The 144,179-nt window shown below is 46.2% G+C and overlaps 1 protein-coding gene across 3 annotated transcripts; it reads left to right on the top strand.

Moving 5' to 3' along the window:
* Positions 1 to 25,710: 25,710 nt before the first annotated feature.
* ATL2 (atlastin GTPase 2) lies at positions 25,711 to 120,518 on the top strand. 3 transcript variants are annotated; one of them, XM_073557483.1, is made up of 14 exons: positions 25,711 to 25,865; positions 85,709 to 85,962; positions 99,101 to 99,235; positions 100,627 to 100,731; positions 104,647 to 104,697; positions 106,309 to 106,365; positions 106,539 to 106,631; positions 107,543 to 107,681; positions 107,791 to 107,918; positions 111,693 to 111,749; positions 111,848 to 111,919; positions 113,970 to 114,401; positions 116,102 to 116,116; positions 118,516 to 118,865. In XM_073557483.1, exons 1-14 carry the CDS (start codon positions 25,784 to 25,786, stop codon positions 118,621 to 118,623), a joined length of 1,728 nt encoding a protein of 575 aa, XP_073413584.1. In that variant the 5' UTR covers positions 25,711 to 25,783; the 3' UTR covers positions 118,624 to 118,865. The 3 variants fall into 3 exon arrangements, with proteins under 3 accessions (XP_073413584.1, XP_073413585.1, XP_073413583.1); XM_073557484.1 differs by lacking the exon at positions 85,709 to 85,962 and having other exon boundaries at positions 25,748 to 25,865; XM_073557482.1 differs by lacking the exons at positions 25,711 to 25,865; positions 116,102 to 116,116; positions 118,516 to 118,865 and adding exons at positions 26,149 to 26,270; positions 119,008 to 120,518.
* Positions 120,519 to 144,179: the final 23,661 nt, after the last annotated feature.

Genomic DNA, 144,179 nt, shown 5'->3' with positions numbered 1-144,179 from the left:
TCGCACGGGTAGAATGTGCCCTCAGTGAGGCAGGTGGAGCCAGCTTCTGTGATGCGGTCAGGAAGATAGATTGTGTGATCCAATTCGCGATCGTGTTCTTTGACGCCTTCTTGCCCTTATTTCGTCCTGAGAACTGGATGAATAAATTCTGGTGAATCCGCTAGGCTTCACTCTATTGTCGGTAGACAGGACCACTCTGCAAATGTCGAGAGTGTGGAAGGTCTCTTTAGGGTTGGAAGAGCTTGGGCCGAATGAGGACAGTACAATGTCCTGATCCCTATGAAAGTTTGAGTAGAAAGGCATTATCTAATCTCAAGATATTATCTGTACTGATTGCAAGGTAAGCTTCTTGAATTGACAGGGCATGCAATTCTCCTATACGTCTAGCCGCAGTAATTGCGACTAAGAGGACGGTTAAAGGGTTAGGTTTTCATGGTCATGTAATCTAGAGGCTCAAATGGATCTTAGGTTAGGGTGTTGAGCACGGTGTTGAGATCCCAAGGAGGCCCCTGACTGCGGAGTTTAGGACGAACCCTGGCTGTCGAAGCCATAAAATCGTTTGATCCAGTGGTGGCTGGCCAGGTCAAGATCAAAAATGGTGCTAAGAGCTGATATTTATACCTTTAGTGTGCTGGGGATAAGGCTCTGTTCTAGACCTTTTGTAAACGTCTAGGCTCTGTGCTGCACTGGGATGGAAGGGATCAGGGGTGCCTGGAGAGCACCAGGGCGTAAACCTTTTCCCAGACCTTGGCATAGATGGCCTTGGTTATTGTTTTTTGGCTTTCCTGAAGGGTTTGGATTTCCCTATCCGAGAGCCATTTGGCTCTTAGGAATTTGGCCTCAATAACCATGCTGCCAGGTTCCATTTGCCTACGTCCGGGTGTAGCAGAGGACCTTGGTGAAGGAGGTCGCCCTTTTTGGGGTAGAAGCCAGGGCCTTCCTGGGCCATGGCAAGTAGGGCACTGTACCGACTTCCTCCGGGCCACAGAGGGGCAATTAGTATTGTGGGAACTCGGTCCATCTGGATTTCCTGAGATGTTTTTTGCCCGCATCGGTATGGGTGGGCAGGTATATGCAAGGTTGCAATCCCACCATTGGGTGAAGGGCATCTATTCCTTGCACTCCGTCCATGTGGTTGAGGGAGACTAATACCCCTGTCTTCGCATTTTGCCTGTTGGCGACTAGGTCCACCTCCGCCCCATTTTGAGGCTAGGGACACGAATACCGTCTGGTCCAGGCGCCACTCCTCCGGATGAACATCTTCTCGACTGAGGAAATCTGCCTGGGTGTCGTCTGATCCTTTCAGATGCACTGACCAGGAGAAGATACTTGCTGCTATTGCCTTCAGGCCGGCGTACTTCGTACCCCCTTGGCTGGAGATAGGCCACTGTGGTCATATTGTCCGAGTAGATGCAGACGTGGCGATTTTGGATTAGCGATGATGACGTCTTTTAACGCTTTTACTACCGCCTTCAGTTCTCTCAGATTTGAGGAACTGGTGCTGATGCTCGGCAGCCATCGCCTCTGAAAATAGGATCTCTCTACTACTGCACCCAGCCTCGTTGGCTGGCATCTGAGCGGAGTGTTTTCAGGGGAAGCTGAATCCGGCTGACTCCCTTCTGAAGATTTCGGTAGTTCAATCACCACCTCAGGGCCAGTTTAACCTGACCAGTGAGGGGAATCCTTCAGGACAATGGAATTTGTTGCAGCGTAGGCCAGGCGGATCCTGGAATGTAAAAGCATGTGGCTTTGTAGAATTTGGGTTTGGGCCTGAGCCCAAGAAACCGCCTGGGTGCATGTAGTCAGAGATCCTAGAGCATACATTGACTCTGAGGGTCGGTGCCCGCTGGTCCTGAACCAGGTTCTTTTGTGGACAAGGTCGACCTAACAAACCTTAGGTAGGAAGGATGTCTTTCCCCTTGAGTCCGAGAGAACTCCCAGAAGCTTCCTTCTCGTGGAGGGATAGACCAGGTTCGGTATCTAACCCAGGGATCTTAATATCCCCAGGGTCTTTCCTACGTCCATCTTCTGACATGAGATAGATGGTATAGAGAGGAGGAAGTCGTCCAGATATGGAATAACGCCTATCCCCTGGCGCCGGATGAAAATCACTGCTTCCACCATGATCTTGGAGAGATACATGGTCGGATGGATTGGCACATGGTAATATGCACCCTTCAGATCTACCATTGCCATTACCCAGTTCTGTCCGATGAGCGGGACTGCCCCTGATTGACTCCATTTTAAATTGCCTGTACCGGACCGATTTGTTTAATGGCTTCAGGTTTATGATGATTCGTTTTTTCTCTGATGGCTTAGTCACCAGGAAGGGACGTGCGTAATGGCCGTGTCCTTCTCCCGCTTTGGCACCCGCGCGTTCTACCGGAGCAGGTCTCTTGGTAAGGAGCCCTGAAGGTGTGGATGCTGTAGGGAGGTTACCCCTAAGCATTACGGGGAAGGACTCTCAAATCCAATTTTTAGTCCATCTCGTATGGTACGGTGGACCCACTGATTTGTGGAGATGGACTGCCAGTGGGTGAAAAAAAAAAAAAAAAAAAAAAAGAGGGAGAGACAACCCCCAACCAGGCGTCTTTGCTTATCTGGGGTCTGTTGATGGTTAGGGACAAGGATATTCCTGCCCTTGCCCCCTATACTCTTCCTGAGTATGTCAACAGGACCAGGGATTCCCAGCCAGTCTCTCATGCCGATACTGGCCCAGCCTCAAGCTGCTTAGTGGCTGTGATCTGACGAGGGCATGCAAATTCAGCTTAGAATAGCTGTTGACAGAGATTTGGTCACGGGAGGGACAAAAAATCAGTTTCCTAGGATTTCTATGTTCCTGAAGAGATCCTTTTGTCCGAAGTTTTGTCCAGGATGTTATCCAGGACAGGCTTGAACACATAGTGGCCCTGGAAGTGGATGGCGCACTATTTGGAGATGTCGCCTCCCTCAGGATTTTAACCAGGGCACTCCTCTATAGGAGTTAGAAAGGATGGCCGCTTTTGCGGCTACCCGGACCAGGCGAGAGCAGACACGCTCAGCCTAGAAGAGCCGATGCATTAAAGAATTACCCGAGACCTGCGAATTACAGGCTGGTCTTCAGCCCTGGTCCCTGCCTGGTCTCAAGTTGTTTAGCAACTGCCAGCGGAAGCATCGGCTAGGAACCTCGTTGCTTTCTGCAGTAGGGGTAGAGCGTCAGGTATCTTTTCCCCTGAGTATGTGTGTAATCTTAGAGACAGGGCATGTGAAAGCTATATTAGCTTCTAGCAGATTTGTAGAGGTGTCCCAGGACTTCCTTGATAAGCTGTAAAAAAAAAAAAAAATTTTTTTTTATATATATACACACTTTTTTTTTTCTCTCGATCCATTGGATCTTTGAGCTGGGAGGAGCCCTCAAAGGGATAGGCTTTTTTTTTTTTTTTTTTCAGGGAGGCCTCCTTTTATGGAGGATCAGATTCTGTACATTCTCGTGTACAGGACACCTTCTCTGGGCTTCAGCCCAACATCTCATCCTGTACCGTGTATTTAACTTATGGTGCTCTTAACCATACTGATTAGCTCACCCATATTCTCGGAACCAAGTGACATTTTTTGTTCCCTGGTTTTAGGGGTGGATGTGGAAGAGGAACCCTCAATCTCCCGAGCATCCTCTGAATCCGAGGACTGAATTTCGCCTGAGTCTGATTCTATCGGAGCTTTCTTCCTCCTCCTAGAGGGAGGCGGTCTGGGAGAACGGAGCCATGGATGAGTGAACCTCCTGTATTATGAGGGATTTGATGCTATCCAGGAGAGAGGGCTGCTCAGCGCGAAGGACCTCTCCGTACAGGATGGGCAGAGCTTTCCCCGTATGTCGAGGGAGTCTGGCAGCACACATTTTACACTTGTGGCTGGTGGACATAGGGTCAGAGACCTTTTCTCCCCATATTAGAGAGAGTGAGGTATGTTACGCCATTTTAGTACATAAATGCTGGATAGCCAGGGCCGACGCCTGCTACTCACAGTAGGAGGGGGTGCGCTGGGCTCAGCCGACGCAGAGAGAGAGGGCTTGTCACCGTCCATGCCGTCTACAGTCAGTGTCAGACAGGTGTCTTACCTGGTGATCTCCCCACCCAGACCTTGAAAGATCGAGGGTCCAGCGTTGTTTGTGCACCTCCTCCCTTTGGCCCAATGGGGGGAACCACATGAGGACGCCCCAGAATGTGACCGTTGGTCCCAGGAGTAACGCGCCCTCCCGGCGCGCGCTCCATGGTGGAACGCATAGGGACAGACCGGAAGTGACGCGCGCCCCAGTGGAAAGCCCAGTAACGCCCGAAGTGGAGGAACGCCACCCCCGGCCAGCGTGAGCCCCCAGGAATCGGCAGCACGGAGGAGGAGGAAGCCGGGGAGCTATCTGGAGGCCCCCGGTGCGCACATCACCGCCTCGCTTTACCCCCGAAGGAGGCGCAGGAGAGGCGGGAGAGTCCCGAGTCCCACCATGCAGGCGGAGACGGGAGCAGCCACCGGAGGAGGAGAGCAAGGCCCCCGACCTCGGCTGCCCGGCAGGTATCCCAGCTGGTACTGGACGTGAGGTGCTAACGATCGCCGGCCACGGCAGCACCATCGTAGACCTCTTCATACCCCATAGGGTACAGGAAAACACTGGTGGTTGCAGGAAGGGGAGGGGTATTTAACCTCTTTGTGTTCCTGTCCCCTACTAGGGCGGGGAAGACAACCTCCGATGTAGCTGTCGTGGAAAGTGACTGGAGAAAAAGGGGGTTTGATTTACTATTTGTTTTATTTTAGTCACTGTGATAGTCCCTATCAGAGTGATCAAAATGAACCAATAGGAAAAATTTCCTACTATTGCCGGCCGGCAGATTTCGGTGGGTGCATGCGCATGCACTGGCCATTTTCTACCGGAAGAAGAAGACGCCGGCGGCCCGGGGGAAATCACGGGGGAGATTGGGAGACCCCATTTCTCTCTCCTCTGATGTGCCAACACATCAGAGGAGAGAGGAATTGCCATTAATAACAGCAATTGCAACACGTTGTCTGGGGTCTCAGCTACCTCAGGTAGTCGAGACCCTGGAGAAATTCTGACTCTGGGGGTTGCTATACCCTTATTCCTCAGTGCCGTTAATTAACGGCGTTGTGGTTTAAGTACCCTTAACTGCCGCCCTTAAAAGGCGTGTCGGCGGTTGTTAATGGGTCATATTTGCGTTGCACTGCAGAAAAGTTGTCACGGACTGGTGGCTGGCATGAATTTCTATTGATGTTTTGGCACAAATAACTATCTCCTATGCAAAACAGAAATTGGAAGTTGAATCTGCCAGGACATCGGTGAAGCTTTGGTAATGAAGACATTAGAAAACTAAATGTATTTATATTCCACTACATCTAAAAATATATTTTTATCAAGCTGACAACCCTTTTACGTTATATTTTGTAGTCACAGAAAGGCTGTTGTGCAAAAGGAACACATTATGCTCATTGGCAATACACGGCTGATTATCTCCAGGGGAAACAAATCATTTGGCTGAAAATTTATCATATCTTTACCGCAAGTCAAGGGATTATATACAGGCCCAAGCTGAAGGATTTAAAATGGCGCTCACAGTCCCCTGGTCTGAGTATCCTTGAAAATCTGTGGTTAGACCTTAAAATAGCAGCACATGTGTTAAGGGTCTGGTCAGGTGAGAAAGTCTCCAAGAGTGGACCCTCTGGATCGTGGCACCGAGGGGCCCCGGGTGAGCCAAACCCTATACAGGGATCGTTAGGAGCAGGCCCAGGGGTTCGGGTACCCCGATAGCCGGTACCCAAGAGGGGCGGCTCAGAATGGACTGGAGTAAGACCACGGAAGTACAGAGGGATAGCAGGACAGGACCACAGACAGCAGGACGGAGCAGGGACACGGAGGACAGGACTGGAGTCGGACTGCAGGGCTGGACCAAGGACAGCAGGATGGAACAGGGACACGGAGGACAGGACCGGAGTAGGACTGCAGGACTGGACCACAGACAGCAGGACGGGGCAGGGACACGGAGGACAGGACCGGAGTAGGACTACAGGACTGGACCACGGACAGCAGGACGGGGCAGGGACACGGAGGACAGGACCGGAGTAGGACTACAGGACTGGACCACGGACATCAGGACGGAGCAGGACTGCGGGAGACAATTATAGCAACGTAAGAAGCAGCTGTAGTGGGAGAAGGGCCTAGCGTGCTATATGACACGACGATCAGGCGCCTCCAATACAGGAGGGCGGCCTGATATGCCCCAGCCTAGTCTCCCATTGGTCCGACAGTGCTTCCGGGTCAGGGCACAGTCGGAGCACAAGAGACGGGGAGTAGACGCGGCTGCGGCCTACGGCGCATGCACATAGCATGCCAAGATGCCGTCGTCGGTGGACCCGGAGGGAGAGTCTGCCGCAGCTGCCAGGCGGCGAGAGGCTGCGACGCGGGAGCAGCGGCAGGGTGAGTATTCGGCAGCATGACAACATGCAAGACGAGCTAGGAATCTCACAGAACTGGAAGAATTTTCGAAGGAAGAATGGATGAAAATCCCGCAAGAACATAATTTTTTACCATTATTTGTAAGGTCTTAAAAAGTCAGAAATCATATATAGACCTAATAAGTTTAAAATGTACAACTTTTATCTAAACAAATTTAAAAAATGCCCTATATTTGCATAATGGTCTGACAAACAAGCACTACAAATATAAAAAACACAAAAGATGAAGATAAGACCTCAACTGTGTACTCAAAACCCCAATATTGCTCCAGGGCTTAACACCTACCTAGCAGTGGAGGTTGGCACCCCGCTCATCGGTGGCTGACCCTATAGGGCCCTAAATAATGCCTAACTGTGATAATGTATCCCGTATATGATAAGGAAACCACTAATACTATACATATAATACAGCTGTAGTACCGAGGGATAAAAGATGAAAATATACTTATGTTTTTGCCTGTAATGCAAAGGAAACGTGTCATCTCTAACTTTAGGCCTTTTAGAGATAATTTCATCGTCAACTTGCTTAACTGTTCACAGTATGTTTGATCAGGGGGTGTCCAAAACTTTCACATACCACTGTAAACTGTCTGCAGAACTGGCAGGAGTCTGCAGGATCATTCATAAAACAACTAATGTCTAAAAAAGAGTGAGCGAAGAGAAAAGAGGTGGCAAAAAGAAATAGGGGTAGAGGGTTGATGAAAATAGAAAAGATGTTGCTTTGGGAATACTGCAGAACAAAGACACAAAATAGAGAAATAGTACACATAATCCAATGCTGTGTAATACAATACACAATAAGGCCTCATTCAGAAGTCTGTGATGCAGGCACGTGTTCTATCACTGTTTTTCAGAAATACATGTACCCATTATAGTCTATGGAGCTGTTCACATGTCCGTGTGTTTTCACGGACCGCATGCCTGTGAAAAAGACGCACAGCATATGGATGACGTCAATGTGCTACATTGTATAGGATAAGAAAAGCATTGTAATTTAAAGGGGTTGTCCAGTACTGGGACAACCTCTTCTTGATCTAAATGTTTGGCCTTGATAAAATAAAAAAGCTTATACTGACCTCTTGCTCTGGCGCCGTTCCAGCAGTGTCGGTACTAGCTCTCCCACGGCTCTTATGCAGTTGTATGACATGTGATGCTCAATCAGCGCTGGTATTACTGTCCCCACCTTCGGATGTTTTAAACATGAAGAGGAAGTCAGATCAGAGAACTGACTGGGCACCAGGCTCACATGTAATACAACCACCAGAGCCTCGGGGCCACGACTGCTGAGACCGTTGCAACGGCGCCAGCACAGGAGGTGAGCATAGGCTTTATTATTTTATTGGGGCCAAACATTAAGATCACGAAGGGGGGTGTCCTAGTAGTGGACAACAACCCCTTTTATTCATTCATACTTGAAAAGTACTGATGACACACAGATCCAAAAACACTGATACATCTGAATAAGGCCTAAGGAAAGTAACAAGTCCAAAGGGAAAAGAATCAGCCCACATGGTGCAGTCAAACTGTCAGATAATGCACACTGTACAAAGACCAACAGTCCAACAATCCGGGCTTGTTTACATGCTGCGTTTATGTCGCAGTGTTTTACAGTATTAGCAATATGAATGAGATTTCTGAAATCTCATGCACATGCTGCTTATTTATTCCTTGGGGATTTGAAGAAGCAAAGCCTTTTTTTTCAGATCAGCAGCATGTAAAAAATGCAACTGAGAACGCATACAAAAACACGCGTATATTATGCGCTTTTCTGGCAAATATTCATGTGCACTGTGCACATAACCGGAAAAAGGCAGACTTACCTCCCATTTTGGATCATGATCCCAAATTGAAGGAGAAGCATAAGCATCCTGACTGATTGCTCCAATTACTGAGGTGACTTTTAGACTTGATGGGATCTGTCTATAGGCACACATTCTATGTAATTTTTTTTTTTTTTTTTTTTAACTCGACAGACCACCAATGTAATCAATAAAGTATAAAAGGTGCCACTGGTGTCCACCATGCGGGAGGTAGTACTGATAGTATTATGGTATTTCTGTACAATACCCCATGGACTGGACAGTTATTTTAAAGGGGTTATCTACTATTAAACAAGCTAATCCTAATGGGCCCACCGTGGTGTATGAGAGAAAACAACCCCTTCAAGACCGATGCCAGTCCTCTTCACTGCTGATCTCCTGGCTTCAACATCTGTGGGGGTTATCATATGACTCTGGCTGCCAATCAGTAGCTACTGATCGGCTGCAACCTTCACATTCTGCCCCCCAAAATACTCTGTTTCGATATAATGAGAAGGCTGCAGCCGATTAGGGACCACTGATTGGCTGTATCGGTCACTTGACACCATCCCACCCCCCTGCCAGATGTTAATGCCAGGAAACATGCAAAGGACATTAGCAGCAGCTTCAGTCTGGGAGGTCAGTGCTGTAGGCTGCAGATATAAATAGTCAAAACAGGAAAACATGTCTACAGTAGTAATTAACATTGCACCACACTATAAAGTACATTTCAAGATGTCTGATTACACATTCCAACAACACTTCTTGCAACAGTTGTCATTGCCCTGGTCCCAGTGTTATCAGTATCTGGGTCATTAAAATCAGTGTAAACATGGACACAACAATAAAGTGAACAATAGGAAACATATAAATTAGAAATTGTTCGGAACGGCGGAATGCACTAAATAAAAATAAATGATAAAGTGCGTTCGCCGCTCGGGGTCCACCGTGCAGTAGGTGTGAACTCTGCTGCTAAGTAGTGACAGACGAGCAATATGGTGGAAATGCGCACGCGGGTTGAACGCCACCCAAATGCGGTAAGCAATCTCTGCTCACAGAGATGACAGCAGAGGTAAACACAAAAGGCTGAGCCTGTTAGTGTCACAGGTCTCAGGTAAATGCACACACGGTATCTGGTCACAGGAGCAGGACCCAAGACAGAGGAGCTGCCTCCGTCCAGACCTACTGTGCGTGCGGCGTCGCTACTGCGGACGCCAAAGAGGGCTGCAACTGCAGCGTGGCGTAGGGCACTGCCGCTAGTCGACACAGCAAGGAAGCAGGCGCAATGTCGGACGCTAGCACTGTGGATGATGCTGTAGTGGCTTGAGGCTTGCCACGCGCTGGCGCTGACTCTAATCTAAGTCCCTGTACACATTCGTAATATCAGAGGGAGGGGATCTTAATGAGTCATTCGCAGGTTCATACATCCATTAACATTCACACAGTAGCAACTAGAGACTATACTAACGCATGGCCGAACGGTCATGCGCGCTTTTTATAGCCGGGACCTTCCGGAAGCTTCCAGATCTCCGAGATGGACCAATGAGATCTGGAGCAGGACCTGGGCACATGACTCCCGACCTCCAATGGGAGATCGTCTCGTGAGCATGCCCAGTAGGAAAACAGAGGGACTTAGTTTCTGGAGCGATCTGTTTCAAAGTAATCTCCTCTGCGGTAGATAGACAGCAGGAGACCGCAGAATGTGAGGCTCTGGATTCCTGCAGAGCAGATGCAGAAACCTGACGCCTAAGACCTCTTTCACACGTCTGCTGACGGCGGTCAGCCGAAATCCGCCAAAGTGGAAAAAACTGATCCGCCGACGTAGAGAGAAGAACGGATGACAGCGGACCATGGATCCGTTCAAGGTGGAACGCGTCTTCATTTAAAGGGACCTCGGCCACATAGCGATCTAGGGGGTTACCAAGCATCGCCGCGATAACGGCAATCTCCCGCGATAACTGTGATGTCGGGGGGTTTCCCACAGCGCGAGAGTCGGCCATCTCTCGCGATGTCGGGGGAAGCCAGCAGCGCGAGAGTCGGTCATGTATCGCGATATCGGCGATGTCGGGGGAATCCAGCAGCGCGAGAGTTGGCCATGTCCCGCGATATCGGCGATCTCGGGTGATGTCAGCAGCGGGAGAATTCGAACATGGGAGTGCAACAGCGCGATAATGTGTGAGTCTAAAATGTGTGAGGAGAGAGAGAATTTTTTCACCCGCCAGGATTGGCATTTAGGGTTAACTTTCTTCCCGGAAAGCCAATTCCGGGCATGCGCAGTGTAGAAATACGGATCCGGCAACCCAAAAAACGTTGCAGTGTCTGTCCTGCCATGTCAGCGGACGCTAAAATTTTGGCAGATCCGTAAAAAAACGGATCCAGCAGATAACCATCCGTCAAGATACGCCGTTAATGCAAGTCAATGGGTAAAAAAATGGATCCGCCAACAAAAATGGCGGATCCGTTTTTTCTTGGCAAAACGGCGGATTTTGACTGATGGTGAAAGACGGATGTGTGAAACAGGCCTAACAGAAATTACATATTAGTTAAATGTTTTCAATGCAGACAAATGTTTCTTTTTTTTTTCTGGTGATTGTCTACGTGAAAAGTTTTTATAGAAAAATCAGATTAGCCACAAAGAAGATCCATAAAGAGCTGACATTTCCTATTATCAGTTTTTCATAAATTGTTTAGTCCAGAATAAGCTCTGTAGTCAACTTACAACTTAGGTTCAGAGGGCTGTATTTCATGGCCCGTATTCACCCCTCTTGTTTTTTTTACCTATTTGGTCCATTACAACCTGTGTTTAAAGGGAATCTGTCATCTATTATTTGGCCTATAAGATGTGGCCACCGCCATCAGGTGATTATCTACAACATTCTGTAATGCTATAGATAAGCCCCCGATGTAACCTGAAAGATAAGAAAAACGAGTCAGATTATACTCACCCAGGGGAGGTCCGGGTCCGATGGGTGTCGCAGTCCGGTCCGATGCCTCTCATCTTCTAGCGATGACGTCCTCTTCTTTGCTTCCCGTCGCAGGCATACTTTATCTGCCCTGTTGAGGGCAGAGCAGAGTACTGCAGTGCGTAGGCGCCGGGAAAGGTCAGAGAGGTTCGGCGCCTGCGCACTGAAGTACTCCGCTCTCAACAGGGCACAGCAGTGCGCCTGCGCCGCGACGTGAAGCAAAGAAAAGGACTTCGCTAGAAGATGGGAGGAGCTGGACTGCGACACCCATCGGACCCAGACCGCCCCTGGGTGAGTGTAATCTAACTAGTTTTTCTTCTCTTTCAGGTTACATCGGGGTTACATCGGGGGCTTATCTACAGCATTACAGAATACTGTAGATAAGCCACTGATGGCGATGACCGCATCTTATAGGCTACAAAATGGGTGACAGATGTCAGGAACACCGCACTGAACTTGCTCACTGAGCCAGTGCGCGTGTCCTGAGTAAGGCGAACTGTGCTCAAAGATACCTGTGGAGCGGGCAGCAGCCGAGTAGATGCGTACTTCAGAACAGCAGGACCTGAAGCACGTGACTACTGGGGGCGTGGCCTAAACTCCAGAGAGCTAGGAGCTGCAAGAGAAGTCCTAGCAGGGTAACTGCGAGACAAAGTTACCAAGGGGCATAGACAGGGAGGATAGTCAGGACATAGCCAATGAGTCATACACAGAGATAACTGCAAGGTACAAGAGGGGCGAGTAGAGAGTAGTCAGATCACAGGCAACGAGTCATACACAGAGAGGGTAGCGCAGTACAAAATCAACAGGCAAACTCACAACGGGGAACAGAACCGGGTCAGAACCATATAAACAAGCTATAACAACGAACAGGCACACAGAGGTCACCACACTCGGCCAAAGGCAAAAGTATAACTGACAGGGATTGGAGCTTCCCAGGGGTTTAAGAAGCTCTCTCAGAACCAAAGAGAGGCCACAATCATTAACCCCAGGTGTGCAGGTCAAAACCTGCACTGAGCTCCAGACATTAACCCCTGACGTGCAGCTCAAAAACCTGCCCTGGGATCATGACAGTACCCCCCTCTCAACGGGGGGGCCTTTGGACACCCAGGCTTACCCAGGTACTTGGCATGGAAAGCCGGAACCAGGCGATCTGCATGTAGAGAGCGAGCAGGGACCCATGATTGCTCCTCTGGTCCATCTCCCTTCCAGTGGACCAGGTACTGCAAAGAGCGGCGCACCCGCCGAGAGTTCACAATATGTCCGACCTCACTCTCCAACTGACCCTCCAAAAGCACTGGAGGAACAACAGGCTCGGAGTCCTCTTTGACAGACCCTACGGATTTCAACAGAGATTTATGGAACACATAGGATATTTTTAAGGAGACGCAACCTACAGTATATGCCACTGGGTTGACTATCTCCATAATCTCGTACGGACCAATGAACTTTGGTCCCAACTTAGCTGATGGTACCTTTAAGTTGATGTTACGTGTGGAAAGCCAAACCTTCTCTCCCACCTGAAACATGTCTCCCAAGGCTCTCTTTTTTTGTCAGCAAAATATTTGTACCTCCCTGGGCCCGAGAGATATTACGCTGGACTTCAGCCCAGAGGTTTTTTAACCGTTGAACGGACCCCTCTGCCCCTGGATAACCGGAATCCACCTGTGAAAACTCCCCAAAATGCAGATTAAACCCATAGTTAATCAGGAATGGGGACATGTTGGTGGACTGACTCACCCGGTTGTTAAAAGCAAATTCCGCCAACGGTAACGCATCACACCAATCTTCCTGTCTGGCGGAGGTCAGACACCTGAGAATTTGTTCCAGGGATTGATTGGTGCGTTCTGTCTGACCATTACTCTCCGGGTGATATGCCGACGAGAAGGAGACTGAGATGCCCAATTTCATACAGAACGCCCTCCAAAATTTGGCCAAAAACTGCACAACTCTGTCAGACACAACATTCAGGGGTACCCCATGCAATTGGACCACATGCTGCACAAACAACCTTGACAATGTTTCTGCTGAGGGTAATGCTGCCAAGGGAATGAAATGGGCCTGTTTAGAAAATCTATCCACCATCACCCAGATCACGGTATTGCCCCTGGAAGGTGGAAGGCCGGTAATAAAATCCATGGAACGATGAGTCCATGGCCTATCAGGAACCAGTAAAGGTATGAATTCCCCAGCCGGCCGGTTATGCGCGCTTTTGGAACGGGCACACACACCACAAGCAGAAACAAAATTTCTTGACATCGGACCTTAGTGAAGGCCACCAAAAACCCCTGGCTACTGCCTCTCTAGTGGCCGTGATACCTGGATGAGCACTCAGCCTAGACTCATGAAACTCCTGCAGAGGTCTAGGCCGCAATAAATCTGGAACAAACAATTTATCCCCTGGCCTGGTTGCCGGAGCTAGGGCCTGAGCCCTTAGAATTTCTTGTTCCAACTAAGATGAGACCCCCGCCACTACCACCCCTGGGGGAAGAATGGAGGATGGCTGCTCGGGGGGAGACAGTGGGTCAAAACTTCTGGACAGGGCATCCGCTTTAACATTTTTGGACCCCGGTCGAAAAGTAATGGAGAACTGAAATCATGAAAAAAAAAGTGACCAACGGGCTTGTCTAGGAGTAAGCCTCTTAGCATATTCAAGGTATGCCAAATTTTTGTGATCCGTGACAACCGTGATAGGGTGAGCCGCCCCTTCCAAAAAGTGCCTCCATTCCTCAAATACCAGCTTGACCGCAAGAAGTTATCTATTGCCTACATCATAGTTTCTCTCGGCTGAAGAGAACTTCTTGAAGAAGAAGGCACAGGGTCTGAGATTGGTAAGGGTGGCCGGACCCTGGGACAGCACTGCCCCCACCCCTACTTCAGAAGCATCCACCTCCACAATGAATGGTTTGGACGGGTCTGGTTGGACCAACACCGGGGTGGACATGAAACATTTCTTAATAGCTGAGAAGGACTCCTTAGCGAGTACAGACCAATTTTTTACATCAGCGCCCTTCTGAGTAAGATCCGTGAGTGGTTTAACCACTTGTGAGAAACCTTTAATGAATCTCCGATAATAGTTCGCAAAACCTAAGAAGCGATGGAGCCCCTTGAGATCACGAAGCTGAACCCAGTCAGCAATCGCCAGCACCTTCTTAGGATCCATACAAAACCCCTCACAGGACACAATCAACCCCAAAAAAGGCAGTTCCTGTACAAAAAACGAACATTTTTCCAATTTAGCGAACAATTGGTTCTCCCTGAGTCTCTGGAGAACTGTCTGTAGAGGTTGCAAGTGAGATTGGCTGTCCGGGGAATACACCAAAATGTCATCCAAATAAATAATAACAAAACGGCCTATCAGGTCAGAGAACACCACATTGATGAAATTCTGGAAAATAGCGGGCGCATTAGTTAACCCAAACGGCATTACCAGGTTTTCAAAGAATCCTTCTGATGTGAGGAACGCAGTTTTCCACACGTCCCCTTCCTGAACCCTTATCAGATTGTAGGCCCCCCGGAGATCTAACTTGGAGAACCAATGGGCCCCAGCTAACTGGTTACATAAGTCTGAGATGAGGGGAAGTGGGTAAGAGTTCCTAACCGTTATCTTGTTCAGTTCCCGAAAGTCGAGGCACGGCCGCAAACCCCCATCTTTCTTCTTCACAAAGAAGAATCCTGCTGCCACAGGTGACACAGAAGGCCTGATATGCCCTTTGCGGAGACTCTCAGCTATGTACTCCTTCATGGCTTGGCGCTTAGGCCCAGACAAATTGAACAATCGAGCCTTAGGTTACTTGGCTTTGGGTACAAAATCAATGGCACAATCGTAGGGTCTATGTGGTGGCAGCGCCTCAGCCTCACTTTCGGAAAAAACGTCTTCGAAATCCTTCAGGTATTCCGGAATACCTTCCAGACCGACAGACGACACAGATACGGATTTAACAGCGTTAACAAGGTGTCCCAGATTACCACATTTATCCTTGCATCCCCATTGAGTGATCTCCCCTGTAACCCAATCAATGGTAGGATTATGGCGTTGAAGCCAAGGCATCCCCAGTACCAGTCCTGCAGGCAAATTATCTAGCACAATACAACTTAGTTTTTTCACATGAGTGGAACCCACTTTTAGAGAAAAAAGTTCAGACCTGCAACAGATACCGTCCTGGGTAAGAGGGGACGAGTCAATTGCCACAAGTTTAACAGGATCCTGAAAACTGACTGTCCCTATCTTATTAAGAGTCATAATTTTGGTATCAATCAGGTTCACAGCAGAACCACAGTCAACAAAAGCAGTAGTCTGAAGGGGACCATTACCAAGTTCCAGTTCCACCTGCAGCACCATTTTTGCATGTGAGGAAAATTGTACCTGAAAGTCTGTGTAGCCTCCTCGACTACTACCCAGACCTAGTCGTTTCCCGCCTCTTGGAGGATGACGACTGCCAGGAGGGGCAGTCCTTTTTCCAGTGTTCAGATTCCCCACAATAGAAGCACAACTGCTTCTCCCGGCGGCGTCTTCTTTCCTTTTCCTCACAGGTGACAGCGCTCACCTCCATAGCCACAGGAAGAGTCCGGGTCTCATCTCCACTGAAGAATAATGGTGTTTCCAGTTGCATAACGCCTCTAGCCCGTAGTCTGCGATCCATGCGAACCGCTTGGGTCATGGCATCCTCCAGGGAGTCAGGTGGAGGATGGAGTGCCAAGGCATCCTTCAGACATTCACACAGGCCTCTACGGAACAGCCCCCGAAGGGCGGCATCACTTCAAGAAATCTCGGCTGCCCAACGTCTGAATTCAGTACAGAACCATTCGGCCGAGTGCTCCCCCTGACAGCCACTCATCACCTTGTCCTCAGCCAAACGCACTCTATCAGGCTCATCATAAATAAGCCCTAAGGCTTCAAAAAACGCATCCACAGACATTCTCTCCAGGGCAGAAGAGGAAAGCGAAAATGCCCAGGCTTGTGGGGACCACCTAAGCAGGGACATAACCACCCCCAGACTCTGTTTCTCATCCCCAGGGGAGTGGGGTCTCAAAGAGAAAAAGAGCTTACAGCCCTCCTTAAATGCTCTGAATGCATCTTTGTTACCAGCAAACGTATCTGGCAATTTAACCAGGGATTCGGGTGGGACTAAAATTACATCTCTACTCCTCACCTGCTGAAAGCCTGCGGAAAGCACCCCCTGAACTGAGTCCTCAACCCACCATTGGGACTGGGCCAGAGCTTGGTGTTCCAAACTAAGCTTCTGCAGCGACTGAGTCAAGGATTTCACCTGCTCAGATAAAGCACACATTGGGTCCATGTTGAAGTGAGGAGAGAAAAAAAAAATTCAAGGTCAGTTATAATGTCAGGAACACCGCACTGAACTTACTCACTGAGCCAGTGCGCGTGTCCTGAGTAAGGCGAACTGTGCTCAAAGATACCTGTGGAACGGGCAGCAGCCGAGTAGGTGTGTACTTCAGAACAGCAGGACCTGAAGCACGTGACTGCTGGGGGCGTGGCCTAAACTCCAGAGAGCTAGGAGCTGCAAGAGAAGTCCTAGCAGGGTAACTGCGAGACAAAGTTACCAAGGGGCATAGACAGGGAGGATAGTCAGGATGTAGCCAATGAGTCATACACAGAGATAGCTGCAAGGTACAAGAGGGGCAAGCAGAGAGTAGTCATATCACAGGCAACGAGTCATACACAGAGAGGGTAGCGCAGTACAGAATCAACAGGCAAACTCACAACGGGGAACAGAACCGGGTCAGAACCATATAAACAAGCTATAACAACGAACAGGCACACAGAGGTCACCACACTCGGCCAAAAGTATAACTGTCAGGGATTGGAGCTTCCCAGGGGTTTAAGAAGCTCTCCCAGAACCAAAGAGAGGCCACAATCATTAACCCCAGGTGTGCAGGTCAAAACCTGCACTGAGCTCCAGACATTAACCCCTGACGTGCAGCTCAAAAACCTGCACTGGGATCATGACAACAGATTCCTGTCAGGAACACCGCACTACACTCGCTCACTGAGCCAGTGCGCATGTCCTGAGTACAAAAAAACCATGCTCAAAGATACCTGTGGAGCAGGGCAGCAGCGGTGACAATGCGTGCTTCAAACTATCAGGACCTGAAGCACATGACTGCTGGGGGCGTGGCCTAAGCTCCACAGAGCTAGGAGCTGCAGGGAAACTCCTAGAAAGGTAACTACGGGACAAGTTACCAAGGGGCATAGACAGGGGTGGAAACCAGATCAAGCCGGGGTCAATGCACGAGATAGCAGGACAGTACCAAAGGGTTAGACAGAGCGGATAGTCAGGACGTAGCAATAGATCAGAAAACCAGAACGGGCAATAGACGGTACAATAGGGGCAAACGGTAGCGAAGTAACAATAGCCAAGCCAGGAGGTCAGAACCAGAGAAGACAATAGTATCTAAAACGTGAGACGGAGTTCAGAGTGAGGGGACAGGCCGGGTCATACACGGGAATCAAACAAGCAATGCATACACGCATACCAGGGTGGTCGGTCAGACACACAGCCAGAATAATAAAAGTATAGCTGACAGAGAATACTAGTCTGGAGTGAGTATAAATACCCCTCCCAGATCCAAAGAGAGGCCGGCAAAAGTTAACCCTGTGAGAACAGGACATTAACCATGTCCTAACCATGACAATTCCCTTTAATGTGATGCATCAGCACTAAACAGTCTACGTTTCTGAAGTGAGAAAAATATAACTAAAAATTTTCATGTGCATTTGTATTCACCCCTTTTGCAATGAAGCCCTTAAAAACTTCTAGCGCAGGCAATTACCTTCATAAATTACATGTTTAGTAAAAGGAAATCCACCTGTGTGCAATAAGTGTCACCTATCAGTCAGTAAATACACTTTACCTTTTCTGAAAGGACACAGAGGCTGCAACACCATTAAGCAAGAGGCACCACTAACCAAACACAATGAAGACCAAGGAGATCTCCAAAGAAGTCAGGAACAAAGTTGTTAAGAAGTACAAGTCAGGATTTGGTTATAGAAAAATATCCCAATCTCTGATGATCACTGGGGCACCAACAAATCCATTTTCACCATATGGAAAGAACATGTGTTATGATCCAGGACGGGGTTTCACTTTGGCCCGTCCTGATCAGACTGGGGGTTAATTGTTCCACCTCTCTCTGGCAGAGGGCGGCTATTTAATGCTCACTGGACCTAGGTCCGGTGTCAGTTATACTCCTGCCCTCGGCTGAGTTAGTTGACCTTGTGCGTACGTGTGCCTTGTGCCTGATATCTTGCTTGCTTGTTTGGTTTTGATCCGGTTCTGTCCCTGTTACGAGTTCTGCCTGTCCCTCTTGTACTGCGCTACCTCTCGTGTATGACTCTCTGCTTGTGACCCGACTTCTCTCTGCTCGTCCCCTTGGTACCACGTCGCCCTCTTGTGTATGACCTTTGGCTTTGTCTGACTACCTGTCTGTTTGTCACTCCTGTGCCTCGTTTGCCCGTACTATTGTGACCTCCGTTTTGCCTGACTCTGAGTTGTTGTATGGTGTCCTGTCATCTCTGAAAGCAGGACGCTAAGCCCCGCCCCCTTGCAGTCACCTGACCATAGGTCCTGTGCCAGCTTGCTAATTTCAGTGTCCGCAGGTCCTGTGCCTCTTTACTTTCCGGCGCTGACTGGACCCTGACACTAATAGTTTGAAGCACGCATTGTCAACTCTGCTGCCCTGCTCCACAGGTATCTTTTAGCACTGTTTCTGTACTCAGGACACGCGCACTGGCTCTGTGAGAGAGTGTAGTGTGGTGACTCTGACAACATGGTACCAAAACAAATCTGCCAAGAGTGGGCCACCCACTAAATCTCTCAGTCTGGGTAAGGATGGAATTAATCAGAAAGGCTGCAAAGGTAACCCTGAAGGTGCTGCAGAATTCCCAAGCATTGACTGGAGTATCTGTCCATACAACCAGAATAAGCTGTACATAGAGATGGCCTTTATAGAAAAGTGGGCAGAAAAACGCCTTTACTTACACACAAAAATTGTAAGGTTTGTTTTGAGTTTGCCAAAAGACACATGGGAGACTCCCCAAAATGTATGGAGGAAGGTGATGTGGAAAGATGAGAACAAAAGTGAACTTTTTGGCCACCAAGGTAAACATTATGTCTGGCACCAAACCAACACATTGCCCGAAGAACACCATCCCCACAGTGAAACATGGTGGTGGCAGCATCATGCTGTGGGAATGTTTTTTGGCAGCAGGGACAGGGAAGAGGGAAAGATAGATAGTGTGAAATATTCTTGAGCAAAACCTGTTTGCCTGTCAGTGATTTGAGACTGGGATGGAGGTTCACCTTCCAACACGACAATGACCCAAAGAATAGTGCCAAAGCAACACTCGAGTGGTTTAAGGGGAAATATATAAATGTTTTGGAGTGGCCTAGTCAAAGCTCAGGCCTTAATCCAATTGAGAATCTGTGATCATACTTGAAGATTGCTGTTCACCAGAGGAAACCATATAAATTGAAGGAGTTAGAGCAGTTTTGCCATGAGGAATGGGGAAAAGTCCAAATGGCAAGATGTGGAAAGCTCGCAGACTTACCCAAAGCAACTTTCAGCTGTAATTGTCGTAAAAGGAGGCTCTACAAAGTACTGACTTTAGGGGGGGGTGAATGGTTGTGCACAATGAAGTTTTCAGTCATTTAGTCCTATTTGTGGTTTGCTTCACAATAAAAAGAAAACCAAACGTTCACAGCATGTTATTTATATGAACTGATGCAAACTCAAGTTAATCAGTGGAATACCAGGTTGTGAGGTAGCAAAGGGGGTGAATACTTTTGCAAGCCACTTTATATTTGTATGGTTTCATGTTTAATATTGTTGCTCCATTTTTCTAACTGGCCTCATGGTTACTGTATGAAAGTGTGGACGCAGGGATAAGTATATAGACACAGCTCAAGCCTGGATCCAGCTGAATTCATTCCTTGAAAATGTTTCCCTTTATCAGGTTAAGTGTCACCATTTGCCCTCCATCTAAAGTCCTCTGTGCTAGATCTTTTGCACTATTGCGAAGTCCATTGCACGGTAATGTATTAATTGCTTCTTTTTTTATCAGCTGTTTTTATGCTGGGTACTTTTGGTTCAGTATCATGGAACTATCTTTACCCATTTACAGATAGAGATAATCGATACAACATGACACAATATACATGATAATCATATCCTCTAATCTATCAAGAAAGTACAACTGCCCGAATTTAAGTAGAAATACTGAGGGACCCACATTTATAGCAAAGCCACAGAGAGAAATTCACACTACCCCCCTCAAAATGTAAGAACTAACACAGCAAACAAGGCAGTAGTATTTACCAGCCCAGGCCACAGAACTAATGCATGTAAAAAAGATGGAGGCAAACAAGGGGCAAAATACCGATGAGACAACAACTCACAACCTACCAATTTATGGTGGGGGTGATTGCCTAGTGTTAAAATTGCACACAAAAAAGCTTGTATAAGGCGCTGTGAGAAAATGGAAATGGTCTTAGGAGCGCAGGAAAGAGACTCAGACAAGAGATGGTGTTAAACCACAACGCGTTTCGACGGAGGATCCATCTTCATCAGGTGGAAGTTGGATCCTCTGTCGAAACGCGTTGTGGTTTAACCCCATCTCTTGTCTGAGTCTCTTTCCTGCGCTCCTAAGACCGTTTCCATTTTCTCATTGCTCCTATCCTCCATTGGAGGTTTTCGGCTGGAGCTGCGGTGGAGACCTGACATTTTTGTCTGCCCCTGGGTTGCTTCCTAAGCGCTCCTCTATGACCGCTTATCACTGACTTTTGTATAAGGCGCTGGTCACACACAGGAAATGCACAGCGTCTGGCTTACAACCTATTAGTGTCACCCACCCATACTATTAGATTGGGTGGGCAACCCAGCACCAAGTGCACCCCATGAGGACAAACACCCTAGTTTACAAGGCCAACATTGATGGGCTTGGCTGAACCCTGAATAAAATTACAAAGTGCAAAAAATATATAAAATGTATGAAGTATTGGTCTATAGTGTGACCAAACTACGCAAGTTCACAACCTAAATCAAGGGTCCTCATACTTGTGGGTCCATAGACTAAAATTACAAGCAAAACCACAGAAATCGGAATTAAAATTCCCCCCCCCCCCAAAAAAAAAAAAAAATAAAAAATTAAGACAGGAACAAAAAAAAAGCAACAGTATTCACCCACCTAGGTCTCCGAAACTAATGCAAAATACAACAAATAAATATGGAGGTAAGACAAGAGCAAATACTGATGAGCCAACCACTCCTCAGTGAGTTTGCTGCATCCTGTTAGTGGATTTTGGGCTCAGATTTTTCTTTTGTTTTCTATGCAGCATCATTTTGGACTTTATAATAAAGCAGTTAAAAATATGGTTTAGTAGCTACAAAATAAACAATGGTAAATGCGCTAAGATGCAACAAGAGTCAGGACAAAATATTCTGCAGCAGGACTACACCAAAAAAACACAAGAGCGCGATAAAGTCAATAGTGTGCTTACCTAGCGGAGTGTAAACCGTTTGGACGATGAGGTAGCGCAGAAGATTTCCTTGGATGACTGATATCCCCAGGTCTCTATCCAGAGACTGCACGCGATATATATTCTCTGGTCTAGACTGAATGTATACGTTCGTCCACAGCGCACCAGGCAGCTCGGCCTTTCTTGGCAGCTCCAGAGGGAATGAATTGGTGGTTAGGCATCTCACCTGCCGCGCTATCTTGTCCAGTCAGGCGTTTCACCTGCTGCGCTATTTTGGCCGTTGTGCGTCTCACCTGCCGCGCCATTTTGGCGGTCTGAGGTTTCACCTATTACGCTATTTTGGTGGTCTGAGGTGTCACCTGCCGCGCTATATTGGCAGTCGAGCATCTAAACTGTCGCGCTATTTTGGCGGTCTGAGGTCTCATCTACTACGCTATTTTGGTGGTCGGGCGTCTCACCTCCATGCTATTTTGGCGGTCTAAGGTCTCACCTGCCGCGCTGTTTTGGCTGTCTGGTGTCTCATCTACCACGCTATTTTGGTGTTCGGGAGTCTCACCTCCATGCTATTTTGGCGGTCTAAGGTCTCACCTGCCGCGCTGTTTTGGCTGTCTGGTGTCTCATCTACCACGCTATTTTGGTGGTCGGGCGTCTCACCTCCATGCTATTTTGGCGGTCTAAGGTCTCACCTGCCGCGCTGTTTTGGCTGTATGGTGTCTCACCTGCTGCGTTATTTTGACGGTCTGAGGTCTCACCTGCTGCACTATTTTGGCTGTCGGGCGTCTCACCTGTCGCTCTATTTTGGTTTGGCGGTCGAGCATCTAAACTGCCTCGTGCTATTTTGGCAGTCTGAGGTCTCACCTGTTGTGCTATATTGGCGGTCAGGCGTCTCACCTGCTGCTCTATTTTGGCTGTTGGGTGTCTCACCTGTCGCGCTATTTTGGCGGTCAGGCGTCTCACCTGTTGCACTATTTTGGCGGTCGTCTCACCTGTTGCACTATTTAGGCGGTCGGTCGACTCACCTGCTGCGCCCTTTTGGCGGTTGAGCGTCTCACCTGTTGCTCTATTTTGGCTGTCGGGTGTCTCACCTGTCACTCTATTTTGGCGGTCGAGCATCTAAACTGCCTCGCTATTTTGGTGGTCTGAGGTCTCACCTCCATACTATTTTGGCAGTCTGAGGTCTCAACTGTTGCGCTATATTGGCGGTCAGGAGTCTCACCAGCCGCGCTATTTTTTTGGCAGTCTGAGGACTCGCCTGCCTTGCTATTTTGGGGGTCGAGCGTCTCACCTGTCTCTTTATTTTGTCTGTCGGGCGTCTCACCTGTCGCGCTATTTTGGTAGTCTGTCTCACCTGTCGCGCTATTTTGGCAGTCAAGTGTCTCACCTGCCGCACTATTTTGGCTGTCGGGTGTCTCACCTGTTGCACTATTTAGCCTGTCGGTTGTCTCACCTGTTGGTCTATTTTGGCTATCGGGTGTCTCACCTGCCATGCTATTTTGGCAGTCGGGCATCTCACCTGCCGTGCTATTTTGCCTGTCGGGTGTCTCACCTGTTGCACTATTTTGGCTGTCGGGTGTCTCACCAGCCACTTTATTTTGTCAGTCGGGCATCTCACCTGTTGCTCTATTTTGGCTGTCGAGTGTCTCACCTGTTGCTCTATTTTGCCTGTTGCTCTATTTTGGCGTCGAGTGTCTCACCTGCCGCGCTATTTTTGCAGTCTGAGATCTCACCTGCCGTGCTATTTTGGCTGTCGGGCATCTCACCTGTTGCTCTATTTTGGCGATTGTCTCACCTGCCGTGTTATTTTGGCTGTCGGGCGTCTCACCTGTCGCGTTATTTTGGCTGTCGGGCGTCTCACCAGCCGCTCTATTTTGGCAGTCGGGCATCTCACCTGTTGCTCTATTTTGGCTGTTGAGTGTCTCACCTGTTGCTCTATTTTGGCGATTGAGTGTCTCACCTGCCGTGTTATTTTGGCTGTCGGGCGTCTCACCTGTCGCGTTATTTTGGCTGTCAGGTGTCTCACCAGCCGCTCTATTTTGGCAGTCGGGCATCTCACCTGTTGCTCTAGTTTGGCTGTCGAGTGTCTCACCTGTTGCTCTATTTTGCCTGTCGGTCATCTCACCTGTTGCTCTATTTTGGCGGTCGAGTGTCTCACCTGCCGTGCTATTTTGGCTGTCGGGCGTCTCACCTGTTGCTCTATTTTGGCGATTGGGTGTCTCACCTGCCGTGCTATTTTGGCTGTCGGGCGTCTCACCTGTCGCGTTATTTTGGCTGTCGGGCTTCTCACCTGTTGCTCTATTTTGGCTGTCGGGCGTCTCACCTGTCGCTCTACTTTGGCTGTCGGGCATCTCACCTGTTGCTCTATTTTGGCTGTCGGGTGTCTCACCTGTTGCACTATTTTGGCTGTCGGGTGTCTCACCAGTCGCTCTATTTTGTCAGTCGGGCATCTCACCTGTTGCTCTATTTTGGCTGTCGGTCGTCTCACGTGTTGCTCTATTTTGGCTGTCGGGCGTCTCACCTGTCGCGATATTTTGGCAGTCTGAGATCTCACCTGCTGTGCTATTTTGGCTGTCGGGCGTCTCACGTGTTGCTCTATTTTGGCTGTCGGGCGTATCACCTGTCGTTCTACTTTGGCGGTCGGGAGTCTCACCTGCTGTGCTATTTTGGCAGTCTGAGATCTCACCTGTCGCGTTATTTTGGCTGTCGGGCGTCTCACCTGTCGCTCTACTTTGGCGGTCGGGAGTCTCACCTGCTGTGTTATTTTGGCTGTCGGGCGTCTCACCTGTTGCTCTATTTTGGTGGTCTGAGGTCTCACCTGCCGCTCTATTTTGGCTGACGGGCATGTCACCTGTTGCTCTATTTTGGCTGTCGGGCGTCTCACCTGTTGCTCTATTTTGGTGGTCTGAGGTCTCACCTGCCGCTCTATTTTGGCTGTCGGGCATGTCACCTGTTGCTCTATTTTGGCTGTCGGGCGTCTCACCTGTTGCTCTATTTTGGTGGTCTGAGATCTCACCTGCCGCACTATTTTGGCTGTCGGGCGTCTAACCTGTGACCTGTTGCTCTATTTTGGTGGTCTGAGGTCTCACCTGCCGCTCTAGTTTGGCTGTCGGGCGTCTCACCTGTCGCTCTACTTTGGCGGTCGGGAGTCTCACCTGCTGTTATTTTGGCAGTCGGGCGTCTCACCTGTTGCTCTATTTTGGTGGTCTGAGGTCTCATCTGCCGCTCTAGTTTGGCAGTCGGGCGTCTCACCTGTTGCTCTATTTTGGTGGTCTGAGGTCTCACCTGCCGCTCTAGTTTGGCTGTCGGGCGTCTCACCTGTCGCTCTACTTTGGCGGTCGGGAGTCTCACCTGCTGTTATTTTGGCAGTCGGGCGTCTCACCTGTTGCTCTATTTTGGGGGTCTGAGGTCTCACCTGCCGCACTATTTTGTGACGAGGATAAAAATCCCCCGTTCTGCTGATTGTGGCGGCTCTCAGCTGTCGGTCATCCACCAATCAACCCCTTTTAGGAGCGTATTCAGGGATATCACTATGAGGCCACATTCAGACTATCATCAGTATTTGGTCGGTATTTTACCTCAGTATTTGTAAGCCAAAACCAGGAGTGGAACAATCAGAGGAAACGTCTAGAAACACGTCACCACTCCTGGATTTATCACCTCCTCTGGTTTTGGATTATAAAGTTTAAGGTCAATTACTGTCCAAATACTGAACGTGGCCTTAGGAAGCCAAGAAGTCACTGGATGAAGCAAGTCAGTGTCATGACAGTGTCACCCCAATCACGACACATCCCTGTCACACCGCAGCACATACAGGGGAGCTGCACTCAGGCGCCGGGCACAGTCCACACTCTACACATTGCGCCGTGACTATGTTTCTTCACGCGCGGCAACAGCCTCACTAGCTTGAGCAGTCGCGCATGCGTACAGCACACAAGAAGGCGGGCACTCCACAGAACCAAGAGCACCTCTCAGACTGCGGAGACTGGGCGTGACGTAATCACAGCGGGCGGGGCTAATTTCAAAACCAAGAGCCAAGATGGCGGAGAGAGGATCGCTGAGGAATCGGAATCGGTTCGAATCGGACAGAGATTGGGAAATGAATCACGTTAACGAGCCAGGTAATGGTCGTACGTGTGTACAATGGCGGGGACATCTACGAGGACTGACAGAGGGATCACCGCGGCTGTGACGTTACCTTGGTTTGAGGGGGTTAAAAGAGAGCGCGCGGGTCTCTGGTGTCACGTGACCCGAGCAGTCTGTATATAATGTGTGTGTATGCGTGCGCCCATAACGGGCCGCCTCACCTGGCTCATCACCGGGAGGACCTGCTGTGCCCGCCATATGGTGACTGCACCTGCGCCCCGGCAGCCATCACTGTGGGGGCAGGACTGGTGCCCAGCAGCGCTGTGTGTCTATGGGGGGTATATCGGGGGTAGCGGCCTCTGATGGGGGAACCGGATTTCATTATATTGTAAAAATGAAAAAAACAAACAAAAACTGGTTTTGTTTTTGGAAAAATCAAAGTAAGTGACTGGAGCTGCTTCACCCATCAGCCCTGCACTGGGGGAACAGCTGAGTCATGGCTGACGGGACGGTTGCTAGGGATATATTCCCTAAGGCTGTGTGCACACGCTGCGGATTTTGCTGCGGTTCCACAGTACCATGATTCCCTAGGGGAATCAAAAACCACAGTGCAGACGGTGCGGAATTTTCCGCGCGGATTATCTGCGGTTTGCAATCCGCAGAAAGAATTGACATGTCAATTCTTTCTGCGGATTCTCCTGCGGTTTGCCATCTCCTCCATTGAGGAGATGAAAAACCGCAGAGCAATCCGCAGGTAAAACCGCAGGTATTTTGACCTGCGGATTTTACAAAATCCGCGCGGATGAATCCGCACCTAATCCTCAGCGTGTGCACACAGCCTTACAACCAGCTTCTCCTTGGTTACTGATCCTCAAATGCCTATAACCAGCTGCCTGCAGCCCTCTAGGGCCCATGTTAGTGTGGCCCCCCATTATGGGCTCCATCCCCTCAGCTACAGGACCTGGGTGCAGTCTGAGACTAACAGCCCATTTATTGGCGACGAGGAATGATGGGGTAGAGCGCTCGCTAATAGGACTGATCTGCCCCATCTACAGGACATATTATCGGCAGCACATCCTGCAATGTGCTGCCGATAACGGCGATCTTTGGAAATGCATAATTAAGTCACCGAACAAAGGAGCGCGCTGCTCGTTTTCACCGGCGATTCATCACCTACGTTATCGATTTGCCAAAAAGCCTCTAATCCTCCAATGTCCCCACCGATAGAGGATGTTGTGCTCCTCTGGGTCTCCTTCACACTGCTAGTTGTCATGTGTGTTGTATCCAGGGCTGTGGAGTCGTTCTCAATTTCCATGACTCCTACTCCACCAAAATGGGCTCCGCAGCCCTGGTTGTATCTGTGGTTTTCACGCTGCACGTGTTCATTGTAATCTCTGGAGCGGATCACATGTTGATGTTTTTTGCAGATGTGAATCCAGAAAAAAAAAATTTCCAATTATCATCCGAGTCAAGGATCATAATTACCAATATAAGCCTATAATACTGAGAAAATCCCACATGGCGCACAGATGCTATTTATGCGACCATTGTAATGGCATAGAAGTTTTGCAATTTTTTTTTTTATTTTTTTTTAATATATTGGAAACCTAATAGTAAAAGCTGCCGCATAGAATAAAGATGGATGTTGGAATGAGATCTTATACTGCCATTTGGTATTGACCATACTCGTATAATGCAAGTTACTACCTGTTACCTAGGGCCAGTTTCCATGTAACCAGCCCACAGATGAAAATAGGGCTGGTTTTGGAAAGTTCCCAAAAGGGAAACTGTCAAGGCCAAAAACACAATTTCCTTGCAGGTATAGGGTTAATAGCATGGATTAACCCCATCTCTTCAGGTCGATCATGTTTTGGGCTCGACAGATTCCCTTTAGGTTATGTGCCCACGTAGTTTTTAGGTGCTGCGGATTTCTCCCTGCGGATTTTGTAAAATCCGCAGGTTAAAAGACCTGCGGTTTTGCCCTGCGGTTTCTCACCTGACAATGATGGTGAAGGTAGGAAACCGCAGCGGAATACGCACAAAGAATTGACATGCTGCGGATTGTAACCTGCAGCGAATCCGCAGCATGTGCACTGCGTTTTTTTATTTCCATAGGATATAATGGTACTGTGCAACGCAGCAAAATCTACTGCGGACCTGAAGCAGAATCCGCAGCGTGTGCACATACCCTAGATTGGTGACGGACCGATGATTGTTCACTTGATGGCTACTTTTTCAGATGCCCTGTAAGCATATTAATGTGGGATAATAAATAATATAATGCGAAATCAGAAAAAAGTCACTTTAATATCCAAGTTCAGACCATTTTTGTTTCCCAGCTAAATCCTGTTGGGAGGATTTTCAGGGTGCCGTTTCTTTCCTTTGTGCCTTGTGAGTTGGCACCTAATAAAGGCTTATCGCCATCCAGTGCTGCACAGCATATATGGCTCCCAGGCACTTGGGTTCTGCAGGGCAGCGGTTGTGCTCGGTCCTAAGTCCACTGACTTGTCAATCTTTAGGATAAGTGTGACAGCTGCAGCCTCCTGCCACTGACCCTGGGTTGTCCTCCCTGGTGTGCCATGTGTTGCTGTCTGTAGGCTCTCGGTCCTCCTCGGAGTGTGGGCGCACACTTGTGTTGTGACGTTAGTAATTGGCTGTAGGGCAGGAAAGTTGAGCCGGCAACTTACTAATTGAAGACGTGCTGCTTGCAGACTATAAGGCTATGTGCACACACTGCGGTTTTGGCCGCAGCAGTTCTGCAGACAGTGTACAGTAGCATGTTATCCTATGGGATTTACATTCTGCTGTGCACATGCTGCGGATTTTTAACTGCGGAAAAGCTGTGGTTTTGAATCCGCAGACCAATCCACAGCGTGTGCACATAGCCTAAAGCTGCTAGCCCATCAGCAATACATGAAGCCAAAATGGTGCTTGTGTAGCGAGGGAATAATAGCACGGAAAGTACAAGGGTGGTAGAATGTAGCACTACAAAGGAAAGATCATTATTAAAGGGGTGATTTATTTGGTGTTCTTCAAGGTGCCTTGGGTTATTTTTTCATGTTCACTGACAATTCTAATGTATTTTATTCCTTTTTACTATATTTACTAACACTGGTAATATCACACACTTTGAGCCCTGCAGTTGTGATCTAATTTGTTATATATAATGTATAGATGTATTTTATAACAAAATTGGATGAGAACTTGTATTCTAGGCTTAAATCTGAGGTTCCTTGTAGGGGATCCATTCAGTAAATGTTTGGTATATGTTCAGATATGAAAATGCAAGTGTGCTGGATGTACAGATCCGCCTGCCCGTTGATGTCGCCTGCTGGATTTGCGGATCCGCCTGCCCGTTGATGTCGCCTGCTGGATGTGCGGATCCGCCCTGCCCGTTGATGTCGAATGTGCTATATTGTCACCCATTCATTTTGTTGGGTAATATTTTGTTAATCTGTTAAGTTCTTGTGGAAATAACAGCTGATGATTTGTATTTCCCTTTAGTTCTCTGCTTTGTTTAATGTGTCCTTGTATTATTGTCCTTCAATAGTAAACTGATCAGTGTCCTGTTGCTCCAGTCTCCTTTGGTCAGCTGCAAGCCATAACTGCTCTTTCACTGCAGCGCCCTCCACTGGACAAGCTAAGCATTACACAGCTCTATTTAATATGGGACAGGTTAAGTCCTCCTGGGTGAGAAATTTCCTTTGTAGCCATTCTCTCCCTTTGTAATATAAAGAGGATCCTGAATGGGAGAATGACTCAAAATTCCCTAATGGGATAAATGAACATACCGTCTTTACTTTTAGGCTATGTGCACACAGAGTTTTTTGGCTCTGCGGATTTTGTAGTAAAAACCGCAGGACTAAAGTCCTGCGGTTTTGCCCTGCAGTTTTACACCTCATAATGGATGAGGTGTGAAACTACAGCGTTTCTGCACTAAAGAATTGACATGCTGCGGCTTGTAAACCGCAGCAAAACTGAGCGGAAATACCGGAGCATGTGCACTGCGTTTTCCAGTTTACAATTGAAAACAATGGTACTGTACAACGCACCTAAATCTGCTGTGGACCCACAGCAGAATCCGCACAGTGTGCACATACCCTTATACTCCCATAATAAATGCCTATGCATGTTTTGTTTTCTACACCCATTTTCTTTTGCTCCTTGTTCCGCGAAGTTTATTGATGATTTGATGATTCCTATAATCAGTGATGGCACTTGGACATGGTGTTCTCTTTTTTTTTTTTTGTTCTCAGCTTTTCAAGGGTATCTTCTTACACAGGTCAGGCGTTGCATAACCACAGCTGTACTTGTGTGTATGTATATATGTATAATATATATATATATATATATATATATATATATATATGTATATATATGTGTATATATAGCTCTTCCGGGTATAACATAACCACTTGGTTAATGCTAGATCCTTAATAGCCGTATATTTTTCCAGTCATTTTCAGGAAGATAACAGACAGGGTTATACCTCCTCCTCCCAGAGAAATTCCTTCATACTGAACGTCAGGGAGAAATGATGTCTGAAAGAAGCGGTCCATAAATACACAGGAATACCGGCCGCTGTGCCAAGTCAGGGCACTTGTAAATTGAGTGTTCTTCCTGGGAAAAGATTCGTGGTTCATGTGATTTGCATTTTATTTGAAGCCACAGATTATCCCAGAGCAGACAATTAAAAGTCCGGTTCATGTATTAGTTGCAGATTGTAGGACTGCAGAGCAGGTGGATATGTTTCCATATTATTTGCTAAAGATAAGATCCATGCAAAAACTGTCCTGATGTCTGTAAATTGCTTCTGGCCAACAATTGAAATCGTGGTTAGGGTTTTCTTGTGGTGACAGTCAAAAGCTTGTATACCTGCCTGGCAAATGCGGAAAGGATGCCCTTGCCACCTGACGTCTCTATACAGAAGTGCATACTTGACCCTGAACTGTAATTTAATCCAGCAAATTTTTCGGTTACTAAAATGGTATATGTTTTGGTTTGTGTGGTTCATGGTTTACTTGGTTACTGTAATTGTTTGGTTTTTTTTTTCCCCCCCCTCTCTAAACTACTTTATACTTTCAGAATTTCGCCTACTTCTAACAAGAGCTTAATATGGCAGCCATGTAGACAGTAGAATTGGGACTTTTTAAAAGTTGCATATCGGGCTTGGAGCTTATTAGATACCGTAGTAAAGTTTTTATTAAGTAGCTATAGTGGTGTGCAATGGCACAAAAGTACTAATATTGTGCAGACACTGCCACAGGAACCTTTGAGGGTTATTCCCGTGTGTAGACGTGATATATGTGTAGAATATGTAATAACCTGCTGATGGATGGGGTTCTGACCACTGGGACTCATAGTGATCCCGAGAACAGAGCTCTAGAGAAACCTATCCACCTCTGGTTGTTCATTGATTCCCTAGGAGAATGCTGGATATAGTGCTTGCCGTTTTTCGTCAGTCCCATAGAGAATGGGGGGAGCTCGTGTCCGGCCATCGCTCCATTAAGGTGGGATCAGTAGTGGTCAGAAACGTCACATTCTAAACCAAAAAAACATATATATTTTTTGAAAGTGTTTCTTTTAACTTTATTGTATTATTGTATACTGTCCATTCTAGTAGCTGTGCAGTTTGTGCTGCTTTTCTCCTAATCTCTTCTCTAGGGTGCAGGAAAAGAAAACTTCCTGTGTTTTCCACATGCTTAGAACATACTCTCTGAATGTTTTCCTATGCAGATGTGTCCATAACTGACTTTCCATGTTGCCTCTGATTTTGTGGACATGGGGAGGAGGGGGATATAATTGTCCATGGTGTTTGCTTTGTGAGAGTCTCTTCTGACCTTCGGCACACTTTGGGGAACCTGCTGGACAGTTGCACGTTACATTTCTTTGGTTTAGTTCCAATTGGCGCTCTTGTTTATCGCTGTTTTTACAGTTTTTGTTGTAATTGCTGACATGTTGTAATTTGTCAGTACTATATATTTTGTATATTAGGCATAAAAAATAAAATCAAATCCTGATCTGGCATTTGTTATGGACATATTTAACATCAGGTTACTGTAATATTGTTTTTTTTTTTGTTTAGTAGAAACGATGGCACGATGCCGATGTAAATGGCACAAGGCCGCTGAGCCCAGTGATTGTCTGCCGCCATCTTGGGCTGCATTATCACCCACGCGGCCCTATCAACAGTTATATTTGATCATGTCACCTACACCTCAAATAGATCTACATAATCGGCCCTTTTCTTACCTTTTGAAAATACAAAAACTCCTACTATCCCATCTGGATCACTGCAACTTCCCTACTAATAGGTTTCCCTCTTAATATCTTTTCCTCTCACCAATCTATCCTGAATGCAGCAACCAGGCTCATGTTTCAGTCCAGATTCTACACTGATGCTTACACCCTGTGCCAGTCATTGCACTGATTGTCTATCTGCTATAGAGTGCAGCATACACGTGGTCAAAATTGTTGGTACCCCTATTTTATTGACAGAACAACCCACAACGGTCACAGAAATAACTTGAATTTGGCAAAAGTAATAATAAATAAAAACTTACGAAAATGAACAAATGAAAGTCAGACATTGCTTTTCAACCATGCTTCCACAGAATTAAAAAAAAATAAATAAAACTCATGAAATAGGCCTGGACAGAAATGATGGTACCCTTAGGCTGTGTGCACACGCTGCGGATTATGTGCGGATTTTGTAAAATCCGCAGGTGAAACCGCAGGTCAAAAGACCTGCGGTTTTACCTGCGGATTGCTCTGCGGTTTTGCCCTGCGGTTTTTCATCTCCTCATTGGAGGAGATGGCAAACTGCAGGAGAATCCACAGAAAGAATTGACATGTCAATTCTTTCTGTGGATTGAAAACCGCAGATAATCCGCGCGGAAAATTCCGCACCGTCTGCACTGCGGTTTTTGATTCCCATAGGGAATCATGGTACTGTACACCGCAGCAGAAACTGCTGCGGGTCCGCAGCGGCCAAAACCGCTGCGGAACCGCAGCAAAATCCGCAGCGTGTGCACACAGCCTTAACTTAATATTTCTTTGCACAACCTTTTGAGGCAATCACTGCAATCAAACGATTCCTGTAACTTGTCAATGAGACTTCTGCACCTCTCGACAGGTATTTTGGCCCACTCCTCAAGAGCAAACTGCTCCAGTTGTCTCATGTTTGAAGGTTGCCTTTTCCAGACGGCATGTTTCAGCTCTTTCCAAAGATGCTCAATGGGATTTAGGTTAGGGCTCATAGACGGCCACTTCAGAATAGTCCAGTGTTTCCCTCTTAGCCATTCTTGGGTGTTTTTAGCTGTGTATTTTGGGTCATTATCCTGTTGCAAGACCCATGACCTGCGACTGAGACCAAGCTTTCTGACACTGTGCAGCACATTTCTCTCTAGAATCCCTTGATAGTCTTGAGATTTCATTGTGCCCTGCACAGATTCTAGACACCCTGTGCCAGATGCTGCAAAGCAGCCCCCAGAACATAACAGAGCCTCCTCCATGTTTCACAGTAGGGACAGTGTTCTTTTCTTTATATTCTTCATTTTTCTGTCTGTGAAGATAGAGCTGATATGCCTTGCCAAAAAGTTCCATTTTTGTCTCATCTGTCCATAGGACATTCTCCCAGAAGCTTTGTGGCTTTTCAACATGTAGTTTAGCAAATTCCAGTCTGGCATTTTTATGATTTTTTTTTTTTTTTTTTTTTTCAATAATGGTGTCCTCCTTGGTCGTCTTCCATGAAGTCCACTTTGGCTCATACAACGACATACGGTGCAATCTGACGTTGATGTTCCTTGAGCTTGAAGTTTACCTTTAATCTGTTAAGTTTTTCTGGGCTCTTCTGTTACCATGCGTATTCTTGGTCTCCTTGATTTATCATCAATTTCCCCCCTGTGGCCACGTCCAGGGAGGTTGGCTACAGTCCCATGGAGCTTAAATTTCTGAATAATATGTGTAATTGTAGTCACATGAACATCAAGCTGCTTGGAGATGGTCTTATAACTTTTACCTTTAACATGTTTGTCTATAATTTTCTTTCTAATCTCCTGAGACAACTCTTTCCTTTGCTTCCTCTGGTCCATGTTGAGTGTGATACACACCATGTCACCAAACAGCACAGTGAGTATCTGTAACCCTCTATACAGGCAACTCACTGATTCCAAGATTGTAGACACCTGTGATGCTAATTAGTGGACACACCTTGATTTAACATGTCCCTTTTGTCACATTATTTTCAGGGGTACCATAATTTCTGCCCAGGCCTATTTCATGAGTTTTATTTTTTTAAATTCTATGGAAGCATGGTGGAAAAGCAATGCCTGGCTTTCATTTTCATAGATGTTTTATTTATTTCTGTGACCATTGTGGGTTTTCTGTCATTACACGAGGGGTACCAACAATTTTGACCATGTGTTTAAATTTATAACAATCGCCTACAAAATTCTCCACAATACTGCATTGCCATACTACTCCCTTGTGACCTGTTCCTGTGATCTCCATACTGCTAGTGATCAGAGTAACATCCTCCATCATTCGTACCTGCTGTTTCCATCTCCAAGACTTTACTTATGTTGCACCTGATCTTTGGATTACCCTACCTCAGACAAATCTGTTTTATATCCAATATCCCCAGTTTTAAGCATCCTAAAAAAACACATGCTATTAAATAGGTCTGTCGCATCATCTTACTATAATCTAACTGCTCTCTTTTCTCCCGTACTAAATTTTCATCTGAATCTGGTCCTATTTTCTGTTCCCATACCCTTCATTGACTCCATAACATGTTCTTTCTGGACATCTACAGATACTTGCTAGTGATTGCTTCATACCATTTTGCTTTAATATCCGTATTTTTCATAATGATGGCTGGGACCTTACACAACAATCACTTCTTACCTTTTGCGTCTCCAATATTTCTTTCATACGCGCAACAATTTTGAAATTGTAAAATCAAGAAGGCAAATTGTTGGAATTATGGAAATGACAGGATCAATAGACATGTTAACGATATGGAAATTCAGTGTTGATAAGCGCCACGTGCAGAAATACATGCACTTCACGCCTTGGCTGCTATCAATGAGATTAATGGTTCTATGAATGGGCTGCCACTCTAAATGCACTTGGGAACGCAAATCATCAAGATCCTCTGCTGGCAGCTCATTCTTCAATTGATGACTAATGACATCCCAATCACTCGGAGAGCTCATAGTAACCTGAGGAACATGAAACTTGGTGTATTGAAAAATAAAAGCAACTCATGAGACGTGTTTGATAAATGGTTGTATTCTGGTTCTAGAACCAAACGTAATGCCACTATTTGTTAGTTTACCTGGAATGAAGACAAAAGTTTGTCTACTGGATATTATTCCATTCCACATCATAATCCCTGGAGTAGGATGGATGTGTTTTGTTTATGGCATTGTCAACATGGTCTCTAGATGGAGAATAGAATTTATGGCATTGTCAACGTGGTCTCTAGATGGAGTATGGAATTTAACAGGTATATTCAATTATAAGCCCCACTTTTGGTTTGGAGACCATGTGAGCAATGTCGGAAAGAGATCTTAATGAGGGAATATTGTACTAGTCCTACTCTCTGGCTTAAGGTGCGGGCGTGATGTACGGTAACCAAACCCCTCTAGTTTTAATTCCAGAGTCACTAACCTCTGTTATGTTCATTTAGTCTTAGGGGCAGTGATAACCCCTTTACCCCCAAGGGTGGTTTGCATGTTAATCACCGGGCCAATCTTTACAAATCTGACCACTGTCCCTTTATGAGGTAATAACTCTGGAACGCTTCCATGGATCCTGGTGATTCTGACACTGTTTTCTCGTGACATATTGTACTTTATGATAGTGGTAAAATTTATTTGATATTACTTCGTTTATTTGTGGGGAAAAAAAGGAAATTTGTCAAATTTTGAATATTTCGCAATTTTCCAACTTTAAATTTTCATGCCCTTAAAACGGAGAAATGTCACACCAAATGGTTAATAAGTAACATTTCCCTCATGTCTACTTTACATCAGCACAATTCCTGAACCAAATTTTTGTTTTGTTAGGAAGTTATAAGGGTTAAGGCTAAGTGCACACGTACCGGAACTCTCGCGGAAATTACCGCGAGTGTTCCGGAATTCCTTTCCGCGGGAAAATCGCATTTTAAATTCCCGCGATTTTCCCGTGGAAAAACTAGCATTTTGCAAGCGTATTTAGCTTGCAGAATGCTGGCGTTTTCCAAGCGATCTGTAGCATCGCTTGGAGAACTGATTGACAGGTTGGTCACACTCGTCAAACATAGTGTTTGACAAGTGTGACCAACTTTTTACTACTGAGGCCGCCTATGCGGCATCAGTAGTAAAAGATAGAATGTAAAAAAAAAAAAAAAAAATGGTGTTATTCTTACCCTCCGACGTCCCGCGCATCCGTTCCCAGTAATCCTTTGTGAAAATGCCCGCGATGACGTCCGTTCTTGCGGGATCGCGATGTCTCGCGAATTACCGCGAGAACGGACGTCATCGCGGGCATTTTCGCAAAGGATTACTGGGAACGGATGCGTGGAGAGAAGCGGGAAGGCTGCGCGGGACACCGGAAGGTAAGAATAACAATATTTTTTATTTTAAATTCTATTTTTTACAGGGATATGGTACCCAAAGCCCGGAGGACAGTCTCCTCTCCTCCGGACCGTGGGTACCATCCGCAAATGTTCTGCTTTCTTTCTGCATGGTGTGCACAGCCACATGCGGGAAGTAAGCGGAACAATGCATTCCTATGGGTGTGGGGTCACCGCGATTCCGCAAATTAATGAGCATGCTGCGTTTTTTACAGCGAAGCGATTCCGCCACGGTAAAAACCGCAGCATTAGCACAGCAATTGCGTAATCCCATAGGAATGCATGGAAAGCTTATTTTTCGCATTTTCGCGGCAAAATCGCGCGGTTAAAACCGCCGTGGAAACGCGAAAAACGCTACGTGTGAACTCAGCCTTAAAGTTAAACAGCGACTTCTCATTTTGACAACACTCTTTTTTTTTTTTTTTTTTTTTTTTTTTTTGGGGGGGGGGGGGGGGGGACACATCACATTTGAAGTGGTCTACAGTGCCTACAAGTAGTATTCAACCCCCTGCAGATTTAGCAGGATAACACATTCGGAATTAACTTGGCATTGTGACATTTGGACTGTAGATCAGCCTGGAAGTGTGAAATGCACTGCAGCAAAAAAGAATGTTATTTCTTTGTGTAATTTTTTTTTAAATTGTGAAAAGTTTATTCAGAGGGTCATTTATTATTCAACCCCTCAAACCACCAGAATTCTGTTTGGTTCCCCTAAAGTATTAAGAAGTATTTCAGGCACAAAGAACAATGAGCTTCACATGTTTGGATTAATTATCTCTTTTTCCAGCCTTTTCTGACTATTTAAGACCCTCCCCAAACTTGTGAACAGCACTCATACATGGTCAACATGGGAAAGACAAAGGAGCATTCCAAGGCCATCAGAGACAAGATCATGGAGGGTCACAAGGCTGGCAAGGGGTACAAAACCCTTTCCAAGGAGTTGGGCCTACCTGTCTCCACTGTTGGGAGCATCATCCGGAAGTGGAAGGCTTATGGAACTACTGTTAGCCTTCCACGGCCTGGACAGCCTTTGAAAGTTTCCTCCCGTGCCGAGGCCAGGCTTGTCCGAAGAGTCAAGGCTAACCCAAGGACAACAAGGAAGGAGCTCCGGGAAGATCTCATGGCAGTGGGGACATTGGTTTCAGTCAATACCATAAGTAACGTACTCCACCGCAATGGTCTCCGTTCCAGACGAGCCCGTAAGGTACCTTTACTTTCAAAGCGTCATGTCAAGGCTCATCTACTGTTTGCTCATGATCACTTGGAGGACTCTGAGACAGACTGGTTCAAGGTTCTCTGGTCTGATGAGACCAAGATCTTTGGTGCCAACCACACACGTGACGTTTGGAGACTGGATGGCACTGCATACGACCCCAAGAATACCATCCCTACAGTCAAGCATGGTGGTGGCAGCATCATGCTGTGGGGCTGTTTCTCAGCCAAGGGGTCTGGCCATCTGGTCCGCATCCATGGGAAGATGGATAGCACGGCCTACCTGGAGATTTTGGCCAAGAACCTCCGCTCCTCCATCAAGGATCTTAAGATGGGTCGTCATTTCATCTTCCAACAAGACAACGACCCAAAGCACACAGCCAAGAAAACCAAGGCCTGGTTCAAGAGGGAAAAAATCAAGGTGTTGGAGTGGCCTAGTCAGTCTCCTGACCTTAACCCAATTGAAAACTTGTGGAAGGAGCTCATGATTAAAGTCCACATGAGACACCCAAAGAACCTAGATAACTTGGAGAACATCTGCATGGAGGAGTGGGCCAAGATAACTCCAGAGACCTGTGCCGGCCTGATCAGGTCTTATAAAAGACGATTATCAGCTGTAGTTGCAAACAAGGGTTATTCCACAAAATATTAAACCTAGGGGTTGAATAATAATTGACCCACACTTTTATGTTTAAAATTTATTAAAATTTAACTGAGCAACATAACTTTTTGGTTTGTAAGATTTATGCATCTGTTAATAAATCCTGCTCTTGTGTGAAGTTTGAAGGCTCTAACTTATTTGCATCTTATCAAACCTGCTAAATCTGCAGGGGGTTGAATACTACTTGTAGGCACTGTATATGATAGGAAATACCCAAAAGTGACAGTATTCTAAAAACTGTACCCCTCAAGGTGCTCAAAACCACATTCAAGAGGTTTATTAACCCTTCAGGTGCTTCACAGGAATTTTTGGAATGTTTAAAGAAAAATGAACATTTAAGTTTTTTTTCACAAAAAATTTACTTCAGATTCAATTTGTTTTATTTTACCAAGGGTAACGAGAATTTGGACCCTAAAAGTTGTTGAGTACGCTGATACCCCATATATGAAGCTAAACCACTGTTTGGGCGCATGGCAGAGCTCGGAACGGTAGGAGCGCTGTTTGACTTTTCAATGCAAAATTGACTGGAATTGAGATGGGATGCCATGTCGCGTTTAGAGAACCCCTGATGTGCCTAAACAGTAGAAACCCCTCACAAGTGACACCATTTTGGAAAGTAGACCCCTAAGGAACTTATCTACAGTAGGTGTGTGGTGAGCACTTTGAACACCCAAGTGCTTCACAGAAGTTTATAATGTTGAGTTGTAAAAATAAAAAATCATATTTTTTTTACACAAAATGATCTTTTCGCCCCCAATTTTTTATTTTCCCAAGGGTAACAGGAGAAGTTGGACCCCAAAAGTTGTCGTGCAATTTGTCCTGAGTATGCTGATACCCCATATGTGGGGGTAAACCACTGTTTGTGGGCATGGCAGAGCTCAGAACGGAAGGAGCACCGTTTGATTTTTTTTTTTTTTTTTTTCAACGCAGAATTAGCTGCAATTGAGATCGGACGCCATGTCGCGTTTGGAGAGCCCCTGATGTACCTAAACCATCCCTAACCCCAACACACCCCTAACCCTAATGGGAAAATGGAAATAAATACATTTTTTTTTTATTTTATTTTCCCTGGCTAAGGGGGTGATAAAGGGGGGTTTGATTTACTATTTATGGCGGGTTTTTATATTTGGCAGCTGTCACACACTAAAAGACTCTTTTTATTGCAAAAAATAGTTTTTCATCACCACATTTTGAGAGCTATAATTTAGGCTATGTGCCCACGTAGCGATTCTGAAGCGGAATAAACCTGAGCAGAATCGCACACCCTGCTCCCGGGAAAACGCATGCGTTTTTTGACGTGCTTTTTTAAGCGTTTGTCATGCGTTTTTGCCAATATAATTGATGGTATGCGGAATCGCATGCGATTCCACAAAATTAATGAACATGCTGAGTTTTTAATTGCTAAGCGTTTCCGCAGCGGTAAAAAAGGCACCATTGGCACAATATGTGCGTTTCTCATTAAAAATCAATTGGATGCTTTTCTTAAGCGTTTCTGCAGCAGAATCACTTGTCTAAGCGCTGCAGAAACGCTTAAACGCTACGTGGGCACACAGCCTAAGGCTGTATGCCCACGATGCAATTTTTTTTTTTTTTTAAGCATTTTTGCCGCGAAAATGTTTAAAAAACTCGTACAGAACGCACCCAATGCATTCCTATGGCATTCTGCACAAGCTATGCTAATTCTGCGCTTTTTTCCGCAGCGGAATCGCATTGCGGGAAAAACGCAGCATGCTCATTCTTTTTGCGGAATCGCAAAGATTTGCCGCGATTCCGCACCCATAGGAATGCATGAGAACCGCTTACTTCCCGCATGTGGCTATACCCACCATGCACAAAGTTAAGCGTCTCATGTGCGGTTGGTACCCACGGTGTGGAGGAGAGGAGACTGTCCTCCCAGGCCCTGGGTACCATACCCCTGTAAAAAAAAAAAGAATAAAAAATCGGGGTATATTTACCTTCCGGCGTCACGGGCAGCCTTCCCGGGCCTCAGCGTTCCCAGTAATGCCTTGCGGCAAGGACCTATGATGACGTAGTCTCGCGGTCTCGTGAGATCACTATAGCAACGCGAGACCAACATCACAGGTCTCGCAAGGCATCGCTGGGAACTGGAGCGTCGCTGAGGCTGTGCGGGACGTTGGAAGGTAAATATACCCCGATTTTTTTTTTTTTTTTTTTTTTTTTTTTTTTTTTTTTTAACACTTTATCATTTTATCGTTTACTATTGATGCCGCATAGGCAGCCTCAATAGTAAAAAACTGGTCACACTTGTCAAACACTGTTTGACGAGTGTGACCAACCTGTCAATCACTTTCCAAGCGATGCTTCAAATTGCTTGGAAAGTGCTTGAATTTCGCACGCGAAAATTGCGGCAAACGCGAACAAAATTGCGCGGGAAAAAACCACGCGTTTTCTGGGAAGGAGTCCGATTTTGAGTGTCCGGTTTAAAACGCTACGTGGGCACATAGCCTTAATCATATTTTTGGCTCACAGTCATGTGAGGTCTTGTTTTTTTTGCGGGACGAGGTGGTGTTTTTATTGGTACCATTTTCGGGCACGTGACATTTTTTTGGTCGCTTTATATTCCGATTTTTGGGAGGCAGAATGAACAAATACCAGCATTTCATGAACTTCTTTTGGGGGGGTGCGTTTATACTGTTCCACGTGTGGTAAAATGGATAAGCAGTTTTATTCTTCAGGTCGGTACAATGACAACGATACTATATATATATATGTATATATATATATGTATATATATATGTATATTATGATTTGTAACTTTTATTCAATAAAAACTATTTGATATAAAATAATTTTTGCATCGCTTTATTCTGACAGGCTATGACTTTTTTATTTTTTCGCTGATGACGCTATATGGTGGTCTGTTATTTTGTGGGATAAGGCTACTTTCACACTTGCGTTTTTTTGCTGCACGTTTTTTGCGCACACAAACGCATGAAAAAACACACCATGCTTGTGTGTGTTTTTTGCATTTTTTAAAACGCATGCTTTTTTTTGCGCATACGTGCGCACTACAATGCGCACGTATGCGCACCCATAGACTTTAATGGGTGTTTTGCTGTAAAAAAAAAAAAAAAAAATGCATTGCATGTACATGCATTTTTTTGGGTCAAGTCGGACGCACAAAAAATGAAACAGGATGTATTTTGTGCGCCCGAGCGCACACTGCAAAAAAACCCGCATTCGCATACAAACGCATACGTGCGCATATGTATGCGCACCCATGTTAAAGTATAGGGGAAAACGCATGCGTTTTTTGCGCTAAAAAGCAGCGCAAAAAACGCAAGTGTGAAACCAGCCTAAGATGACGTTTTTAGCAGTACTATGTTTATTTATATCCGTCTTTTTGATCGCGTGTTGTTGCACTTTTTGTTCGGCTGTATGACTATAAAGCAGCGGTCCCCAACCTTTCTGACCTTGAGAGCCACATTCAGCTTAGACAGAGGGTCGCAAGCCACATCCAGCTTCCACTCCCTTCAATGTAGTGTCAACCAAAGCCACCATTACAGGTATGATGATAACCAAAGCTTTTCCACAGAAATCACTCCAAAGCAGTACACTGAGGTCCAGGGGTTCCCACAATACCCCCATTCAGTATTCTCCATCAAGGACTCTCAATACACTGTCACAGCCAGCTTCAAGAACCTCCTCTAACAGGTAGTACCATTCTCTAGCGTACCATACCTAAAACATCTCTAAACCCCTAAGACCAGTAAATGTGCATCCAGATCTGCTCTTCTGTGCAGGGCTACTCCCAAAATTCACCACTTTGAGATGTGCGCCTCATACCTGTTTGCTAGACCTGGAGCTAATGCACCAAGTTGGCAGCCAGCCACGAGCCACAATTCATAGGACCGCGAACCACATGTGGCCCCTGAGCTACAGGTTGGGGACCCCTGCTATAAAGCATTTTTTTTTGTTTTTTTTATGGTGTTCACTAAAGAGGTTAAATAGTGGGACAGTTTTATAGGTCGGGTCGTTACAGATGCGGCGATGGTAAATGTGTACTTTTATTGATTCGATTTTTATTTAAATAATTTAATCATAGAATATTTATTTTTATAAAATATTTTTACATTTAATCAATTTTAGGGGTTCTGGCGGCAATAACCAATTTGCTCACTTTTCCAATCAGATTTCCAGCATGTCCCTCTTGCAGACTATCTCTTATTGCCAGCTGCAGCGTGTGCATGACTTTCTCACTTTCTCCAGCTCGGGGCCCAGGAATCGCATCCTGTGCAGGGCAGGCACCCCTCCTCTCTCTGGTGAAGACTGCAGAAGACAGGACAGAGGAGGGGAGATTGCCCCCTGCAGTCTGGAGCCGGTGCAGGACGGGAGTACTGCAGCATACAAGTGAGTTTTGATAGGTGCGTGCCCCTGCTTCTGGGGGGGGCGGGGGGCAGCTGCCCCCCTGTCCCTCGCTGGCTATGGCCATGATTCGCACACAGCATCTTTGCAGATCTGTTTTTTTGCAGTAAAATGCAGCGACTCTGGGCATCTCAGCAAAATCAGTGGGTTTCAAGATATGACATTCAGACACATTGTTTTGTGAGGATCCGTTTTTGGGCTGAATGAGCATGTCAGTTTGTGTGGCGTTTTTCTAATCTGCTTTTGCTATTGAAAACATTATCTATGAGCTCAAAAACCTTTCAGGTGATGCAGTTTTTTAAAAAGCTGATTTGCTTTTGCAGCTGAAAAAGTGTCCTCAAAAAACGCAGCAAAAACCCTGTGTGTGAATGTAGCCTTGGATCAGGAATAGAACAGCCATTTATAGGACATTTCATAACTTTCCCAAATTCCTATGAAAAAATATTCAGCACATTCTGCATTGAACTTCTGTACCCAATTTATTATATATTTTAGGAGTCTGTCCATTTAATACCGACTCTGACTCCACAGCCCTGGTATACATGCTACCATGGCCAGCAGCTTCTCTGGACTTCCATCATGCACATCTGGGAAATCAGTGATCAGCAATTGCAAAGGGAGCTGCCAGCAGCCGATCTTGATGATTTGCATGTCCAAGTGCATTCAGCATGGGAGAACATTCCTCGGGCAACCATTAACCCCTTCCCAACCAATGACACAGCGTATGCGTCATGAAAATCGGTGCCAATCCGACAAAATGACTCATATGCTGTGTCATGAGTTTAAAGCCACCCCCCCCTGCGGGTCGGGTGACTGGGGTCAATGAAATGTTACCCGACCTGCAGATACAGGGGGCTTTTGTACTTCACAGGGGGCATGGCTTCGCCCCCACGTGGCTACGAACGCTCTGATTGGCTGTTTCGCTTTTAACAGCCAATCAGAGCGATTAGTAATATTTCATCAATGAAATTTGATGAAATATTACTATCCAGCCATGGCCGATGCTGGAATAGCATCAGACATGACTGGAGACCGTGACACGACATGGCGCCACCATTGATTCCAGCCAATTTTGTGTCCAAAAAGTCAAACAGTGCTCCCTCCCTTCCGAGTCCCGACATGTATCTAAACAGTGGTTTACCTCAACATATGAGGTATCAGTGTACTCAAGAAAAATTGCACAACAATTTTGGGGGTCTAATTTCTCCTGATACCCTTGGGAAAATAAAAAAAAATTGGGGGCTAAAAAATATTTGTGGAAAAAAGATTTTTTTTTATTTTCACGGCTCTGCGTTAAACTTCTGTGAATCACTTGGGGGTTCAAAGAGCTCACCACACATCTAGATAAGCTCCTTAGGGGGTCTAGTTTCCAAATTGGTGTCACTTGTGGGGGGTTTCCACTGTTTAGGCACATCAGGGGCTCTGCAAACGCAACATGGTTTCCGATCTTATTTCCAGCCAATTCTGCGTTGAAAGTCAAACTGCGCTCTTTCCCTTCCGATCTCTACCGTACACCCAAACAGAGGTTTACCCCCACATATGGGGTATCAGCCTACTCAGGACAAATTGTACAACAACTTTTGGGGTCCAACTCCTTTTGCTACCCTTGGTAAAGTAAAAAACTGGGGGCAAAAAGATCATTTTTGTGGAAAAAAAAATGATTTTTTTATTTTTACTGATCTACGTTATAAACTTCTGTGACGCACTTGGGGGTTCAAAGTGCTCACTACACATCTAGATAAGCTCCTTAGGGGGTCTAGTTTTCAAAATGGTGTCACTTGTGGGGGGTTTCCACTGTTTAGGCACATCAGAAGCTTTGCAAATGTAACATGATGCCCCCAGACCATTCCATCAAGTCGGCATTTCAAAACGTCACTACTTCCGTTCCGAGCCCCGACGTGTGCCCAAACAGTGGTTCACCCCCACATATGGGGTACCAGCGTACCCAATTTCTTCTGGTACCCTTGTGAAAATAAAAAATTGCGGGCTAAAAAAATCATCTTTTGAGGAAAATAAATGATTTTCTTATTTTCATGGCTCGGCGTTATAAACTTCTGTGAAGCCCTTGGGGGTTCAAGGTGCTCACCACACATCTAGGTAAGTTCCTTGGGGGGTCTAGTTTCCAAAATGGGGTCACTTGTGTGGTGGTTTCCACTGTTTAGGCACATCAGGGGCTCTCCAAACACGACATGGTGTCCGCTAACGATTGGAGCTAATTTTCCATTCAAAAGTCAAATGGCGCTCCTTCCCTTCTGGGCCTTGCCATGCGCCCAAACAGTGGTTTATGACCACATATGAGGTATTGGTGTACTCAGGAGAAATTGTCCAACAAATTTTAGGATCCATTTTATCCTGCTACCCATGTGAAAATTAAGAATTTGAGGCTAAAATAAAATTTTTCTGAAAAAAAAGTACTTTTTTTTTTTTTTTTCTCTGATCAATTTGTGAAGCACCTGAGGTTTCAAAGTGCTCACTATGCATCTAGATAAGTTCCTTGGGGGGTCTAGTTGCCAAAATGGGGTCACTTGTGGGGCAGCTCCAAGGGACTCTCCAAATGCGACATGGCAACCGCTAACGATTGGAGCTAATTTTCCATTCAAAAAGTCAAATGGCACTCCTTCCCTGCCGTGCCCCCAAACAGTGGTTTATGACCACATATGAGGTATCGGTGTACTCAGGAGAAATTGCCCAACAAATTTTAGGATCCATTTTATCCTGTTGCCCATGTGAAAAAGAAAAAATTGATGCTAAAAAAAATAAAAAATAAAATGTCCATTTTTTTTCCTTCCATGTTGCTTTAGTTCCTGTGAAGCACCTGAAGGGTTAATAATTTTCTTGAATGTAGTTTTGAGTAGCTTGAGGGGTGCAGTTTTTAGAATGGTGTCATTTTTGGATATTTTCAGCCATATAGACCCCCTCAAAGTGGCTTCAAATGTGATGTGGTCCCTATAAAAAATGGTTTTGCAAATTTTGTTGTAAAAATGAGAAATCACTGGACAACTTTTAACCCTTATAACTTCCTAACAAAAAAAAAGTTTCCAAAATTGTGCTGATGTAAAGTAGACATGTGGGAAATGTTATTTATTAACTATTTTGTGTCACATAACTCTCTGGTTTAACAGAATACAATTTTATTTGTGAAATTTGCAAAAATGTCACCAAATTTCCTCTGTGCTTAATACCCTGTCTGCCACATTAATTTGGGGACCCCAAAGTGCACGATCTCTGCCATCCGGCTGTGCCCTATTGCCTTTACAATGAGTCGTTCCAAAGGGTCCGGAACGGCTGCAGAAAAGCTAAAGGAATATGCCAGGATAGACCGTGCTGAGGGCTCTAGATCTACAAAAAATAACCCCCCACAGGTTCAGCATAAGAGCCGCCCCTCTGAAGGTGGGGAGGAGTGTGAGCAGGGGGAATTAACCCTTAAGCAGGCGTCTGAACAACTCATGCAGGCCATCTCCTTGACCAGGACTTCTCTGACTGGGAAGATAGAGGACGTATATAATGAAGTGGGACGCCTCCGGCAAGATATGCAAGCCATGAAGGGCCGCATTACGGAGGTGGAGACACGGGTATCCCAGGTGGAGGACACTATCACACCCATGGAGGCTAAACTAACGAAAGTGGCGGGTTCCATGAATGCGTGAAGGCAAAAAGCAGATTACCTGGAAAATAGGATGCGTCGAAATAACATCCGAATTATTGGCCTGCCGGAGCGATCGGAGGGTCAACATCCGGAGCAATTCCTAGAAGATTGGCTTAAAACCACTTTGGGCGACGAATTCTCGATTTTTGCGGTGGAGAGGGCCCACAGAGTCCCTACTAGGCCTCTCCCTTCAGGAGCCCCGCCTAGACCCTTTCTGGCGCGCATTCTCAACTGCAGGGATAGAGACGTGGATTTACGCCTGGCAAGGCAAAAGAGCCCTATCAACTTCAACAATGCCACGATCTCGATCTTCCCGGATTTCTCTGCGGAACTCCAGAAACGGGCGCAGTTTACGGAGGTCAAAAGACGTCTGCGGGAGAGGAACATTATGTACTCGATGATTTACCCGGCCCAGCTCCGGGTGGTCCACGGGGGTTCTACTTCATTTTTACAGATCCGGCGGAGGCGGCGGAGTGGCTGCGATCCCATGGAGGGTCTGCCGAAAAGGAATCCTAATGCATCTTTTGTCAGTTGGTATTTTTCTATTAACCGACTGATTGGAGCTACACTCGGAAGCGTCCAAGATACCAACAATACCGGACACTGGGATCAGTGATGGTATCCCCTTGTTTGTTCCGTGATGGGAGTACAGGACTCTACTCCCATGTTGTTCGTTGTTTATTTACTGTTTTTTTTTCGTTAGAGGTTTTTGGTATTTTTTCTTAGGTTGTAACCGCAGTCGACAACAATTTCAGTCTACAGGTGATGTCTCTAAATTTTGCCCGGGTAATACCATGCACCATGTTCAGAGTAGCAAAGTATGGGGTCAGAGTTAATATGTATGACATGGAACGTGAGGGGAATAAAAACACCTTGAAAAAAGATCAAGGTCTTTTCACCGGTCAGACATTATCTCCCTCACATTGTGGCCTTGGTGGAGACGCACCTGACTAGGGATACGGTACGGTGCGTGCAGAAGCCCTGGGTACAATGGTCTGCCCATACATTCCACACCAGCTATTCCAGAGGGGTCTCTCTGTTGGTACATAAAGACGTCAGATGGGAGGCGGGGGAAACTCGAAGAGACCCTGAGGCTCATTTTGTTTTTGTCCACGCAGTGGTGAACACCAGGAAATATGTAGTCCTATGTATTTATAACCCCCCTCCGGCTCGTAAATCCATCTTGCAGAAAGCAATGAGCTTTGCCCTTAACTACCCAGACGCAGATGTTATTTGAATGGGCAATTTTAATATGGTTATGAACAACCGCCTGGATAAATTGAGGCTGGATGATGTAGCGATCGGGGGGTCCTCCCCAGCGTCTACAACCCCATTGTCATCATTTATGGAGGGTGGCGGGTGGCTGGATTTGTGGAGGATGCGTCACCCTGAGTTAAGGGAGTACACTTGTCACTCATCCACCAAACGCTCTCTATCACGCCTAGACTATATATTTGGTTCTAGCGGTTTGGCAATGTGGGTGGCTGATGTAGAACAAGGCAGTAGAGGGATCTCAGACCATAGCCCGGTCGTCCTTAAACTCAAATATGGGCAAGTAAACAGTGGGATAGCTTGGAAATTAAATCCATTCTGGTTAAAACTGATGGGATCTCCGGACAGAACGATTGATCAGTTGAATTGCTTCATCGCGTCCCACCCGGAGCCCCAGGATATTAATTTATTCTGGGATGCCCTTAAGGCATACCTGAGGGGCTGTTTGTCCTCCACGATCTCTTATATTAAGCGGGTTACCGCAGGGAAAGATGACTAGGTGGAGCAACAACTGAAAGACGCGGAGGCAGCATATATATCTAGCCAGACCAGCGGGAACAGGAGTGAGTGGCTGGCTGCCCAGAGGTTATATACTCAGCACGTCGACACTAAATCTAAGCGTAAATTGTTTTTTACCCGTCAATCCTATTTTGAATTGGGGAACCAAACGGGCAAATTTTTGGCCTACCTGGTGCGCCAACATAACACCTCTAATATGATTTTGCAAATTCGCAAGGTAGACTGTACACTGGTGTCTTCGACCGAGGATATTCTCGGCTGTTTTCAAGATTACTACAGGTCAATGTATAAATCTAAAAGTGACTTTGATACTTTAGGGTGCTTAGACTATTTGTCAGATATATCATTTCCCACATTGGATCCTGAGCAGCGGGCCCTTATGGACGCTGAGTTTACTCCAGAGGAGATAGATAACGCTATGACAGATTTGGCTTCTGGGAAGGCCCCTGGTCCTGATGGGTTGCCTATTGAATTATATAGGAAGTACTGGGATATATTGACGCCACTCCTAGTAAAGGTCTATCGGGGAATATGGGAGGGGAATTCTATGCCTGAGCCCTTTTACGGGGCTAACATCATAGTGCTTTGGAAGGAGGGGAAGGACCCTTTAGAATGTGGATCCTATCGTCCCATTTCATTAGTGAATGTGGACTATAAAATTTTTACCAAGATTCTAGCTACTAGGTTGACTTCCATTATATTGAATCTCATACATCCGGATCAAACGGGCTTTATGCCGGGCAAAAGCACTTCCATTAGCATCAGAAGAGTCCAGTCAATAGTCCAATATAGCTCCTTGGTACCAGACAACAGATGGGCATTGGCATCGTTAGATGCTGCCAAGGCTTTTGACTCTTGAATGGCCTTTCCTTTCCGCATGTTTGCAGAGGTACGGCTTTGGCAATCAATTTATTACATGGATCAAAATATTATACATGAAACCTAAGGCCCGTATTATAATAAATAATTCTATATCTGAATCTTTCATGTTGCATAGGGGTACCCGCCAGGGTTTCCCTCTTTCCCCGGCTCTATTCGCTCTTGCGATTGAGGCACTAGCAATACGTATAAGGTCCTTCCCCAATATCCGAGGTATAGATATAGCAGGCCGGGTAGACACCATTGGCCTATATGCCGATGACATGGTGATATTCTTGAATAATGTGGAAGACACTTTGCCACAGGTGATATCCCTTATAGATAAATTTAGTAAATATTCAGGTTTACATATAAATTGGGAAAAATCTGCCGTTACCCCTTTCCCATGCTCCGATTCCCCAGCTAGAGGATCTCTCCCCGTTGCCTATTGTATCTAGTTTTACGTATTTGGGCATCTACATCTCTAATAATAGTACACTTGATCTACAACTTAATGTCCACCCGTTGCTGGACCTGGTTAAAGCTAAATTTGCGTCTTGGAGTAGGCTCCCATTAGCTGTGGCTGGACGCATTAATCTGATTAAAATGATATTACTCGCTAAATTTGGCTACTCGCTCCAGCACAGTGCGGTAGCGGTGCCTAAGTCCTTTTTTGTTAATCTTAATTCTCTAGTCACGTCCTTTATTTGGGGGAAAACTAGGCCCAAACTTAAATTGTCCACTTTACAAAGACCAAAGAAGGGAGGTGGGGCGGCGCTGCCAGATTTTTTCCTGTACTACTTAGCTGGGCAGGTTAAATCTTTAAATAACTGGATGCCGGGTAATTGCCTCCCTAATTCTGAAAGCCACCTGCTTCACGCTGCACAAGCGGATTGCCCATTGGGTTTCCTTGAGTTGGAAAAAACTAGTGCTCCACGTCTGCTGCCCCTGCTCCGGCTGGCATGATTAATATGGAGACAAATCAAGAAGGTAATAGGGTTTAGGGGTGTTGTGGCTGAAATGCCCCTGTGGAGTAATAACTATTTTTCGGAGCTACTGAATCACCCGTCCGCCGTTTTTTGGGCTCAGCATGGCGTTTCTTCAGTGGGAGACTTGTATGACCAGGGGACCTTAAAGTCTTTTGAACAGTTACAAGCCACGCATGATATCCCGAGGTCTCAATTTTTTCGCTATCTGCAGCGGAGATTGGCTCTTCAGTCACACATGAGGGATGAGGGTGAGGACCGTACTATTTCGTCTTTACCTCTGATAGGAATTCTTAACTCGCAGGGTCCCCAGGGTCTTATATCCTCCTTATACACATATATGTTGTCAGTAGGGGCAGAATCGGCCATAAGCTCTACAAGGATGAAGTGGGAACGTCTCATCCCTGATGCGCAAAGAAGGATTGGGAGGAGATTCTGGAGTCTCCGATTGGAGTATCACCATCTATCAATAACAGAATGATACAAATGTATATAATAAATCAATCATATTTGACTCCGATGCGACTTTTTAGGATGGGTCGGCTTCAATCATCAGAATGTTTGCGATGTATGTCCCATTATCCTACATTACTGGAAAGAGGTCACCACACTATTGACGTCCTTGATGCAGGCCCCTGTCCCTCTAGAGCCATTGATTTGCTTGTTTGGGGTATGGGAGGAGGAGATCTGGGATCGATATGCTGGAGTCTTCTTGCACGAGACGCTGTTTATGGCGCGGAAAGTGCTGGCACTGAGGTGGATGGGGGGCTCAGATCCTTCCCTTAGATTTTGGATCAAGTTGGTGAATTCGGTTGTTCCATATGAGCGCACGTTATATCACAATAGGGGATGCCCGGGGAAGTTTGAGAAGATCTGGGAGAGGTGGAATTCCTCTCACCTTACTCTACAAAACTGAGACATCACGCACGACACAACGTGATCTAGGCTGCGGAAATAGTAGATGTTAGTTGAGATAGTGGTAGATGTAGTTTAGGAGTTCTAGTTAGCTCTTACTGTTACATGACAAGGTTTGTGAAATTTAAATTAAAGTGATATATGTATGGGGAAACACAAACAGTTATCCTTTAAATATGTTCGGATGGAAATGTACACATTACCTTGTTTATTTGTGAGAGTGTGCAATTTCTTTGTATTCTGTTAACACAACTCATTATGTATGATGTGCATTCTCTGTACTCTGGTGTTTATTAAACGAATTTAAAAAAAAAAAAAGTCACCAAATTTCCGTGTTTTTTTTTTTTTTTTTTTTTTTTTTTCTTTCACAAACGCAAAAATTATCGACCTAAATTTACCACTGTCATGAAGCCCAATATGTCACGAAAAAGCAATCTCCGAATCGCTAGGATGCGTTGAAGCGTTCCTGAGTTATTACCTCATAAAGGGACACTGGTCAGAATTGCAAAAAATGACCAGGTCATTAAGGTCAAAATAGGCTGGGTCATGAAGGGGTTAATAATGTCCTTGATAGCAGCCACGGTGTGTTAGTGTGGGGATCTCATACTTGATATTGAATAGATCGGGATGTTTTGAGAATTGCCATTTTTTTTCATTATCTTGCATATTTGTAACACGTCTGTCCTGTTTCCATCATTCCATGACACTTTCTTCTTGATGTTTAAATTTCAATTTAAGGAGTGTCGCTTATAGGATTGCGAACAGCACCCTCCATCCTCATTAGTTGTTAGTTTGTACATGTGCTGCAGAATATGTTGGCCCTGTATAAATAAAATTATAAGTAATACCTGCAGTATCTGGATGTACACATTCCGCATACCTACTATAATTTTTTTTTGCATAGAAATAGCCTAACATTTACCTATGTGCACACGCTGCGGAATGGTCTGCGGATTTTTTTTTTATCTGCGGCACCGCAGGTAAAACCACAGGTAAAATGACCTGCGGTTTATCATCTCTACAATGGAGGAAATGGTAAACAGCAGCAGAATCCGCAGAAAGAAGTGCGAATTCAAAACCGCAGCTTTTCCGCAGTTAAAAATCCGCAGCGTGTGCACAGAAAATTGTAAATCCCATAGGATAACATGCTACTGTACACTGTCTGCAGAACTGCTGCAGATCCGCAGCGGAACTGCAGCAAAAACCGCAGCGTGTGCACATAGACTTAGAATCTGCAGGCAGATAATCTATTCTGGTTGGGCAGCATGACACGCAGTTTACTATGATGAAATTTCTGCTAAACGTAACTTGCCCCATATATACTTTAGACTAGGTCTTGTACAACTTGTGCTTTTTTTTGTTGTTTTTTTAACAGCCAGTTTGCAGTTTTAAATGAATCTGTCACCCCCTTTTTTGGACTATCAGCTGCCGGCACCGCCATCAGGGGCTTATCTACAGTATTCTGTAATGCTGTAGATAAGCCCCTGATGTAACCTGAAAGATAAGAAAAATGAGTTATATTCTACTCACCCGGGGGGTGGTCCGGTCTTGGTCTCATGGGTGTCACGGTCCGGCGCCTCCCATCTTGTAGCGGTGAGCGGTGACGTCCTCTTCTTTGCTTCCCATCGTGGCTCCGGCGCAGGCATACTTTACCTGCCCTGTTGAGTGCAGAGTAAAGTACAGGGCAGAGCAGAGTGCGCCTGCGCAGGAGCCACAACAAGAAGCAAAGAAGAGGACGTCACCGTTGGAAGATGGGAGGCATCGGACCGCGACACACATCGGGCCAAAACCGGACCGCCTCTGGGTGAGTATAATGACACGTTTTTCTTCTCTTTCAGATTACATCGGTGGCTTATCTACAGCATTACAGAATTATGTAGATTAGCCCCTGATGGCGGTGCCGGCAGCTGATAGTCGAAAAATGGGGTGACAGATTCCCTTTAAAATACGGTAAAGGTACTGTCACACTTAGCGATGTACCAGCGATCCCGACCAGCGATATGACGCGGTCAGGATCGCTGGTACATCGCTAAGTGGTCGCTAGTGAGCTGCCACACAGGCAGATCTCACCAGCGACATCGCTGGGGACGGGGATCGCTACTTACCTGTCACACCAGGCGATCCTGCGTCCTCCCGCCCGGCTCCACGCGTCGCTCGTCCTCACAGCAGGAAGCGCCGCAGGAAGCAGACGACAAGAAACAGTCCTGAACGTTCTCGCGCGATCAGCGATAACCAGCGGGGGAGCCGGTCGTAGGTAAGTATCACACATAGCGATATCGCTAGCAATATCGCTATAACGTCACTAGTTATAGCGATATTGCTAGCGATATCTCTTAGTGTGACATGCCCTTAAGTTGACGGCAAATCACATATAGGAGTGTTTCATCAGTAATTATCTCATATGGATAAATATATTACAAAACTTCTCCTATCCACTACAATGTTGGCCACAGAGAGCACGTGTTGTAGACTGGTGTCATCCGTGTGATGTTCTCTGACCCATAGACATGCATGGGTGATTTTCATCCATGATGCTAATATAAAGTGGATGTGTCTGTGATGGTTTTGTGGACGCCTGTTTCGAAAAAAGTAGACTTGTGAACAGCTCCATACACTGTAATGGGTATTTTTTCTATCTGTGCAAGCTAAAGAGCACGTATGTGAAAAATGAAAGTGTGAATAAGGCCTTCGTACTTAGTAATATCTGCTACAAACCAAATTTGCCCAATATCACACTTCTCATGGTGACTTCTACAGCAGCACAAGCCATCGAAATCAACGCTACAGTCATATGTAAAAGTTTGGGCACCCCTATTAATGTTAACCTTTTTTCTTTATAACAATTTTGGTTTTTGCAACAGCTATTTCCGTTTCATATATCTAATAACTGATGGACTCAGTTATATTTCTGGATTCAAATGAGGTTTATTGTACTAACAGAAAATGTGCAATCTGCATTTAAACAAAATTTGACCGGTGCAAAAGTATGGGCACCCTTATCATTTTCTTGATTTGAACACTCCTAACTACTTTTTACTGACTTCCTGAAGCACTAAATTGGTTTTGTAACCTCATTGAGCTTTGAACTTCATAGCCAGGTGTATCAAATCATGAGAAAAGGTATTTAAAGTGGCCACTTGCAAGTAGTTCTCCTATTTGATTCTCCTATGAAGAGTGGCATCATGGGCTCCTCAAAACAACTCTCAAATGATCTGAAAACAAAGATTATTCAACATAGCTTTTCAGGGGAAGGATACAAAAAGTTGTCTCAGAGATTTAACCAGTCAGCTTCCACTGTGAGGAACATAGTAAGGAAATGGAAGAACACAGGTACAGTTCTTGTTAAGCCCAGAAGTGGCAGGCCAAGAAAAATATCAGAAATGCAGAGAAGAAGAATGGTGAGAACAGTCAAGGACAATCCACAGACCACCTCCAAAGACCTGCAGCATCATCTTGCTGCAGATGGTGTCACTGTGTCTTTGCTAGCTACCTGCCAGTTCTGCCTGGTGCTGATCTCTGCCAGTTAAGAGCATTCATGGACCACTTGTGAGCAATTCTACAGCTGCTGCTGATATCGCGTCGACAGCAGCTTCCTTTTCTTTGATCTGCTCTGCTGACACGGCATCTCTGTCAGTATCCTTCGGATTGACAGCTGGCTTATCGCTGCCTAACTGTTGGAGCTGGCTGTCAATCATGACATCGGCAATGACGACCTGTCAACAATGAGGAAGAGCTGCTCTGTTGAGAGGTCAAAGCAGCAGAATCGCTGGCAGGAGCGGTCCATGACAACTCTGAGCTGGCAGAGATTGGCGTCAGGCAGAACAGGCAGGTAGCTAACAACAACCAGCATGTACGTTCTTAGCTCCATAGCCAACAATAAGCTAAGTACTGTATAACCCCTTTAGCTGATACTCGAGAGATGTGAAAGGGTATGGTGACATCATTCTGGCCTCAAGTCTATACCACGGATGGGGCAATAGTGGACGTATCCGTATGATATGCTGTACTATAAATTAAAAATAGGAGATTGCAAAACGCCTAATATGGCCAGTCAGTTGCACTTCCATCAAATCACAATACTGAAATGATTTTTTTTTCTTCTTATTGTTAATTATGGCTCGCTCTGCTTATTCCATGGGGTGTATGCAGAATGTGCATTCCAGTCCTTCATTTACAGTAATGCTGTGAAACCATTGGCAGGTAATGTCAAGCCCTAAATATTTAGAAGATGATCATGGTGGTGATTTTCTCTAGACAGTGTGAAAGCGTCTGATTTGTAATCGCTGATAATTCATAACCTTTCGTACACTAAGGTTTGTGGTCACAAAGAACTTGCTTTGAAAAAGTAATATCATATCCTCATAAAATGGTGAAATGAGTGAGGATATTGCAGTCTGCCTTCACACTTGTGTCAGTGGGTGGGAATGTTCTCCTGACCTACTTCTGCAACACATCATCCCAGGAGATCTCACATCTGATCTAAATATTACCAGTCTATCGCTCGTCCTTGGCAGATGTTAGGAACCTACAATATTGAAAGATTTGTGCTGTCGCCAAACATGTGTCATAAGATATTGCTGTAACCCGAAGAGGATGTGAAAGGGTGTAATTTTTTAATATATTTTAGGGACCATCTCCACATACCTTTTTACACTGAGCTGAATCTTCTTCCACATCTTTAAAAGGGTTCTCCCAGAATAGAAGCAATAAAGAAAATGTCACTATAAATCTCTAAATACCTTTTAATTAGCAAATCATTTTTGTCAAGAGGAAAAAATTAAAGATTTAATTTACAGTCTTTTTACTCTGATGGATAGTCACCAGAACCTGTAGTACTTCCAGAATTAGGTTATTAAGACAGCAGTGTGAGCAGCCTCTTGCCTCCGCATCTCTGGTATCTCCAGTTTTAGGTCAGATAGACAGGATGGACAGCAATGTGAGTAGCCTCTTCTTACACCAGCACTCCTGGTGTCTCCAGTATTAGATCAGATAGGTGGTGGATAGCAGTATGAGCAGCCTCTTCTTTCCTTAGCACCCCTGGTATCTTCATTATTAGATCAGATAGACTGGGCAAAAAGCAGTGTGAGCAGCCTCTTCATACCTCAGCACCGTATCTCCAGTACTAGATCAGATAGGGTGGGCAGCAGTGTGAGCAGCCTCTTCTTTCATGAGCCTGGTGTCTACAGTATTAGATCAGATAGGCAGGATGTTTCTGCAGCCTCTTCTTACCTCAGCACCCCTGATATCTCTAGTATTGGGTTAGACTAGCCACTGAGAGCACATCAACCCACACATGAAGAGGGCTGAGCTTCCTAAGGCACATGCTCAGACAAGTATCTTTCTATGTGGGATAGGAAAGGCAGGGAAGGTATGGTTTAGACTTGGCACTACACTCCCCACGTCACTGCTGCAGCCATCTTGGAAACAGGCGGACTTGAACGCCGATCTGAGCAGAGGAGGCAGCGGCAGGAAAACGGAAGGCACCAGTTAAGGTGACTATATACGGTCACTTTTCAGTCCAGAAGTGACGAAAACAACGTAAATCACAATGTATGTGTAGGGTAGATACAATCTGGAAATCTGGCTGGGAAGTTAAGAATTCCGATACCTAGCCAGAAGGTGAGGAACAGAGGTGCAAGTGGTAAATGAGTGAAGTGAGGATGTGCCATCAATCTAAGTGGGGTTACCACTCCTGGGCCACTCCAGCGCTTAAGTCTTAATCAGGAAATTCAAGGTTGTCCCCAAAAGTTTCCTCCAGGGTGTGTGCCCTCATTCTGTACCCGTAGCCCCCAGCAATAGCTACTGATAACAGACACTTCACTTGAGCTCTTGCCAAAAAGTGTTCACATACTGAATGTACGAATGTCATTACTGAACACTTGGATCCGCACCGATCGGGAGAATTGGGCAGTTTTATCCCTGCAAGGCTAAGTGCACACGTAGCAGAAAATTTCTGCTGAAAAACCTGACTCCCTTCCCAGAAACCGCATGTTTTTTTTCTGCGCATTTTTTATGCATTTTTTTCCGCGCGTTTTCAAGACGCATAGAAATAGCCAGAAACACGGAAAAATCTGCGAAATTATTGAGCATGCTGCGTTTTTTTTACCGCGAAGCAGTTTTTCGCGGTAAAAAACACATCAGTATGCACAAAATGTGCAATATGCATAGAAATGAATGGGAAGCTTATTTTTAGTGGTTTTATTGGAAAATCCGCTAAAAATACCGCTTAAAAAAAAAAAAAAAAAAAAACACGCTGTGTGTGAACACAGCCTTAGAATTAAGCTGCAGAGCAGATGTGCCACCGCCACTCCATTCATTACCCATGGGATGGCTTTTCTTGGTATCCCCAGAGGAAATGAATGCCATCACTGTCCCCATTAGGGCTCACAATCTAAATTCCCTTTCAGTATGTTTGGTTTCCTTCCACACTCCAGAGTACCCAGAGGAAACCCATGCAAACATGGTGAGACCATACAGGCTCCTTCAGATGTTGTCCTTGTTGGCAATTGAACCCAGGATATCATCATTATTATTTACCCAGGACAACATGCTGCCGATGATTTTAATGTCTGCATGAAGAATCCAACAATTTATGGACAAGTGTTGTGCTCCTTTGTTGGGTGATTGCTGCCATGTAGAGTTGGTGACTCTTCGTTGGACCTGGTGTAGAGGTGAGGTCAGTTATGTTTCCACCGGATGGAAGCTCTGAGAATAGCTTCCTACCTCTCGTCATCCACAGCTCTTCTTTTGATTAGCCGGTCTGGCGTGCGTCACACCACAATGATATCACGTGAGATCGTGCCACGCTGGCTAATTGATAGATCTGTAGATGCCCGGCGATGGTTTTCGGTACTTGCGGACAGGGATTACTGACTTGCCTGCTAGACCAGATCCTACAAATCTATTCGCACCAACTCTAGTGGCGTGTCTATAAAAGCCGGTAATTCCCGACCTAGCGTGCTAATGAACGCTCTTTCCTGTTTATCAGCCTGCCCAATGAGGCTCTTGGTTTGATCGCCTGAGTTACTGTACTCTCCACGGGATCTGTTTTGCACCACTTCTTATGATGGCTGTTTCTAAATGAGAATATAGGGCTATTTCTGTGGTGTGAAGTGGAGGTTGGCATTACTCCAGATGGTCTATGGGGCTGTGATCAGTTTTGAACTTCTGCAGCACGCTGGCATCGTCTTATGCACATGCCTCTAGAAACATGACAGCTTCTTTCCGTGCATAGCTGCTGAGTGAAGTAGCTGCTTACCGCATCGGCTCACCAAATCCATCGTACCCCCTCAGTATTTGTTACTAGAGCCATTTTTGGCACCCATTATTTATTTATTTTTTTTATGTTCATAAATCTGTTTTGTGTTGTTTTTCTCACTTTCTAATGAAGATGTGGAGCCGCAGTAGTGTCTGTCACCGTTGGGATGTCAGAACTGCCACATGTCCGCCCGGCTGAAGGTTGCATTGTGAAACGCGTGCAGACCTGTGGACTTTGAGAGCCGTTGAGCACACAAGACCTTGTATAAGAGCGCTTTATTGTGGCTGAGTCTTCATTGTTATCTGGGATTCCCATGGAAACTGCAGCGGCTGATCGCCAGCTTGCGGATATGTGTCTCCGCTATCATGAAGCATATGCTACTGATGACTGGGAACAAGTGCTGATGCTAATCTGCAGTATTGTATCTTCTCCGCCTTATTCCAAAGTTACAAAGGTGTAATATTCAATGTACCTGTAATCTGTAGTCCGTTGCTCCCCATTGTACGTCATCGTCCTTCTGATTTCCCTTGCATTGACCCCTACACGCGCATGGCGGCGCCACCGTGCCAGAAATGGTGGACAAAGTGCCGTACTTTATTGTGCCACAGGGACGAATGCTGGGACTACAAGACCTGATGAATAAGTAAGGCCAGGTTCACATTGCGTTAATGGCCCTGCGTTCAACGGGATCCGTTACATAGCGGCACTAGCGCTATGTAACGGATACAGTAACGCACCCATTGGCCGCAATGCTGCGAACGCATCCAAACGCATGCCAAAATCGGCATGATGCGTTACTTCATGATGCACCCCAAAATGCTGACGCATCATGCCGATTTTGGATGCATTAGTATCATTGCAGCCAAAGGGTGCGTTAACGCATCCGTTACATAGCGTTAGTGCCTCTATGTAACGGATCCGGTTGAAAGCAGGGCCATTAACGCAATGTGAACCTAGCCTAATACCAAGCATCAGTGCCAAAGACTGTCTCAGTGATCTAAGGTTGCGCAGCTTGTTCCTCTATGTACCAGTAGTACCATCTATTTCCATTATAAGTCAGCTACATTGGTTCAGTAACTTTAAATATTCCGCACAATAAGGGAGGATATTGTCATTCATCATTCAGGCTTGTTCACATGCTGCATTGTTGCAGCGGTTTTTCCCTGTGTGTTTTTGCAGAGGAAAAACAGCGTTTTTAAAGGGCCGGCAAAGTTGATGATATTTTTGAAATGTCATATACATGCTGCTTATTTATTTTTTTCCTTCCAGATTAGAATAATCAAGTACGGTAGTTTTTTTTTTTGTTTTTTTTAATTTCTAATCTGCTGAATGTGAATTCTCTTGGAATTTATTTTGCGTACCGTGTTTGCAGCAGATTTTTCTGCAGCAAATACTCAGTGTGCACAGACCCTTATTGGCAGTCGTACCCCTTCCGATCTTGGAGGCGGCAGCAGCTTATTCTGGCATTTGCTGGTGCAAGGAGTGGTGACAAATCTCTATGGACCTCAGCGGGTCTATTTCTAACAAGAAGGTCCTGTAGGCACACTTATCGTTCAGGCAATATGCACATTTTTCACATATGGGGAAAAAAAGCAAACTGCCAAGCTTCTCCTATATGTTACAATTCCCGGGTAGCACTGATGCCATCCGCGGGTCTGAATGAGGCCCTACGCTATTTAGATGAGACTTTTACAATCTCCTCTGCAGATGATGATAGATCTGCGGTGTACAGTCTGACCTCGGCAGCATGGCAGCGCTGTGCCGTATTTATCGCAGTTTTCATCCTTTGCATTGCAAAGAGTGACATCTGCAACAAACTTTCACATCGATATTCTGTTGCTGTTTAACGCTTTAATTTTGTGGTGAGATTTGCAATATGGTTATGTAGCCTTTAAGATATGTGCTCAGGTCGCAGTTTTATCACAAAAACTTGAGGATTTCCGAGAGCCAACATGGTGAATGAGATTCCTGCTGTCTCATGCTCACGTTGCTTATTTTTTTCCTTGCAGATTTGCAGCAAAGTTAAATCTGCAGCCTGTCAATTCTTTTAACATAGAACCTCAAAACAACTTTTAATAGATATGCATTAAAAAAAGACACACAAAAAACATAGCTGAAAAAAAACCATGTTCTTGTGATCTTTGGCTAGTTTGAGAGGACTTCAGGGATATGTCCGGGCATCCGCCGGTGAGCGTTCTTTGGATAGGGTGCCACCCTCCGCTGGTAGTCAGGTATAAGATTGGGATAGGGTGAGGACAGGCCAGAAATTAATATCTTTTTATATCTCTTCACCCTATCCCTGATTATCTAGATTGCTTGTACAATTTTTTTTTTTTTTTAAGAATTTTCTGCTGCGTATCTTGAACATGTGCACATAGACAATTTGAGGCCTCAGGCTGATTTACTAGATTACACTTATTATAGACAGAAGTATTACATCTGAGCTCATAAATGCTGATATTACTCAAAAGCAGATCATGCAATCCAATTAAAAATCTGCTGATAAGATAAAACCAGATTGGAGCAAGGACGGCATTAATAATCGGCGAGGCCGTCTTAGTGCTGATTTAGTTTTGGGCTTGTATCCAAAGTACACTTGCACCTACTGTTTGCAATAGCCAGGTAATAAAGCTTGGTTGCAAAAGTGGAGAAAATCTTCATATCCGGCCTACCGTAATTAAGTCAAATGAGCTTTTTCTTTAAAAAAATAAAAATCTGCCTCCAGATTTCCTTTAGAGGTAGTTCAAAATTCCTTTTAATCCTAAAAAGATTAGATTCTGACTAACACACTTTGACAGTGCGCTCGCTCACTAGCTCAGGTCATGAGTAACGACCCGGCAGGAGAGTGCGCGTCGTAAGACTGCACAGCGTTCAGAGACGAGCGCCACACTCCAGCAAGTAATGTCACCTATGGTGTGCTCTCTTTCTGCCTCGTTATTTGTGATCTGAGCTCAAGAGAGAGCGCACTGACAGTGTGTATTGCGCAGGGAAAAGAATTTACTGATCATGCGTCGGAATTGACAAACCGACACATGCTCAGTAGAGCAAGGACTAACCCCTGAAACTGGTCACTTATGATGCTTCTTTTCAGGGAGGAGGCCGAGGCTGTGGAAGTGACAGCAGCCTCTGCTCCCTGATGATATTTCACATGCACTGGGATTCTCAAATGAAGCATCGCCAAAGAGGAAATGGTAAAAAAAAAAAAAAAGTTGTGATGAAAGGGTGGTGATGCTTCAATTAAAATATATTAGATTATGAGATTAGGTAGACTTTTAAAGGGGTGGCCTGAAACACAGATTTTAATCTTAAATGCCTTTAGTGATTATAGTAAATACAATTGTGAATGACAATGGAAGCTGCAAACGGCTGATGTGTGCTGGAACCAACCGATCTGATATTGATGGCCTTCCCTTAGGAGAAGTCTTAGATGGCCTCTAAAGGGCCTGTCACACTAAGCGATATCGCTAGCAATATCGCTATAACGTCACTGGTTTTGTGACGTAGCAGCGATATTGCTAGTGATATCGCTGTGTGTGATACTTACCTCCGACCGGCTCCCCCCGCTGGTCATTGCTGATCGCGCGAGAACGTCCTGGACCATTTCTCGTCAGCTTCCTGTGGCGCCGACGAGCGACGTGTGGACGCGGGCGGGAGGACGCAGGATCGCCCTGTCTGACAGGTAAGTAGCGACCCCTGACCCCTGCGATGTCGCTGGTGAGATCTGCCTGTGTGGCAGCTCACTAGCGACCACTTAGCGATGCACCAGCGATCCTGACCGCGTCATATCGCTGGTCGGGATCGCTGGTGCATCACTAAGTGTGACAGCACCTTAACAGCACACAGATTTTGTAGAGTGTTTTTTTTTTGAGCCAGTTTCATTTTTATCTAATACTGCATAATTATTTATTTATATAGCACCATTGATTCCATGGTGCTGTACGTGAGAAGGGGTTACAAATTACAGATATCACTTTTACAGTAGACATACTAACAATGACAGACTGATACAGAGGGGAGAGAGGACCCTGCCCTTGCGCTACATGATTAAGAAATGTTTTTTCTTGTGTTTTTCTCTATGGTCGTCTTTTAACGCTTAAAACAATAAAATTGCAATGTCTCAAAAAAGAGCCACCAAAATCACATTTATTAGAAATGTGTGATGAACCTAACATAAGGATGGATTTTGAGTATATGTTCTTGCAATGGCATCACTGCAGTTTTTCTGTGTGGATTTGCGGCCCCCAAGACCTGTCACCAAGAATTACGGTAGAGGCCATCTTGTTCGCGTCTGTGCTGCAGAATGTGCGTGTGTGTGTGTATGGGGCCAATTTCCCTTGTTTCTGCCTACGTACTCTTTCAAATTGTGTGTGATGATTGACAGTATGTGAGCGCTCGTTGACTTCTGATCTTGACATTTCTCAATTCTTTGTATGTTATGACCTGGGCTGAAGAATGTGTTGTCTACTACGGAAAGGGGTATTTCAGTTATGTGAGGCTAACCATTAAAGGGGTAGTCTAAGGGAGAGGGGTTTACCAGTGGCTTGGAGCTGTAAAAGAAGAAAAATCTAAGGGCTGCTTGCCTTACCGACACCTGACTATCTAAGGGAGGACGCTCCATGTTCTACGCTGACGCAGGAAAGAGTCTGCTTCACAAGGAGCAGGATGAGGCTTGTGACTGACTGCAGCGGTCAAATGACTTGAGCAGCACATCATCAGAAATACATGCTGCTCAAGCCACCTGACCTCTGCAGCCAATCACAGGCCAGAGTAGTCATGCTCCACTTAAAACTTTGGCGACTTTTTCCTGTGTCCGTGTAGAACACACAGTGCCCTGCGCTGGATCCAGTTGGGTGGGGGTAGAGGAGTAGAACTTTAGTTTTTTGGTCCTTTACATCTCCAAGCCACTGGCAAACTCTTTTTTTTTTTTTTTTTTTTTTTTTTTTTTCTTCCCCCAGACAATCCCTTTAAGGCCATGGTCAATATTTTACATCAGTATGTGTAAGCCAAAACCAGGAGAGGAACAATAAAAGGAAAAGTATAGAAACACGTCACCACTCCTGGATTTCTCACCCACTCTTTACCAAGTTTGTGCTTGCTGGGAATTATGGTGAATGCTGCCAATCCATGTAGGTTGTAGCGGGGATTATAAACCCTTCACATCTGTTTTATCCATCATATATAAATGTTTCCCGAAGGTTATGCCCTGAATATACCAGACGGGATCGTAAGGGAATCTCTGTCCGTGCGATGTTTTTTCTTATACAATGTGTGCTATATTTCAGCATGGACTTTAAAGTGGATCGACTTCAGATTCTACTTCAGATACTCTTTGATTCACTTCAACATCCATGTAAAAAAGTCTTGTGTGAACATACCCTTAGGAAGATACTTATCACGCGTTCTATAGGTATATGCCATTCCCAGCCATACGGCAGATATTAATCACTGACTATTATGCTGTGTCGGCCATTGACGGAAATGGGGCAGAGTAGGGAGAAAACGGTGAATTGTTCCATTGTGTTCAGTCATCCAATTATTGAATGCGATCCTCATATAGTTCAGTAGGGAACGAATATTGCATGGAGATGTAATGCAGGAATATGCTCTGTCTAATGCAGATTAATCACCACCTATCTGCTGCTCTCCATGGGGAGATTAAGTGCTCCATGCTAGTGCTTAACGACTGGCGCAGCATTATAGCCGGAGACAGTGATTAAAAGCTCTTGTTTTGGGTTGTTAATTAATGGTAAAGATTATTGTATCTCTCCATGTGGAAGTCGAGGACCAGATCTGAGCATGTCCTGTTAGATCAGGAAAGGCACAGGCCTGGATCATCACAGATGGCCGGTATACAGCAATATTTGGTGCTCACGACGTCTGAACAGTTTTGTAGTAAGTTTATGGTGCTGATTAAGAATGACTTTGGTTCTTCCAGATTCTCTAGTTTCTGGTTTCAAAATATCGCTTTTCTAGCATTGTAAGCCTGCAAATTGAAATATAAAATAATTATATGGGGAATTTCATAACCTAAGACACCAATAAAGACTCAAAAGACCACAGTCTGTTGCATTTATTTTCACGCACAAGTCGCATTGGGGGAGTGCGTTATTTTCGTGGATGAATTATCTCAAAATCTAGAGCCAATTCGGCCCCCTCAAAATACCCTAAAACCTTGGCACCTGTGTAACCTAATGTGCATGAGCAGTTAGGTTGCGGCTCAATAATCTTTCACTGGGTATGCCTATCTCCGATATTTAACGTCTACCCACTCTGATGAAGCGGTAAAGGCTGTGGTCGGTCAGCGGACGCTGATTGAGTACAGTTTTTACGTGACACAGTGTCAGGCGATCCACCGAGAATCGCGGCACCAACCTCACAGGAACAACTCTACAGTGGGTGAATATCTGTTCTTTATTTTTTAAATTGGGCTACCCCTTTTGAAAGTGGATCTTTAACTACATTTTTCACTTTGAACTGGACACAGTCATTCTGACTGCGGAGTGGGAAATTTTTTAATGATTTTTTAAATTCTTCTTAAATGTAACCGAGATGCAGAGATAATGGCAATCAAAGCATTTGGCACCTAATGATTTAAAAAAACAAAAAATCACATGCTGCCAGCAAGGTGTACGGTGGGCCAGTGCTGCCCCATACACTAGAGGCATCTGGGTAATACTGGCTGCAGTGGCAGCCAGTTATTCCCTACAGTGGCGGCCAGTTGTTGGCTGCAGTGGCGACCAGTTGTTGGCTGCAGTGGTCACTCTTCTGCTTTATGACTATGGCTTCTGTGGCTTGAATCTTTCATAGTGAGTCCTCTTGTTCTTAACCCCGTGCATGCCTTTACTTTGCAGATGGAAGCTCTGGTGTTTCTCATTATTACATGCAGGCTTGACCCGCTGATAGGCAGCAGAGCTCCAGAAGTATATTATGCATGCCTTCACTGCAGATTATCACAGTCCACTGCTGGATATGGCCGCTTTTGTTTCTTTCAGTCCTAATTAAATGCCGCTGCTCACTTAATTATCAATCCACTTAAATTGTGCATAGCATCCGCTGAGCGCCGTTAAACTGTGAGGTTTTTTTCTTTCTTTAATCCTTCTATCCACATTAATCCCTCTGATTGTAATGCCTCGTGAGCCTTTTGTTCGTGTTTGTAGCATCCAATCTCAGACTTCTCTGTAAACCATCCCCACACATCTGCGGTTTCTCCTTGGTGTATAATGTTGCGTACGGTACAGTGAGCGCTTGCGTTGATCATTTATCATGGAGAGGATTGTGAGGCTCACTATATGCCCAGAGTGGCCACGTGGCTGCAGAAGAGGCTGATTCTACACAGTCTCTCCTGGTAATTACAGCTGTTCAGTATGTGGCTTTCCGGCCACCTGAAAGTTGCCATGTATTATGTTTGATGAAAAGGAACGTGTTTGTCAGCCCTTGTGCGGACACAGCAGGTAGCGCCACACGCTTACTACCTTATGCAACTTGTACTACTACAGCAGACGTTCAACCCAGGTCAGCATCACATTGGAACGTCATTCAAAAACCATATTTGTAATCTTAGGGACGGGGTCGTATTGCTTTCCCCCATCCCGTGGGATCATGAAAGACTTTAAAACTTTTTTTTTTTTTAAAGGGTCATCATGATACTAGTCTGCTTAGATATAGTAAGGGCCTGTGCACACTTGCAGAATTGTTGTGTTTTTTCTCTACAGATTTGTTCCAAAACCTGAAGGGTTTCCTGATGCCAGCAAAGTGAATGAGAATCCTGAAGTGTCAGGCACACGGTGCTTATTTGTGACTTGCGGATTTATATCTGTACTATGTCCATTCTTTCACAGTTTTTGCTGCAGAGTTAACCCAAACTAAAGAGTGGGGAAAAATCTGCACCAAAAATAAACTTTTTTTGTTATCTGAGATTTTCCTGCCATGAGATGCAGAAATGTATGCACCAAATACTTAGCATGTGCACATATGCTTAGGCTATGTTCACATGTTGTTGTTGTTGTTGTTTTTTTTATGCAAACTTTCAGCTCCGTTTTACACTACCAGCAAGTTTTATATTTCTGAAATCTCATGCACACAGATTGTGTTGTGTGTGTGTGTGTGTGTGTGGTTTTTTTTTTTTTTTTTGTGTCCTCAGTGTTTTGTACAATACTTTTTCTCCTTCGCCTCATTGGGGGACACAGGTACTGTGGGTGTATGCTACTGCCGCCTGGAGGCTGACACTAAGTGAAAAAAAGAGGTTAGCTCCTCCTCCGCCGTATACACCCTCGCCTCGATTGCGGGCATAAATCTTTTTTTTTTTTTTTTTTTTTTTTTTGCTTAGTGTCCGTTGGAGGCACATGTCTGTTTTTTCTCTAGACTTTTTTTTTTTTCCATGAAGATGAGACAGGGGCGACGGACCCTATTGAAAGGGGCCGATCTCCCCAAACCAACAACGGGCGAGCACGTGTGAGTCTCACCTCCACGTATCCTCTTCCGCGACGTGGGACACAATGCCGGACTTGGCCCTGACCACCCCTAGGTATAGAAACCATGGGCTGTACAGAGGCACAAGCATAGCCCGTGTGGCCCCCACTGCTCCACCAATGCTAGACTGCGGTGCTGCAAGGCGGTGGACGGTCCCTCTCCTCACCCCTGGAGGGAAAGACGGAGCTACGGTGCCTGCACCATCCTATATGTGGCCCCCCTCCCATCTACCTGAGCTGGGAAGATGAAGAATCATCACGGAGGAGGATGGCCTGGGAGGGCTCATGCGGCGACATCCACAGGGCTGGGCCCTTAGCCTGCTCAGCGGAGGTCGGTGCAGCAGCTAAAGTCGCCCGTGGCGGCGGGTTCGCACGTCCAGCCTCGGCCTGGGACGCCGTGGGAGGTGGGTACACACACACACCCCCGTCGCGGGCATGCAATAAATCGAGCCCACAGCTTCGGCCGAAGCTAGGCCAAGGGCGGAAGTCCCGCCTCCTTGAAACGCGCAATTCCCGGCGGCTCGTGCCTGGGTGGGTGGTGAACAAATTAAGCCCCCGCCTTCGGACCAGCGCTAGGCTGCAAGCTGGAAGTACCGCCCCCGGAGCTATTCTTCTGCTGACGGCCCGCCCTGCAGCTGTGGCGTGCGCTTCCTTGAAGCTGGAGCAACACCCGGTACGTCCAGGTCACGTGGGGGTACAGGACTGGGGTAAGTGCTGCCCGAGAGGCCACGCTACGGGAAAAACGAGGTGCTCCCTCCCCCCCCCCCCAGCGGTCTGCAGTGTGGATGCCTGGCAGATACAGCATGTCAGAAAAAGCGAAGACGCACACGTTTATATACGCTGCATGCATCTCTTGTCGGGCCGCTTTTCCGCAGGCGCAGAGCAAGCGATTATGCAAAGCCTGCGATTCCAAACACACCCAGGAGCCCTCCCCTGCGACCGGGACCAGTGTACCAAGTCCCCCGGAGTGGCCCCTATCACTGTCACAGTCCATGGCGTCGCTTACGAGGGCAATTGAGTCCCTTCGTGCCCCAGATAGGGGCAGGGACAGTGGCTCACCTGTGTTAGAGGGGTCCTCCACCTCACGAGCCTCTGGCCTGCAGGGGCCGCTCTCACTCCAGGCAGACCCGAGGGAAACGAACCCACTCTGTCACCCAGTCCATCCGGTGCCTTGGCATCCGTGAGTTCTGCTTCTCGCTCCCCGTCACCAGTGGGCGATAGCGAGCAGACCTCAGATTTTGACTCAGACGAACCCCTTGACCTGGATGCTCTGGGGTCTCGTGAAACAGTGGACAGCCTCATCAAAGCCGTCAACCAGACTTGGGGATTAAGGATGATTCCACCTCGGCTTCAGGCCATAAGGTGGTATTTAGCACTCACCCAGAGTTTGAGGACATAGTGCAGCGACACAGGGAACGGCCGGACAGACGCTTCTCGGGTCAGAAGGCGCTCGAAGCGAGGTATCCATTTGCTCCGGACCTCTGTAAAAAATGGGCGGAATCCCCAACGGTGGATCCACCTGTGTCACGCTTGGCCTCTAAAACCCTGTTATCCATACCTAGTGGTTCTTCTGTTAAGGATCCCACGGATTGTCTCATAGAGAGCTTGGCTTGCTCAGTATTTGAGGCATCAGGGTCAGCACTTCCTCCCTCGTTCGCGGCAACGTGGGTGGCCAAGGTCTTGATTTCTTGGTCAGAATCATTAAACAAAGCCTTGCAGGATAGGGACCTACCTGCAGAGGTATCAGAGATCGCGAGTCAGATCGCTATGGCTGGGGACTCCTCAATCAATGCATCTTTGGATGCGGCCAATTGCGCGGCACTTGCTGCCGCTAACACAATTTCCATTAAGAGAGCTCTATGATTAAGGACATGGCGGGCCGGTTCCACCTGCAAGAAATCCTTCTCTCCGAATAGGCGGCCGCATCTCTACCTTATCAGTGCGGCCGCCTATTCGGAGAGAAGTTAGATCAGCTCATCTCTGACTCCACAGGAGGGAGGAGCGGTTTTCTCCCTCAACAAAAGATCAAACTGCCTTTTCGTCACCAGTTTCAGGCACGTGTTTGGGCCTTTCGCAACCCCGGGTGGACCACAGCGGCCAATTCCGCTGCTTCAGGTCGCCCCAACCAGGATAGAGAGCGGCAGGTCTCATATAGAGCCAACCCGTTGGGGAGAATGCGTACTCACCAGCCCAGGTCGAGGGGATCCAGGTCCCAAAGATCGTCAGCCAAATGACTTGAGGCATTTTCCAGGCGACACCAGCAAGGTAGGCGGTCGCCTACTCTGGTTTCGCCACGTCTGGCTCAGCGTCGCACACGACCCATGGATAAAAGAGCTGGTGTCCTCGGGTTACAAGATAGCATTTGTCAGATACCCCACAAAACGGGTTTTTCTTTCCCGTCTTCCCAGGGTGGATACCTGGGCAAGGGCTTTGCTAGGAGCCATTGAATTGCTCCAGCGCAATGGAGTCATTATTCCCGTGCTGGATCACAAAAGAGCTCATGGCTTCTATTCCAACCTATTTGCGGTTCCCAAAAAGGACGGGACTGTCAGACCTGTTTTGGACCTGAAGCTCCTGAACAAATTCATCATGGTCAGACATTTCCGGAGGGAGTCTTTCCGTTCAGTCATATTGGCCATGGGCCAGGGAGAATACTTGACCTCTATCGATATCCAGGACGCCTATCTACATATCCCCATTTTCCCTCCACATCAAAGGTTTCTACGCTTCGCCATCAACGGTCTACATTTTCAGTTCGCAGCGCTACCCTTCGGGCTAGCCACGGCCCCCAGAGTGTTCACAAAGGTCATGGTAGTCGTCATGGCCATCCTGCACTCTCGGGGCATAGTCATCTTGCCTTACTTGGATAACCTCTTGCTCAAGGGCCCTTCAATGCGGGCATGCGAGGAAAATGTCAGCATCACGCTAGATACTCGTGCCCGCTTAGGGTGGTTGGTCAATGTAAAGAAGTCATCCCTTGTGCCAGCTCAGAGAATTTCCTTTTTAGGGATGATTTTCAAAACTTGCTGAGGGTTGATGATTCTCCCTCGAGACTGCTCTAGCTCTCCGTCAGGGAGTCCGGACACTTCGCCAACTAGTCCCTCATACCATCCGGTTCGGGATGAGGATTCTAGGGAAAATGGTGGCAGCAATGGAAGCGATACCGTTCGCCCAGTTCCATTTTCGGCCCCTGCATCACGCCCTATTGTCAGCCTGGGACAAGAACTCCTTCACGCTCAATCGCCGGTGCCGGTTGTCCTCTCAAGTCAGGCAGTCGCTCGGGTGGTGGATAACCAGTTCCTCTCTGCTTCAGGGGAAACCCCCCCCCCCCAGACCATTGGTTGGTGGTGACAACCGACGCCAGCCTCCTCGGCTGGGGAGCGGTTTTTCGACACCACACGACCCAAGGACGAGGGTCCCCGCAGGAGGCATGCCTCCCGATCAACTTGTTGGAGATACGAGCAATCCGGCTGGCTCTGCAACAGTTTCATCACCTTCTAGCAGGCCACCACATCTGGATTCAATCGGACAACGCCACAGTGGTGGCTTACATAAATCATCAAGGGGGCACCCGCAGCAGAGCAACCATGTGCGAGGTAGGGCACTTTCTTCATTGGGCCGAGAGGAACCACTCTGTGATATCGGTAGTCCACATCCCGGGCGTGGAGAACTGGGCGGCAGACTTCTTCAGCCGGCAGGGTCTTGCGTCCGGGGAGTGGTTACTACACCCCCGAGGTCTTGAGGCAGATTTGCCAATGGTGGGGAACACCGGATGTGGACCTGATGTCGCTCGGTCCAGGGACCCGCAGGCAATCGCTGTCGATGCGTTGGTTCTGCCACGGAACCAGTTTCGCCTCCCATATCTATTTCCCCCGCTGCCACTACTTCCGAGAGTCATCAAAAAGATCAAAACAGAAGGGGTTCCAGCGATTCTGCTGGCCCCGCCGAGCGTGGTAAGCAGATCTAGTGCAGCTGCTCGCCGACGTTCCTTGACTATTGCCAGAGCGCCCGGATCTACTGTCCCAGGGCCCGATCTTCCACCCGAGCTCAGGGGCCCTGTGTTTGACGGCATGGCCGTGGAATCTTGGATTCTAACCCAGGCGGGGTTTGGGCGCGAGGTGGTCGCTACAATGGTTAGCGCCGGAAGCCTGCTTCAGCACGTATTTACCATCACACCTGGAAGGTTTTCTTTTCTTGGTGTCGAGGCCGCGGTTGTTCTCCACTGAGATTCTCTATCCCCAACATCTTGGCCTTTTTCCAGTATGGCCTAGACTCAGGGTTAGCCCCAAGCTCCCTCAGGAGACAAATATCGGCTTAATCCGTCCCGTTCCAGCGCAAAATTGCTACCAATTTGCAGGTGAAGACTTTCATCTAGGGAGTCTCCCATTTGGTACCTCCCTATAGGGCGCCCCTGGACGCCTGGGACCTTAACCTGGTCCTAAGCGTTTTGCAGGAAGCCCCATTCGAACCGCTACTAGATGTCTTTGTTGTACCTTTACTGGAAAGTGGTGTTCCTGGTGGCCATAACTTCTATCAGGCGGGTCTCGGAGCTGGCGGCCCTATCCTGCCGAGCCCCGTTTCTCATTTTCCATAAGGATAAGGTGGTGCTCAGACCAGCCCCTCCCTTTCTGACGAAGGTTGTTTCCTCATTTCACATTAATGAGGATATTGTCTTGCCCCCTTTTTGTCCAGCACCGTGTGGAAAAGGCTCTTCACACGTTAGACCTGGTAAGAGCCCTCCGGAGGTACGTGTCACGGACGGCACCCTTTTGTCAGACACGCTGTTTGTGCTCCCTGAAGGGCGCAGGAAGGGACTCGCTGCCTCAAAATCGACCATAGCCAGATGGATTCGTTTGACTATTCAGGAGTCCTACCGCATCAGAGGCGCGCCGATTCCAGCAGGAATCAGAGCACACTGTACTTGAGCAGCGGGCGCCTCTTGGGCGCTTCGCAAGGTAGCCACCTGGTCCAACCTGCACACATTTGCCAAACATTATAATATCCATACTCAGGCCTCGGAGGATGCGAGCCTGGGTAGAAGGATTCTCCAAGCAGCGGTGATGCACCTTTAAACAAGAGGTGCATGTAGCTTGGATCGGTGAGTCAACTCCCACCTAGGGACTGCTTTAGGACGTCCCACAGTACCTGTGTCCCCCAATGAGGCGAAGGAGAAACGTGGATTTTTGTGATAAACTCACCGTAAAATCCTTTTCTCCGAGACGCTCATTGGGGGACACAGCACCCACCCGGTTAGCCAGTTGGCTCTTTGTTTAATTAATATGCGTTTTCGTTTGATATTAGGGTGTTTTTTTTCTGGACATGTTACCTGTATTAAGGCTGATTTTTGTTGTTCTCATACTGCTTTTGCACTAAACTGATTTCTGCCCACAATTGGGGCGAGGGTGTATACGGCGGAGGAGGCGCTAACCTCTTTTGTTTCACTTGGTGTCAGCCTCCAGGCGGCAGTAGCATACACCCACAGTACCTGTGTCCCCACAGTACCTGTGTCCCCCAATGAGCGTTTCGGAGAAAGATTTTACGGTGAGTTTATCACAAATATCCATGTTTTTTTGCCAAATGCAGCGTGTCACTTCTTTCAGCGTTCTTTCACCCATGGAAAGCAATGTTAAAGTGCTAAAGAACGCTGCAAAAAGGCAGGTATCAGGTTTTGCTTTGTTTTAGGTGCCAAAACCTGATGAAGTAGAATTATTCTTTTCCTTATTATGCACGAAACTTTATCAGCAGGCACCCTGACAAAAACGCAGCAAAAAAACGCAACAAAAACTAAGCCAAACCTTCTTCTTTTAGGCAAGTTTCTTACTGCCACCAGGGCAGTTTTTGCCTTAGGGAAAAAAAACTCCGCAAAAATGCAACGTGTGAACATGGCCTCATATGGCTTCCTGGAGATGTACACTTTGTGCCTTAAAGTGAATAGTGTTCCGTCACGAGACGGTAGGAAGTGGTTTTTGAAAGGCAACTTTCCCTTTGCGTCATAGCTCTTTATAGTGTCCACGGCCTGGTACTGGACATGGGCCCCCTATTTAAATTAATAGAGCGTGGATGCGAAGTTCTGGTTGGTGGCCACTATTCCGTCAACGGATCTGTGCTGTGCAGCTCCGCATCTGAGCAGTTCTGGCCAACCCAGAGTACAGTCTAGGTTGCTGTCTCACCTCCACAAATCAGATATTGATGACCTATCCTAAGGATAGGCCATCAATGTTAAAGTCTTGGACAACCCCTTTAACTGAGAATAGAGTATGATGATTAGTTTTCTAAGTTGCATGACTCCTTTTAATTCTTTTGGAGCTATATGATGTATAGATTCATCTTGAGCACAGGTTCACAGAAGTTTAAATCCCTTAAACCTTAAATGCCATACATTGCCTCTGTCAATAGTGACAACAGCACATGAGCAATTTGACAGATCGCCCATTCGCACCCCTGCAGCGCGTTCACGGGGAGCTGATGAGTTGTTATGGCAAATAATGACTGACACAGTATCTCATAAGATGCCGTCCCTAAACACTGACTGGATGTAATACACAGCACTACGAAGTGCTGAGCATTACTATTGTGACTATAGAATTGCACGTTCAAGTTCCGCCTAGTTGACTAAAAAAAAAAAATTCTTACATTGTTCTTACAATATATATTTTTAAAATTGCCTCCCCAAAATCATAGGTGTCCCAAGAAACAATCATTAAAAAACGTTTAATCTGGTTAAAAATAAATCTACTTTGAAAGATCACCTAGTTGGTATTGCTGCATCGGAAATGACTCGTACTCTAACACGATATTATTTATCCCTTACAGTGAATGGCTCAAAAAGCAAAAAGTAATGGCTAATGCCAGAATTGTTGTTTTTGGGCATTCTGCCTCAAGTATTGTAATAAAGTGATAATTGTACATATCTCAAAATGGAACTAATAAAAACTGTAGCTTATGTAAAAAAAAAAAAAAAAAAAAAGCCTTCATACAGCTCTATAAATGAAAGTTATGATTCAATGAACATGATGCAAAAAGGAGAAAATGTTTAAAAAAAAAAAAAAAAATCTTATTACAGTGAACGTCAGTCAACCCATACTATAAGACATGATCATTATTTATCTAGTTTGGTGATGGCTACAAAAAAGTAATTTCAGAATTTTCTGTTTTTGGTTATCACGTATCACAAAAAGTGATCAAGAAGTCGTATATACCCAAAAATGGCACCAATGAAAACTACAGCCTGCAAAAAATAAGAAAAAGGAACGTTCCAGCTGCTAAAAATGCTTACTTTTCACTGTCCCCTGCCATCAGACAAATCGAACATGAAGAGGAATTCCGGGCTGCAGCTGATCTGACTTCCTCTTCATGCTCAATTCGACAGGACGCGGGGACAGTGACGCCACTCGGGAGCCGTGGGAGATGGAGTGCGGACAGTGGGATTGGTGCCTTATTATTTTATTTTATTATTTTATTTATTATTATTGGTGCTTTATTATTTTAAGGGGGCCAAGCTAGAGGTATGAGAAGTGGTTCAAATAGCGGACAACTTCTTTGTCACCACAGAGGGGCCACAAATGTTGGTAATAGTTCAGGCACTTCAACAGCCGTTTATCACCTTCATGATCAGAGGTATTTTTGTTTTTGCGTTTGTTTTTTGCTCCCTTTTTTCCCAGAGCCATAACTTTTCTTTTTCGGTCAATATCGCCATGTGAGGGAGGGATTGTTTTCTGCGGGACGAGTTGAACTTTTGAACGACACCATTGGTTTTTACCATGTCGTGTACTAGAAAACGGAAAAAGAATTCTAGTGCGGTGAAATTAAAAAGTGCAATTCTACAATTGTTTTTTTCTTTTGCTTTTTTGCTAGGTTCACTAGATGCTAAACTGACCTGCCATTATGATTCTCCAGGTCATTACAAGTTCATAGACACCAAACATGTCTAGATTCTATTTTATATAAGTGGTGAAAAAAAAATTCCAAAGTTTGTTAATAAAAAAATAAAAATTGCGCCATTTTCTGATACCCGTAGCGTCTCCAGTTATTGTGATCTCGGGTTGGGTGAAGGTTTTTTTTTTTTTTCTTGCACGCCGAGCTGACGTTTTTATTGATACCATTTTGGTGCAGATACGATCTTTTGATCGCCTGTTACTGCATTTTAATTCAATGTTGCGGCGACTAAAAAAGTAATTCTGACGTTTTTACTTTTTTCTCGCTATGCCGTTTAGCGAAAGGGTTAATTTTTTTTTTTTTCTTTTTTTCTTTATATTGATCGAGTGATTCTGAATGCAGCAATGGCAAATATCTGCATGTTTGATTTTATTTTTATTTTATTTTGAATGGGGCGAAAGGGGGGTGATTTGAACTTTCATATTTTATTTTTTTTTTTAATTTTTATATTTTTAAAAACTTTTTTTTTACTTTTGGCATGCTTTAATAGTCTCCATGGGTGACTAGAAGCTGCCATAACCCGATCGCCTCTGCTACATACAGGCGATGATTAGATAGCCTTTATGTAGCAGAATTGCTGACTTGCTATGCGCGCCAATCACTGGGCTGCGCTCATAGCTGTCAGGCAGCTACAACCATAGAGGTCTGCTGGAGACCTCTGGTTGTCATGCCAACCCATCAGTGACCCGTGATCATGTGACAGGGGTCACCGATGGACGGATTTCCGGCGCGCTTGCCGGAAGTGCATTGACATCGGCATTTAACGGGTTAATAGCCTCTGGTGGATCGCAATTCCACCTGCAGCTGTTAGAGGCACATATCAGCTGTTCAAAACAGCTGACGTGCCGGAAAAGATGTGGGCTCCCCACTGGAGCCCGCATCAAAGGGAGGGTGTCGGAAATCGGCGTATTAGGCCATGTGCGCACGCTGCGGTTTTTGCTGCGGTTCTGCTGCAGTTTTGACCGCAGCAGTTCTGCAGACAGTGTACAGTAGCATGTTATCCTATGGGATTAACATTCTGCTGTGCACATGCTGCGGATTTTTACCTGTGGAAAAGCTGCGTTTTTTTTTCCACAGCATGTCAATTGTTTCTGCGGATTCTGCTGCGGTTTACCACCTATTCCATTGTCCAGGTGGCAAACCGCAAGGCAAAACCGCAGGCCAATCCACAGGAAAAACCGCAGGTCATTTTACCTGCGGTTCCGCAGATATGAATCCGCAGAAAAATCTGCAGTGTGTGCACGTAGCCTAATGGTGATGTCGGAAAGGGGTTAATGTTGTTGTCATGGGTTTTTTTTAAGTGAACTGCATAACCAACTGGAATTGAAGGTAGCTCATTGCCATTACACAGCAAGACGGTTTTTAGGCTTGTTTAGAACGAATTGATGCAGCGCCTCCTTTCCTCTGGATTATGACTTCTCTTCAAGGCTTCCATTAAACTGCTGATGTTGCCGCATGCCACAAGATCGCCCCCATGAAGAAGTCTTGGACAAGATGTTTATCACGGTCGCAGAACAAAGAAATCGAAGCATCTCCTGCTAGGAGATTCCACTGCTGGAGCCTAAGAGCCCAGCCTTACTTTTGGGCAGATCCAAATCTCTAAGATTTTCATTTCACTTTGTGTTATCAGGTGTGGTTCGGTGGAGGTTGCTGACAAAGTCTGGGTCTTGAGAGGAACATGCCTCATGACACCAAGCACCCTCTTCTTCCTCACTTGACTCTACAGAAAATGTTTCTGGTGCTTTTGGGACCAGCAGTTCTTCTATATGTGATGCTGGGTGTATTACAGATGGAATGTTTAGATACTATAAAGACCACTTCTTCCTTGAAACTCCTTTCCTAATGGAGGGCACCATGCAAAAATAGCAATTTGTAGTGTGATCAGTTTGCCTTCTCCAGATCATTGGGACTTCAAAAGGCATAGATTGCCTCTTCCCATGCAACCACTGGATAAGATGTCATACATACCTACTGCACCATATGTGGGGAGCCCAACTCTTGTCCTGATCTCTTATTCTGCAGCCAAAATAAAGGTTGTAGGATTTCCTTATCATGGTAGTCAAGTTTCGCCTTTGTGACGCAAAATTGACTTCTCCACATATGTAGCAAAAACTATCCACTTTGTTAATTCAAGAATGAGGCCTATCTGAAAAAAAAACCTATGGAATCATGTCAATATGCGAAGAAATCCTAAAACTGCATACCTTACCAAGAGCATTTATAAAAGTAGGTGATGTAACTGTAATTAGGACTGCGTCATCGTAGCTGAGTTGGCGGTTTTTGATTGGGCACCGTAAGATGATAGCATAACGAAGGCTCGATAGATTACATACAGTGCCTACAAGTAGTATTCAACCCCCTGCAGATTTAGCAGGTTTACACATTCGGAATTAACTTGGCATTGTGACATTTGGACTGTAGATCAGCCTGGAAGTGTGAAATGCACTGCAGCAAAAAAGAATGTTATTTCTTTGTGTAATTTTTTTTTAAATTGTGAAAAGTTTATTCAGAGGGTCATTTATTATTCAACCCCTCAAACCACCAGAATTCTGTTTGGTTCCCCTAAAGTATTAAGAAGTATTTCAGGCACAAAGAACAATGAGCTTCACATGTTTGGATTAATTATCTCTTTTTCCAGCCTTTTCTGACTATTTAAGACCCTCCCCAAACTTGTGAACAGCAGTCATACATGGTCAACATGGGAAAGACAAAGGAGCATTCCAAGGCCATCAGAGACAAGATCGTGGAGGGTCACAAGGCTGGCAAGGGGTACAAAACCCTTTCCAAGGAGTTGGGCCTACCTGTCTCCACTGTTGGGAGCATCATCCGGAAGTGGAAGGCTTATGGAACTACTGTTAGCCTTCCACGGCCTGGACAGCCTTTGAAAGTTTCCTCCCGTGCCGAGGCCAGGCTTGTCCGAAGAGTCAAGGCTAACCTAGGGACAACAAGGAAGGAGCTCCGGGAAGATCTCATGGCAGTGGGGACATTGGTTTCAGTCAATACCATAAGTAACGTACTCCACCGCAATGGTCTCCGTTCCAGACGAGCCCGTAAGGTACCTTTACTTTCAAAGCGTCATGTCAAGGCTCGTCTACAGTTTGCTCATGATCACTTGGAGGACTCTGAGACAGACTAGTTCAAGGTTCTCTGGTCTGATGAGACCAAGATCGAGATCTTTGGTGCCAACCACACACGTGACGTTTGGAGACTGGATGGCACTGCATACGACCCCAAGAATACCATCCCTACAGTCAAGCATGGTGGTGGCAGCATCATGCTGTGGGGCTGTTTCTCAGCCAAGGGGCCTGGCCATCTGGTCCGCATCCATGGGAAGATGGATAGCACGGCCTACCTGGAGATTTTGGCCAAGAACCTCCGCTCCTCCATCAAGGATCTTAAGATGGGTCGTCATTTCATCTTCCAACAAGACAACGACCCAAAGCACACAGCCAAGAAAACCAAGGCCTGGTTCAAGAGGGAAAAAATCAAGGTGTTGGAGTGGCCTAGTCAGTCTCCTGACCTTAACCCAATTGAAAACTTGTGGAAGGAGCTCAAGATTAAAGTCCACATGAGACACCCAAAGAACCTAGATAACTTGGAGAAGATCTGCATGGAGGAGTGGGCCAAGATAACTCCAGAGACCTGTGCCGGCCTGATCAGGTCTTATAAAAGACGATTATTAGCTGTAATTGCAAACAAGGGTTATTCCACAAAATATTAAACCTAGGGGTTGAATAATAATTGACCCACACTTTTACGTTTAAAATTTATTAAAATTTAACTGAGCAACATAACTTTTTGGTTTGTAAGATTTATTCATCTGTTAATAAATCCTGCTCTTGTGTGAAGTTTGAAGGCTCTAACTTATTTGCATCTTATCAAACCTGCCAAATCTGCAGGGGGTTGAATACTACTTGTAGGCACTGTAGATGATGTAATAGACGAATCACATACCGTAGAAGAGAAAAAGCAGGACAAAGGCACAGCTGTATGACCTCGGGTTAATGAAGCTCCACACACATCAGGGAACACGGGTGCCACTTCCAAGGAAAATAGTCTGTATATCCATAGAGAAGAAAGTGGATAGGCACATTCCGTCCCGTGCAAAATAATCCTTTATTGTGGCATCAAGTTAGGGTTAACAGCAAGTGATCCACTAGCTAGAAATAATATCTTCACCAGCAAGCTAGACAAATACTAAAAATTAAAACTAATTTACTTTATTCAGAATTAGATTAAGAAGGACTTGGTCCATTCATAAAATATGCACATGTACAAAAACACAAACATTAACAAGAAGGAACCGCTCAATCAAACGCGGTAAGACCAAACTACAAAAACTTTCCGGTTTACTCTTGGTGTCGTTATCCAAATCATGCACAGACACTCCTTCAGAGTATCCGCTTAGTATAAATTTATTTGGAACAAGCACTCTCTTATAGTGCTAAAAATTGTCTATAACAAATCCATTGCTCTTGAATCAATGTGCTACTACTATGTCACATACATCATCATCACTCACAATGATCTTAGACAAATTTTATAATAACAGCCTTTTTTTCAATAACCGCCTAAACAATACAAAATGGCATGGCATAAAGTCTGAAATATTGAAACTTAGGTGTGAACCTATACATTGCTCTTAAATCATGCAGTTCACCACCTCCACAGACTTTTTAAATAATATCGTATGTCATGGAGAGATCTCACCCAAATCTTTTTCAATAATGGGTTCCTCCATGTAACGCTCCCTTCTCCCTACGCGTTTCACCGTCCAGATCATCAGGGGAGTCTCTGAGTAAAGCGTAATGCCTACATGAGAAAAATGCCATCACTGGGCTGTTCATTTGCTCGCTTTTTATAACATGCACTCCTTAGTGTGTTCCCGCCTCATAAAAATGGGCGGGTGTATGCCCATGACCACTTCCTGTTTCTGTGTTACTATAGTGACAAGCCCGTTGCTCATATATTCCTAATACCACTTACTAACTCGTTTACAGTTAGCCCTACCGCATATAAATAGTATGCGATTGCACAAAAGGCAACCTTCTTATAGAACACATAATCGTGCGCGCTCTTTCTCCTTCATTCGGTTTATCGGGTTGCCTAGTAACGCGCTGACGTCACCCTTCTTTTGCTTTTTCTTGAGTGGATGTACCACGCATGCGCGTTCTTCTATATTGAGTCCAACCCTCTTTCCTACGTCAGAGCGCACATTCCCTCCCATCATTGAATCACCATCCAGGGACATACCGCGCCTGCGCACTCCACACACAGCCGCTTCTTTACAGGCTCTAACTTCTAAATGCACGCAGTCCCTTCCATCCCAGGGTTATCCTATGGGAGCACTTATATATTTATATCCCCTTAACATGCGCTTCTTTTAATAGTTTCTTCTCGTCTGTCAAATGAATAAGGTTAGCGTTATTTAACAAGACGATGATACATAGAAGCTTTAGTATTTTTTAATATTTTTTAGCCGATCAATATCGATCTATACACGCATATAATTATAATTAAAATTTTTAAACATTATATGGCAAATAACTACCGCCATCTAATGATAAGTGGCATATACATACTTCAAATTATAGTCACTAATTGTAACAGAAGTGCTCACTCTCCAATCCTCAAAAATACATATGGGCATAAATCTTACCCTTGTACAAAAAATAGGTGTTAACAGTCATTTTGGGCATACTTCAATGTTCACCATCCAATTTTGAGACTTTTTAGATAATAAATTCAAGGTATTCTACTCTATTAAATATTCCTTGAATATCTCCTTTCAAGTATCCCAATCGATCACCTAGGACAATGTACAGTACTTGACTCAGACTCGATACATCTACCTTCACGAAGAAACTTCTTGTCTTCTCTTTATCTCCCTATGCTTCATTTAAAAGGTTTTACTCAGCATTTTAAGAGAACGAAAAATAACATATATCCTATTAAAAAAAGTATAACCCTTTTGGTCTCCCTCCTGAGTAACCACACTACCCTTTAACCCCTATACAGGGATCTGGTTTTACGTGGGGTACAATGGAGCTTGTCCTCTGGGGCTCGAACCTCATTATATGTGGGAGGATAAATTATAGAAAAGCCGTAAAAGATAGTTGGTCGTTCAGGCCTGTTGGTTGGAGTGTCCTCAACCAGAAAATCCATTTACATTCCTTTTGGAGGATCGCTTTGTCCCAGTCTCCCCCTCTCTGGGGGTAGGGAACTTTCTCAATCCCAACAAATTGAATTTTGCTATGATCACCTTGATGTGTCCTATTGATGTGGTTCGCTATAGCTGTATCTCTTCGGTTCACCACATCACCAACATGTTCGCGTATTCTCTTCCTGAACTCGCTTCTTGTTTTCCCTATATATTCCATCCCACATATACACGTTGCCTTATAAATCACCCCAGTAGTACGACAATTGATAAACTGTCTGATGGTGTAAACTTTCTCAAAATTGGATGGTGAACATTGAAGTATGCCCAAAATGACTGTTAACACCTATTTTTTGTACAAGGGTAAGATTTATGCCCATATGTATTTTTGAGGATTGGAGAGTGAGCACTTCTGTTACAATTAGTGACTATAATTTGAAGTATGTATATGCCACTTATCATTAGATGGCGGTAGTTATTTGCCATATAATGTTTAAAAATTTTAATTATAATTATATGCGTGTATAGATCGATATTGATCGGCTAAAAAATATTAAAAAATACTAAAGCTTCTATGTATCATCGTCTTGTTAAATAACGCTAACCTTATTCATTTGACAGACGAGAAGAAACTATTAAAAGAAGCGCATGTTAAGGGGATATAAATATATAAGTGCTCCCATAGGATAACCCTGGGATGGAAGGGACTGCGTGCATTTAGAAGTTAGAGCCTGTAAAGAAGCGGCTGTGTGTGGAGTGCGCAGGCGCGGTATGTCCCTGGATGGTGATTCAATGATGGGAGGGAATGTGCGCTCTGACGTAGGAAAGAGGGTTGGACTCGATATAGAAGAACGCGCATGCGTGGTACGTCCACTCAAGAAAAAGCAAAAGAAGGGTGACGTCAGCGCGTTACTAGGCAACCCGATAAACCGAATGAAGGAGAAAGAGCGCGCACGATTATGTGTTCTATAAGAAGGTTGCCTTTTGTGCAATCGCATACTATTTATATGCGGTAGGGCTAACTGTAAACGAGTTAGTAAGTGGTATTAGGAATATATGAGCAATGGGCTTGTCACTATAGTAACACAGAAACAGGAAGTGGTCATGGGCATACACCCGCCCATTTTTATGAGGCGGGAACACACTAAGGAGTGCATGTTACTAAAAGCGAGCAAATGAACAGCCCAGTGATGGCATTTTTCTCATGTAGGTATTACGCTTTACTCAGAGACTCCCCTGATGATCTGGACGGTGAAACGCGTAGGGAGAAGGGAGCGTTACATGGAGGAACCCATTATTGAAAAAGATTTGGGTGAGATCTCTCCATGACATACGATATTATTTAAAAAGTCTGTGGAGGTGGTGAACTGCATGATTTAAGAGCAATGTATAGGTTCACACCTGTTTCAATATTTCAGACTTTATGCCATGCCATTTTGTATTGTTTAGGCGGTTATTGAAAAAAAGGCTGTTATAAAATTTGTCTAAGATCATTGTGAGTGATGATGATGTATGTGACATAGTAGTAGCACATTGATTCAAGAGCAATGGATTTGTTATAGACAATTTTTAGCACTATAAGAGAGTGCTTGATCCAAACAAATTTATACTAAGCGGATACTCTGAAGGAGTGTCTGTGCATGATTTGGATAACGACACCAAGAGTAAACCGGAAAGTTTTTGTAGTTTGGTCTTACCGCGTTTGATTGAGCGGTTCCTTCTTGTAAGTGTTTGTGTTTTTGTACATGTGCATATTTTATGAATGGACCAAGTCCTTTTTAATCTAATTCTGAATAAAGTAAATTAGTTTTAATTTATAGTATTTGTCTAGCTTGCTGGTGAAGATGTGGCATCAAGTTACCAACAGCAGGCAGATAAAACCATGGAGCAAGTACAGACGACGATCGATTCGCATGGCCTGTTGAAGCGCAATGTAAGCGCGAAACGATCGTCGTCTGTACTTGCTCCATGGTTTTATCTGCCTGCTGTTAGTAACTTGATGCCACAAAAAAGGATTATTTTGCACGGGACGGAATGTGCCTATCCACTTTCTTCTCTATGAATGTAATAGACGAGCTACTAACAATGCAGTAATGATAAAATACACAATTTTCCTATAAGCCTACATGAAAGGTGTCATAAGTAATCGGACCCTCCTTTGGATCTTGAAAATTGGATCCAATTAGCAAATTTTAAGCGTCATATTCGTTTTCAGCAGCACAAAATTAGTTGAGTTCCAAAAGTCTTCCTTTTCTTTTGATATTGTGAAATGCGGCTTTCAGGAGTTATTACATTTGGGCTTTATTAGTTCACCTTATCGCAAGGACTAAAGGTTTAGTGTGGACTTTCACCTGGTAGATTTCTCAGGCACGTGAAGGTTGCAAATGAGTTTTACAAGTCAAAGTATGTGGGCTGCTTCTTCATCCCGGACATGTGCAGAAAACTTGACTATTCTTTGCGAAAGACTCAACTGGATATGACTGTTCTTCAATGGGAAATGCATGCTTGGAGTGCGTGTATCTGGGATGTAAATATGGACTGATGAAAGGTGGAGGTAAGTAATGGGCATGAGGGGAGCCAGACCCTGCCCAAAATCTGATACAATGGGAATATGTGGGTCCTACCTGTTCGGTTTCTGCGCTGATGTCCGGTTTGAGCCCTTACGTTCTTCGTCTTTAGATGTCCATTCTTCCAAACCAAACATGCCTGGTTATGGGATAGTCTCTGGTTTAATAGTTCTAAAAATGTCTTCTGTCTGCAATTTTTGCATATAAAGAGGTAAAATGCACAAGAGTAAGGTATTTTGTGCTGATTGTTTAGAATTTAGTATGTGAGAAACTGAGTTACGACTGAACACAATCATTGCTCCTCCAATGCAGTGAAGTCTGGGGCTATTAGTATATAGAGGCTCATAATGTTCCTAATTGTGGAATATTGGATATTGGGCTTTAGCAGATGAAATTAATGTGATATTGATTCTCATTCATGCAGCATGGAATTGAATGTTAAGTCTCATCAGAAACATCTGGATCATCTGTGAAGTGCAAAGGTGTTTATAATTTATGGGATGGCTCTTTTTTTGGGGGGGATCATATATACTTTTACAGTGGTTGCAGCAATGGACTTGACATATGCAATTTTTCGCTTGTGCCCTTTCGCAGGGTTAATGGTCATTTGAATTTATTGTGTGTCCTGTTACTAAGACCGGCGTGTAAAATAACCAGTCCTCATGACTGTGCCGCCTCAGCTGCCCATGTGGCACAATCCTTTTCACACCCCTCACAATCAGTCTTGTATTTGAGGCTGTCAGTCCTGCCCTTCGCTGGTGGTAAATGATGGCATAATTGGGTTAGCCGTACAGCACACATACAGGGGCAGGGAAATCTGCTCTATTTTTGCTCTGTTCTGTGGTTCTCTGTCCTAATCAAATTGGCTCTTTGCATATTGTCGAAGCTGCATATCCCAGCGGAATCCCAAGTCTTAAGCGTAACTCGCTGCTATTTCTGACTGCTCTCTAAAGGATGGAAGTAGTACTGTGAAAGCGCCACTGCTAAGGAGGAGACGTATACAGGGTTCAGAGGCTTATACCGGGGACTTTATTGTAAAGAATTACAGATCTCATTGAGAAACCTCATTGTAATGTTAAAATCCACTGATGTGGCACAATGCGGAAATAGTTTTCCTCCACATAGGCTTGTACGTTTCACAATGCGGAAGTAGTGGTCCTCGATATGGGCACTGATGTGGCACAATGCGGAAATGGTGGTCCTCCAATATGGGCACTGACATGGCACAATGCGGGAATGGTGGTCCCTGATTTGGACACGCACTTTAGCCACATGAGCTGTTGCGTATGTCGCACATTGTGTTGTAATTAATCTGTGTAATCTACAGGACATCTGGTGAGTGTTACCACCAATATAATGTGAGACTGTACATTCAGATTCCTGGATATGAGAGAACACACATTTCTAATGCAACTAGTTTCGCTATCAAGGGATAGCAGATGCTGTTATTGATGGTCCTAAATATTACTGATGACAGAAGAAAGGCCCTCTTTATAACCGTTTTTGGGGTTTAAAGGGGTTTCATACTTTTATTATCACATAACATTTAACGGGGTGTTGTCAAATCAGCTCCTCTCCAGATATGTAACACTACTGCGCCCTTTCGGCCAGGGTCTGATGGCTGAGCTCCATGGAAACGAGATGTATACTATATAAGATAAAAGCTGTCATTGCAGGAGAATGACAGAAGATTAAAAAAAAAAAAAAGGAAGTCAATTGCTAACTTGCCTATTATCATGCTGCCTAATAAATTAAAGCAATTTAAGAAGTTGAGTATACCCCTTTAATTAAGCACAGTCCCTGGTTGTCGTTTGTCACGTATGCTGATTATAATTTGGCACCCGAGCACTGATCTGGGAGCATCAGTAGCGCCTTTTGTACACTATGTACATTTATCTCTGCATGTGTCATGGGCTTGTATTTGGATTAGTTTTGAAGGACTGGCTTGTAATAAATAACGGAATATATTGTGGTGATTGGTGCTCTGTATATGAGCCCTTGACTCGTTATGAGTCACATTACTTGTCCTGACTCCTCTTTCTCGCCAGCATTTCCAGTCTATTTCTGAAGCCGGAGGATCGGCATCTAGTTTCCAGGGTCACACAGAGTTGGCTCGAGCACAGGAGTCGGTTTACTTGCCATGCTGCACTCTGACTTTATTGCCCTGCTCTATTAATACACCTGTATACACATCTGGTGTCTTTGTCTCTAGCGCTGTCTGTGATGAGTAATTTTCCTTTAGTTGGTGTTTGTAGATCAGTGTATGTCGGGGACGATGCTACGTCACATGAGCTCCTGCTGTCCTCACACAACTTGCTGCTTTCTTGAGGATGTGTAGGAAGCGCCACGTCTCATCGTCTTACCCATAGTCACCAGATCGGAGATTCTTACTTCTCTCGTTCTCTTCCTTGCAGATGAAGATCATGTAGAAGACATCCAGCTGAGTTCTGAGAGTGATGCGGAGGTGATGGACAAACCTCACCCCATCCAGATTGTCCTGGCCCATGAAGATGACCATAACTTTGAGCTTGATGAAAAGGCCCTGGAGAGCATCCTAATGCAGGATCACATACGGGATCTGAACGTTGTCGTTGTGTCTGTAGCTGGTGCTTTTCGTAAAGGGAAATCTTTCTTACTTGACTTTATGCTCCGTTTTATGTACAGTCAGGTACGACGATCTGTTCAATATTACCATCCGTACCATTACAGTGGGGCAAAAAAGTATTTAGTCAGTCAGCAATAGTGCAAGTTCCACCACTTAAAAAGATGAGAGGCGTCTGTAATTTACATCATAGGTAGACCTCAACTATGGGAGACAAACTGAGAAAAAAAAATCCAGAAAATCACATTGTCTGTTTTTTTTTTCATTTTATTTGCATATTATGGTGGAAAATAAGTATTTGGTCAGAAACAAAATTAAATCTCAATACTTTGTGATATATCCTTTGTTGGCAATGACAGTGGTCAAACGTTTTCTGTAAGTCTTCACAAGGTTGCCACACACTGTTGTTGGTATGTTGGCCCATTCCTCCATGCAGATCTCCTCTAGAGCAGTGATGTTTTTGGCTTTTCGCTTGGCAACACGGACTTTCAACTCCCTCCAAAGGTTTTCTATAGGGTTGAGATCTGGAGACTGGCTAGGCCACTCCAGGACCTTGAAATGCTTCTTACGAAGCCACTCCTTCGTTGCCCTGGCGGTGTGCTTTGGATCATTGTCATGTTGAAAGACCTAGCCACGTTTCATCTGCAATGCCCTTGCTGATGGAAGGAGGTTTGCACTCAAAATCTCACGATACATGGCCCCATTCATTCTTTCATGTACCCGGATCAGTCGTCCTGGCCCCTTTGCAGAGAAACAGCCCCAAAGCATGATGTTTCCACCACCATGCTTTACAGTAGGTATGGTGTTTGATGGATGCAACTCAGTATTCTTTTTCCTCCAAACACGACAAGTTGTGTTTCTACCAAACAGTTCCAGTTTGGTTTCATCAGACCATAGGACATTCTCCCAAAACTCCTCTGGATCATCCAAATGCTCTCTAGCAAACTTCAGACGGGCCCGGACATGTACAGGCTTAAGCAGTGGGACACGTCTGGCACTGCAGGATCTGAGTCCATGGTGGCGTAGTGTTACTTATGGTAGGCCTTGTTACATTGGTCCCAGCTCTCTGCAGTTCATTCACTAGGTCCCCCCGCGTGGTTCTGGGATTTTTGCTCACCGTTCTTGTGATCATTCTGACCCCACGGGGTGGGATTTTGCGTGGAGCACCAGATCGAGGGAGATGATCAGTGGTCTTGTATGTCTTCCATTTTCTAATTATTGCTCCCACAGTTGATTTCTTCACTCCAAGCTGGTTGGCTATTGCAGATTCAGTCTTCCCAGCCTGGTGCAGGGCTACAATTTTGTTTCTGGTGTCCTTTGACAACTCTTTGGTCTTCACCATAGTGGAGTTTGGAGTCAGACTGTTTGAGGGTGTGCACAGGTGTCTTTTTATACTGATAACAAGTTTAAACAGGTGCCATTACTACAGGTAATAAGTGGAGGAAAGAGGAGACTCTTAAAGAAGAAGTTACAGGTCTGTGAGAGACAGAAATCTTGATTGCTTGTTTCTGACCAAATACTTATTTTCCACCATAATATGCAAATAAAATGAAAAAAAAACAGACAATGTGATTTTCTGGATTTTTTTTTCTCAGTTTGTCTCCCATAGTTGAGGTCTACCTATGATGTAAATTACAGACGCCTCTCATCTTTTTAAGTGGTGGAACTTGCACTATTGCTGACTGACTAAATACTTTTTTGCCCCACTGGATATTATAACAAACCATAACGTCACAGTGCAATACCACAAGCTTCATGTCTCTTTAACTAGCGGCTTATTCTACGTAGCATGTTTTCAAAACAAATGGAGCAACTCAGATGGCCCAGTCGTGTAAGTGATAGTGGAAAGAAAGGAAATGGTATAGTAAAGGGCCATTGGCATTCAATTTCTCCTTCGTCTCATTGGGGGACACAGGTACTATGGTGTATGCTACTGCCGCCTGGAGGCTGACACTAAGTGGGAAAAAAAGAGGTTAGCTCCTCCTCCGCCGTATACACCCTCACCCCGATTGCGGGCGGAAACCAGTTTTTGCTTAGTGTCTGTTGGCGGCATACGTCGGTCTGTCTCGACTGATTTTTTTTTTTTCTCCTTTCCCCATGAAGATAAGACTGGGGCGTCGGACCCTATTGAAAGGGTCCGATCTCCCCAAACCAACAACGGGCGAGCACGTGCGAGTGTCCCTCCAAGTATCCTCTCCCGCAACGGGGATTTTTTTTTCCAGATGTTCCATTTTTTCACAATGAAAACGAGATGGAAGCGATGGACCCTATTGAAAGGGTCCGATCTCCCCAAACCAACAACAGGCGAGCACGTGTGAGTGTCCCTCCACGTATCCTCTGCCGCACCGTGGGACGTGATGCCGGACTTAGTCCTGTCCACCCCAGGGTATTGAAACCCTGGGCTGCAGAGAGGCACAAGCGTAGTCCGCGCGGCCCCGCTACCCCTCCAATGCTAAGGACTGTGGGGTGCAAGGTGGCGGACGGTCCCTGACCTCACCCCTGCAGGGGGTTAGATGGAGCTAGGGTGCCTGCACCGTCCTGATCGCTCAGGGCCCTCCTCCCCTCTACCTGAGGAATTATGGCCAGGGAGGGCTCCTGCGGCGTCCAGGGATCCGGTTCCGGAGTGTTTCTGGTTGTCGGCGGTTTTGCGCCCCCCCCCCCCAGGGCGGATGGAGGAATAAATCGAGGCCCCGGCTTCAGCCTGCGCTAGGCCACGGCCGGAAGTCCTGCCCCCGGCATCGCGTCACAGTGGCCCCGCCCCCCGTAGCCTGGCAGGCGCCTGAGGAAATTTAGTCCCCGGCTTTAGGCCGCAAAGAAAAGACCGCCCCCAGGATCCTTTTTCTTCCGGGGGCCAGCCTGCAGTACTGGCGCGCAGATTAAAGCGGCGCCTAGCACGCTGAGGACACAGGACTGGGGTAAGTGCTGCCCCCCAGCCCCACGGACAGGCCGCGCTATCAGGAACGAAGAGCGCCCTCCCCCGGCGTTTTTTTTTTTTTTTTTGTCAGCACGGAGACCTGACAGGTACAACATGTCAGGAAGATCTAAGACACATACGCTCCTATACACTGCATGCATCTCCTGACAGTCGGCTTTTCCGCGGGCGCAGACCAAACTGGTATGCGAAGGCTGCGAGTCCGAACGCGCTCAGGAGCACTCCCCTGCGACCGAGCCCAGTGTAACAGGTCCCCCGGAATGGGCGTTATCACTGTCGCAATCTATGGCGTCACTTACGAGAGCAATCGAGTCCCTTCGCGCCCCAGATAGGAGCAGGCACAGTGGCTCTCCTGTCTTAGAGGGGTCCTCTACCTCACACGAGCCTCCTGCCTGCAGGGGCCGCTCTCACTCCAGGCAGACCCGGGGGAAACGAACCCACACAGCGTCTCCCGGTCCATCCAGTGCTTCGGCATCCGTGAGCTCTGCTTCTCGCTCCCCGTCGCCAGCAGTCGGTAGCGAACAAGGCTCGGACTACAACTCGGATATGCCCCTGGACCTAGATACGCCAGGTGGTCAGGAAACGGTTGACAGTCTCATAGAAGCCATCAACCAGACTCTGGGGATTGAGGATGATTCCACTCTGGCTGCGGGCCATAAGGTGTCATTTAAGCGTGTCAAGCGTCCCCATAGAATATTTTGCACTCACCCTGAATTTGAGGACATAGTGCAAAAACACAGAACGGCCGGACAGGCGGTTCTTGGGTCAGAAGGCACTCGAGGCGAAGTACCCTTTTCCCCCGGATCTCCGTAAAAAGTGGACGGAATCCCCAACTGTGGACCCACCGGTTTCGCGCTTGGCTGCAAGAACTTTACTATCTGTGCCTAGTGGTTCTTCTATTAAGGATCCCACTGATCGTCTCATAGAGAACTTGCCTCCCTCAATGTTTGAGGCATCAGGATCAGCGCTTTCTCCCTAGTTCGCAGCAATGTGGGTAGCCAAGGCCATGATTTCTTGGTCAGAAACTTTGATTAGAGCCTTGCAGGACCTAGGCCTACCAGCGGAAGTATCAGAAATCCCAAATCAGATGGCCATGGAGGCGGACTACTTGATTAATGCGTCTTTAGATGCGGCCTACTGCTCGGCACTTGCAGCCGCACATGCAATCTCCATTAGGAGAGCGCTATGGTTAGGGACATGGCGGGCTGATTCAGCCTCAAAAAAGTCCTTGACAGCGCTAACTTACCAGTGTGGCCGCCTGTTTGGAGAGAGACTAGATCAGCTCATCTCCGACTCCACAGGAGGCAAGAGCGGCTTTCTTCCTCAGCAAAAGGCCAAGCCGCCGTTTCGTCACCAGTTGCAGGCGCGATTTCGGACCTTTCGCAACCCCGGGTGGACGACAGCGGCTAACTCCGCCGCCTCAGGGCGTCCCAATCACAATAGGGACCGACAGGTCTCATATAGAGCCAACCCATTGGGGAGGATGCATTCTAACCAGTCTAGGTCGAGGGGATCCAGGTCCCAAAGATCTTTCAGCCAAATGACTCGGGGCATTTGTCAGGCGGCACCAGCGGGGTAGGCGGACGCCTACTCTGGTTTCACCACGCCTGGCTCAATTTTACGCACGACGCATGGGTGAGAGAGCTTGTGTTCACAGGGTACAAGATAGAATTTGTCAGGTACCTCCCAAGACGATTTTTTTTTTTTTTTTTTTCTTTCCCGGCTTTCCAAAGTGAATACTCCGGCAAGGGCTCTACTAGAAGCCATCGATTCGCTCTCTCACAACGGAGTTATCATTCCAGTACCGGAAAACGAAAAGGCGCAGGGCTTCTATTCCAACCTGTTTGCAGTTCCCAAAAAGGACGGGACGGTCAGGCCCGTTTTGGATCTAAAGTTCTTGAACAGATTTATCAGGATCAGACATTTCCGGATGGAATCTCTCCGTTCAGTCATAGCGGCAATGAGGCAGGGAGAGTATTTGGGCTCTATCGATATCCAGGACGCCTATCTACATATTCCCATTTTCCCTCCGCATCAAAGGTTTCTACGCTTCGTCATCAACGGTCTACATTTTCAGTTTGGAGCGCTGCCCTTCGGGCTAGCCACAGCCCCCAGAGTGTTCACAAAGGTCATGGCACTCCCTGCGCATAGTTGTATTCCCCTACTTAGACGACCTCTTGGTCAAAGCCCCTTCAAGGCAGGCATGCGAGGAAAGTGTCAGCATTACGCTACTCTTGCCCGCTTAGGGTGATTGGTCAATGTAAAGAAGTCATCCCTTGTTCCAGCTCAGAGAATTTCCTTTTTAGGGATGACCTTCGACACTTGCCGAGGGTTGGTAAGTTTCCCTCGAGACGAGACCCTAGCCCTCCGGCAGGGGGTACGAGTACGGCGCCAACCAGTCCCTCACACCATCCGTTTCGGCATGAGGATTCTGGGGAAAATGGTGGCAGCGATGGACGCGATCCCGTTCGCCCAGTTTCATCTTCGTCCCCTGCAGCACGCCCTCTTGTCAGCCTGGGACAAGAACCCATTCACGCTCGATCATCGGTGCCGGTTGTCCTCTCAGGTCAGGCAGTGGACAATCAGTTAATCCCTGCTTCAGGGGAAACCCTTCCCCCCCCCCCCCCCCCCCCCCAGATCAGTGGCTGGTGGTCACAACCGACGCCATCCTTTTCAGCTGGGGAGCGGTTTTTTGCCACCACACGACCCAGGGACGGTGTTCACCGCAGGAGGCAGCCCTCCCAATCAACTTGTTGGAGATACGGGCGATCCGGCTGACTCTGCATCGATTCCATCACCTTCTAGCAGGCCGCTCCGTCCAGATTCAGTCGGACAACGCCACGGCTGTGGCTTGCATAAATCACCAGGGGGGCACCGGCAGCTGGGAAATCATGCGCGAACAGGGTGGATTTGATTTAAATCTAACTGATTTAAATCACGATTTAAATCACTAGTCAGTAAGGCTTGATTTAAATCAGTGATTTAAATCAAAGTTTCTACCTAAACTAGTTCTTGCTACTTTAACATGCAAGTAGATGAAGATTTTTAGAATCACTTTTTAGATTACTTTTTTCTCCCCAGTTTAATGGGTTAATCATTCATATTTGGACACCACTGTTCTGTTGTACTTGGGAAGGAGAAAAATAATCCTGACCTTAATAACAATTTAAATAGATTTATTCAACTGAAACAATAACAACATTACAGCATAAGTTATTTGCTTAAACAAACATCCATGTTTGTTAACTAATTTGGCTAAACAAAATATATATATTTTAAGAAACTTAGACTGTCAGCCCAGCCGACACATGAAAAACTTAAATACTACTGTCGTTGCAGTCCTCTGTAGCTCACGTGTCATCTTCATCATCATCTTCTTCTTTGTTCCTATTCATAATCTGGAAAAGAAAAACAAGCTTTCCTGCTTTATTGGGTCCCAACCGATTTCTCAATTTAGAATGAATGAGTCCAAAGGAAGAGAATATTCTTTCAACGCCTGCAGAAGAAGCTACTGCTGTTAAAAGTGAAATCATTACTTGAACAGTCTAAATCCAAGCGCTTAAGTGACTTCCACCAGTTTACTGGTGTGACCTTCCTTAAAATATCTTCAGCAAACATATATTTCTTGAATGGTTCCCCCTTAGCTCTGAAGTTTATTATAGTTGGCATTAAAGATGGATGATTGCTGGATACCCTTGTCATAGCTAACTCCTCTTCCTCAGCACTTAGGTTTTGACCCTGATATTGGATATTGACAATATTTGCCAAAAAATGAGCTGGAGTCAGTGCTTGTCCCATTCGTTTGTTTACTGCTTGTAATTTAATTCTGTCCATGTGTAGTTCTGTTTTTAAGTGTTCACTCAGTTCCTTCCAAATTTCAACAGCATCCGCAATAAAACAGCTATTTTTCTGTGTTTTGTTTAAAGCTTGAGAGATGGGTTTCAGGAAGCTCAGCATATGTTCAACATTTCTCTTAAGCCCAATGTTGAGGATTTTGGCCGTGACAGTGCCATCTATTTTATCTCGATTTTCTTCACAAAGTGTCATCAGAATAGGCCAGTTTTTGATATACTGCTCAAAACAGTCCACCACAGAGTTCCATCTAACATCTTGTGGGAGCGTTAGCTTGGTTCCACCCATCCTTTTCAGAGCTGCTGCAGCAAAATGATTATTACGGAAGTATTTAGCAATTTCAACAACATTAGCCTTTATTTCTGGAACACTTAAGTCTTTGGCTAAGAGGTGCAGCAAATGAGCACTGCAACCATATGTTATTAGCAGCTTTGTATTCCCTCCCTGCTCTTCTAAATCTCTTCTCATCTTGGATACGTTTGCAGCATTGTCAGTGACCAAACTGCGTACTAGACATTTGAATTTTTGTTCACATGTCGTTATAGCTTTTACTGCCACTTCTTGTAAGTATTCTGCTGTGTGTGCATTTCCTGACGTATCAGTTGTTTGTGCAAGGAAGACTTTACCTTCTTCTGTTGTTATACAAGCACATACAATAGGATCATTGTGGACATTACTCCACCCATCAATACTTAGGTTAACAATTTTACCCTCCAGAGCTGTTGCACATTGCTCCATTTCTCTGTCATACACTTGATCCAGCAGTTTCCCTGCAACATCAGCTCTGCTGGGTGGACTGTATCCTGGTCTCAGTGACTGAACCATATTAATGAAATGTGGGTTCTCAGTCAGACGGAAAGAAGAGTTCGTTGCATAAATAAACTGGGCAGTTTTTTCATCAATCAACTCTTTTTCTAATCTGCTAGTTCTTATCACAAACCTATCTATGGTGGTTCCAGGAGGTAAAGGTTTTTTCTTCCTTTTGGGTGATGGTGATATGTGGCTGTGGGTGTCTGATGATGCTGCTGCTGCTAATGAAGCACTATCCTGGATGGATAACTCTGAAACTGTAGAACAGGTTGATGGTGATCTTGGAGGTGGATAGTTTCCAGAATCCATGAATTCCCCTAAACAAAAAAAGTCAATGCTGTTATTTTATTGTTTATACAATTTCTGCTTATTGTACACAACACATCACTGCCCCTGCCCCAAAAGGAATATTTGTTTTTCTTCATAACTGTACCAAATGACAGTAACATGCAGTAATAATAAGAAATATAATTTTTCTCACACATGACAGTTCAGTCTTTAGAATTAGGATTCAATAAAAATGTTTACCAACCTGAAGATCCTGCCTGTTCAGAAGTGTTTCTTTGGTCATCTTCATCACCGCACTTCTCATGATGTTGCCTCATTCGCGCCACCAGGCCTTGCATCTCTTTGTTGCATCGTTTGCATTTTGCACGCATGTTTGCCTTACCGATAGGCGAAGGAGCTTCATAAAAATATTCCCAAACTGGGTCTCTTTTACGGCCTACTGCCATTATAAGGAAAGAATGTAATAAACCTCAGATCGTACACACAAACAGATCCAGACTTGTCTGTCTGTGGCTATGCTGCAGTATTGTGCTCAAAGTTTCACTTTCATTTTCTTGTCTGCTTGCCCTTCCTCCTCCTCACACTTAGATTCACATTCTTCTTGTGTTGTGCAGATCTATTCCACTCCAAACAATCAGAAACATATTGTCTAACTTCTTGGACTTGGCACTGAAGGGGTTGATTCTGTATTCATAGGTTTGTAGAACAATAGGATTAAGGTCTTTTTCTCAACTCTGTTCATGTTGTAACATTTTTGCCGTGAAGAAGAGGCTGGGACCTCTGCGGAGTCAAATTCAGTTTTGAGAACTGCGTAAGTAAAGCGAGCGTCTGTGATAATATAGGAGAGAAACTGCCCACTAATCCTACAGAAACCTCTGGAACAGCATGGCATTGTGAATGTTTACACATATACAGCCTTTATTCTACTGAGTTAAACAACTCAGCTTTATCTCATGATGGAAGAACCTTTGGATGGTAAAATATTTTCCTCAAAAAGCAGTTTATTAAAAAAAATCCGATTTAAATAAAAAAAATCCAATTTAAATAAAAAAAATCGTTTTTTTTTTTTTTTTTATCCACCCTGTGCGCGAAGTAGGGCACGTGCTTTGCTGGGCCAAGAGGAACTGCTCGCTGATATCGGCGGTCCACATCCCGGGGGTAGCGAACTGGGCGGCAGACTTTCTCAGCCGGCAGGGGCTTGCGTCCGGAGAAGGTCACTTCACCCAGAGGTTTTTCAGCACATTTCCCAGCGGTGGGGAACTCCGGATGTGGGTCTGATGGCGTTCCGGGGTGAACGCCAAGGTGTCCATGTTCGTCGCGCGGTCCTGGGACCCGCAGGCGATCGCCGTGGATGCGCTGGTTCTGCGATGGAATCAGTTTCGCCTCCCATACTTGTTTTCCCCGCTGCCTCTGCTTCCGAGGGTCATCAAGAAAATCAAGGTAGAGGGGGTGCCAGTGATTCTGCTGGCCCCAGACTGGCCTCGTCAGGCTTGGTACGTAGATCTAGTGCAGCTGGTCGTCGACATGCCATGGCGCCTGCCAGAGCGCCCATATCTACTGTCTCAAGGGCCGATCTGCCACCCGAACTCGGGGGCCCTGTTTTTGACGGCTTGGCCGTTGAATCCTGGATTCTGACACAGGCGGGGTTCGGGCGCAAGGTGGTTGCTACGATGGTTAGCGCCCGAAAGCCTACCTCTGCACGAGTTTACCACCACACCTGGAAGGTTTTGTTTGCATGGTGCCGGGGCGACGGTTGTTCGCCACTGAGATTCTCCATCCCTAATATCTTGGCTTTTCTCCAGTCTGGTTTAGACTCAGGTTTGGCTCCCAGTTCTCTGAGAAGACAGATATCGGCTTTGTTCATCCTCTTTCAGCACAGGATTGCTACCAACTTGCAGGTTAAGACTTTCATCCAGGGGGTCTCCCACTTGGTATCTCCTTATAAGGCACCTATGGACGCCTGGGACCATAACCTGGTCCTAAGTGTTCTGCAGGAAGCTCCACTTGAGCAGCTGCAGGATGTCTCTTTGTCATACCTTTCCTGGAAGGTGGTGTTTCTGGTAGCCATAACATCGATCAGGAGGGTCTCGGAGCTGGCAGCATTGTCTTGCCGAGCCCCGTTCCTGACCTTTTACAAAGACAAGGTGGTTCTTAGACCAGCTCCTCCTTTTTTTTTTTTTTTTTCCAAAGGTCGTTTCCTCGTTTCGTATTAATGAGGATATTGTCTTGCCCTCTTTCTGTCCCTCACCGGTGCACCGTGTGGAAAAGGCTATTCGTACGTTGGACCTGGTGAGAGCTCTCGGGAGGTACGTGTCGCGGACGGCACCCTTTTGTCAGTCAGACGCACTGTTCGTGCTCCCTGAGGGTCGCAGGAAGGGACTCTCCTCAAAATCAACCATAACCAGATGGATTTGTTTTGTTGTTCAGGAATCCTACCGCGTCAGGGGCGCGCCGATTCCAGCAGGGATCAGAGCACACTCTACTCGGGCAGTGGGCGCCTCTTGAGCGCTTCGACACCAGGCTTCGGCGGAACGGGTTTGCTAGGCAGCAACCTGGTCCAGCCAGCACACGTTTACTAAACATTACAATGTCCATACTCAGGCTTTGGCGGATGCGAGCCTGGGTAGAAGGATTCTCCAAGCACCAGTGGCGCACCTTTAGACAAGATGTGCATGTAGCTTGGATCGGTAAGTCAACTTCCCACCCAGGGACTGCTTTAGGATATCCCACAGTACCTGTGTCCCCCAATTAGACGAAGGAGAAACATGGATTTTTGTGATAACTCACCGTAAAATCCTTTTCTCTGAGACGCTCATTGGGGGACACAGCACCCACCCTATTAGCCAAGTGGCTTCTGTTTATTTAATTAATATGCTTTCAGTATGAAACTAGGGTGGCTGTTTTCTAGACATGTTACCTGTATTAAGGTTGATGTCTGATTTTTGTTTGATCTCCTACTGCTTTTGCACCAAACTGGTTTCCGCCTGCAATCGGGGAGAGGGTGTATACGGCGGAGGAGGAGCTAACCTTTTTTTTTTTCACTTGGTGTCAGCCTCCAGGTGGCAGTAGCTTACACCACAGTACCTGTGTCCCCCAATTAGCATCTCGGAGAAAAGGATTTTATGGTGAGTTATCACAAAAATCCATGTTTTTAGGTCCCCAAATTCTTAGACAGCTCTAAAACTACAAACACAGATGGGACTCACCTTTCCCGGGCACATCACCGGTGTGCGGCGCTGCACCTCTTTGTTTACCGACTGTAGTGGTGGCTATACAACTACACTTGACCGAAATGGCCAATTGCTCATTTCAGCATCACACGGTCTACCTCATCAAAGCTGCTGATCTTAGTGATTGGCTGCAGCGGTGACATGCACTGTAGTTATGTCACTGTTGCAATCAGTAAGCAAAGATCAGCAGCGGCGGACAAGCAGCACTAGACCAGGGGAGAGAGGTCTTTTTTAGAGGTATGGGGAAATAAATTGATTGTGGGGAAAACTCCTTTTAAAAGGAATGTGTCCTTTACAGAAACCACTATATACCTGCAGTTATGGGGTTATCTGCAAGTAAATGACATTTTAAATTATGTTTGGCTGGCTAGCTGGAGCAGCGGCTACCAGGAGAAAATGAAGTTATACACGTGGTCAAAATTGGTACCCCTCGTTTAGTGACAGAAAAACCCACAATGGCCACATAAATAACTTGAATCTGACAAAATAACTCAAAAATCTATGAAAATGAACAAATGAAAGTCAGACATTGCTCTTCAACCATGCTTCCACAGAATTTAAAAAAAATTTGTGTATATCCTCCTGTAGCTGCTCCCGCTAGTCATCAGTACAGTGCAGGAAGCTGTTAGCCAACCTCTAACTGTACAGTGAGTGCGCTGTAATCACTCCCCTACACATTGACAGTCAGCTCTGTACATGCTCTGCAGAGCATGATGTCAATCAATTTGTCAGGGAGAAACTATAGCTGCACTCGGTGTAACTGTCCTCTGTGATGATTGGAAGCGAGTGACTACGTGGAGGATATAACTTGATTTTCTCCCTGTAGCCGCTGTTCTAGTCAGCCAGGCATGATTTAAAATGCCATTTACCTGCAGATTAACCTAATATCTGCTGGTATATGGGGTTTTTGGAGGGGATTCATGCCCTCTAATGTGAGAACCTTTACTCGTATCACTTCTTTCCCCTGATTATCAAGCTGGTCCTGGCTTACAAATGGCCCCCACGTAAATAGTGCAGCCAATCAGTGGCCCCAATTGTCATGTGAAGTTATGCTGGCATCATGGCTCCCATCACTGAGCAGCGATGCCATTAGCACAGCATGTGTCCACTGCTGCCACGTTCTGCAGCCCCCGTGCACCAGTCTCTTAAACAGACTGGGGTGTCTACGGGAACATTAGGTCTGGATCAATCGTGGATAGAAGCATGGAGGTTTTTTTTTTTTTTTTTTGACATTTAGGCTATGTGCCCACGTAGCGATTCTGAAGCAGAATAAACCTGAGCAGAATCGCACACCCTGCTCCCAGGAAAACACATGTGGTTTTTTACGCGCTTTTGTAAGCGTTTGTCAAGCGTTTTAGCATGTGTTTTCCTAAGTGTTTTTGCCCATATAATTGATGGTATGCAGCATCACATGCGATTCCGCAAAATTAATGAACATGCTGCGTTTTTAATCGCTCAGCGTTTCCGCAGCTGTTAAAAACGCACCATTGGCACAACATGTGCGTTTCTCATTAAAAATCAATTGGATGCTTTTCTTAAGCGTTTCTGCAGCAGAATCGCTTGTCTAAGAGCGCTGCAGAAACGCTTAAACGCTACGTGGGCACACAGCCTCACAGCTATTCCTAAAGCTCTTGATTCTTAAAGCTGTATAGTTCCAACTACCTGATCTCCATGTTTTCACTCCCCTTCTAGTGTGGCTTACCTTGAGCTGCAGTTGTTGTCCTTTTTACTGGTTATTCAGTGATTGGATCCCTGTTGATTTATTAAAGGAGTGGTCTGGCAACTAAAATGTTTTTTCTTAATATCCTTACACCATAACCACTTTTGTAATTTGCTTTGTTACACAATGCCCTACACGTTTCCCTATCTAGCTAATCCCTAAATGTGTGGTTGGGTTTTTAACTCACTCACTTCCTGTGAAACTTTTGAGAGGAGCCTCAAGTATGTCACAGGAGGCTGCACTCACTCCCCCACAGTGTCCATCGTCCCTCCTGGAAGAAAATGTCATCAGGGGGCAGCACTACAGTTACTTACTACACCTAAACCCTTGCTAACAACTTACTGACGATTTCCCTTTTCTCCATCTTTTCAGAACTACACAAATTGGGTTGGTGGCAGCCATGAGCCATTGACGGGTTTCACGTGGCGGGGGGGATGTGAGCGGGAGACCACTGGTATCCAGATTTGGAGTGAAGTTTTTGTTATTGAGAAACCTGATGGAACGAAGGTAATTATGAAAGCCTTGTTTTGTATTTTTTTAATGTTTTTCATGTGACACCCAATTGCCCAATTTCAGGAAGAGGAGGTCAACACCCCGTATCCACCCTTCTACTAGTAATTGTTCTCTGGTCATAGAGACAGGGAATGCTAATCTGTTACTGACCGAGTAACGCTTCCCGTCCTTCATCCATATTAATGCCACATATTAAAGTGACCACTGAAATGTGAAATGAAGTGTGGAGACCTGAGTACCTTCCTAATGCTATTAATGTGCAGATTATCCCTATATCTGCGGGTTAAGTGTTATCTGACCTGACAGGTTCCCTCTAAACAATGAATTGATATGAACAGCACAGTCTGATCAATGTATAGTGGCCGCTGACTAGGACAGCACATAAGTGTCTGTCCTCTTAAAGGGACAATATTAGCACATAATGACTGGTCAAACCAAGTCCAGGCGCTCAGTGCACCATGGTGGGGCCAATCATTTATATACACCTTCCCTCTATCTCCTCCCTTCTCTGAAAGATCCGGCTTCATAGAGAAATCAAGGAGGAGGAGGGTGGCGATAGAGCGAAAACAAGCAGGTGGGAAGGTGTACGTAAATGATTGGCCGCGCCATGAGGGTCTGAGCACCTGTATTTGATGTTCCTTTTAAATAGGCGCTGACCTGCAGTTCTCAGCTAGAACCGGAGCTGTGCAGTTCAGCTCTGTACACTGGTTGGTTACATCCAGCCTGCGCCGTTGTAAATAACAGCCGATCAGTTGGGGTGATGGGTGTCAGACCACCGCCGATCTGATATTGATGGTCCCAAGGATAGATCATCAATATAACGTGCACCGTTAACCCATTTAATGAAGGGTGCATGACCTTTAACTATATTTTTAATGCGCTTTGTGTTACCGGTTTCCTATTTTGGGTTTTCTTCCATTACTGCTGGAATAAATACATTTTCAGGTACATTCAGTTATCATTTAAAGCTCCACTTAGCCTGTATGCTGATGTGCAGTCAGGCTGTTGGGTGGACTATTTTGATCACCATGCCTCGCTGACTTAATTTATGTATCGTTTCCCTTTACAAGCAAGTAATAGGACTCCACTTGGCTGCTGCAGTCATAAGGAGAGCACGTATCTGAGATACTCCAGAGGATCACTGCCGCAGAAGGTCATGACGTGCCGCCACCTGCTGGATGCACAGAAGAACTGGCTCAGCATTTAGATGTGGAGGAATTTGTGCCAGTTTAGGTTTTAGTGACTCTTGCCACAATTTAGCTGACTTTGAGAGATTAAGCCCACACTAAAAATGTATTGAGCTTGATATTTTCAAGCAACTCCTGCTCCCTTTGATGTTTTTTTTTTTCTTTTTCCCGCTTTCTTGTCTCTCCTCTTCTAACCAGATCGCGGTTATTCTCATGGACACTCAGGGAGCCTTCGACAGTCAGTCAACGATTAAAGATTGTGCAACGGTGTTTGCCTTAAGCACAATGACCAGCTCCGTTCAGGTACCACGGTGACTGATATTTCTTGTCAGAACTAAAAGTAACAGAATTCTTCTTAGGGGTGTCTGTGTATATAGATGAAGAGATGGATAGAGATCTATTGCCGAATCGCACTCAGTGACAAGAAGTCAAGGATGGAAAGACATGTTATTGATTTGCAAGTGATGTAGAAATAGAACAATCATTTTGAAAAAGCTGTCAATTCAATATTGAGTATGAGCACCATTTGCATTATTACATGCACTAACACATCTTGGCATGTTAAATGAGGTTATTGAGGAATGTTCTGCCATTGGCAGGTAAATCATCAATATCCGCTGCTGGCAGCTCCCTTTGCAGTTACCAACGATTAATGTCCCAGATGTGCTCTTTTGGGGAAATAAGTCTGTAGACTCTGCAGGCCATGGTAGAACGTATAGACCACAGATGCTGTTAAGAAGCATGAGCAACCTTCTTGGAACATTGTCCTCATGAAAACTTGGCTCCTAGGACACTTTGAAGAAATGTCCCTACTACTGGTTTCTTGACCAAATCTATGCAACTCCGAGCTGTTAATATACTTGGAATGAACGCTACCATGCACATTACTACCCCACACCATATTCCCAGGAGATGATCCCCATGTGACATTCCATCGTGAAGGCCTCTTCATGGCGTTGCTCACATGGTCTCCAGTCCAATCTCCAGCTTTCTTTGCATTCAAGACAAAAGCAGTAGTCGTTGCTGAAGGGGATAAGCCTCCGTTCCATCCTTCATTGCAGTCTTGTTCTGCACCTCGATGGCTTTCTATCATCACAAGGAGTTTAAAACACCACCCCAGCGGGTTTTTTTTTTTTTTTTTTTTATTTCGTCACTAGAGTGGGTGCTTAAAATCTAAGTCACCTGTCTGATACCTCCTTCCAGCATTTTAATTTGTTTTCGCTTCCGGTTAGTCTCCAGTGGTTTGTGACCTGCTGACTGCTCCAGTGTTTCATGGAGCGAGCCGGAGGTCACTGATCAATGTAAGTCTGTGAGAGCCTTGTTCTGGCTCATAGACTTGGATTGAGAGCTTGTGATGTAGTTGCTGAGTTCCGTCCACTCAGAAGCTGCGCTCACAGTATGGTGCCGCAGGACCAGAGAAGCACCGAAAAACGGTGATGACGCCGGAGGGCGGGTATATGACCGCTTCACTCCAGCAGTGAAAAACACTGAAGTGGTGCTTTTTAGCGTGTGCAGTTTAGATATTCAAAATGTTTACCTTATATACTCTAGTATAAACCGACCCGAGTATAAGCCGAGGCACCTAATTTTGCCACGGAAAACTGGGTAAGCTTATTGACTCAAGTATAAACCAGGTATGCATTGTCCCCTCATCCCTGTCCTGATGTGTGGCTCCCCCTGCTGTATGCACGGCTCTATCGTCCTCCCCCCTGCTGTATGCACGGCTCTTCCGTCCTCCCCCTGCTGTATGCACGGCTCTTCCGTCCTCCCCCCTGCTGTAGGCAGGCTCTTCCGTCCTCCCCCCTGCTGTAGGCACGGCTCTTCCGTCCTCCGCCCTGCTGTAGGCACGGCTCTTCCGTCCTCCCCCCTGCTGTAGGCACGGCTCTTCCGTCCTCCCCCCTGCTGTAGGCACGGCTCCTCCGTCCTCCCCCCTGCTGTAGGCACGGCTCTTCCGTCCTCCCCCCTGCTGTAGGCACGGCTCTTCCGTCCTCCCCCCTGCTGTAGGCACGGCTCTTCCGTCCTCCCCCCTGCTGTAGGCACGGCTCTTCCGTCCTCCCCCCTGCTGTAGGCACGGCTCTTCCGTCCTCCCCCCTGCTGTAGGCACGGCTCTTCCGTCCTCCCCCCTGCTGTAGGCACGGCTCTTCAGTCCTCCCCCCTGCTGTAGGCACGGCTCTTCCGTCCTCCCCCCTGCTGTAGGCACGGCTCTTCCGTCCTCCCCCCTGCTGTAGGCACGGCTCTTCCGTCCTCCCCCCTGCTGTAGGCACGGCTCTTCCGTCCTCCCCCCTGCTGTAGGCACGGCTCTTCCGTCCTCCCCCCTGCTGTAGGCACGGCTCTTCCGTCCTCCCCCCTGCTGTAGGCACGGCTCTTCCGTCCTCCCCCCTGCTGTAGGCACGGCTCTTCCGTCCTCCCCCCTGCTGTAGGCACGGCTCTTCCGTCCTCCCCCCTGCTGTAGGCACGGCTCTTCCGTCCTCCCCCCTGCTGTAGGCACGGCTCTTCCGTCCTCCCCCCTGCTGTAGGCACGGCTCTTCCGTCCTCCCCCCTGCTGTAGGCACGGCTCTTCCGTCCTCCCCCCTGCTGTAGGCACGGCTCTTCCGTCCTCCCCCCTGCTGTAGGCACGGCTCTTCCGTCCTCCCCCCTGCTGTAGGCACGGCTCTTCCGTCCTCCCCCCTGCTGTAGGCACGGCTCTTCCGTCCTCCCCCCTGCTGTAGGCACGGCTCTTCCGTCCTCCCCCCTGCTGTAGGCACGGCTCTTCCGTCCTCCCCCCTGCTGTAGGCACGGCTCTTCCGTCCTCCCCCCTGCTGTAGGCACGGCTCTTCCGTCCTCCCCCCTGCTGTAGGCACGGCTCTTCCGTCCTCCCCCCTGCTGTAGGCACGGCTCTTCCGTCCTCCCCCCTGCTGTAGGCACGGCTCTTCCGTCCTCCCCCCTGCTGTAGGCACGGCTCTTCCGTCCTCCCCCCTGCTGTAGGCACGGCTCTTCCGTCCTCCCCCCTGCTGTAGGCACGGCTCTTCCGTCCTCCCCCCTGCTGTAGGCACGGCTCTTCCGTCCTCCCCCCTGCTGTAGGCACGGCTCTTCCGTCCTCCCCCCTGCTGTAGGCACGGCTCTTCCGTCCTCCCCCCTGCTGTAGGCACGGCTCTTCCGTCCTCCCCCCTGCTGTAGGCACGGCTCTTCCGTCCTCCCCCCTGCTGTAGGCACGGCTCTTCCGTCCTCCCCCCTGCTGTAGGCACGGCTCTTCCGTCCTCCCCCCTGCTGTAGGCACGGCTCTTCCGTCCTCCCCCCTGCTGTAGGCACGGCTCTTCCGTCCTCCCCCCTGCTGTAGGCACGGCTCCTCCGTCCTCCCCCCTGCTGTAGGCACGGCTCCTCCTTGCTCGGTCTCTGCACTTCCCTGCTTCTCCGATGGTCTCCAGCGCCAGCATCTTCTTCCTGTGTCCAGCAGGAGTAGAGTCATGTGCATATTCATTACTTTAATGAGCGGTACCACGTGACCGCTCAAGACAGGAACAAGATGTTGGCGCTGGAGACCCTCGGAGAAGCAGGGAAGTGCAGAGACTGCGCCCGGAGGGGGTGAGTATGATGTGACAGCCACCGACTCTTGCCGCTCCTCCTCCCCCGCCAACCCCCTGGGACAATGACTCGAGTATAAGCCGAGGGGCACTTTCAGCCTAAAAAAATGGGCTGAAAATCTCGGCTTATACTCAAGTATGTGTTTTTTTTTTTTTTCATGAGGCATCGCAATTTCAATGTTGTGGAGTGTTTGTATTTGTATGCATGTGTAAGATAATTATTACATATTTTTTACATAGTATTTTACAATATGATAAAAAATATTTCCCTTAATACACATGACTCATTGAGGTCTCCCAACGTAAAGAATGGGGCTTTGCATGTGCACCTCTGCTCGCTCTATTACTACTTTATAGTACTGTCAGGCAAACTCTGATCGGCAGTTACATAGACAATGGATGGAGCGCTGGTGCACATGCTGGAGTGCTGGTGTGCATGCTGGAGTGCTGGTGTGCATGCTGGAGCGCCGCTCCCTTGAGACTTGGCTCTGCATTTCCCCATTCTGATGATCGATAAGTGCTGGTAGTTGGACCCCAGCTAAAGTTGGCTCCTATTCTATTGATAGGGATAATTGTATATACTTTGTAGAGATCACAATATTGCAGTCTACTTTGTTTTTCATAGGATTAAACTAATGATCTTACTCCCGGTTTTTAGGTTTATAATTTGTCACAGAACATTCAAGAAGATGATCTTCAGCATTTACAGGTAATTCCCTAACTCCGAGCACCGCCACATACACAGTAGACGATCAGGCCCATGTAATTGGTTTACTTTATAGATTATATTGATGGGTTATAGCCAGCATTTTACCCTGGGATATAGGTGAGGCTAAAGCCCCCGTCACACATAGCGATCTCGCTAGCAAGATCGCTGCTGAGTCACAATTTTTGTGACGCAACAGCGATCTCGCCAGCGAGAACACGGTGTGTGACCAGCGACCAGCCCCCCTGTCGGTATCGCTGATCGTTGTTGGAATGCCCTGGACATTTCTTTGAACGCTGGTCTCCCACTGGCCAGCATGCATCACTACGTGTGACAGGCGGGCAATCAGCGCGCTGGTAACTAAGGTACACATCCGGTTTCTAAGCAGCGCGAGTCACTTAGAAACACGATGTGTACCTTAGTTACCAGTGCGCTGATGCAGGGAGCTGGTAACCAAGGTACACATCGGGTTTCTAAGTGACGCGCGCTGCTTAGAAACCCGATGTGTACCTTAGTTACCAGCTCCCTGCATCAGGCGCTGGTAACTAACGTGCACACTGCACAGCGACGTCGGGCACTCGGCGGCGCTGGTGCTGATCGCTGATGAAGCTGTCTGTCTGACAGCTCACCAGCGATCATGTAGCGACTCACCAGCGATCCTGACAAGTTGATATCGTTGTCGGGATTGCTGGAGAGTCGCTATGTGTGACGGGGCCCTTGGTGCACATTGCATTCTTGCATGAACTGAAAATCTACATCGGGAGAAGCTCCCTGCATAGTGATAACGTTCCCACGGGCTCTTATTAATCAGACAGAGATTATAGTGTCCTCCTGGGGTCTGTCTAGCGGTTATTAGCTGTCCTGAAAAAAGGACCACCACAACAAAAAATAATTGTAAAGGGTACTATGGTGGTCTGCCACCCAGGGAGGGTCTACTTAGACTGGGTCCTTTTGCAATTTGCTCAATAGCTTATTTTTCATTTAGATTTTGGATTCCTGTTGGCAGTAGGATGTGTTTATAACAAAACGGTTTAAGGGGTTTTCTGACACAGGAAGGAAAAATTTTTTTTTTTTTTTTAGGCATGGATTTTCGTAAAAAAAATAATAAACAAGGCATACTCTGCTCCCTGCAGCCCCACGGATACAGCGTAGGCGCTCCAGGGTCCCCACCAGCTCCAGAACCTATACCTGCTCCGTTCAGAAGTCGCAAGACTTCAGCGGTCAAGAGAGTAGAAGAGCGTATCATTGCTTGTTGGTGACACTCTTCTAGTCATCCAAAACTCCTGTGACTTCTGACTGGAGCAGACTCCGCGTCCACATCCTTTTATTGATCACTGAATCATATTTCCATGAGCTATCAAATGGATACTGAGTTACGGCTCAACGCTTGTGGGTTGTTTTTTTTTTCCTTTGACTACTCGTTTTACACAATGTTTTTCCTCCAACTTTACAATACATGTAATGTACATTCATGGAGTCATTGATCTCGCATACTTTCCACCCCTGTGCTCAATAAATATTAAATGAGAGGACTATGAAATTTAAACGTTAACCTCCTTACATCCCCGAGGATGAAGAACAATCGCTCAACTCTCAGCAAATATTATTTTCCAGCTTTTTACAGAGTACGGACGTCTTGCAATGGAAGAAATCTACAAGAAACCCTTTCAGGTGAGTTCCCTCTTGCGTGTCTCCTAGCTTCTGTATGTGTGCAGATCCTTGTGTGTGATTAATGACTCTGTACAGAAGAGGGAATTCTCTTAAGCATCTAGGAATCTAAATTTAATGTGATACCCTCCCGCTCTTCCAGCCTCACGTTTTGTATTTGTGTATCTCTGTTACAGACACTAATGTTTTTAATCAGAGACTGGAGCTATCCGTATGAGCACCCATATGGATTAGAGGGTGGTAAACTGTTCTTGGAGAAACGATTGCAGGTAAAAAGTCATGTTGTTTTGTCTTGTAAGTCCAGCTGGAGCATTTCACTTGGCTTGTGTATGTTCAGGTTTGTTTGTTTTGGTTTTTTTTTTCCTTACTACTGTCTATTTAGTCTCCCACCACTATTGTAGAACTTGAGAACTTGGAATTGTAATTTTTGTGATGTCTTTGTGGGCGCACAACAATAGTAAATGGGTTCAAATCTTTCTTCGTTTTCCCACCTGTAGCAAGAGCATGTCTTCTAACAAAGTTCAAGCATTAAAGGGGGTTGTCCAGTACTCACATAACCCCTTCTCAATCCTCATGTTTCTCTCTTGTAAAATAATAACACTTAAACGGCACTGGCTGTCCCAGGGATCACGTAACCTTGTCATGCGATCCCTGCTGCCAATCAGCTCTGGCTTCACTCTCCTTCGGACAAATCATATATATCCTGTGGAAATGAGAGAACCGTAGCTCTCACTTCCTTATGTTGTATGTGATCCGTCCCTATGAGGGGGAAGCCAAGTCAGCGTTGATTGACCCCAGGGATTGCGTGACATAATGTTGTGCAATCCCCGAGAGAGACTGCGCCAACACTGCTGAAGTGATGCTGGCATCGGAGAGGAGTATAAGAGTTATTATCTTAGAAGGGAGATGATTGAGAAGGGGTTGTCTGAGTAGTGGACATCCCCTTTCAAAGGGCTTGTGCTGAGTTTATAATGGGTGATAACTTGCTGTGTGCAGATGAGAATGAATGGCGCTAAGGTTCACATGCTTCATTCAGACAGCTTTCTGCAGGGCCACGTTTTTGGGATTGGTGGTGGTCCTGGCTTTTCGACTACCAGCCATCGGAAAGTTATGCCCTATTGATGGGCATGAACTTCAGTACTTGGAAAGTTGAAATGCTTTGTACCTTTTTGTCTTGCAGGTAAAACAAAACCAACACGAGGAGCTGCAGAATGTCAGGAAACACATTCACTCTTGTTTTACGAATATCGGCTGTTTTCTCTTGCCTCATCCTGGCCTTAAAGTGGCAACCAATCCTTCGTTTGATGGTAGATTAGTAGGTAAGCTCATGACAAATGCACTTTTGTGGCCTCTGTTGTAAAGAAATTCTAGCTATCCATCCAGTATAAGTTTTATAGCCTTTTAATAATGAGACTTTATCCACGTTAGACATAGATGACGAGTTCAAGAAGGAACTTCAAAATCTTGTCCCTTTGCTTCTTGCTCCTGGAAACTTGGTAGAAAAGGAAATTAGTGGTTCCAAGGTGACTTGTCGAGATCTTCTTGAATATTTTAAGGTACGTACAAGCAGGCTGTAAGCGGGTTGTGTCTTGCCGCTCGTGACCTGAGCTCATAGATCATGATTTTTGCTACACATAGTGCTTCAACACAGGCGATCAGATGATCGCAGCTTCACGTCTCCTAGAGGAACTTTTGAAGCCAGTAAAAAGAAAAAGTTTAAAAAAAATATAAGTTCAAATCACCCCCTTTTGTCCCATTGAAAATAAAGCAATTAAAAAATACACTTTTGGTATCGCAGCATTCAGAAATGTCTGATCTATGAAAAGTATAAAGTCAATTTAATCAGATCTGTAAAATACGTAATGAGAAAAATAATTGAAACTCCAGAATTACGGGTTTGTTTTGTTTTTATTTTGCTGCTGTAACATTGCAATAAAAGGCTATCAAAAGATCGTATCTAGCCCAAAATGTTATCACTAAAAAAAAAAAAATCAGGTCGGGACGCAAAAAATAAGCCCTCGCCCAAAGCCTGAAAAATTGGACATGCTATGGGTCTCGGAAAATGTCGACATAAGCTAATTTTTTTTTGTATTTATTTAATTTTTAATTTTTTTTTTTTTTTTCAAATGTCGCAAAAAAAATTTCACCACTTAAGTAAAAAAGTACTTATTTGGTATCTGTGTACTTGTCCTGACCTGGGGGAATCCTTGTCAAGTCCGTTTTAGCATTCAGTGAACATGGTAAATAAAAAAAAAAAAAAAACAAGGGAAAACAATTGTGCAGTTGCGTTTTTTTTTGGTAATTTCACCACACTTGGAATTAGTTTCCCGGTTTCCAGTACACTATATGGTAAAACCAATGGTGTCATTCAAAAGTACAACTTGTCCCGCAAAAAAACAAGCCTTCATATGTCCGTATTGATGGAAAAATGGAAAAGTTATGGCTCTGGGAAGAAGGGGAGAAAAAAAAAAGGTAAATCTCAAGGTCATGAAGGGGTGAAACTATTGTGTGCGCTATCCAATGTGCAGAAACTTTTATAAAAAAAAAAATAGAGGCGCAGATCTATGGAAGCAAAATTAGAGAGATGCCATTTTCATGGATATAGATATACACTGCTCAAAAAAATAAAGGGAACACTTAAATAAAAGAATATAACTCCACGTAAATCAAACTTCTGTGAAATCAAACTGTCCACTTAGGAAGCAACACTGTTTGACAATCAATTTCACATGCTGTTGTGCAAATGGAATAGACAACAGATGGAAATTATTGGCAATTGTCAAGACGCCCTCAATAAAGGAGTGGTTCTGCAGGTGGGGACCACAGACCACATCTCAGTACCAATGCTTTCTGGCTCATGTTTTGGTCACTTTTGAATGTTGGTTGTGCTTAGCATTGAGACGGACTCTACAACCCACACAAGTGACTCAGGTAGTGCAGCTCATCCAGGATGGCACATCAATGCGAGCTGTGGCAAGATGGTTTGCTGTGTCTGTCAGCGTAGTGTCCAGAGGCTGGAGGCATTACCAGGAGACATGCCAGTACACCAGGATACGTGGAGGGGGGCCATAGGAGGGCAACAACCCAGCAGCAGGACCCGCTACCTTCGCCTTTGTGCAAGGAGGAACAGGAGGAGCACTGCCAGAGCCCTGCAAAATGACCTCCAGCAGGCCACAAATGTGCATATGTCTGCACAAAGGGTTAGAAACAGACTCCATGAGGATGGTCTGAGGGCCCGATGTCCACAGAAGGGGGTTGTGCTCACAACCCAACGCCGTGCAGGACACCTGGCATTTGCCACAGAACACCAGGATTGGCAAATTGGCCACTGGCGCCCTGTACTCTTCACAGATTAAAGCAGGTTCACGGTGAACCAATGTGACAGAGTCTGAAGACGCCGTGGAGAGCGATCTGCTGCCTGCAGCATCTTTCAGCATGACCGATTTGGCAGTGGGTCAGTAATGGTGTGGGGTGCATTTCTTTGGAGGGCCACACAGACCTCCATGTGCTCACCGTAGGTAGCCTGACTGCCATTAGGTACCAAGATGAGATTTTCAGACCCCTTGTGAGACCATATGCTGGTGCTGTTGGCCCAGGGTTCCTCCTAATGCAGGACAATGCCAGACCTCGTGGCTGGAGTGTGTCAGCAGTTCCTGCAAGATGAAGGCATTGAAGCTATGGACTGGACTGGCCCGCCCGTTCCCCAGACCTGAATCCGATTTGAGCACATCTGGGACATCATGTCTCGCTCCATCCACCAACGCCACGGTGCACCACAGACTGTCCAGGAGTTGGCGGATGCTTTAGTCCAGGTCTGGGAGGAGATCCCTCAGGAGACCATCCACCGCCTCATCAGGAGCATGCCCAGGGATTGTACAGTAAGGAGGTCATACGGGCACGTGGAGGCCACACACAATACTGAGCATCTTTTCCTTGGCATGACGCATTTCCACTGAAGTTGGATCAGCCTGTAATTTAATTTTCCACTTTAATTTTGAGTATCATTCCAAATACAGACCTCCATGGGATATTCATTTTGATTTACATTGATAATTGTTTTATTGTTCTAAATACATTCCACTATGCAATGAATAAAAATTTGAAACTGGAATTTTTCATTCAGAGATATCTAGGATGTGGTATTTTAGTTTTCCCTTTATTTTTTTGAGCAGTGCGTATGATGTGCATACTCTATAATATCTGTATCCACATGTATTATAATGTATGCGCGTGTGTGTATATGAAAAATGCAGTGTGCCGATGTATGTATATAAAATATATACCACACACTATAAGGCTGAGTTCACACGTGGCGTTTTTTTTTGCGTTTCCGCGGCGGTTTTAACCGCGCGATTTTGCCGCAAAAACGCGAAAAATAAGCATCCAATGCATTCCCATGGGATTCCGCAATGCTGTGCTAATGCTGCGGTTTTTACCGCGGCGGAATCGCTTCGCGGTAAAAAGCGCAGCATGCTCATTATTTTGCGGAATCGCGGCGATCCCGCACCCATAGGAATGCATTGTTCCGCTTACTTCCCGCATGTGGCTGTGCACACCATGCGGAAAGTAAGCAGAACATTTGCGGATGGTACCCACGGTCCGGAGGAGAGGAGACTGTCCTCCGGGCTTTGGGTACCATATCCCTGTAAAAAATAGAATTTAAAATAAAAAAATATTGTTATTCTTACCTTCCGGCGTCCCGCGCAGTATTCCCGCCTCTCTCCACGCTCCCGTTCCCAGTAATCCTTTGCGAAAATGCCCGCGATGGCGTCCGTTCTCGCGGGATCGCGAAGTCTCGCGGTCATTCGCGCGACGTCATCGCGATCCCGCGAGAACGGACGTCATCGCTGGCATTTTCGCAAAGGATTACTGGGAACGGATGCGCGGGACGTCGGAAGGTAAGAATAACACCATTTTTTATTTTTTTTTTTTTACATTCTATCTTTTACTACTGACGCTGCATAGGCGGCCTCAGTAGTAAAAAGTTGGTCACACGTCAAACACTATGTTTGATGAGTGTGACCAACCTGTCAATCAGTTCTCCAAGCGATGCTACAGATCGCTTGGAGAACCCTAGCATTTTGCAAGCTAATTACGCTTGCAAAATGCTAGTTTTTCCGCGGGAAAATCGCGGGAATTTAAAATGCGATTTTACCGCGGAATGGAATTCCGGATTTCTCGCGGTAATTTCCGCGAGAGTTCCGGTACGTGTGCACTTAGCCTAAGGCGCAGTTTTAATTACACAAATTTTATATAACACACACACATTGACATACATCTATCTGGCAGTGTCTCATTCTAGTCATCATTGTCCGTTTTCTTATTTCTAGGCGTACATTAAAATCTATCAAGGAGAGGAGCTTCCCCACCCAAAGTCCATGCTGCAGGTATGAATCTAAGAGCAAAATGTTTTTCTCTTGCAATAGAAAGGCCGTCACAAACACTTTTAACGTATTTTCTTGGTTGTTTGTTTTATTTTCTATAGGCAACAGCTGAAGCCAATAACCTTGCGGCTGTAGCCGGAGCTAAAGACACGTACAGCAAATACATGGAGCAGGTAAGATGCAGCCAATAATCCCTGACACATTCCTGCTTTCCATTTCTTCTGTCAGTGTGCTATTAGAAATTCAGTGACCTCTCGACATGTTGGGTGATAATTCCAGTGTATTCTTTCTATGGCCCAAAGTGTGACATAATCAATAAGACGTAGGGTCAGATCTAATAATATGATCTAGGAAAAAAAAATCAATTCAAACATGGTCAATAATTATTTTTGGACCACGTATTGCAGGGGTTCGTGTTTATGATCAGAAAAAAACCCACAAACTGGCAAAATGTAAGGGAAAACGTTTGCTGTCAGCCTAGGAGAGGTTTGGTTTCTAACAGAACGACCTGTACTCCATTAGAGGAGATTGTGATAACGGGTACTCGATGGAAATATTGTCAGCACATCCACTGGATATGCCACTGATGTATGAAAGCAATGTCTCACCTCTGGTGCCAGGAGCTATATTGAGAATTGGGGTCTCCTCACCTGTCTGATGAAGGGCGAATATCCCTTTAAATGCCATCAAAAATGTCCTTAATTAGAAATGTCAATTGAGCTACATTGTTAATATGGATAGGAAAGGGTCAGCCCTAAGAGAGCTAACTTTTCCTTTGTGATCCCAATTTTTAATCTCCTGGGCCAGATTTTCAGAAAATAACTACACATTTACAAAAGCGTTTATATCCTAAATTTAAAATCAAAACTTTTATTTATTTTTTTTTAAATCGATGGTTCTTGTTGTCATCAACACTTCAGATAGACTATCACAGATTATTAGTTTTTATTGTAAAGAAGTCTTGTCTTCTCCAGAGATTGAAGCTTTCTTTCTCTAGAAGGAGGGGGGGGTGGGAAAAGTGCCCTCTTGGGTTCGTTTTAGGGGGTTTCATATAAAACAGACTGATCGTACCTTTTTGTATGTGGTTTTTATGTACTCATACAAATTAATCATCCAAGACTAGGTAAATTAATTTTTTTTTATTTTTTTTATAATATTTCTTCAGCATGAAGATGCTCTTTGCCCCTTATCAGTTTTGTGGCTTTCCTTTGTAATTTTTCTAACTCCAGGGTCTCCTTTCTATGAATTGGTGCCCAGAACTGAGCAGCATATTCCAACTGAGGGCATGCAATGCTCTGTAGAGTTATGTATGATGTCTCCCGTCATGCCTCCTCTGTAGAGTGGTGCGTGACGTCCCCCGTCATGCCTCCTCTGTAGATTGGTGCGTGATATTCCCCTTTATGCCTCCTCTGTAGTGGTGCGTGACGTCCCCCGTCGTGCCTCCTCTGTAGAGATGTGCGCGACGTCCCCCGTCGTGCCTCCTCTGTAGAGATGTGCGCGACGTCCCCCGTCGTGCCTCCTCTGTAGAGATGTGCGCGACGTCCCTCGTCGTGCCTCCTCTGTAGAGATGTGCGCGACGTCCCCCGTCGTGCCTCCTCTGTAGAGATGTGCGCGACGTCCCCCGTCGTGCCTCCTCTGTAGAGATGTGCGCGACGTCCCCCGTCGTGCCTCCTCTGTAGAGATGTGCGCGACGTCCCCCGTCGTGCCTCCTCTGTAGAGATGTGCGCGACGTCCCCGTCGTGCCTCCTCTGTAGAGATGTGCGCGACGTCCCCCGTCGTGCCTCCTCTGTAGAGATGTGCGCGACGTCCCCCGTCGTGCCTCCTCTGTAGAGATGTGCGCGACGTCCCCCGTCGTGCCTCCTCTGTAGAGATGTGCGCGACGTCCCCCGTCGTGCCTCCTCTGTAGAGATGTGCGCGACGTCCCCCGTCGTGCCTCCTCTGTAGAGATGTGCGCGACGTCCCCCGTCGTGCCTCCTCTGTAGAGATGTGCGCGACGTCCCCCGTCGTGCCTCCTCTGTAGAGTGGTGCGCGACGTCCCCCGTCGCGCCTCCTCTGTAGAGTGGTGCGCGACGTCCCCCGTCGTGCCTCTTGTAATACAGGACTATATACTCTCTCTAGGCCTTACACTGTGTACTGTAGTCTAATATTGTGATTTTGGAGATGCGACTCTTTTTTGCTTCTTTGGCTGTGGATCTGGTTGACTGTAACACTCTTCACCCACAGGTATGTGGAGGAGACAAGCCATACATTGCCCCAGCAGATCTGGAAAGAAAGCACTTGGATCTGAAGGAAACCTGCATCAAGCAGTTCCGCTCGGTGAAGAAGATGGGTGGAGAGGATTTCTGTCGCCGATACCAGGATCAGCTGGAGGCAGAGATAGAAGAAAGCTATGTAAACTTTATGAAACACAATGATGGCAAAAATATCTTCTATGCTGCCCGCACCCCGGCCACTTTGTTTGCCGTCATGTTTGCAATGTACATTATCTCAGGGCTGACGGGTTTCATTGGCCTGAACTCTATAGCAAACATCTGTAACCTGATCATGGGGTTAGCATTGCTGTCGTTCTGCACCTGGGCTTACGTCAAGTACTCCGGAGAGTTTCGGGATTTGGGAACCTTAATAGATCAAATTGCTGAAATAATTTGGGAACAGGTTGGTATCTCCGGTAATGTTTCTTTGTTGTTTATTTCCACAAATGTAGGTGTCTCCTGTGCCTGGATATCTTGCAGATGTACACAAAAGATGTTTGTTTTTTAGTGTTGTTCACAGCACACTACGCTACGCTAAGGGTTAACGCTTTTCTGCACAAATTGTGACGTTTGCCATTTACGTGCCATTTTCACCCAGCTCTGACAAGTGGTTGTATTGAGGGGTGTGGGGTGATCCACGCTTGTCAAATTCATGATGAGCGGCAGCTTTCTTTACGCCACAGACCTTACACCAATGTTTGACTGCGGAAAGATTTGTGCCAGGGCGCACAGCAATTCGCGCATTGCCTATTTTAAAAGGCGCGCTCCTTTTAGTGAATCGGGCACCCCGCTCTCCCTTTATCAAGATTGGTGTGAAAAAGCCAGATCTTGATGACTCGCTGCCCAAATATTATGATGCGCACGGACTTCTGTCCTTAGGAAGAGCCATATTTTAGCAATTGCACTTTATTCTGCCCTCTAGTGCTCACTGAAAAAAAAAAAAAAGCAACGATGACTTCAGAGCCAGAAAAAACAATTGCTCATCCAAAGTAGCATCATATATTGCATCCAGTGTTTATACATAAAAAGGCAAAATTTCTGATTGTGGTCATGTTGGTCCTGACTGTCCGCTGCCACCTTTCCTCCTGATCACTTCATTACACGGAGAATGTTGGCATCGTACGTTATACTGGAATGGTTTTTCTTCCCCCAGGCATGTAATCTGTCATTTTTTAAGCGCTATGGATGCCATTGCATCATGGTGTCATGTAACTCCTGTACTAACTGGTTTTAATGAGCCGCTGTTCTAAGTGCAAAATCCCATGATGAGGCTGCCACATGCAACCAAGGATGACCCCACCAGTGGGGACAAGTGATTCCGTAAGTTTGCCGATGTTGTCTTGAACTCTTAATTGTCCCTGGTGGTGGGCATGGCTGGCAGCCGCAACATGGGATCTTCCAGGTCAGGAGACTGTCATGGTGTATGGCACAACTTGTGCCAACTCAGGAATCCATACCCTACCCCATAACCGCAGTTTCCTAACAGGGCCGGCTGATCACCTCATGCAACCAAGACCCATCCCATGCTGTTTCTGCTCATACTACCATGTTAATAAGATGTTTGTAAATACTTGGGATGGACTTGGATAAAATGTCCGTCACCAACCAGTTAAGTATTCGTAGTCCTTCAAGGAGAAGCTTGCCCAGAGTAATATGAGGATGAACCTGTTTTTCAATAAGGTATTGCAGAATCTGGATGTGACATAAAGGTGACGAGGTGGTAAGGGGCTCCCGTATTGTAAAGCATCGGGAGGGCACCTGCAATGAAACTCCACCACAGAAGGCAACGTCTTAACGTCTTACTCATCCGAGGGACCAGCAGGAAGTTCTATATAGTGGGAATAGTGTCCTAGGAGAGGACCGAGGGATTTCTGAAATATTTTTCTATTGTGCGTTTCTTATGTTTAATGCTCCATTAAGTGTCTGTAGGGGATTTCTGTAATTGGATGAGTTTACAGGCAAGAAAGATTACACAGTTTCATCTCTATTCACATGTTCAGTCTTCTGCTCCGTCCAAGTTAGGCGCTAACGTTTTCCCTTATCCCATCCATCTTCTTTCCATGCTGTGTCTTACGTCTGTCTCTTTTCTTCCGTGCTGCACAGAGGAGTCCCAGGAAGGTGAGGTGCTGCCACGTCCATCTCCTCACATGGGTCACAATTCAGGATTGAAATGAATAGCAGAATTTGCCATATTGTGAAAACTTATACTCCAGAACCCAATTTAAGGTTTTCTAGTTCCTTTAAGATCTGATTTCCAGGACCCCCCACCCATCATAAAATGTTTCCATATATAATCACTTTCTAAAATGGGAATAGTACTTTAAGTTGTTGTGGAATTGGACAAACTCATTAAAATATCACTCCCCTCCTCCCCCCCCTTTTAAGGGACTTTTTAAGTGTCATGAAGGTATAGGCGTACTCGCTGGATCCAGCCGTGGTCTGGTCTGTGGTGGCACCACGAGACCGCTTCTGTAACGGGCTGGATCACCGTGTGGCGTGACAGTTACTCTGTGTAAGTCTATGAGAGCCAGAGTGGGGTCCTTTTAGTTTCGTAGACTTGCATTGAGAAAATTCAAAAAGTGACCACAAAGCAGCCACCGGCAGGTCACAGATATATGGTGCCACAATGGATCAGAGCACCCTCAAACTGGAAGACTGTGACCAGGGGGGTATTCCTCACAAAGTACATTTTAATTAATAGATCTTGGAATAAAAATAAGTTCCACGATTGTAAGTGTGGTTTTAAAAAAAAAAAAAAAAGAGGTTACTGTTCTGAGGTAATTGTATAAATGCTCCTCTGTTTATAATGGCTGTGTCTGACCGTGCAGGAACAGGGTCTGATCATACCACATCTTATAAAGAGGGGAGGACACAAGAGCGTATATAGACAGAACAGCTGGGAATTACAGCTGATTGTTTCTGTGAAGCAAAACATGTCACTGCCCGTTTTTAAGCAATGTTTCCCCTTAAAGAAAAAATCAGCCGTGATCCCCTGCTGTCCTGTCTGTATCCTCTTTTGCTTCCTCCCCTGCCCAGGAGATGTGATATGATCAGGCCATGTTCCTGTCCGGTCAGACACAGCCATTACACAGCAGGGGCACATTTATAAGACTATCTCAGCACAGGAGCATTTTATTTGACACATACAATTGTGGAAATTATTCCAACATCTTTTTATTCCAATTTACTTTGTTTATGGGAAAACATCTTTAATGACACTTGGACACATGATACCTAACAAAGGACCAAATTTAAAAATCTCACGTGATGGGACATTGATGACACGGTCGGTCCTGTCCTCTCCTCTACAGCGTATTTGTTGAACTGCACCCGTAGGATGATGCCACACCGTCTGTTACCAGGGAGCACACAACCTGACCCTTGAATGTGATCTCTCTGCTGCTGGAATGGGATGCCCAGCACTCTCGGGTAAATCACAGCGGCCTTGGCACCCACGTCACCACTTGCACAAGTGCTGTTAATGTGACCAAATTTTAAAGTGACTCAAGTGACTCCTTTCACCTTCTTTGAGCTATTGTTGAAAGGGAGCATTAAACAAACAAACAAAAAAAAAACAAAACATTTTGGTTACCCCTCTAAACATATACACTAGGGAAGTATAAAATAATGTAAAAGTGCCCCTGGAGGAGTTCAGGTTTTGGAGAATAATTGTAAGAAAATGCTAAATTAGAGTGGCCAGTAAGTCATTTTCACAGGCATATTGTACCTATTTAAAGGGTTTGGCCACTACTTTTTTTTCTTTGCTAGCTTATCCTTAAAATAGGGCCTCAATGTCTGATCGGTGGGGATGCGACACCCAGCATCACTGCTGTTGCCCTTTGGTGACCGGAAGTTCTCAGATGCTGCCGGAACAGAGTAGCTCCAATATTTCTATTGTGTCCGTGGCCGGTTACTGCAGCGCCACCCCCTATTTAAGTTGGATCGGGTGTGTAGCAGCAGTACACGGCCACCGTAGTTTTGACGGAGCTACTGTGTTCCAGCAGCATCCGAGGACGGCCAGAAACAGCTGATCGACTGGTGTGCCGGGTGTCGAACCCCCACCAATCAGATATTATGGCCTAGACTGAGGATAGGCCATCATTAAAAAAAAAAAAAAAAATGGCCAAACTTTTAACTGTCCATATTTCTAGTATAACGCCCAGATCCTAGAGTTTTGACTTCAGTCTTGTAGATCCCGTAGGGTCATTATTATTGCTGCCGTGGTCCTTAAACAAGTTGCTAGCAGCCTTAAAAGCAGTGTTCTGTAAATCTGGCCACAAATATTCCATATTGTGATTCCTACTGCAGTTTTTTAGCCAATTTATTGAAGCCCTTTCTTTGTCATTTATTATGACTTCTTCTCATTTGCTATGACACCCAACCAATGTTGACGATCCTATAAGGCGCCTCAACAAAAACAACTTTTCATGCCTGAATTGTGCCTCATGCTCCATCTATAACTACTCATCCATTCTTCTATTACGCTCCTGTTCCTAACTAACCACTTCATGTTCTAGGTATTCTCCAAACTCTATGAAGTTTGTAAGCGCCGGCTGCCCCGCCGGGCATTACCGTCTACCCAGCGACACAGAAGGTCATCAAATAATAACAAGAGGAAAAACTAAAGCCTACTCTTTCCTTTGCTTCTTTCAAAGTATTTGGTTTTGATCACTGGATCAGTTAGTACTGGGCTCATTAGACCATTATCTGGTTTCTACATGGCAGGTTTAGGAAACCAATGGCCCTCCAGCTATTGACGTAAATAAATGGCCCGCATGCACCACCGGCTGGAGAGCCACCGGCCGCCTTACCTCTGCCATATGGGGATCTCATCATATGTATATATATACACTACTGCTTTCGAGAAGTGTCACATAGCACAACTTTTTTCATGCCTTTTTTTATTTTTACCTTTTTGTTGCATTTGTTTTAGTTGTTTTAGTTTTCTATCATTTTTTTACCATTATTTTATTATTTTTCCTTTCTTTTGCATCTTTTAAACACACCAGGTATTGAAGCCAATGAGTGATGCCCTCATGGAAGATAATATAAGACAAACTGTGACAAACTCAATCAAGGCAGGTCTTACAGAGCAAGTAACTCAAGCTTCCCGGCTAAAGACAGACTGACAATCCTTCCCGTGACTGTTTTCTTCCCTAATCTATGCTTTTTTTTTTTTTTTTTGTACAATGAGAACTGTGTAAAAATAATACAAAATAAACCAAAGTTTACCATTACCACTGCTGGTGTAGTAGAAAGTGGCACATCATTATTTACAGGCATAAATCCGTTTCCCACGTGAAAAATATATAAAATTATTAGTCCAGACATGGAAGTTTCTTTTCCAACCAGTGGGAAATGGTGCCCCACTAGCTCCGAGGTGGACATCCTGTAAGTCGACCTCTAAGGCCGGAGTCAGACTTGCGAGAAACTTGCACGAGACTCTCATCTCAATACCCGGCACTGCCGCCAGCACTCTTGACCAGAGCGCTCAGCTGCATAGAAATACATGCAGCCACACACTCCGGTCCCGAGTGCCGGCGGCAATGCCGGGTATTGATGCGCGAGACTCATGCGAGTTTCTCGCAAGTGTGACTCCGGCCTAATGGTGTGCCCATGACAATGGAGGCCCACTAATGCTTACGGTTTGGCTTACATCATTGAGCACCACTGGCCTGGTGTCCAGGTTAAATGTTTGTGCCATTTCTTAAGTCTCTGTAGCATTCTTGGAAATTACATGTTTCATAGACAAATTCTATTTTTTAAAAAATGAATGTAATGTTCATTTTATAATTTTAATATTTATACTCCGTTATATTAAGAGTGTCATCTATGATGGACAATTACGTTCTAAATTGGTTGCTTGATTCACTGCCTTTTCCGTGTACATGTCTCATTTAGTCCGGTGTGTCCATAGATTTAGCTTGCTGTATGGAAGGATTTCTTGTTTTTTTTTTTGCTCTTTTCTGATAAAACCACAAACCTGCCATAACTGTTGCATATCCGGCAGAATGAATCCCCCCCCCCCCCCATTTTTTTTTGCCCTTATGTAAATACTGTATGCTATTAATTTTATTGGGGGGGGGGGGGGGGTTGTGGGTGGGGAGGGCATCGGTCCATCCATTAGCATAGCTACAGCTTTAGAAAGTTGCAATCATCTGTACAGCATTTAGTTATTTTCTATACAAGAACAGATAGGGCATGTATATGATATATAAATAATATAAATACCAATTTTCTATCAAGTTTTTGTAGTCCATGCCAAATCCTGGTTCCGTGGTAGGCTAAGTCGGGTCCCTGCACAGGGACCGTTTGTGGCTCTTGTAAGTGTGTGAGTGCATCATCCAATCTGAAATTTTGATATATTTGTGATAACTACATGCCTTGATCACTGCTGTCTCAACCCGATGGCTGAGAAGAAAAACAAGCATTTTGTTGTGAATCTTTGTCCTGTTTAAAAATGAAAGCTGTTTCCTGTAATTTATTTTTAGTATGATTAAAATCTGTTGTATATATGGCACATCAAGCCGCGTGGCGTCTTCTTTATTTGTTGGTAGTTTTTTTTGTTTTTTGTTTTTTTTCCCTGTTACATAACTTAACACACTACTTTTGTATTGTAATAAAGTAAAAGTAGAGACCCTGATTACAGGGATGTGTTACTGGGCTGTGACTTACTGTTTCAATACAACCAGTGTTTTATCAACAGGAGATTATCAGTAAAGGACTACTTGGCAGGTGCAGGGAAGTCCAACCCCTCCCCCAGCACCGATTACCAGCGCTCTGTACAATGTACGAAAAAGCTTGTCACCGCTTGTGTATAGGGAGTTATGGCTGTAACCACACACCCCGGATCTGACTGACATAGACTCTGTGTTACAGCTAGAAATAAGGTTTACAGCCTCTAGATTTTACATCTGATTCAGTAGCTTGAAAAAGTATTCCTACCATGTGAACTTTTGTTACACCCACAAACATAAATGTATTTTATTGGGATTTTGTGATATAGCAACACAAAGTAGCAAGTATTTGTGAAGTATAAAGGAAATAATACATGGTTTTCTCCTACACCTCATTGGGGGACACAGACAGTGGGTGTTATGCTGCTGGCCACTAGGAGGACACTAAGTAAACCAGAAAAAAAGTTAACTCCTCTCCTGCAGTATACACCCTCTCGCTGGCTGGGAATTCCCCAGTTATTGCTTAGTGTCTGTAGGAGGCACTTGGGTCTGGCTTCAGACCCCACCGTTTTTATTTTATTATTGAATTTTCTGTAAATTTTTATTTTTTAATAGAGTGAAGGGGGCGACTGTTCCTTTCTACGGCTCGCTCTCCCCTGAACCAACAACAGGCAAGCAAGCGGAGTATACCTCCCTGTACACTTTCCTGCGACGACTGGGGCTGATTCTTCTGCGATGGTTCCTTTACGGTCCCGGTACCCCACACGGATACGGGGGCAGGCTTGGAGCACACGGAGTGCATCGAGAAGACTTGAGCAGCGCTTTTGGATGCTCTGAATCGGCCCCAAAGCTCTCCGTCCCCCTGTCATAGGGTGGATCGATTGAGCAATACCCCTGTAACAACCCCTCCGGCTCTGCTATATCGCCCGGAAGCTTTTTTTACCTCAGGATCTGAGATGGGATGAATCCTGCAGGCTCCTGGACAGCGCAGACGGAGCGAGCACCGGATTGGAGGTATGGAGTCGGGTCCTGGTCCCTGGGAGAAACGCTGACTGAGTCTCAGCGGTAGTATACCGGCTCCCCGTCGTGGCTCCCCCCTTCACCCGGCACTCGCCGCGGGTAGGCCCAAAAATTTAGTCCCCGGCTTTTTGGCCTACTAGGCTGCAATTTACATAGTGCTGCCGCCCACGTCTTTGGCGCCTCGCTCTGTACGGGAGGCGCCCTGCTAGTCTCAGGGGCCATGTCATTAACCCCTTCTCTGCTCCTCGGGCTCTGACGGCTGCGGGAATGCGCGCACGGATGGACAACTCCTGGTGACGCTACAGGGCCATCGATATTCCTCCCAGGGACACAGCATCAAGACCGCGGGTAAGCTGCATCTGCTTTAGAGCAAAGCTCAACCCCTTCTCTGCACATTTCCTGCAGCCCAGGCTCTGCTTGTAACCATTGCAGGGGCACTATGTCTCAATCTAAAGAGGCAAAATGGGGGCTACTAAGAAGCACACTGCTTTCTTTACCGCTTGTGCCACAAGACTGTCTTGCCCAGTGCCCAGATTAATCCGCTATGCACGGATTGCGACCCGGCTTGCGCTAAAACGCCATCCGCCGCTGCTGCAAGTTCCCTGCGTTTTGTTCCCCTGGGTGGGCTGCGTCCTTGTCACGGTCTGTGGAGTCACTGTCCAAGGCTATAGACTTCCTCCGGTCAGAACGCGTCTTTTCCGCCCAAGGAGGGTTTTGGCAACGGCCGGAAACCGTCCACCAGCAGGGGCCGTGCTCATTCAAGAGATCCTCGGTCTCCAGAAAGCGGACCCATGACGCGTCCCCTAATCACGCTTCAGCAATCGGTGAGTTCTGCCTCTCGCTCTTCCTCCTAATGTTCGCAGAGGACATGACTCCGAATTCGAGTCTGACACGTCGGTCCCTCAGAATCTCCCAAATGTCCATGAGTCACTGGATTCTCTTACAGAGTCAGTCAACAAATTTTCTGACGTTGGACGACGAGGATATTCCTGCTCTGGAACACGCTATCTCCTTTAAGAAGACTAAACGTGGACGCAGGGTATTTGCCAGCCATCCGGAGTTTTACGGAAATTATCCAGAAACGAAGGAACCGACCACATAAACGGTAAACAGGGCAAAAGCCTATTGAGGCGAAATACCCCTTTACTCCAGATCTAATGAAGGATTGGTTACAGTCCCCCTCGGTGGATCCTCCTGTATTGTGCCTTGCTCCTATAACCCTTCGATCCGTTTCTGAGGGCTCTTCAGTCAGAAACCCCCTCGATCGTCAAATTGGCTACCTCACCTGTTCAGTTCTTGGAGCTTCAGGAGCGGCTCTTTCCCCTTTCACGGAGACTTCAGTGGCTAAGGCAATGGCCACTTGGGCAGAGGTCTCTTTTTTTACTGCCCTTCCAAGATAGCAATCCTCCGGAAGAGAACCAGTGTCGCCAAGCAGATAATTCACGTAGGGGTTTTTGTAGTAGCCGCCTCTTTAGATGCCGCTAATTGCGCTGCTAAGGCTAGTTTCACATTTGCGCTTTATAGCGCTGCGACGGCCTGTGCACGGCCCCCGCTAAGCCCCGCCCCCTGCCGGCTCCCTGCCCGCCCCATTCGGTCATCGCCTCCTACTAGCGCACATGGGCGCTTGCGATCTGCGCACCCTATCTTTAGCATAGGGTGCGCAGATCGTGCGCTAGCAGGAATTTGCCGTGCGCTGCGCACTTTTGAAGGTGCGCTGTGCGCGCCGAAATGCAACATGCGTTCGGCGCACACGGGCGCGCCTTCAAAAGTGCGCAGCGCACGATCTGCGCACCCTATGCTAAAGATAGGGTGCACAGATCGCAAGCGCCCATGTGCGCTAGTAGGAGGCGATGACCGGATGGGGCGGGCAGGGAGCCGGGAGGGGGCGGGGCTTAGCGGCGGCCTGCGCAGGCCGTCGCAGCGCTATAAAACGCAAATATGAAACTAGCCTAAGGCAACCACTAATGCAGTCTCCATCAGAAGAAGAGCCCTATGTCAACGCGACTGGCGGGCAGATTCCTCCTCCAGGAGATCAGACTTCTCTGCCCTACCAAGCTGGTCGCCTGCTTAGAGAAAAACTATACCAGCTCATTTCTGACACTTCCGGGGGGGGGGAGAAGAGTAGGTTTCATCCCCAACAAGGGGCTGTTCAGCAGTTTTTCAGAATCAACAGCCGACTCCTTTTTCGACTTTTTCGTAACAGCTCCAGCTGGTCCTCCACAACCTTCTCTTCCACATCCGGTCAGTCCCCTCGTGGAGACAGGGGTTCCTAGGTTTCTCACAGACCTGACTGCTCTTAGAAACCCAGGCCAGGAGCATCTGGATCTAGGGGAGCAGATCTCATAGGTCCTCTACTCAATGTGTTCTTGTGGCATCCGGCAGACGCCGACAAAGTAGGCGGCCGTCTGCTGTCATTCAGTCACAGCCTTACTTCAGCCCGTTCATGCGCCACAAGGGGACAGAGTCATCCTTCCGGTCCCCCAAGACGAATGGTTCAACAATTTTTTATTCAAACCTTTCTTTGTGGTTCTAAAGAAGTAAGGAACCATGCTGCCCATACTGGACTTCAAGCTATTTAAATCAGTTTTTCAAGGTACGGCAATTCCAAATGGAATTTCTCCGATAGGTTGGCGCCTCCATGTAAAAGAGAGAGTCCCTATCCATCGGTATCAAAGATGTTTACGGTCACATCCCGACTTACCCGTCTCACCAGCAGTTCCTGCGTTTTGCAATTCGAGAGGAACACTTCTAGTTTGCTGCTTGTCCTTCGGACTCGCCATCGCCCCCCAGGGTGCTCACGGAGTGGTGGTACTGCCGTATCTGGACGACCTGCTGATGAAAGGTCCATCCCTTCCAGCCTGCGAGGAATCTGTGTATATCATAGTAAATACACTTTCTCAACAGAACCAGAAAAAGAATAATCCCTAAAAATTGACTTTTAATTCAATCACTAAAAAGCATAATACAGTAAAATTACCTCAATACATAGGGAGGTACATAAATAGATAAAGGGTCAGGTAACCAAATGGTTCAATAATTCACAGACATTAAGGGTCAAAAACTACTTCGCCCTAGTATGCCCTACCAAGACCCTTCCTGACCGAAGTTGAGGTAATTTTACTGTATTATGCTTTTTAGTGATTGAATTAAAAGTTAATTTTTAGGGATTATTCTTTTTCTGGTTCTGTTTTGGAGTACATAATCCTGTATATATAATCTATTGGAGGTTTGCAATAAATACACTTTCTCGCCTGCGTCGGAAGATAAATTTCAAAAAGTTTTCCCCAACACCGGTCCAGCAGATTCCCTTTTAGGAAATGATCTTGGACACTTCCCACGGGTTGGTTATTCTCCCTCCAGAAGAGGCCCGAGCCTTACAACAGGCAGCGCAGACTCTTTCCTGACCGGTTTCTTACTCCATACGTTTTCAGCATGATAGTTCTTGGAAGGATGGTGGCAGTGATGGGAGCATTCCCATTCGCACAGTTCCATTTCCGCCCTTTACAACATGTGTTGTTGTTAACTTGGGACAAGAACCCGTTCCCCCTGGACTGCTGGTTCCTTCTGTCCCTGCGGGTCAGACGAGCCCCCAAGCGGGGGACACTGAAATCCTCCCTGAGTTAAGGGAAGTTCTTTCTCCCAGTACGACGGTTGGTGGTGACCTTTGACGCCAGTCTTCTGGGCTGGGGTGCGTTTTTTTCTTAGTCACCACACGGCTCCCCATCAACATCTTGGACATTCAAGTGATCAGATTAGCTCTACTGAGTTTCCACCATCTCCTCGCAGGTCACCTCAGCAGGATGGCCATGCACGAAGTGAGTCACATCCTCCATTGGGCTGAGACCAACCATTCGTCCATCTCAACATGCCACACCCCGGGTGTGGACAATTGGGCAGTGGATTTTTCTCAGTCGCCAAGGCCTTGCCTCAAGGGAATGGTCTCTTCATCAAGACTATTCAACAAGATTCCTCTACTCATTCCCCGGGCGTGCAATCCATGCACCATTGGAGCGGACACCCTAATTCTGCCATGGCACCGGTTCCGGCTCCCGTGCATTTTTCCCCTCTTCCCTTGCTCCCGAGGGTCATCAACAAAATCAGAGTAGTGGGAGTACCAGTGATCCTAGTCGCGCCAGATTCATTCCGCTGGCCATGGTACGCAGAACTAGTTCAACTAGTCGCCAATGTTCCCTGGCGACTTCCAGATCGCATGGATCTACTCTCACAGGACCTGATTTACCACCAGAACTCCAGGGCCCTGTCTTTGATGGCGTGGCCGTTGAACCTGGATTTTTAGCACTGGCTGGTTATTCTCCTGATGTGATCTCCACCATGATTAATGCTAGGAAGCCCGTGTCCATGCGCATTTATCACTGCACCTTGAGAACCTTCTCAAGGTGCAGGGACCATTGTAGATCTCCACTGGTGTTTTTCTATTCCTTTCATATTGGAATTCCTACAACCCGGATTAAGGTCGGGCCTCTTGCTTAGCTCGCTCACGGGCCAGATTTCAGCCTTATCAGTGCTATTCCAACGTAAAATTGCTACCAGGCTTCAAGTGAAGACATTCAGCGAGTCTCCCATGTGGCGCCTTCCTATATTAAGGGCCATTGGAATCATGGGATTTTATCTTGGTTTTCTGAGCCTTTCAGGAGGCTCCTTTCGAACCACTGCAGGACGTACCACTTGCTATTCTCTCTTGGAAGGTGGTCTTTCTATCAGTAATTACGTCAATCATGCGAGATTAGGAATTGGCGGCGCTGTCCTGCCGTCCTCCGTTCCTGAATTTTCATCAGGACAAGGCAGCTCTCAGGACGTCCCTGTCTTTCCTGCCCAAAGTCATGTCTTCGTTTCTTCTCGATGAAGAAATTGTTTTGCCTTCCTTCTGTCTGGCACCAGTCCATTGCATTCAGAGGGCCCTCCACACACTGGATGTGGTTAGGGTTCTGAGATGGTACATCTCGCCGGACGGCTCCCTTCTGCAAGTCAGATGCCCTGCTTGTACTTCCACAGGGGCATAGGAAGGGTCTAGCTGCTTCAAAAACCACGCTAGTCAGGTGGATTTGCTTGGCTATTCAGGAATCCTACCGTGTCAGGGACACACCTGTCCCAGCAGGGATAAAGGCGCATTCTACCCGCTCAGTGGGCGCCTCTAGGGCCATTTGGCACCAGGCGTCGTTAGATCAGGTCTGCAACGCTGCGACTTAGTCCAGCCTGCATACCTTTACAAAACATTACCAAATTCATTCTCAGGCCTGGCTGCGACTTGGTCCAGCCTGCATACCTTTACAAAACATTACCAAATTCATTCGCAGGCCTCTGCAGATGCAGCTCTTGGCAGATGCATCTTGCAATCGGCAGTACCACAGTGTTGAGCCAGTGGTACACGGGGTATTAGCAATTGTATGTTCCCCACCCAGGGACTGCTTTAGGACGTCTCACTGTGTCCCCCAATGAGGCGTAGGAGAAATAGGGATTTTTGTGTACTCACCATAAAATCCTTTTCTCCGAGCCAATCATTGGGGGACACAGACCCACCCTGTTTAGCCTATTGGCTCACTGTAGCATACTTAGGTTTTGACAGAGTTATGGTTATTGTCATTGGTGAAAAAGCAGTAGGAGCATTAAACAAAACTGGGGAATTCCCAGCCAGCGAGAGGGTGTATACTACAGGGGAGGAGTTAACTTTTTTCTGTGTTTACTTATTGTCCTCCTAGTGGCAAGCAGCATAACACGCACTGTGTCCCTCAGTGATTGACTCGGAGAAAAGGATTTTACGGTGAGTACACAAAAATCCCTATTTCTAAATATTTTAAATATACCATATTCGAGTACTGCAGGAATTAAGTAGTCATAGATGGACCACTATTTTTAATCTTTAAAGATTTCATAATAACAGGGTCTGTACCACAGGACTGGCGTATAGCAAATGTGGTGCCAATATTTAAAAAGGGGACAAAAACTGAACTTGGAAATTATAGGCCAGTAAGCTTAACCTCTACGGTGGGTAAAATCCTGGAGAGTTTTCTAAGAGATACTGTACTGGAGTATCTGAAGAAGAATAACCTCATGACCCAATATCAACATGGGTTTACGAGGGACCGTTCCTGGCAGACTAAACTGATAAACTTTTATGAAGAGGTAAGTTCCGGACTGGACCAAGGAAATGCAGTGGACGTGATATACGTGGACTTTTCAAAAGCTTTTCATACGGTGCCACACAAAAGGTTGATACATAAAATGAGAACAATGGGGATAGGGGAAAATATGTGTAAGTGGGTTAAGAGCTGGCTCAGGGATAGGAAACAAAGGGTGGTTATTAATAGAGCACCCTCGGACTGGGTCACGGTTAGCAGTGGGGAACCGCAGGGGTCAGTATTGGGCCCGCTTCTTTTTAACATTTATTAATGACCTTGTAGGGGGCATAGAGAGTAGAATTTCAATATTTGCAGATGACACTAAGCTCTGCAGGGTAATCAGTACTGAGGAGGACAATTTTATATTACAGGAGGATTTATGTAAACTAGAAGCTTGGGCTGATAAATGGCAAATGAGCTTTAATGGGTCAGGTCATGTACTTGGGTAGAACGACCAAGATGTGTAATGATGTGCTTAATTGTAAAACACTGGGCAAAACTGTCACTGAAAAAGATCTGGGTGTATGGGTGGACGACAAACTCACATTTAGTGGCCAGTGTCAGGCAGCTGCATCAAAGGCAAATAAAATAATGGGATGCATTAAAAGAGGCATAGATGCTCATGAGGAGAACATAATTTTACCTCTATACAAGTCACTAGTGCGACCACACTTAGAATACTGTGTACAGTTCTGGTCTCCGGTGTATAAGACAGACATCGCTGAACTGGAGCAGGTGCAGAGAAGAGCGACCAAGGTTATTAGGGATCTGGGGGGGTCTGCAATACCAAGACAGGTTATTACACTTGGGGTTATTTAGTTTGGAGAATCGAAGGCTTAGGGGTGATCTTATTACAATGTATAAATATATGTGGGGACAGTACAAAGACCTTTCTAATGATCTTTTTACTCTTAGACCTGAGGCGGGGATAAGGGGGCATCCTCTACGTCTGGAGGAAAGAAGGTTTAAGCATACTCACAGACGCGGATTCTTTACTGTAAGAGCAGTGAGACTATGGAACTCTCTGCAATATGATGTTGTAATGAGTGATTCCTTACTAAAATATAAGAAGGGACTGGATACCTTTCTTGAAAGTATAATGTTACAGGGTATATACACTAGTTTCCTTAATGTTGCGTTGATCCAGGGAGCTAGTCTGATTGCCGTATGTGGAGTCAGGAAGGAATTTTTTTCCCCATTGTGAAGCTTACTGTTTGCCACATGGGTTTTTTTTTTGCCTTCCTCTGGATCAACATGTTAGGGCAGGTTAGGACAGGATATGGGTTGAACTAGATGGACTTAAAGTCTCCCTTCAACCTTAATAACTATGTTACAAATTTGAAAATTGTGACATGCATTTGTATACCGAGGCCTTGATTGAACAGCTATAGTTATACTGGGAATATATTAAACAAAGGTGGATTCAATGTACTCATTATGTGACTTCTAGAGGCAACTGGTCACTCAGGAATTTTTTTTTTTTTTTTGACAGGTACCAGACCGAGCTGAATACAAATGCACATTGTAATTTTCAGATTTATACTTTTAAAATAAAAAAAAAAAATGTATCATTCCTTTTACACTACTTCACAAATACTTGCTACTTTGTCTTGGTATATCACGCACAATCCCAATAAAATACAATTAAGTGTGGGTGTAACTTGAAAAAAATGTGGAAATGTTCACAGGGTGTGATTACTTTTTCAAGGCACTGTATATCTCGCTCTTTATTGAAAAATGTGAGGAAGTTTCTATGAATGACCAGACAAGTCGCTAAACAAATAGTATCTTCATCACAGCAAGTGGACATGTGGTCGTATGATCTGCTATGTTGAAATAGTTGATGTTTTATAAATGATGGCCATGACGGTGGCAATACATTATAAACAGCTGACATGTGCCCGCAATAGGCGTGAGCGGAATCGCCGTCCGCCCGCGCCTATTAACTAGCTAAATCCAGCTATCAAAGCTGACAGCTGGCATTTAAATAGCACTTCTGGCTGCCGGGCCGGAAATGAGCTCATCGCCGACCCCGTCACGTGATTGGTGGTCAGCAACGCGTTGCCTGGACAACCACAGGTCTCATAGAGTCCTCTATGGTTGTTCCAGGCATATTGCTTTCAGCGCCACCCGGTGGTCGGCGCTCAAAGCACCGCAGTAAATCTGCTACATATGGGCGATCTGCTCATCGCCCATATGCAGCAGAGCCGAATGGGTTGTGCATGCTTCTAGCCTCCTATGGAGGCTACTAAAGCATGCCAACAAAGGTAAAAAAAAAAAAAAGTTCAAATCACCCCCCTTTCGCCCCAATCAAAATAAAACAAAAAAAAAATCACATACATATATTAGGTATCGCCGCGTTCAGAATCGCCCGATCTATCAATTAAAAAAAAGCATTAACTCGATCGCTAAACGGCTTAGCGAGAAAAAAATTAAAAACTCCAGAATTACGTTTTTTTTGGTCGCCGCGACATTGCATTAAAATGCAATAACGGGCGATAAAAAGATTGTATCTGCACCAAAATGATATCATTAAAAACGGCAGCCCGGCACGCAAAAAATAAGCCCTCACCCGACCCCAGATCACGAAAAATGGAGACGCTATGGGTCTCAGAAAATTGCGCAATTTTTTTATTTTAGCAAACTTTGGAATTTCTTTTCACCACTTAGATAAAAGAGAACCTAGACATGTTTGGTGTCTATGAACTTGTAATGACCTGGAGAATCATAATGGTAGGTTAGATTCAGCATCTAGTGAACCTAGCAAAAAAAGCCAAGCAAAAAACAAGTGTGGGGCTGCACTTTTTTTTGCAATTTCACCGCACTTGGAATTTTTTCCCCGTTTTTGAGTACATGACATGGTAAAACCAATGGTGTTGTTTAAAAGTACAACTCGTCCCACAAAAAATAAGCCCCCACGTGGCCATATTGACGGAAAAATAAAAAAGTTATGGCTCTGGAAAAAAGGGGAGCGAAAAACGAAAACGAAAAATCGATAAAAAAACTCCGGGAGTGAAGGGGTTAAAGATGGATGAAACAACTAAATTGGTTCTGGTTCTGTTGCATTGGTAAGACTCCGTTCTCAGCATTGTGGTTTCTGATTATAAGGGCTCATTCACACGTCACTTTTTCAGAGTGCTTTGTTTTTTTTCACGAATAGCACTCCTATCTATAACAGTCTATGGGGCTGTTCATATGTCAGCTGTTTCTCCTCAGACCGATTGGTCCTTGCAAAATTGTGCAGACATGTCCAATACTGATCAGTGACAGATCAAACTCCACAATTAATGGGTCAGTGAAAAAAATCTTCCACCTGATGAAGACGGATCCTCCTTCGAAACGCGTTGTGGTTTAACCCCATCTCTTGTCTGAGTCTCTTTCCTGCGCTCCTAAGACCGTTTCCATTTTCTTAGTGAAAAAAAATCTGACAGCACTTGGATGCCATCTGTGTGCTGTCTGTTTTTCACTGACTAATAGTTAAGAGAAAGTAGAGAAAAAAGACAATTACTTCCCGGTAATTAGATTTTTCCTGAATATCATGGCAGCATCTGAAAGAGAGGGATCCTCCCCATCACAGGATAGGATGCCAAAAGCACAAAATAAGAACGCAACTCCGACAAACTTATTCAAATTGATTTCCAAGAAGTCAAGTAGGAGTCACCCAAACTATAATCACTTTTCCTGTTATTATTTATACATTCACTCAAGCCCAGTCTTGTGAGAAGAGAAGGTTGAGAGCCACCACCGGCCATAAGCCAGAGGGAGGGAAAAACGTCAACGTTCCAACACAGTGAGTGAAGCTACAAGACTGGTGTATACCATGAATCACATCATGTGGGTGGAAGTCCCTGTGAAACCCAATAACCCTGTCAGGTCAATTAATTTTGTTACCAAAAACATCCTTTAGAAATTTCCCGTTCTTCCCAACTTTCAAAGAATAAACCTACTTACTCCCATCTTCCTCATCAAAGCCCTTTTCTAACATATATGCCTTATCGCTTGTGTGAACTTATATATTTTTCTCCTTTCCCTCTTGCTTCATGTGTTGGTGTATTTATTTGTTACCAGGTTTCATTTGTATTCACATTTCACTTATACAATGACTTGCAAAAGTATTCACCCCCAACTCCACATGGCATTTTTTGTGCTTTGCTACCTCACAACCTGGAAATTCACTGTTTTTTTTTTAGGGTTAAAATCAGTTCATGTAAAGAACATGCCTACAACTGTGAACATTTGGTTTTGTTTTTATTGTGGAGCAAACAAAAAGAGTTTTCCACATCTTGCACTAGGATTTTTGCCCATTCCTCAAGGCAAACCTGCTCCAGCTCCTTCAAGTTAGATGGTTTCCTCTGGTGAACAGCAATCTTCAAGTCTGGCCACAGATTCTAAATTGGATTAAGACCTGGGCTTTGACTAGGCCACTGCAAAACAGTTACACGTTTCCCCTTAAACCATTCGAGTGTTGCTTTAGCAGTATGCTTTGGGTTATTGTCTTGTTGGAAGGTGAACCTCTGTTCAAGTTTCAAATCATTGACAAGCAGATTTTGCTCAAAAATATCCCTTTATTTTGCACCATCCATCTTCCCCTCGATTTGAACTATTTTCTTTGTCCTTGCTGCTGAAAAACATCCCCACAGCATGATGCTGCCACTACTACCTTTCACAGTGGTGATGGTGTTCTTGGGGTGATGAGCTGTGTTGGTCTGGAGCCAGACATAACATTTAATTTAGTGGCCAAAAATGTAAATTTTGGTCTCATCTGATCAGAGCACCTTCACACAATCATTTGGGGAGTCTCCCATGTCTTTAGGCAAATTCAAAACAAGCCTAAATTTGTAAGTAAAGGCTTTATTTTCTTCCCACTCTTGCATAAAGGCCACCTCTATGAAGTTTACGTCTTAGGCTGGGATCACACATGCGAGAAACTCGGACGAGTCTCACATCTTAATACTCGGGAGCGGAGCGTGCGGCTGCATAGAAATAGATGCAGCCGCACGCTCCGCTCCCGAGTTCCGGCAGTCAGGTATTAAGATGCGAAACTCATCAGAGTTTCTTGCATGTGTGATCCCGGCCTTATTGTGGTCATATGGACAGATTCTCCAGCCTCTGCATGACAACTCAGCAGCTCCTTCAGGTTTACCTTTGGTTTCTGGCTGCCACTCTGATTAATGTCCTCATTGCCTGGGCTGAGAGGTTTGGTGGGCATCCCTCTCTTGGCCGGTTTGTTGTGGTACTGTCAAGGTGAAAATATATTTTCTTATATAACTTTATATTTTTATACTGTGAAACAATAAGTTTTTCCTAATTGCTTGCTAATGCAAATGTAACTGTATTAAAGATGGCTGCCAGTGTTCACTTTCACTTAAATTCAGTGTCTAAAGAGTTAAGTTAAGTTTCATTTCTCCTAAAAAAGATAACTCAGGAATGTGAAGAAGAAGTAACCATCAGGAGACGTTTTGACGAATCAGAGAGAGACTGGACACTAGATGTATACTGCATAAACCCCGCCTAATGCACGCCTTCCCCTAACACTCAATATAGTATTGTGTATTTGTAAATAAAAGCCAGTTGTTGTACTGCTCCTGACAAGTGTGGATGCAGGACATTAGCTAAGACTGAATCAGCTGCATGTCTGAGTCATTCTTAATCGGTACCAGATGTTTTGCGCTCGCACAATGATTTGGAATGACTGGTGAATGAGGATTCATTGTCGTTTACGACCCCGACAATTTGGCGCCCAACGTGGGGCGTGGACAGTGATCCGAGGCTCCTCTGGACCCATGCCTCGATGTCTGTGGATGATACCTGTAGTGGCTGACCTCGAGGACTGATCACCCTCCAAAACACGGTAAGTGAGATCATATACACTGTATGTGTCACACTTGCTAGTGTCTCAGCCGTTATTGGTTTGTCTGTGGTCTCCTTGGGTCTGAGGGGTGACCGGTCGAGTGGTGAGACTGAGTGCGATCCTGTGCCACGCTCTGAACCAGCAACTGAGAGACGTCGCATTCTGCGCGTCCTCGTGTACACCACACCTCCTCCACCGGTCATTGTACTCCATTCAACCACCCTACCCGTGACTATTGTCTAGTAGTGAAGTGGAGTGATAAATTGAGCTAGTTGCAGATTGTGGGGCAACCTAGAGGAAGGGATAGGAGACGCAGCCTCTGTGATATTGTACCAGCTAGGTAATTAAGACGTCCCGAGAAGGGACCACCTGTATTTCTGTGGAGGGCTCTCACTAGGAGACCGCCTCCCGACTGTTGGAATACCGTGGCAGGATAATCTGTTAATCACTGCTGTTCAAGGTTAGGGAAAGGAAATATTGAGCGCGAGGCTCTTTTCCTAGTACGTCGAACGTGAGGCTCCGTACTGTGGAACATCAGTGTTGATATCGCTACCAGTGGTTTTTCTGCAGAGAACCATAGTATTCTGTAAGAGTCATGCTGCGTATCTTAAAGCAGAAGAAGTCTGTGCCCCACAAGTTAGATGAGGATGCTGTGGAGGTCAAGGCAATAGTAGCGTCATGGGAAGGCAAGAAGGCAGTCAAGAATGTTGAGAGATTGTATAAGCATGTAGGATTGCCCTCGTCAGGGAGATTACAGCCGGCTATGTGGCATAATCTCATAGAGAACAAACGAGGCATGTTGAAAGATAAAGGATTGTTAGAACAAGCACAAGCTCATCTGCGAGTTGCGCGAGGCTTGAAGAATGAAGGATGGAAAGAGATTGATGGGGAAGGAGGATCAGACAATGCGGAACCTGTGTTTGGTTATAAAATGCCTTTGAACTGTGATCTTATAGATTGTAAAATGGCCGCCGTGCCACTGATGATGAAAATGCAGTCCCAACCACCGCCCTATAATGGCGACAAGACGAGCTCTCCAGAAGCGTGGGTGTGTCCTGTTTGTGGTGTGCAGAATCCAACCTGGGTGGAAACCTGCCGTGTGTGTGGGGCGGGCCGTCCTTGGGGTTCCGCCCAGACCATGGACGGAAGTGGGGCATGCCACGCCTCCACCGGCAGCCATCTTGGTGCACCCGGAATTCCTCCCCAGCCACTATGTCCGCTGGTAACACTTTCCGGCGAGTACTATCAGGGACCACCACTTCCTGAGAAACCTCCGGCACCGACCGATGCTGTTCCCACCTCTAATGTTCCTGTTTCTGTTCCGGCCTCTGGGCCTAGTCTCCCGGTGCAACCCACTGTGATATTTGTAAATACACCTGGTCAAGGTCCCTTCACTCTTGATGCCCTGACCGGCAGTACGGCTTTCCGGTCCGTAATGCGTATGAGGCGCCAAGCTATCGGAGATGATGAGGGATCAGAAGATTCTGACAATCAGGTTGCTACAATTCCCCCTGCCCCGCCACTGCTATTAGGTCCGTTCGAATCCCCCCGGCCCGGAAGGAGCCCACTACCTACCCCTCTCAACAAATCCTCTAGGTTGCCCCATGACCCTGAAATCTGGTTCCCCTGTCATTCACGCTATTACATCACACCTCAGGGCTCCCAGGTTCTTTTCTCAGTGGGGTATGGGGACATAGTTACCCACCAGGTAGGAGCCATAGTGAACCCAGCTAACTCTACCCTGTCGCATAGAGGTGGTTTGGCCCAACAGATAGCTAAAAAGGGAGGCCCAGCCATAACCCAAGAGTGTCAGGCCTACCTTACCAATTATGGCCCCTTGCATCCAGGAGACGCTATGTCCACCCAGGGAGGGAATTTGCCCTGTGATATAGTGTTACACACTGCAGGCCCTATATATGATTACAGGACACCCGAGCATTGCCGTACAATATTGCAGACCGCCTTACAGACAGTGCTTATCTTTGCAGGACGGCTAGGGAGAGATACACTTCCTCGTAGAACTTTGGCTATACCATTGATATCTTCAGGACTCTTTGGATACCCACTGGGCCCCTGTATGAAGGAACACGTTGAAGTCATCAAGAATTGTCTCCAATCAACCCCAGATCTCGATTTACAAGAAGTTAGGATCGTCTGTTACCATGAATCCGGATTAGAGGGCATCATGCCCTTGGTAGCTGAATACATGATACCACTGATGCACACAGGTATAAAGCCCCTGGATGAGGTAATACCCACAGCACCCCCAACTGCCCCGAAGGATGAGGCAGTGACACATGACGAAGAAGAAGAAGGGCTGAAGCTGAAATACAAACCCTTCACTCCGGTACAAATTGATGCTATTGTTAACAAGTTACCTGACCCGGACAAATTTCCCATGCAGTATGTAAGGAAACTGGAACAGACTAGGAGCATCTACGGGGCTACATGGTCTGATCTATCAGGCATCACCTCAATCAAAGCCTCCGAATATTTTCTCCCCATCATCATGAAGGAATTGAACCCCACTAAAGCAGGACCTCTCAACAAGTTCCAGTCTGGAAAGGAGTTTATCGCTCAACTCACAAAGTGGGCCCAGGATCGTCTCTGTGACGAAGCAGGATCAATACAGGATATGCAACAAGAATCTGGTGAAGCTGTGGAGAAATACGCTGCCAGACTAACTATGCAGTTTGAAGACTTGGGTTATTCAACTCATGTGAAGACGCAGGCAGCCTTGATGGTCCGTGCTTTTATTGATGGTCTGGAAGATCCACTGAAGGATAAGGTCATGAAGCTTCGTCCCGAATTACCTGATGGTCCCCTAAAACAGGCCCTCACTGTTGTGAAGAGTTATCAGAAAATGCTTCAAAGGGAAGAAAAAGAAGCAGAGAAGGAAGCACAGAAGGACAAAGGCAAGAAGAAACCAGCCATGTATATGGCAGAAGCCTCAGAAGTACCTGTTATGGTGTATCAGGCTCAGGATCGGTATGGATCACCACGCTTGAGGCCGAGAGGGTCCCAGGGCCAAAACTACAGGGACAGACCAGTTCGTGATGACCAAGGGAGACCTCTGTGTTGGGAGTGTGCCAGCCCTGGTCATATGAGAAGAAGTTGTCCTCGCAGGGGGCACCCTCAGAGACCTCTTCCTCCTCCACACTCATGAAGTTCAGGCCAACCGGTGCCCACTTTTCCCGCCACCTGTACTTCCTCGTCTTGTGGTACAGTGACCCTGGAAGTGGACAATCAACCTCTCAAGTTCTTAGTGGACACTGGGGCGGCCACCTCTGTTATCTCTTCATCTCAGCTGCCTCCTACAATCTCCCTGTCTTCAGATTTCCTCACATGTATTGGAGTTGAAGGTCAACAAACCTCATCACCACTCACTGTTCCCGTCCCAGCTGGCCCATTCTCTGGTGTCTTTGCCAAATTTCTGGTGTCTGAAACCTGCCCCGTCAACCTTCTAGGAGCTGACCTCCTTCAAAGGCTTCACGCTACCATCATCTTCGGTGATCAAGGGATGGAATTGCAATTACAAGATCCTGCCTCACAACAAGGCACTGAAGATCGTTGTGTCCTTAAGGCCTTCCCTCTGATGATGATGACTCTGCAAACGACACCTTCCCCGGATTTGCCCAATCTACCTACCACTCTGTGGTCAACTGGACCTGAGGATGTGGGTCTGCTCAAAGTGCCTCCAGTAAAAGTCCACCTCAAACCTGGGCATCCATACCCCAGACTACCTCAGTATCCGCTTAAGGCTGCCCAAGAGCGGAGCCTTGGAGTTCAGATTACCTCCCTCTTACATTCTGGAGTGCTAATCAGATGTGTTTCACCCTGTAACACACCCCTGTTTCCAGTGAAGAAGAAGACAGCTCCTGGAGACCCTCTGAAGTACAGACTTGTACAGGACCTCCGAGCAGTCAATTCAGCCACCATCTTGGAAACTCCTGTGGTACCCAACCCAAACACCTTGCTTTCTCAAGTGCCTACTTCAGCAACACTCTTCACCGTTATTGACCTGGCTAATGCTTCAGTGTCCCGCTTCATGAAGACACACAGTTTTTATTTGCCTTCACGTTTCAAGGATCTCAGCTGACCTGGACCAGGACACCACAGGGTGCCCAGAACTCCCCTAACCAGTTCACTCATGCTATGAAGATGACCCTGGATCCGTGGGTGTTACAGAATCTTCATGTCACGCTTCTCCAGTATGTTGATGACCTACTCCTCTGTGGAACTGAAGAGAATCTGTTTGCTGCTTCTGAGTCCTTGCTCCTTTTTCTTCATTCTGCCAACTGCAAAGTCTCAAAAGCCAAGGTCCAGTGGTGCAAAGAGAAAGTCGTCTTCCTCGGACACTGCATCTCTCAAGGCTCGAGACACCTCACCGAGGATAGAAAACATGCAATCGAGGATATCCCTTATCCAAAGACATACTCTGCTATGCAGTCTTTCTTAGGACTCATTACCTACTGCAGACAGTGGATTCCGGATGCTTCAAGACTCATGCAACCTTTGTATGATTGCCTCAAGACTGGAGGACCGGACTGGGATCATGCTGAAAATCCGTATATCTATGCTCAGCAAAAGGACTGTTTCCTGGCTCTCAAGGAAGCTGTTGTCAGCGCCCCTGCTCTGGGTCTCCCTGACTACACTCAGCCGTTTCATCTCTTTGTTTCAGAATCTGAAGGACATGCCTCTGGTGTGCTGGCACAGAAACATGCTGATCGTTTCCGTCCTCTGGCCTACTACTCAGCCAGGCTAGACCCTGTTGCCAGAACTGCTCCTTCCTGTCTCAAGGCTGTGCATGCAGCCCATGTTCTTCTGGATAAGTCTGCTGACATAGCACTTGGTCATGACTTGGTCATTCAAGCTGGACATGATCTCTCTGCTGTCCTCCAACAAACATCTCCTAAGCATCTAACGAGCCAAAGACATCTCAGACTTCAGTGCTCTCTACTTTTGCCCTCCAACATCACCTTCCAGAAATGTACTACCATCAACCCAGCCACTTTGCTTCCACATTCTAGGGGGGAGTTCCCTGACGGGTATAAGGACTTACCAGACGGGAGGTCACCTGATGACCCGCATGACTGTATAAAAGCACTGGAACAAGAAGACTCTGCACCACAAAATGTGGTAACTCAAGAACTTCTCAACCCTGATTTGCAACTATGGACTGATGGATCTCGATTTGCAGACTCTTATGGCAAGTTCCACACTGGATATGCGGTCACCACTGAAACAGAAGTCCTTCTGGCTGAAGCCTTGCCACCTCACCTTTCGGCTCAAGAAGCCGAACTTGTGGCCCTACAACAAGCATGTTATCTAGCAGAAGGGAAGACGGCCAATGTCTACACTGACTCAAGATACGGCTATGGAATCTGTCACGATTTTGGATTCCTGTGGAAGTCCCGAGGGTTCATTACGGCTACAGGAACCCCTGTTAAACATGCACTAAGGATTAAAGCCCTGATGAAGGCATTGGAGCTACCTGTACAAATTGCGGTGATCAAGGTCAAAGCTCACGGGAAAGTCAATTCGAAGGAGACTAGAGGAAACCATTTAGCAGATCAAGCTGCCAAAGCTGCTGCCATAAAGAATGTCTCAGCAAAGTGGGAAGAAGAAGAAACAGCACCAGAAAAACCCTGTTGGGAAGGCACTGATACACCTGTGATGCCTGTGCTTACCAGAGCACAAACAAGAGAACAGGCAACCAAAGAAGCTACCCAAGCCGAAGAAGAACGAGACTTTGAGAAGTCCGAAGCCCGAAGAAAGAAGAGGGAGTTGATAGAAGACATGGAAATGGAATACCCTGCCACCGGATCTGTCTGGAAGCCAGCCCGACCACCTGAAGAGAGATTGTGGGAAGAACAAAAGTTGACCTCTAAAGAAGAAAAGAAGCAGTGGGAAGCTGCAGGAGCCATTCATGGGAATCGTAGTTCTGCCGGACAATACCAATTTCCTAGACTCTATAAGGTGGATGGGAAACCCTGTCTACCCAAAAGAATGTATCCAGCCGTTGCAGCATGGGCTCATGGATCAACTCATCGAGGAAAGAACCAAGCTCTGGCCTGTATCAAGAAGCTCTACTGGGCCCCAGGAATCTCTACCACTGTCACAGCCTACTCAAGAGCCTGCCCAGTCTGTGCCATCTGTAACCCAACAGCCACCGCCAAGGTTCCACTTCAGCATCTTGCCAAACCAGACTACCCTTGGCAGAGAATCCAGGTTGATCATATTCAGATGCCCAAGTCAGGAAAGTATGAGTACGTCCTAGTGGCTGTGGATATGTTCTCAGGATGGCCCGAAGCCTACTCAGTGACCAACATGACTGGTGAATGAGGATTCATTGTCGTTTACGACCCCGACAGTACCATGTTCTTTCCATTTGATAATGGATTTGATGGTGCACGGAGGGACTGTCAGAGATTGGGATATTTTTCTTAAACCCCAACTTGTTTGGAGAACTCCTTGGTCTTCATAGTGTTTGGTTAGTGGTGGTGCAGCCTCGGTAGCCTTTCAGAAAAGGTGTGTATATACTGACAAACCATGTGACACTTAGGCTATGTGCACACGTTGCGGATTCCGCTGCGGTTTTTTCCGCGCGGAAACGCAGGTAAAACCGCAGGTAAAGTGACCTGCGGTTTGGTCTGCGGTTTTTCCCCTGCGGTTTCACACCTCTACTATGGTAGAGGTATGAAACCGCTGCGGAAACCGCACAAACAATTGACATGCTGCGGTTTGTAAACCGCAGCAAAACCGCGCGGAAAAAAACGCACCATCAGCACAGCGTTTTTGAAACCCCATAGGGTTTCATTGTACTGTACTTGGTCAGCGGAACTGCTGCGTTTCCGCAGGGCCAAAACCGCTGCGGAAACGCAGCAGAAACCGCACCGTGTGCACACAGCCTTAGAGAAAGGAAGTCCACTTGTGTGCAATCTGAGCACGTGACTTATGAAGGTAACTGCTTGCACCAGAAATTTTTTGGGGCTTCACAGCAAAAGGGGAGAATACAAGTGCTTCTCACAAAATTAGAGTATCATCAAAAAGTTAATTTATTTCAGTTCTTCAATTCAAAAAGTGAAACTCATATATTATATAGAGTCATTACAAAGAGAGTGATGTATTTCAAGTGTTTATTTCTGTTAATGTTGATGACTATGGCTTACAGCCGATGAAAACCCAAAAGTTCTCAGTAAATTAGAATTAACAAAAAAACAGCAGCACAGGCATCCTAATCATTTTAAAAGGTCCATTAGTCTGTTTCAGTAGGCTCCACAATCATGGGGAAGACTGCTGACTTGAGAGATGTCCAGAAGGCAGTCATTGACATACTCTACAAGGAGGGTAAGCCCCAAAAGGTCATTGCTAAAGAAGCTGGCTGTTCACAGAGTGCTGTATCCAAGCATATTAATGGAAAGTTGAGTGGAAGGAAAGAGTGTGGTAGAAAAAGGTGCACAAGCAACCGGGATAACCGAAGCCTTGAAAGGATTGTTAAGAAAAGGCCATTCAAAAATTTGGGGAAGATTCACAAGGAGTGGACTGCTGCTGGAGTCATTGCTTCAAGAGCCACCACACACAGACGTATCCAGGACATGGGCTACAAGCGTCACCTTGTGTCATGTCACAACGCCAGAAGCGTCTTACCTGGGCCAAGGAGAAAAAGAACTGGACTGTTGCTCAGTGGTCCAAGGTGTTGTTTTCAGATGAAACTGCTTCCATCGCTGCCACCATCTTTCCGAGAACTCTCATGCTGAAATGAATGGAGTGAGAAACTGGTTGGGAAAGAATCCGTGCTGCCTGTTGTAAGGCTTGGGTCTTTTCTGGAGGGAGAATGACCAACCCGCGGGAAGTGTCCAAGATCATTCCTAAAAAGGAAATCTGCTCGGCCGGTTTTGGGAAAGACTTCTTGAAGTTTATCTTCCAGCCCAGGCGAGAAAGTGTATTTACTGTTATATCCACAGATTCCTCGCAGGCTGAAAGGGACAGACCATTGATGAGCAGGTCGTCCAGATACGGTAACACCACCACTCCCCGAGAGTGGAGAGTGGCCATGACAGCCACCATGACCTTGGTAAAGACCCTGGGGGCGGTGGCGAGTCCGAAGGGCAAGGCAACGAACTGGAAGTGTTCCTCGCGAATTGCAAAATGCAGGAACTGCTGGTGGGACCGGCAGATCCGAATGTGAAGGTAAGCATCCTTATTGTCGATGAATGCTAGGAACTCTCCTTTTACCATGGAAGCGACAACTGATTGGAGATATCTCCATTCGGAATCGCCTTACCTTGACAAACTGATTTAACAGTTTGAGATCCAGTATGGGCCGCATCGTCCCATCCTTCTTTGGAACCACAAAATGGTTTGAATAAAAACCCCTGAACCTTTCGTGATGAGGGACCGGAATGATGACTCCGTCCATTTGCAGAGCCTGAACAGCCCGAAGGCGCTTGTCTTTTTCTTGGGGGGTGAGGACTGGAAAAAAAAACGTGTCGGTGGGGGGATGAAAATTCTATCTTGTATACGGAGGACACCAGCTCCCTGACCCACTTGTCATGGACGACCGCGAGCCAGATGTGACTGAAGGAAAGTAGACGACCATCTACTTTGTCGGTGTCCGCCGGATACCGCAACAAGTCATTGTGTAGAAGATCTATGGGGTCTGGCTGCCCTAGATCCAGATACCCTTGGCCTGGGCTTCCAAGGGCGGTTAGGTCTGTATGAGACCTGGGAGCCCCTGTCTTAGCGCGGGGGCCGACTTGATCCGGAAGAGAAGGTTGTGGAGGACCAACCGGAATTGTTGCGAAAAGGTCGAAAACGCGTCGGCTGTTGGCTCTGAAATGGCCGAACAGCCTTTTGTTGAGGAAGGAATTTACTCTTTCCCCTGGTATTATCAGAAATGAGCTGGTTCAGTTTCTCTCCAAAAAGACGACCAGTCTGATAGGGCAGGGAAGTCAACAATCTTGTAGATGTGGCATCTGCCCGCCAGTCGCGGAGCCATAGGGCTCTTCTAATGGAGATCACTTTAGCGGCAGTTTGAGCAGCGCAATTGCCGGCATCTAAAGAAGCGTCCACTACAAAGTCCGCTGCGTGAATTATCTGCCAGGCGACCCTGGTTGCCTCTGGATGAAGATTGGTATCCTGGAAGGCAGTAATTAAGACTTCTGCCCAAGCGGCCATTGCCTTAGTGAAGTCGCCGCGAAGGATGGAAAAAGCGCCGCTCCTGAAGCTTCAAAAACTGAGTGGGCAAGGTAGTCAATTTGATGATCGGAAGGGTTTCTGATTGAGGAGCCCTTGGAGACAGATAAGAGTGTTTTAGAAGCGAGACGCGATACAGGAGGGTCCGCCGAAGGGGACTGTAACCAATCCTTCATTAGGTCTGGAGCAAAAGGGGATTTAGTCTCAGTAGACTTTTGCCCTGTGAACCGCTTATGTGGCCGATCCCTGTTTCTGGACAATGTCCTTAAACTGCGGATGGCTGGCAAATAACCTGCGTACACGTTTGGTCCTCTTAAATGAGCTGGCGTGTGCTGGAGCGGGAATATTTTCCTCATCCAACTCCAGAATCCTGTTGACTGATTCTATAAGAGAATCAAGCAACTCTTGGTAAGTTGGAGGATTCTGAGGGGCTGACGTGTCAGATTCGAATTCAAAGTCGTGCTCGCTGCGAGCAATAGGAGAGGGAGAGCGAGCGACAGAACTCACCGGTGCTGAAGCGCAAGCGTGACTAGGGGACGCCTCATGGGTTCGCTTTCTAGCCTGACCATCCCTTGAGTGAGTACGGCCCCTGCTGGTAGACTGCTCCCCACCGTCGCTCGAGCCCTGCTCGGGCGATAGACGCTTTCTGAATTAAAGAGGCCTCCCGGAGGGAGGCTATGGCCTGGGTCAGTGACTCCACCAACCGTGACAAGGATGCAGCCCACTCAGGGGAACTAAACGCAGGAAGCCCCGCAGCAGCGGCGACGAGGGGCTTTGGCGCGCGGGCCGGGGCGCAGGCCGTGCATAATGGATTAGTCTGGGCAAGGCAGTCTTGCAAGTGGTACACACGGTAAAAAACGCAGTGTGCTTCTTAGCAGTCCGTATAGCCTCCTTAGATTGAGACATAGTGCTCCTGAAAGGGTTAAAGGCAGATTCTGGACTGCAGCTGCAGGGAATGTGTCGGGAAGGGGTTAAGTTTTGTTCTGAGGGCAGATGCAGCTTAACCCGATCCTGTGCTGTGTCCCCGGGAGGAATAGTGGTGGCCCTGTGGTGTCACCCGGTATCCGGCAGAGTGTGCGCCTCACAGCCTATTTCCTGAGCAGGCTGAGGTAAATTTCATGGCCCCCGAGACTAGGATTGCGCCTCTCGTAAGAGACGAGAGGCGCCAAGGAGGGGGGGCGGCGCTATTCATATTGCAGCCTAGTAGGCCAGAAAAGCCGGGAACTAAATTTTTGGCCTATCCGGGGTAAGCGCCGGGGGGGGTTGGTGGGGCTGCTATGGGGCGCTGGAGCACCGCT

The sequence above is a fragment of the Dendrobates tinctorius genome, unplaced genomic scaffold (genome assembly GCF_039654945.1).
Source record: "Dendrobates tinctorius isolate UK_male_01 unplaced genomic scaffold, ASM3965494v1 ptg000250l, whole genome shotgun sequence".
NCBI classification, from domain to species: domain Eukaryota; kingdom Metazoa; phylum Chordata; class Amphibia; order Anura; family Dendrobatidae; genus Dendrobates; species Dendrobates tinctorius.
This window is presented reverse-complemented; position numbering and strand designations above follow the sequence as displayed.

What these genes read in the sequence shown, in the direction of transcription:
- ATL2 (XM_073557482.1), top strand. Translation starts at nt 26,162, where the DNA reads ATGGGGGGTATATCGGGGGTAGCGGCCTCTGATGGGGGAACCGGATTT. An exon ending in ATCTTCTTGAATATTTTAAG is followed by an intron (nt 107,919 to 111,692) that starts GTACGTACAAGC and finishes TCTTATTTCTAG; the next exon opens with GCGTACATTAAAATCTATCA. An exon ending in ACCCAAAGTCCATGCTGCAG is followed by an intron (nt 111,750 to 111,847) that starts GTATGAATCTAA and finishes TATTTTCTATAG; the next exon opens with GCAACAGCTGAAGCCAATAA.